The sequence below is a fragment of the Medicago truncatula genome, chromosome 3 (assembly GCF_003473485.1).
Source record: "Medicago truncatula cultivar Jemalong A17 chromosome 3, MtrunA17r5.0-ANR, whole genome shotgun sequence".
NCBI lineage: Eukaryota > Viridiplantae > Streptophyta > Magnoliopsida > Fabales > Fabaceae > Medicago > Medicago truncatula.
Window position 1 is genome coordinate 47,220,660 of NC_053044.1, and position 118,241 is coordinate 47,338,900.

The 118,241-nt window shown below is 32.8% G+C and overlaps 12 protein-coding genes across 23 annotated transcripts; 8 read left to right on the forward strand and 4 right to left on the reverse strand.

Annotated features, from left to right (window-relative positions):
• The first annotated feature begins 552 nt into the window (after nucleotides 1-552).
• On the forward strand, nucleotides 553-7,283 carry LOC11435030 (2-deoxy-glucose resistant protein 2). Of its 4 annotated transcripts, none has more exons than XM_003602521.4 (8): nucleotides 553-666; nucleotides 1,538-3,271; nucleotides 3,382-3,472; nucleotides 3,621-3,778; nucleotides 3,898-3,949; nucleotides 4,060-4,139; nucleotides 4,228-4,321; nucleotides 5,050-6,437. In XM_003602521.4, exons 2-8 carry the CDS (start codon nucleotides 2,393-2,395, stop codon nucleotides 5,580-5,582), a joined length of 1,887 nt encoding a protein of 628 aa, XP_003602569.2. In that variant the 5' UTR covers nucleotides 553-666; nucleotides 1,538-2,392; the 3' UTR covers nucleotides 5,583-6,437. The 4 variants fall into 4 exon arrangements, 2 of the variants coding, with proteins under 2 accessions (XP_003602569.2, XP_024633395.1); XR_003009828.2 differs by lacking the exon at nucleotides 553-666 and adding an exon at nucleotides 7,070-7,283 and having other exon boundaries at nucleotides 1,278-3,271; nucleotides 5,050-5,998; XR_005645294.1 differs by lacking the exon at nucleotides 553-666 and having other exon boundaries at nucleotides 1,278-3,271; nucleotides 5,050-5,834; nucleotides 5,999-6,437.
• A 3,491-nt stretch (nucleotides 7,284-10,774) lies between these two features.
• LOC11435031 (cytochrome c oxidase assembly protein COX15) lies at nucleotides 10,775-14,195 on the forward strand. Its single transcript, XM_024777622.2, has 8 exons — nucleotides 10,775-10,948; nucleotides 11,079-11,284; nucleotides 11,689-11,969; nucleotides 12,345-12,570; nucleotides 12,658-12,903; nucleotides 13,016-13,126; nucleotides 13,419-13,550; nucleotides 13,686-14,195. Exons 2-8 carry the CDS (start codon nucleotides 11,093-11,095, stop codon nucleotides 13,854-13,856), a joined length of 1,359 nt encoding a protein of 452 aa, XP_024633390.1. The 5' UTR covers nucleotides 10,775-10,948; nucleotides 11,079-11,092; the 3' UTR covers nucleotides 13,857-14,195.
• Nucleotides 14,196-17,365: 3,170 nt separating this feature from the next.
• Nucleotides 17,366-22,758, forward strand: LOC11418930 (uncharacterized). 2 transcript variants are annotated; one of them, XR_003010359.2, is made up of 7 exons: nucleotides 17,366-17,713; nucleotides 19,636-19,721; nucleotides 21,206-21,655; nucleotides 21,819-22,031; nucleotides 22,114-22,241; nucleotides 22,332-22,501; nucleotides 22,594-22,758. XR_003010359.2 is itself a non-coding variant. In XM_003602523.4 (6 exons), exons 1-6 carry the CDS (start codon nucleotides 17,675-17,677, stop codon nucleotides 22,385-22,387), a joined length of 972 nt encoding a protein of 323 aa, XP_003602571.2. In that variant the 5' UTR covers nucleotides 17,366-17,674; the 3' UTR covers nucleotides 22,388-22,758. The 2 variants fall into 2 exon arrangements, 1 of the variants encoding a protein (XP_003602571.2); XM_003602523.4 differs by having other exon boundaries at nucleotides 22,332-22,758.
• A 1,545-nt stretch (nucleotides 22,759-24,303) lies between these two features.
• Nucleotides 24,304-26,758, forward strand: LOC11421256 (40S ribosomal protein SA). The gene is made up of 5 exons (XM_003602525.4): nucleotides 24,304-24,551; nucleotides 25,212-25,474; nucleotides 25,637-25,834; nucleotides 25,964-26,171; nucleotides 26,461-26,758. Exons 1-5 carry the CDS (start codon nucleotides 24,410-24,412, stop codon nucleotides 26,547-26,549), a joined length of 900 nt encoding a protein of 299 aa, XP_003602573.1. The 5' UTR covers nucleotides 24,304-24,409; the 3' UTR covers nucleotides 26,550-26,758.
• A 13,584-nt stretch (nucleotides 26,759-40,342) lies between these two features.
• On the forward strand, nucleotides 40,343-44,504 carry LOC11425543 (probable Histone-lysine N-methyltransferase ATXR5). The gene is made up of 6 exons (XM_003602528.4): nucleotides 40,343-40,843; nucleotides 40,952-41,032; nucleotides 42,928-43,157; nucleotides 43,289-43,389; nucleotides 43,479-43,691; nucleotides 44,014-44,504. Exons 1-6 carry the CDS (start codon nucleotides 40,456-40,458, stop codon nucleotides 44,171-44,173), a joined length of 1,173 nt encoding a protein of 390 aa, XP_003602576.2. The 5' UTR covers nucleotides 40,343-40,455; the 3' UTR covers nucleotides 44,174-44,504.
• Nucleotides 44,505-54,953: 10,449 nt separating this feature from the next.
• LOC11428634 (uncharacterized) lies at nucleotides 54,954-57,562 on the reverse strand. Its single transcript, XM_003602533.3, has 7 exons — nucleotides 57,509-57,562; nucleotides 56,885-56,971; nucleotides 56,555-56,749; nucleotides 56,042-56,203; nucleotides 55,777-55,830; nucleotides 55,507-55,650; nucleotides 54,954-55,369 (listed from the first exon to the last, which is right to left on the reverse strand). The coding sequence occupies exons 1-7, from the start codon at nucleotides 57,560-57,562 to the stop codon at nucleotides 55,001-55,003; spliced, it is 1,065 nt and encodes a 354-aa protein (XP_003602581.3). The 3' UTR covers nucleotides 54,954-55,000.
• Nucleotides 57,563-62,953: 5,391 nt separating this feature from the next.
• Nucleotides 62,954-67,025, forward strand: LOC11430437 (50S ribosomal protein L17). The gene is made up of 6 exons (XM_003602534.4): nucleotides 62,954-63,149; nucleotides 63,256-63,310; nucleotides 63,407-63,457; nucleotides 66,104-66,195; nucleotides 66,281-66,358; nucleotides 66,594-67,025. The coding sequence occupies exons 1-6, from the start codon at nucleotides 63,094-63,096 to the stop codon at nucleotides 66,748-66,750; spliced, it is 489 nt and encodes a 162-aa protein (XP_003602582.1). The 5' UTR covers nucleotides 62,954-63,093; the 3' UTR covers nucleotides 66,751-67,025.
• A 2,707-nt stretch (nucleotides 67,026-69,732) lies between these two features.
• Nucleotides 69,733-74,218, forward strand: LOC11424982 (UDP-glucuronate:xylan alpha-glucuronosyltransferase 1). The gene is made up of 5 exons (XM_003602535.4): nucleotides 69,733-70,033; nucleotides 70,149-70,253; nucleotides 71,431-71,637; nucleotides 71,722-72,332; nucleotides 72,843-74,218. Exons 2-5 carry the CDS (start codon nucleotides 70,189-70,191, stop codon nucleotides 73,871-73,873), a joined length of 1,914 nt encoding a protein of 637 aa, XP_003602583.1. The 5' UTR covers nucleotides 69,733-70,033; nucleotides 70,149-70,188; the 3' UTR covers nucleotides 73,874-74,218.
• A 238-nt stretch (nucleotides 74,219-74,456) lies between these two features.
• LOC11434522 (probable pectinesterase/pectinesterase inhibitor 51) lies at nucleotides 74,457-77,124 on the reverse strand. The gene is made up of 2 exons (XM_003602536.4): nucleotides 75,895-77,124; nucleotides 74,457-75,640 (listed from the first exon to the last, which is right to left on the reverse strand). Exons 1-2 carry the CDS (start codon nucleotides 76,880-76,882, stop codon nucleotides 74,931-74,933), a joined length of 1,698 nt encoding a protein of 565 aa, XP_003602584.2. The 5' UTR covers nucleotides 76,883-77,124; the 3' UTR covers nucleotides 74,457-74,930.
• Nucleotides 77,125-89,540: 12,416 nt separating this feature from the next.
• On the forward strand, nucleotides 89,541-98,401 carry LOC11435032 (zinc finger CCCH domain-containing protein 38). 8 transcript variants are annotated; one of them, XM_024779123.2, is made up of 6 exons: nucleotides 89,541-89,695; nucleotides 90,451-92,412; nucleotides 93,220-93,593; nucleotides 94,364-95,961; nucleotides 96,119-97,137; nucleotides 98,016-98,401. In XM_024779123.2, exons 3-6 carry the CDS (start codon nucleotides 93,259-93,261, stop codon nucleotides 98,043-98,045), a joined length of 2,982 nt encoding a protein of 993 aa, XP_024634891.1. In that variant the 5' UTR covers nucleotides 89,541-89,695; nucleotides 90,451-92,412; nucleotides 93,220-93,258; the 3' UTR covers nucleotides 98,046-98,401. The 8 variants fall into 8 exon arrangements, with proteins under 8 accessions (XP_024634891.1, XP_024634897.1, XP_024634892.1 ...); XM_024779129.2 differs by having other exon boundaries at nucleotides 94,370-95,961; XM_024779124.2 differs by having other exon boundaries at nucleotides 90,451-91,935.
• A 2,779-nt stretch (nucleotides 98,402-101,180) lies between these two features.
• Nucleotides 101,181-101,964, reverse strand: LOC11418931 (cell wall / vacuolar inhibitor of fructosidase 2). Its single transcript, XM_003602541.4, has one exon. The coding sequence runs from the start codon at nucleotides 101,865-101,867 to the stop codon at nucleotides 101,331-101,333; it is 537 nt and encodes a 178-aa protein (XP_003602589.1). The 5' UTR covers nucleotides 101,868-101,964; the 3' UTR covers nucleotides 101,181-101,330.
• Nucleotides 101,965-106,977: 5,013 nt separating this feature from the next.
• Nucleotides 106,978-118,030, reverse strand: LOC11419925 (probable inactive ATP-dependent zinc metalloprotease FTSHI 4, chloroplastic). The gene is made up of 17 exons (XM_003602543.4): nucleotides 117,658-118,030; nucleotides 117,325-117,559; nucleotides 116,274-116,655; nucleotides 114,166-114,424; nucleotides 113,377-113,508; nucleotides 111,667-111,741; nucleotides 111,477-111,602; nucleotides 111,275-111,384; nucleotides 111,116-111,194; nucleotides 110,887-111,024; nucleotides 110,683-110,794; nucleotides 108,815-108,978; nucleotides 108,591-108,696; nucleotides 108,345-108,421; nucleotides 107,980-108,123; nucleotides 107,720-107,887; nucleotides 106,978-107,617 (listed from the first exon to the last, which is right to left on the reverse strand). The coding sequence occupies exons 1-16, from the start codon at nucleotides 117,889-117,891 to the stop codon at nucleotides 107,744-107,746; spliced, it is 2,517 nt and encodes an 838-aa protein (XP_003602591.2). The 5' UTR covers nucleotides 117,892-118,030; the 3' UTR covers nucleotides 106,978-107,617; nucleotides 107,720-107,743.
• Between the last annotated feature and the right edge of the window lie 211 nt (nucleotides 118,031-118,241).

Genomic DNA, 118,241 nt, shown 5'->3' on the forward strand with positions numbered 1-118,241 from the left:
ACACTTAATAGGAATTTTTTTTTTTTAGGGAGAATAGTAAAGTTTTTATTGAGTATGGAATAGAAAATAATTTATTTATTTTGAAAATAAAAATAGCAAGACCTATAATTGTGGCGAGATATGGTGAATTGGAAAATGAAGGAAAAATCAACGGGTGTAAATGGGGAAAGAAAAGGGTGATCGAACGTGTGGACAGCTGAGGCAAATTTTGGAAGGTTCGATCCATGCTAAAATGCTGATAATGATTTATACTATGATCCATCTTATCACTTATTATTTCCACTGAGTTTTTTTTTTCTTCAATTATTATTATTTCCATTGAGTTTTTTTTTTTTTTTTTTCTCTCTCTAAATTACCATCTTGAATTCCAATTAAGTGAGAAGAGGATATTTTCTTCGGTGTTTGAAATTGAATGGACTAACTTACACGGGTCCCCTATTTACCTGCCTTGGTTGGGTTGCACTTGAATCAACTGGGTCACGTGAGTTTCTAGTTATGACTTGTAGTTGAAAAATCCACTCAAAAGGACAAGCTCAATTTAAAAGAAGTTTCTTTTTTCTGTAACCCCCTATACTAAAAAGAGTTATAATCTAGATAGCCTTTCAGAGAAAGAACTCCTAGCTTGGGGCATACAAAGAAAGTGCTAGCTGCATTAGAAGCACCAAGGTATATGCAAATTAATTTATTTTCCTTTGTGTCATATCATCGACTTATTTTAGTTGCCCGTAAAACCTAACTCAACTAACAAATATATTAAACCCAACATTTTTATTCGACTTAATTTCGAGATATAACAGTTGTATGTGTGAATTTCAGATGATGTTAATGGTCGTTCATATAAAAAAATGAAATGCCAACTAAGTCTACATTATGAGTACTAAGAAAGACATAGGATAGGAGGTAGAGGAAGCATTAAAAGGTAGGAGTTCCACACAGAGCCCAAGGAATTAAAAATGTGAGATGCAATGCAGTTGTGGTGGTAGTAATGTTTTGCTGTAATAAGGAGACCTATGAAGGTTCAAAGTGGACACCTATAACTCTTAGACCCTTTCATGTTTCGACTCATCGCTTTCTTTAAAACGGCATTTTTATAGCTCCAGTACTAGTTATTTAGTTCTTGTGCCCATCACTTCTAGGGTACTACCCCCACCAATTACTCCTCCTATTTTTATTAGGTATATGTAACGCCCATTAGTCATTAATGCCACTTAAAAACTAAGCTAGGAAGAATATCTACCTGTGTGTGTGTGTGCTCTCAGATTTTTAATTATATCATTACCACATTTTAATTCGCGTCACGCTCTATTATTTACTTACGCTTGACGCGTACGGGCAAATTATTCTTTATATAGAAAATATTTTAAATAAATTATTTCCTTTTTGTCTTGAATTTAATTTAATGTCATGATACACACATGATGAATGTTAATCTTGTGCCACTGATTATGATTAAAAATTAATGACACCGAAATTGTCTCTTTTCTCTTTCTATGTCTATGTGAATAATGTGTGTTTTTTGGTTTTTGTTATGACACAGAAAGCGATAGGTGGGGATTACAAGAAGAAGTAGAAGAAGAAAAAGCATGAAGGTGTTGTTGTTGTTGTTTTAGTATAGAGTGGTGGTTGTTGCAGAGACAGACAAGAGAAGTAGTAGTAGCAGTAGTTGTAGTAGCCTAGCTTGTTCTTGTTTCTCGGGTCGCGCCGCTCGTGTTTGTTTGTCGCTCCTGCGTGCGTGTGTGTTGTTCTTCATCTTCTTCTAATTGCACTTTTTGTTTTTTCAATCCCAATAACCTCAAATCTCGAGGCTTGTTTTGTTTTCTCAAAGGGTGACACGACACAATCTCTCTTTCTTCTTCCGCCATTTTCTCTCGTGTCTTGAACCAGGGTACTACTGCCAGCTACACCCTCCTCTTTTGCTTTGGTTCACTGCACTTTGAGTTTTGGACTTAAGGGTGTCCTTAATAGCTGGAGGGTCGGTGTTCAACTTGAATTTTTTGTGCTTTTGCTTCACATTCACAAGACGGGTACCCTTTGTTTTTCTCATTTTTTTTAGTTTGGTTCATTTTTTATGTTATCGGGATTAGTTTTTTAATATTATTTTTTTTTTTTTACTCTACTTATTTAAGTATTGGGATCCTAGGTTTGAGTTTTTCACAACATGCAAAAACCTCTTGTTATTGGTTCTTTTCTGAAGCTGTTTCTTGGTTCCTCGAACTTGGTCTCTCTCTGCCTGTTGTTTTGACATTGAATCTCGGACCCTTGATTTTAGGGGCTTTGATTGATATTTAAGGTGTGTGGAGTAGAGAAAGTGAAATAATTTGTTAGCTAGTTAGTTGCATTTCTTTTTCTTTTCATGTGGGACTTTTTTGTTTGAGGAGGATTATTACAAGATATGTTGATGATCTCTGATGAAGGAGATAATGATGTGTTCTTTGACTCATTGGAATGTTTGTCACCTTCTAAAGAAGACTCTCTTTTGACTAAACAAGACCTTAGGTATGAGTTTTGGCTTAATGAGCCTGTTAGTGTGAAGGTAAGAAAAGAAAGGTTTCTACAAGAGATGGGTTTGGTTGATGCTTCTTCTCAAAACGAAATAGTTTGTTGTGAGGAGAGGATCATGGATTGTAGTGTAACAGTATCAAATGGTTGTATTTTGTCTGATGCTGAACATGTTTATGAGAAGTTGGTTGATCCCAAAGATGATGATGATGATGATGATGATAAAGAGCTATCATGTTCCAGTCAAGATCTGAGACATAGAGAAGCTGAGACATTAGAAGAATCTAATGTTATTGATAATGGTAAAAAGAAGAAGAAAAAGTGGTGGAACAAAGTTCTGAACAGAGGGAAAGTTGGATCAAAATCTGGTAATGTGGGTACGAGGAAAGCTCTTCAAATCAATGTAAGGCACAATAAGAAAAGTTGGAATCAGTTTAGTGCTGTGTATACTGGACAAGAGATCAGAGCACACAAAGGTCTAATTTGGACTATGAAATTTAGTCCTAATGGTCAGTATCTAGCAACTGGAGGTGAAGATGGTGTTGTTCGTATATGGTGTGTTTCGTCGTTGAAGGCTTCAAGTATTTGTTTTGCTAAAGAAGACCGTGACATTAGCAAATTGAAACATGACATGTCTTTTTCTCCGAAGAAATGCTCGAGCAAAACCCCAGCTGTTCTTCCAAGGAAGATTCTCAAAATTGAGGAATCCCCGCTGCAAGAACTATATGGTCATTCTAGTGATGTGATGGACTTGGCTTGGTCTGATTCTGATGTGAGTTTGCTGAATCTTAATACTTTTGTCCCTCAATTATGCTATAAGCTCTATTTGTTCTTTTTGCTACTTATATTCAAATGAAAACTGAACTAGTTTACCTGTTGCAGATGCTTCTTTCCTCGTCTATGGATAAAACAGTTCGCATGTGGAAAATTGGTTGTAATCAAAGTTTAAAAGTTTTCCATCACAATGATTATGGTAAGTATAAAATCACCTTCTTTTACTTATAAATGTATTTGCAGCATATGCTTACTTCATTTTCATAATTTACTGTGATGTGAAGTATTACAACATCTTTATCGCAGAAGTATAATAATAACTGTGTCTCTATTTTAATTGGAAACAGTGACATGCATTCAATTCAACCCAGTTGATGAAAATCATTTCATCAGTGGTTCCATAGATGGTAAAGTCCGAATATGGGGAGTACATGAAGAGCGAGTTGTTGACTGGGCAGACGTACGAGATATCATAAGTGCTATAAGTTATCAGCCAGATGGGAAGGTATGTTAGGGATACTTGACTGAATGTATCTTTTCAGAATTTTGTTCCTTTTTTACCTGTTGCATTTCTGGTAACTTTCCTTAGTATGATTTTGAACCTATTGCCTTTTATTTATGCAGGGGTTTGTAGTTGGTTCCCTTTCTGGTACTTGCCGCTTTTATGTTGCTTCAGGTATTTACTTATTTGTTACTCATGTGACATTTCTATAGTTACGAATACAATGCAAAAGGAATATTGACATAAGTTGAAAGTAATTTCTAATTTGAATTTTATGATTTTAGGTAAACAATTCCAGCTTGAGGCGAAGATTCGTGTCAATGAAAAAAAGAGATCATCTAGCAACAAGATTACTGGCATTCAGGTTTTTCTTCTGAAAAAGCTTCACTGCAAATAAAGAGTTATGCTTTTTACTTCCTTAATTAACAATGGAACACCCAATTTCATTGCAGTTTTCCCAGAAAAACCATCGGAGAGTTATGATCACATCACAAGATTCCAAAGTTAGAATATTGGAAGGCCATGAACTTGTTCAGACATATAAAGGTAGAGCACTAAGTTTTGATACTTCAATTGTTTAATTGGCATTGCAAAAATTTCTTATTTAAGAGCTTAGTTTTGTTATTTCTGACCTTGGCGCTGTAATGTAATCCCCAAACGCTCTCTATTTTTTATTTGCTATGCATGTCTCGTCATTCTAAGGGTCTTCTCTTTTAATTATGGTAATATCCGTTTTTCTGTATATTTTAAATTATTATGTAAAAATAAATAGTGGCTTGAAGTTGTTAAATTTTTAAACACATTGCATGATATTGCAGCTTGATCTGCTGTCCTTCCACTGTTACATATTTCTATTTTTAGACTTCAGCAATGTTTAAGAAAATATATTGGCTTTCAGTTTAAGACTTAACCTGTAATATATATCCAATGAGAATCTTTTTCTTTTCATTTCTCTTCATGGATAGGTTAGAAGTCTAGATTGTTGTTCATGGGCTAAATTACTTCGGTAGTATAATGTAGGAATTATCGGTTATGGACCTTGTGATTTTGAACCCTTCAGATTAATATAATCATGCATTCTATTCTTTTAGTCTTCTCATATAGTATGCATGCTTTAACTACAAGCTTTAAAGGTTTGTTTTAGCGATTCTGCGCGTATTGTATGTGTGCATTCCTTATCCAATGCCCTGTTTTTAACTCAATTGTCTACATTACTGACACTTGCTTTAAATGGAATATTCAAAGTTGTCTGATCATACTACTACAATTTGCAGGCCTTTCAATGTCAGGAAGTCAGATGTCTGGTTCATTTACATCAAGTGGAAAACACATAATTTCAGTCGGAGAGGACTCTCGTGTGTATATTTGGAACTTCAATGACTCCGAAGGTCATTTTTCCAAACAGAGAAAAACTGAGAGTTCTTGTGAGTACTTTCGCTCCAAGGGGGTTACTGTTGCAATACCTTGGTCAGGCATGACTGCAGAAAGAAGCTGCTCTCTCAGCGATTTTGCCAACTATTCTTCCAAAACTCAACGACAATGCGTTAGAGAGTCTGAACGTTTTTCTTTTGGTAGTTGGTTCTCCATTGATGGTTCATGCCGAGGTTCTATGACATGGCCCGAAGAGAAACTTCCCAGTTGGGATTCACCTCTTTCAGAAGTTGAATCTGAGGATGAAGAGCTATGTCTTAAGAATCTATGCCATGACAATTGTGTGCCAGAAACATGGGGACTATCAGTTGTTGCAGCAGGTCTTGATGGAACGATCAAGACATTTCACAACTTTGGATTTCCTGCGAGGCTTTAAGACTCTGTCTCTCATGGCAACTCTGCATGTTTGGTAATACAGTGACATTGCGGTGAATGTGAAACAGGTGGATCGAGCTTCACTCCAGACTTACGGTATCACTGTTTTATCATGGGTACCATCAGTTGTTGCAGCTAGTTTTGATGGAACCGTAAAGACATTTCACAACTTTGGATTCCCCGCTAGGCTTTAAGGCTCTGTCACTCTGTGCATGTTTGGCAACACAGTGACATTGCGGAGAATGTGAAACAGGTATAACCGTTTTATCATGGGAACTATCAGTTGTTGCAGCTGGTCTTGATGGAACCATCAAGACATTTAACAACTTTGGATTCCCTGCGCTTTAAGACTCTATCACTCATGACAACTCTGTGCATGTTTGGTAACACAGTGACATTGCGGAGAATGTGAAACAGGTAGATTGAGCTTCACTCCAGACATGCATCATCACCATTATATTGTTGGTTTCCAAATTTACAATCCCTCGAATTCAAAGCTCATTGAATTTTGCATTTTCTTAGTGGCTTTGATTGGTAAAAGTGGAAACATTCCTAAAGGAGTTTTCAATATAAAGGCCTAGGATTCCCAATATAGCATTGCAAAAAAAATTGAAGTATGGTGCTTAGCTAGAACTTAGAAGTAGGATTTTGGTCATAGGTAAATTCATGTTAGATGCAAAATCTTCTGACATGTTTTGAGGATTTGTACATTTTATGTTAGTACGCCACTGATTGAAGTGGCCTGCTTGTAGAGTCAGGCCACAAGAATTCTGTCACTTTTTTGTTTTAACATTTTTTGTGTGAATATTAGTTAACTTATACAATAGATACAGATTTATAAAAAAGAATTGTTGAAGTTTTGTTAGCCACTTTTATTGATGTAACAATTTATCAGCCATTTTTAGCGTATGAAATTAAAAATAAAAAGTGATATGAGTGTGAATGGCTAAAATTCAAGGTGATGTCGACGACGATGATGGCTTTAAGTGGGGATTTATAGCAAGGACAGAGTTGCTTTCTTGACCAAAATAAGGAATCCCTCTCTCTTTAATTATAATATCATTTTGGAACATTTGTTTGTCTTAAGGATCTTCTAATACCTCAAATTCGTCCTTGAATTTTCAAAAATCGGTCAAATTCGTTCCGGAATTTTGCGAAATATCTATTTAGTTTCTGAATTTTACAGACGTCCATCAAAATGGTCCCTCCATCCAAAAGCTCCGTTAGTGGTGATGATGTGTCCTCTTACATGTTGTGTTGTCATGTACACGTGTCAACAAGGCAGCCACGTGTACAATGACTAAATTGATGGAAATGGTAAAAAATCGAGATTTAACTTTTCAATGTAATTTTTTCTGTGTTTCCAATTATACCCCTCTATCACTTGTGTTGTCGTTGATCGATTTGAGACTTACTGTCATAATTTGAGGACTAATTTGATGGATTTTGTTATAATTTAAGGGTTGATATGATTGATTTTATTTGCAGAGAATGAGTACAAGGAGATATGGCATGAGAGGACCAGTGATTTCAAATCTAACTGAGGGGTCCTGCTCCACAAAATCCAACTGCTGCTGGAGTTATTAGAGTTCAAAATCCAAATTACGGGCCATCCGCTTCTACTCAAGCCCAATACGTGGAGTTTATCCCAACTCCAGAATTTCCAAAGCATTGATGCATGTTTAAATTATGTTTTTGGACTAGTTTAATTAATGTTTTTTGGACTTATTTAGTTTATGTTTTTTTGGATATGTAATCACTTAAGAACATCAAATGATTTGATGACTTGATGGCTATGTAATGTTATTTTTTTTGGCTATGTAATGACTTATGAACATCAAATATATGATTTATGATGGTATGCAAATGTCTGTCTTTTTATAATCAAAGTGTTTGTCTTTTACTTTTTACTTTGTTCAGCAAATGTATGCACCAAGGATCATAGTGATATCTGTTGTGAAAATTCAAGGACATATTTGATAGTATTTTCACTAATTTGATGATCGATATGATGGATATGTATATAATTCAAGGACCAATTTGATTGAAATTTTTTGATAGAAAGGTTTGATTCATTCATTGACAACCTCTTTTCATTACAATGTTACATGAACTTGACACAATAAAATAGCATTTTAAACAACTCAATCAAACAAAATACTCCTATCAATATATTAATCAATCTAAGCTCACTTCCTACACAATCAGCTTTATCCATCAACCTTGCCCTCCAAACCTCTTCTCTCCCCCTATCCTTTGGCTTCTCCATCAATCTTGCATTTCATCCATGACCAGCACCATTGTTTTTAAAATTGCCTAGTTCTTCAACTTCATCAACCCACACAAAAAATTTACAATTTTCACCATCATCCTATACAATAAAAAGACAAAATTTGTACTACTTAAACAAATCATTCACACATCACATAACTATTGTTGACAGTGTTGCCTTTTCTTACAACACAAATTTTAGGACACCAACATTGAACTTCTCTCACCTCATCATTGTACATAGAGCTTGAAGATGAAGACCGACTGTTGTAGTTGTTTATGCCCATACGCCCATCACCCATCATTTCTAAACATTGAATCTTCAACAATGACCACTGATTTTTGAATTTCGAACTGAATCAAAAAAATTAGGGTTTTAAGTTTTTTGAATTGGGGAAGAACATTGACATCAATTCATGGAAGAAATTTGGGGGATTTTGAACTCTGGTGACAAATTATCACATTAGGGTTCCAAATTTATATATTTGGGGAAGAAAAAGTCGTTAATGAGGAAGAGGAGAAAGAGCCGTTAATGAGAAAGAGGAGAAAGAGCCATTGGCAATTTTCCAAAAATCATCAATTTGGTCCTTGACAATTTTCCGTAAATCAATCAATTTGGTCCCTGCTTGCGTGACATTTGACGTGGTAAGCCTTATAAGAGGTTAACGTTACACATCACCTCCGTTAACAGACCAACGTAACGGAGTGACTGATTTGATTGACATTTTGTAAATTCAAGGACAAAATAGCTATTTTGCAAAATTCAGGGATGAATTTGAGGTATTAGTCTATAAGGATCTCTACAAATTTTTACAAGGTAACAAGTGTTTGCCCTTAGGACATTTGTTAAAAAGTAGAATGTTTTCATTTGAGTCAATAATTTTTTAACTCTAAGAATATTCTTTAACATTTTTCTTTCTTTATTTATAAATTTAGGGAAATGTTAACAAGTGCCCTTAGGGCAATTGATAAGAGGTTTAAAATGAAAATTTTGTCTTGAAATTTGTGCATTCAACACATTAAAACATCAAAAAGTAATTTTTTCTACATAAAATTTATCAATTGTTTATATTTTTTTAATCTTTAGGGCACTTGTTAACAAAGCCCATAAATTTCTTTAAAAAAAAAAAAAACAAGACCCATAAATTTATTTATTTTTCTCTAAATATAAGCAATGTTTTGCATCCTCCTAAAATTTTACCTTTTGTTTTTTTGTCCTAATGGTTAGTTTATATTCATGTTTTTTTTACAATAAAAAGTGGTTCATATATTCATGTTAATGTCAAAGTTATGATAAGTTTATGCTCAAGATATATTCAACGCTCCAAGTTATTAAAATATTAGGTTAATAAGTCTTTAGTCCCCATGTAATATAAGTCATTTTTGGCTTCTTCCCTGTAAATTTTTTATTTTGATTTACCTTCTGTAAAATATTTTTGTTTTGATTTATCCTCTAATAGGCCAAACAAAAACGAAAATTTCTTAAAAATAAAATAAAATTGGTTTTTGTTTGACCTATTAGAGGGGTAAATCAAAACAAAAATATTTTATATGAGTTGAATCAAAATAAAAATTTTACAGTAGAGAAAATCATAAATGACCTATACTACAGGGGTAAAGACCTATTAACCCTAAAATGTATTATATCCAACCTCTATGTATTTATATTATTATAATATGTTCAAGAAGGTTAAGGACATATAAAAAATGGTGGCATTTAGCATGGGAATGGAGAGTTGTTTCCCACCATGGGAAAGTTTTTTTAACCATTAGATTAAGAATGAGTATTAATTTTATCATGGACTGCCTACACCATATTTTTTCCTTTGTCTTTTACATTTTTTTTGTTCAGATCTGTATTTTTTTTCTTTCCATGCTTATATACTTAACCATCATTTGGATCATCAACTTGCTTCTTCTGTGATAGAATCCCATTAAAATCCAAACTAGCTTCATCATCATCATTTGGATCATTTTGTTTATCAACACGCAACAATGTTACTACAATCATGTGCAAAACTTCATTAGAAACACATAACTATGTGGTTCAAAACATCACAAACAACAATGAAACAAAGGTTTCAAGTACCACAAAAAGAAGAAGAAGGAGAAGAAATAAAAATGCAGCAATAGAAATTCAACTACCCTTTGAGAATATGAACAAGAATGTTCATGTCCATGAGAATATTGGTGACCCTATTGTATGAGAATATTCCAGATCTTGAGTTTTTTTGCCTTATACGTAATAGAGCAATAGAAAAAACATATAAACATAATGAAATCAATGTTGAAATTGATAGAGCGTAAGAGTATGATTACCGGATTATCAAAGAAAAAAATTCCAGATCTGAACAAAAAAAGTGTAAAAGATAAAGGAAAAAATATGGTGTAGGCAATCCATGATAAAATTAATACTCCTCTTTAATCTAATGGTTGAAAAAAACTTTCCCATGGTGGAAAACAACTCTCCATTCCCATGCTAAACCCCACCATAAAAAATATGTCTATTAAGAACCAAAACATTTTGAAAGATGAAAACATCTTGCCATATTTTTTAGGAACTAATATTAAAACTCGGTTCTTCCTATGTCACTATTATCAACAAAAAAAAAAAAGAAAATTTAAAATCATTAAAGAATTGATGTATCTGACTAAGTATATCAGTTAATCAATCAATCTAAAAATTGTTTATTTTTTGTCAAATAATCTCCAGACTAAAATAATCTTTTTAATGGATAATAAATATAGTGTTCGAAATTTGAACCTCATCTCTATATTATGTAATGTCCTTATTAAACTAGTATAACCGATAATGGACTAATTTTTTTTCTCGAAGGGATTAGAAATTTAATTAACCAATATTTATTAACGAACCGATATTAATTTCAACCATGGATGAACTAGGCGTACAAAACGACACGCGGAGGCAATAAGCGACAAAGAAAGTTTTCGCAAAACAAAACCTTGGTTAAACCCTCAACTCAAAGAGATTAGAGTGTGCAGCAAACTCGCGACGCCGCCTCTCCGCTCCCTCTGGCACGCGCCGCCGCCACTGTTGAGCTTGAGATCCTCTTCGTTCTTTTCTTGAAAGACATTGTAAGTTGTTTTCGATAAGCGTATTCCTTTTTTATTTATCACCAGTCACCACCCATTTAAATTTTAGAAATGCAATATGATTCACATATTATAGTTTTATTTTGACTATTCCAAATTTTGTCACTTGCAGTGTGGTAGAGAGAGATGTTTGGGAGAGCAATTTTAAAACGCAGCAAAGAAATATGTTTGATTCATAAGCTCACAGGGAGGAAGACTACGACGACAACGATTCCTTTCTCTCATCCTTCTTCCATACAACAACAATCATTCAAGTTTTTTAATCCTTCCATTTCCACCCATTTCTTTCGTACTTTCCGATCCCATAATACTCCTAAGGTACTTTGTTTTATTTTCCTTATAACCATTCTATTATATTTATGCATTTATGTAGTATATTCAATTTATGCTTCAATTAGTTGATTTAGATTGGAGACTTGTCAATTTGATGTCCAATACCATACCCTTTATGTTTTCAATGTTCATCAATATTTTTTTGAGCAATCTACTTGTTATCAAATGGTGATTCAACATGAGTCAAGTAGGTAAAAACCAACATTTTACCCTATAACTGTTTGTTGAAAGATGTTTAGTTGAATTGATTTTTATCTGTGAAATGTCAATGGCGTTATGGGAAAATACTTTCTTTTGTTCATGTTTTTATCGCCAATGTTTTGTGTGATTGTTTAGTATGTATATTGGCTTAGTTCTGAGTTCTGAGAAAACTGTTGTGGTGCTCTTAGGGTCATCGTGTTTCTAAGACAGTGTCTGCTGGGGCCATACATAACGAGGGGTTGAAACTGCTCGTGACAGGAGGTTCTCATGCACAGAAGGTGGTTGGAATATGGCTCTTTGGCTCTGCTGCATGGGTGTTTACTATGGTCATACTTGGGGGTTTAACCAGACTCACTAGATCTGGTCTTTCAATGACTGATTGGAAATTCACGGGTGAGTTCCCTCCTTTGTCTGATGAGGCGTGGTTGCAAGAGTTTGAGAAATATCAGCAGTCGCCTGAATACAAGCGGTAAAGTGCAAAAACTTGCTTCACCAGAGCAAAATCATCCGATTGTGTGTTTAATGCTATATAGATGAGATGATAATTAATAAGATAAAATGGATAATGTTAAAAAAAATAAAAGATAAAATGAATAATGATTTATCAAATTGATTTACATATTTGAAACCAGCTTTCTGGAACTGTATAAACGAACAAACTTGTTGATTTACATTTTTGGAAACAGCTTTCTGGAACTTTGCAAAGGAGCAAATTTGTTTCTTAATAAAGTAGACTGCTAGTTATAATTTTAGTATTGACTGTGTATTTATTATGAAAATCAAAGGATTGATTATGTAGTTTATACTAATGTGATGATAACACTTTGTTGCACACTTTTTCCAGTGTAAACAAAGGAATGAAGATTGAAGAATTCAAGTTCATATATTGGATGGAGTATGGACATCGTATGTGGGGGAGGGCACTTGGACTTATGTTTGTTTTACCGTATTCATATTTTCTTCATAAAGGGTATATTACATTGAGATTAGCACTAAGAGTTTCTGCTTTGTTTGGCCTGGGTGCCGGGCAGGGTCTCATTGGCTGGTGGATGGTTAAAAGTGGTTTAGAGGTTGGAACATAAAGAAAATAATCTGTTTGTTTCAAGTCCAATTGACTAACTCATCCAGATTCTAATACCATAGTTTCTTTTCCTCAGGAACCACCAACTGAATATTCTCAGCCAAGAGTAAGCCCTTATCGTCTCGCAGCTCACCTCACATCAGCATTTGCTATTTACTGCGGTCTCTTTTGGACTGCACTTTCTGTTGTTATGCCTGAGCCACCGGCTGAATCACTGACATGGGTCCGTGGGGCTGCTAAAGTAAAGAGACTTGCGTTGCCTGTCAGCTTACTTGTTGGTCTTACTGCTGTCTCTGGTGCATTTGTTGCAGGAAATGATGCTGTATGTTAGCTTGTCGAACAATTTTGATGCCTATTTTATTTGTACTTGTAATGATAATTGAGTGGTTGGTGAGGATAAAAGATAATCATTTTGTTTACATGTTGATTGTCAGGGGCATGCATTTAATACTTTTCCGAAGATGGGTGATACATGGATCCCTGAAAACATTCTTGAAATGAAACCTCTGATTCGAAATTTCTTTGAGAATACATCGACTGTACAGGTATTATCTATGCTAATTTATTGCTGAAAAGTTAAAAATTGCAGTACCTTTGTTTCTTGAATTGTGATCTGGTTGTCCTTTTATTTATTTGGAAAGTACTTTTTTGAAGGTAGTAAATTAGCAGTACATTTATTTTTGTAATTATGGTTTTGCAGACAATGTTTACATCTCAGATGTCAGCAGTTCTTTCCTTTGTTACTTAAATTTTTTTGAAACTTAAACTGGACCGCCATTTTGCCAATCCGTGGGAATTTAACAACATAAATTTTTAATACATGTTTTGTTTTAACAGCTCAATCACCGGATTCTTGCAACTGCAACCCTAATTTCAGTGAGTGCCTTATGGTTGTCAACAAGAAAACTGGACATACATCCTGCAGTCCGGTCTGTGATCGGAGGCATCTTTGGCATGGCATCTGTTCAGGTTGTTATTTCAATTCTCAGTTTTCTATGATTTGTACCATTTATCGTTAAATATTGTTGGGATCCTTCTGAGCTGAATATTGATTAATATTGTTGGGATGCTTTACATGATTGTACTTGGTTTGTTTGGTGACAGGTCACCTTGGGAATTACGACCCTTCTTTCATATGTACCTGTTTCATTGGGTACTGCACATCAAGCTGGAGCCTTAACACTTCTGACTTTTATGTTACTGCTTAATCACACGGTTCGAAGGCCATCCTCGGCACTTCTCAAATCACTGCCTCAGGTTGTCAAGGCAAACTAATTTGCAATAGTTGAGACTATTATTATTCAGGCTAAGCTTGAAATTGAGCTCATTGTCCAATTGTCCAACGACCAAATTTTTTATTTCGTTTGTACATTTGAAGCGTGAAATTCCATGATGATGCAATCAATATGATAATAATGTCATCTATCATTTATGTAATTGATGCAGAAAATCAGTGTAGTAAATCATTATGTACTGTAAAATTATACATTTTCAAGGAAGAGGAGTCTAGAATGGCTGGTTGTTTTAAGGCACATGGTAAAATTTTCAGTCGAATATTATTGATGATGGTTAGCATGATAATATATCATCTGAGTCAGCAACAAGATTAATTCAGATTGGCAGTTGACGTTTCAGAAATGTTAAAATTACTTTTCACTATATAGCGTAGAAATACTGGTTTTACTTTTCAAATTCCATATAAAAGAATCTGGGTTAATAGGTCTTTACCCCTATATAATATAGGTTATTTGTTTTGCCTCTGTAAAATATTTTTACAGAGGGTGAGTCAAAATAAAAATTTTACATGAGGGAAAATCGGAAATGATCTATATTACGGGGGTAAAGACCTATTAACCCAAAGAATTTCTTTAGAGTGTGTTTGGATAGGGAACTTTAACTAGGGAATGTAATCTTTTGGAGTATTTGAATTGATTTGGACTAAATTCACTGTTTGGGAAAATATTTAATTCATTTTTGAAATTCAAGATATTTAGATAAGAATTTTTCTTTTCCAAAATTTAAAGCATTTAAAATAACACCTAAATTACAATTTTTTTAAATTTTCTATCATTTTCATCGCACGCGTTTCTCACACCACTCTCATATTCTCTTTTCTCGCAATGCTTCTTCACCGCGCCTCTCTCTCCTCTCCGTGGTGGTGACTCTCTCCTTGCCTCCGTGTGCTTCTCTCTCCTTGTTGCCGCAGTTCTCTTTGCTCGTCGTTTTAATCGGTTATCGCATCATCTTCTTCAGATTCTAGCTCAGGTATGATTTTTTTTTTGCTTATAATTGATAGATCTCGGTGCTTATTGATTGTAAGCTGTTAGAATTGATTGGGTTTAGATTTTAAACTGTTAGAATTTGTTGACTTCAGGTTTTTTGGATTTTAAGCTGTTAGAATTGACTTATTTTATTGTTTTTATGATTTTAAGTCATTAAAATCTATGGATTTCATTGTGTAAGCCGTTTGAATTTGTTGATTTTATAGTTTTTTGGATTTTAAGTTGTTAGAATTGATTTATTTTGTCGTTTTTCTGATTTTGAATTTGTGGTGGGTGATGGATGAATAAGAGTACAAGGATATCTTTTATTTTATTTTTTCATAAAAGAAATTTGTCATAAAAGAAGAATATCTTGTGGTTAGCGATGAATAAGAGTACGAGGACAATCAGTTAGGTGTCCAATCACAAATTTGGATCTTTTGCGACGGCCGCACAAATGCACACGTTAGATTCAGAGTAGATGAAAATTAAACTTGTAATAATAATTTTAGTCCTTGAATGTGTAGCTACTAGTCATAATAGTTTATGTATCGAAATTTCAGAGTAGTCCTTGATTTGTGCATTTTGCTAGCTAAAAGAGTCTCTGACATTAAAATATTATCATATTAATCATTCAATATACTTATTTCTTATCATATGAATTCATCTAAATACTTGATATTGGAGAGAATTTAAATATATGTAACATAATATTTTAATTATAATTTATAAACAAACAAAACAATCAAAGTAAACTAATATTTGAGAGAATTTGACTATATGCAACATAATATTTTAATTATAATTTATAATAATATATTTAAATATGAAAAATTCGAGGGTGTGTGGTGTCATCCAAAAGCAACATTCTGTCCCCGTGAGTATAGCTCAGTTGGCAGGGACAATGCATTGTTATATGCAGGGGTCGGGGTTCGAACCCCAGACACCCCACTTATTCACCTTATAAGGTGAATTCTAGCCACTAGGTTACCTGACAAAAAAAAAAAAAGCAACATTCAAATGTGCGAGTCCGTAGTTGTTACATCAATTTTAAGTTATCTTTTTATTTGGGATGCATGGATTTTGATGAATGTCATAAATCTAATGAGGTTAGTGTTGTTGGAATATTTTTATATATTGAGGCATATATCAGAATAAAATTTACATTAGTTATTTATCAATTAAAGTTTTATTTGAATAATGATCAAGTAAAAAGACAATTTAGATTTATATTTCGATAATTAATCATTTAATTAATTGATATGAGTTTAATATATGTGTATGTAAGTTGATCATTAATGGAAGGTGATGTCAATGGCTCGCATCCTATATAAGGTTATGGTCTTCATAATATCGTACATAACACATTATTTCTTCTCCTCCAAATGAGACATTATGAGTAACAATTGAGAAAAAATTAAGTTAGCCGTCATTAACTTTTATTGTGTGTTTCAAATCATCACATCTCTATCTATATTTTAAATTGTTGTCGTTGAGAGACTACCATCAAAGATTTATCAAGTGTTAATTCCTAACATCCTTGATAAATCAAACTTGTAGTAGATCATATTTTACATGCATGCTCCTCTGTTTATTTTGCGCTAAAATACGAATATGGTTTTAATCATCAAAGAACATGTCATTGATGAATTATTAAATTAATTTTGCAATTTTGACATTAGAATGTTAGTATTTTTTCGAAAATCCTATTCATATTTTTAAAGGATTATTAAATTCATAGAAATCTTTTTCAAAGGACTCAATTTTTCAATTTATTTCAGGATGGAAAACTAGAGTATGCTTTTTTTGAAGGAAAACTAGAGTATGCTCGTGAGTCATTAATCACACGTCTAAATGATTATTGAATTCATATGAGGAAATGCGTGTAGTTCACTGATCAGAAATATTAAAATGTTGTCTAAAAGTTCTAACTCAACTGGCAAATGCCGAAATTGTAAGGTCGGACGTTGTGACTTGCGTTCGAATCCGGAATCTCACAGTTGTATTTGAGTTTAATTTCAGTGGATTACCACTTCATCTAAGACAAAAAAGAAAAAGAAATATTAAAATGTTACTACCTCCGTTCCTTTTTAATTTTCACATTTTGACATTTTACATAAACCAAGATAGTCAATGATTGTTACTACTTTTGATGCAATAAGTTGTACTTTTACTATAATGACCTTATTCATTTAATATCTCATTTCATATATTTCTCTCTCCGCAATAAATAGCTAAGGATAATATTGGTAAAACAATATTTAATGTTGCATTGAACTTTGAAAGTGACAGTTAAATGAAAACAAAAAATTTCTTCAAAAGAGACAGTTAAAAAGGAACAGAAGGAGTTGGATTTAAGAGCTCATTAAAGTTAGAGTAGATAATAACCCTTATAATTAGTCAAGGAGATTGATCTTTGAGCATAAGTTAATTAAGGAAAATCACAATTACTAGTATGTTCTACTAATAATGCTTCAACGTCAAAAAAAATAATAATACATAGATGCTCAATAGTCAATAGCAACAATCAAATTAGTTATCAACATGTTACACATAGATGCTCCAATACGTTGAATAATGAAGAATTTGAGCTAAATCAATGTCTAATGTTTGGAAAATGTTCGTGTATTAATAACTACTTATTCGAAGAAACACACGCATTCCAATACTTGTTAGAAAACGGCGTTTGATTTTTACCTCTTGAGAAGAATAAAAAGAAAAAACTTTTACCAAAAAAGGCAATGTTGGGTAAATAAATTGAAGAGTAGTGTGCTAAGATCAGATTACTAATTGCAGATTTTTCAGTTGCAACGCTTAGTGAGAAAGTTATCCATGATGGTTCCTCAACCGCCCCTCGTTGCCGCTGAAAAGGTACAAACTTTCTTTATTCCTTTCCTGTAATTTTTATTTACCATAGTTCTGTGAAACATGTGTGGTTTTGAATTAATTGATCTTGACTAAAAATAAATTGAAAGTAAATTGATTATGTTTGTATACATTCATTCATGTAAAAACTGAGTTGAACTATAAATTTCAGATTAAAAATCAATTATAGAATCAAAACCCTAACTTTAACTTCAAGTTAGAATCAATTCTACGTCCAAAACATGTTAGAATCAATTTTATAGGTAAAATCAATTATAATTGGGGAGTAATCAAACATATCTAAATAAATTATATACACTTTTTCTCTAAAATCAATTTTTGCTCTTCAAAAAGTGAAATCAAACAAGATTTTTCTTGGTATTTGAGACAAGCATCGTTTGTGTGTATGCATAAAGGCATGTTTGGTAAAAGAAGGACCAAATTTTGTTTGGGTAACGCAATAAAAAATCATAAAACAGTGTCCCCATTATCAATCACGTGCTAATTCTTAAATCTCAATCACCCAAATCAACTATTGTTGCAACATTGTCTGTTTGTTATACTAACTACTGATAAAAATTTCAACGAAGCTAGGAATAATCCTTTCCCACAACTTATTACAGCTTTCTCCAACAATTACATCAATAGCTATGGAATCTATGGTTTTATATACGATCTGGTTAAATTAAGTATTGCATTAATTTGGTTGGTTCTCTTGAGAATTAGAGTATAAAAATAGATTTTGGGGCAAGATTTTATCCCATTTATTAATTATCAGGTGTGTTTAGAATCTTTAGATACACTTTTAAAATAAAGTGCTTTTATGATATGGCCATTCTTGTTGGAAAGCATATCCATTTTTTTTTTTTTTTTTTGTGATGGCCGAGGTTTGAACCCGAACCTTGCATATATTATGCATGGTCCCTACCAACTGAGCTAAGCTCACGAAGACATATCCAATTATTTAATTCATAACATTTTTAATGTCATATTTTTAATTAATAAAAAATACTTTTTACTGTTAAGAAGCTTAAACAAATGGTTCCATCGGAATTCGAATTCAATGCAATCACAAAGTGAAACAATCCATGACCGTCTCGTCGAGATTGGGCTGTCCTAAAAAACATATTTAGATATTTTTTAAAACTAAAATTATTGACTTTGAACTCTAGATCATCTGACCTCAATCGAACGGTCACATTGACAGTGTGACTGGATGCAGTCTGTGATTGCACAGAATCCTGGTCCCTTCCATTGACACCAGTTCACCTTGAATCCATATCAGGCATCATATCAACCATAAAAAGCATGATTTGAAGTTGCAAATATGTGTATGTAATGAAACTCAATGGAGGGTGTGCTACCAAAATAGGGGCATCCCTTCTTATAATTGTCACCCAAAAAGCAACATTAATGTGTCAGTTACAACAATTTTCATTAGTTTTTCATTTTTTTTAGTGAGGATGCATGGATTTGGAAGAAAGTTACAAATATTCTAATGTAGCAGTAATTTTGACTTTAGAATGTTCGTATTTTTTCCAAATATTCTTTTGATATTTGTAAAGAGTTGTAACTTCCTAGAAATTTGTTGCAACTTGCAATTGACACCGGCTTTCAATTCTTTTCTGGTTGGCCAACTTGAGAATGCCCTTATTTCTGAACATGTTCCAATAGGGGTTATGCTTGTGAGTTGTGAGTAATTAATCATATGTCTAACTGATTCTTGTGTTTACTTAGTGCATTGGAAGTGTGCAGTTCACTAGTAACTACGACAAACAACATATCCTCTAACAAGAAAATATTGACAGTACCCGTATATGTGTGTATACGCGCGTGCTTTGCATTTCAAATGTTTTCTTTGAACTTATAGCATATTTCATGGCTCAATGTTACAATTGTTTCAATAATTATTTTAATGATCTTCACAGATAAACATCTGTCTAACATGTGGTAGTAAGGGAGATTCAAAGCGCCTCGTATACTGTATCCAGTGTAAATCTTGTGCTCAACATAGGTATGTTTAGGTTTGTCATTTTCACTATTCAAATCATCAACAATATTGTGGTTTATGTTTGGAAAATGAGTTGCGATTCTCTTTTATGTTTGGAAAATGAGTTGCGATTCTCTTTAGCTGTAATTGAATATAGAAATCTTTATAACCTGTTCAGCCAAAAGTTGTCTCTCTACATTTTATTAAGAAGTATATCTATATATTAGTAAAATTTTGGTCCGATTTATATGCTATGTTTAACTGCTTTATTATACTATTACTCCACTAAACAAGACAGTATCATAATCATTGTTTTACCTAAATGTTAAAATAAAAGATATTTTAAGGCGCACATTCTAATATAATTTAGATCGTGTTATTTTGAAATTAAATGAGAGAAAATTATATTTTTAGAAAAAAATATGGATATAATCTGTTTTATCATTTATGGTTCTTTGTCTTTTCAAGAAAACAAACAACAACTTGGTGTTTACTTGAAAAAGAGATAATAGACTTGAACTGTGTTTCTGATAAGGTAAAACAAGTAGTATAGTCTTTTTTTTTTTTTTTTTTTTGTAAAAATAGTTATATGTAAAATTTTAATTTATAATAATATAATATTTTTTGGAAGAAGAAAACTTAACTACCTACTATAAACACTCCTTAATTAGACGACTGATGGACTAATTGACTGTACACATAAAATATATTTTCTAACATTACCTCATGCTTGTGTGTGTGTACACACACCAATCTTGTTACTTGAGGACTTGTAAATATCAGCCAGATTGTCACAATTGCAATAGCAACTTCTGCGTAGTTATATTTTTATTTTGAAGTTCTTTTTTAAATCGACCAGCAATATAAATTTGCTTGTCCCTTTGATAAATGACTAGATCAGATGCTACGTATATAGTATTATAGATGATCACATGTGAGTTTCATTGGCTAATGGCTATTATATAGATCCATAATATTTGGAGTAGTTATCTCAATTGTTTGAATTAAAATGTTGTGGCTCCAATTGGGTATGGGAATTACAGCTTGTGTATTATTACGGTTGAGGTAATTTTAGAATATATGAAAATATAATGTAATCACTACTAATGAAGCTTATGTGATTGTTAAGCGTATCAACATATAGCCTCTATCATTTCTTCTGTGAAGGAACCAAACATGTTGAGATATACTGTAGCTTCGTAAACTGCTACTGCATTTGCAAATTTAAATGATCAGGTAGCAAATATTTCACTAAATTCCTTAGAGGCTCTCAAAGCAACTATATATGTGACAAACTAGGTGCCTACAATGTACTACGCTCTTAGTATTTTAATATTAGTAAAGCTGTATGCTGATTTTAGACCTTTCTTTTCTTTCAATTAGGAGTAATGCTGCATCAATTTATGCATATATTGATGCGTGGAAAATCGGTTTAAGATGTTTTGTGTAACATTTTTGTTGCTTGATATTTGTAAAATATGCCTAATAAGTAGCATATACATTTGCAGTTATTGTCTAGAGAAGATCCACCGGGATGATAATAGGACAGTAATCTGGAAATGCGAGGAGTGTGCTCCAAGTAATCCAAAACGCAAAACGGAACCGTTACGAAAAAGTGAACGCATAAGTTATGCAACTGATGCTAAGTATAAAAGGATGATAATGAAAAAGAAGAGCGGTGTAGTTGGAAAACAACCACTTGTCAAATCAAATGAAGGTGAAAGTGTTGGATGCCTTGCCAAAAAGAACACTGAGATGATACTGCCAATCCTTGAGAATGAAAATGTTTTTTGCAAGCAGCCTGAATCACCTAAAGATCCTTCGAATATGTCATCTGACATGCAGGCAATGGAATGTGAGATATATACAGAGTCTGAAGTCATAATGCCTCCGTTACTGCAGTATCCAGAGTTTGACAAAAATAGCCGTGCTCAGCCACTAAGTGATCCGGTTTGGACGTGAGATCTTTAACTGTGTTTCTGTGGAGTTTTCCCTTTGAATATTTCTTTTAATTTTTTATGCTATGTTCTCAATAATATTGTTGATTTGCATTTAAGGAGTTATTTATGAAAATCTGTCATTTTCTTTATACTCATTTCTCACTCTCTTTTTCATTTATAGGGGGCAATTTAGAATGCACAATGCAACACATTTTAATCTTACTGCATATATATCAAGTAAAGCTTATCCAAAAGTGAATTCTGCAGTAACAGTTCTCCCTGAACTGCTTGATGTAGAGATGTTATCAAAACGTATCATTTGGCCCAAGCGTTTTGCTGCCTGTCCACCTAATAGTGATTGTATTGGGCTCTATTTTTTTCCCCAGTATGAAAGGTATGCTCCTTCAATGGATTATATTTTGCATACTAATTGGTAAGCTCATGTTCTAGATTTCCCTTGGTTTTTTGGTAAATAGGGATGAGATGATCTTTGATCGTGTGCTGGACAACGTGATTGAAAAAGATAATGCTCTCAAAGCAGTCATTAACAACAACCTGGAACTCTTAATATTTTCCTCACATTTATTACCTCCGGATGAAAGGCGTATGTTATTAGAAAATTTGTCCTTTTGCAGAAAATTTAGAATGATCTTGTTATTGGGTGTTTGATTCAGTGACTTATCCAATTTTTCAGGAATCTGCACAAAATATTACTTGTGGGGTATTTTCAAATCAAAGCCAAGAAAATAGTGGTGAACTTCTAATCTGCTTCTCAATATGAAATATCAAACATCTTCTCATTGTTCAATGGGTCAAACCTTTGGCGGTGGAAACAAAGTAGTGACTTACTAGCGAGTTATCGAAGTATGAATTTTAAAATCACACTACCAGTGGTGTGCTATGTTATAGCAGTATAGGCTTAGTGTTACTTAATTCAATCTTTTCATTTGTTTTAGGATGAAGTTGGAATACTTTGTACATCATAGGTGGTTTTTGAAGAATTGAAACAGCTACTGTGAAACTGTGGAACTATAACGTTACACCCTTGGATACTTTGTACATCATAGATGGTTTCTGAAGTGGATTCTGGATTGTTATCTAGTACCATGGTGTTTATTTTCTTTCTTTTTGCATTGATAGCATATTTTGCCTCAAAACTTTTATATACAACTCATTTGCATTTTCTTTATGATATATAGGAATGGATGGATTCTCTCCATTTTTCTCTCTCATGTTTGCAATCTCACGCTTCAACAATTTTTGCTCATCTTTAATATCTCCTTTGTATTCAACTGTTCATATTTCACTACTCTCTCATGAATGGATTCTCTACATCGATAGTTATAAATTGTGTATTTTTAAATGTTAAAATAGTTTTACTTGTAATATGACATGACTGCAATATTTTAAAAACTTTAGACACTTGTAGTTTATAGAACTTGGAAATTTCTTTGTCAATATTCAAGAGATAGAAGATGACCTGACAATGAGTTTATAAGTGGAGGCAATCCTCACTTCACAAGTCGGTTTTGTAGAGTTGTGTTAGGCCCAACCACAATTTCTAAGAGATAGTATTAAAATTTGAAGAAAATGGAGAAAGATTGGTTAAAGGCTGAGGTGTGATAATTGAGAAAACATGAAAAAAAAAAAATGGAAATGATTCATTTCCTCTGAATATCGACCTAAGAAAAAAACAGGGCTTGTTTTCAATGCCGAGAAAATTGAAGTAGTTTGATTTACCAAAAAATCAATTTCTGAGTTTTGTTTGAACTCCGTTGGTGTTTTTGAAAAGAGGTAAAGGTAATTTCTTTTATAAATCTTAATTTTGAAGGACTTCTCTAACTTGAGTATCCCCCACCTAAAATTTTCATAAAAAAAAAAAAAAACAATAGATGTTTCTTTTAACCTCATTGCATATTGATGTTCCATTTATTGTTTAAAATATAAAGCCTCAACCTCGAATTTATATTATTTTGGGTCTTGTTAACTTGTGCTCTTAGGGCACATGTTAAGGTTTCTACATAGAGTAAGTATCTATTGAGAAACATGAAATTTTAATCCTATGAGATTACGATGCATAATTTTCATCTTTGGAACCTTAACATGTGCCATAAGGGCACAAGTTGACATTTCCCTATTATTTTTTATTGTAAAATTATTTTTCCGGGTTTGTTAAAAAAAAAAAAAAAGCCTTTCAAAGCCAAAATAGCTTTGTTTTACTTTTCTTTAACCTTGATTAAAACAACCACCTTTGCCAGCAATGAAAGTTTTTGTATGAAGATAAAAATTGATATATTTATAAGAAAAAAAATTAATATTATATTTCAATAGGAGTAATTTTTTTTAGGGAAAAAAAATGATTTTTTTTTTTTAAGTGGCTAGAGAAAATTCACTTTAAAAGTGAATAAGTAGGGTGTCCGGAATTCAATCCCCGATCCCTGCATACAAATGCATTATCCTTCATCAGATGAGCTAAGTTCATGAAAAAAAAAAAAAAAAAAAAAAGGATATTTTAATTCTTAATGGGTGATTACGATTACATTGCATTAGTACGAAATAATTCACATCGTACAAACTTAGGGCTAAGCATATTGGGCCGGGTCAATATATGTGAACCCATTAAGCTACTGAACAGAACTACGTTACATTGCTGCTATATATTACGATTTAGATCCCTGAACCAAAACCCTAGCTGCCAAATTGTTATCACAGACTGCCGCATCCAAGTTTCGGAGATTCGCTCCCGTCGCCGGCAGTTAACAGCATCAAATCATGGCTACCGAACAACTCTCATCCCGTCAGCTCTCTCAAAAAGAAGCTGACATCCAGATGATGTTGGCTGCTGATGTCCACCTCGGTACCAAGAACTGTGACTTCCAAATGGAACGTTATTGCTTCAAACGCCGCAACGATGGTAACTTTCAAATAGTTTTGATGAAATATGATTAATATTAGTAGCCTTTAGTATTTTGTTTCTTAATCTTATATATATTGAATTTGACATTTGATTGTTTAGAATCGAGATTAAATGGATATGATGTCATTTACTTTCTTAAACAATCTAGTTTGTAGGATAATTAATTACAATTTTGGTTTCGGTTAATGTCGCACTTTCATTTTGTCCTTGCTCTGTTTGGAATTCTGTAAAACGGGTTTTATGCTCTGTTTGGTAGCGGTTAACTAGCTGATTGAATTTGAATTTGTAGTGTTTAGTATCAAAAAGTGTAGCATTGGTTAACTATAAAAAATTGGTATATGCTCATTAAAATAGCCATAAGCTCATGATAAAATGACAGTTACTAGACAAGCTTTATTCAGTCATACAAGCTTATAAGCTATAAAGCCATTAGCTTAAATATGAGTTTTACCAAACAGATCCTTAGTTAGCTTTGCGTTTTTTTTTAAGGATAAGTTTGTCTTAAAATCAATTTTGCCCAATTAAGTTGCACCTTGTGTTTGGGTTCCTTGATTCTATCATCATTACAATCTTCTTTGCTTTTACAAAATTATTCTGTTGCAAATTCTTAGTGGACAAAAATGGATTTTTGATTGTTTGTTTTTTGTTTTAATTTAGGTATTTATATCATTAATCTTGGAAAAACTTGGGAGAAACTTCAACTAGCTGCCAGGGTCATCGTTGCAATCGAGAACCCCCAGGACATTATTGTTCAATCTGCAAGGCCTTATGGACAGAGAGCCGTTCTTAAGTTTGCTCAGTACACTGGAGCTAATGCTATTGCTGGAAGACACACTCCTGGAACCTTTACTAATCAAATGCAAGTTTCCTTCAGTGAGCCTCGTCTTCTCATCCTCACTGATCCTAGAACTGACCACCAGGTGAAACCATTATCCTTAACGTGTTTGCTTGTTAATATCAGTTATGGCTATATATTTTGTTGTTTTAGGCTTATATATTTTCCTTATTGGTTGATATTTGTGCATTTTGCTTTTATAAGGTTTTGATTTTTGCTTTGTCTGCATTGTCTTGTTTGTTTGCAGCCAATCAAGGAGGCTGCTCTTGGAAATATTCCAACTATTGCTTTCTGTGACACTGATTCTCCTATGAGGTATGTTGACATTGGAATTCCCGCTAACAACAAGGGGAAGCATAGCATCGGTTGTCTCTTTTGGCTTTTGGCTAGGATGGTTTTGCAGATGCGTGGTACTATTCGCCCTGGTCTTAAGTGGGATGTGATGGTAAACTATTTTTCACTTTATGTATCGTAATTGTTGAGGGTATTTGCGGTTGTCTTTTAATATCAGGCTAAACTGTGTCCCTTCTTTACACAGCACTACATCCATTATCTAATGTTTTTCTTAATGCAGGTTGATCTCTTCTTCTATAGAGAACCTGAAGAGGCCAAGGAGCAAGAGGAGGATGAAGTTCCTGCTCTAGATTATGCCATTGCTGACTTCAATGCTGGTGTTCCATCTGATGGTCAATGGCCTGCTGCAATTGATCAGCCATGGACTGATGCAGCACCACAGCCCATTCCAGCAGCTCCTGGTGTCAACTGGGCAGCTCCAGAAGCTGGTAAAAAACAAGTTTTTTTTTTCTCTCTCTCTCTCTCTCTCTCTTTTCGATTTCCTAACCTAAACTAAAGATTTTTTGGCATTTCTCTTCGACTTTTATTTGTGTTGTCCCTTGATCTTCAATAACTTCCTAAAATGATTTTTTTACTTTCCCATGACTTCATTACCACGCTCATTAATTCTCTATTCAAGATTTGTTGCGATCAAAAATTGGTGCAGGATATGCTGTTGAGTTAATTTTTTCGGAACCATGTATTCATTTCTTTTATTAATTTAGAGTATTCTTTCAGTTGCAGGGGACTGGGGTGAAGCTGTACCACCACCACAACAAATTCCCACTCCTGGAGTCGAATCTGTGACAGCAACTGGCTGGGATTAAAAATAGTTTTTGATCTTATGATGTTCCCCCTCAGTTAATTTTACTTCCATTCCCCTAAAGTAAAATTTGGGTCAGTTTTTTTGTAGCTTAGTAACATTTTCTTCTAGTATGTTATGGGTGGCAGAAACATTGTTTACTTCCTGAGATATTAAGTAAAATTGTACTATTATTTTTGCAGTTATAAGATTTAACTTGCTGTTTGCATTTTACCTCCACTTGCGTTTGACATTCGGGTGGCATTTAGCCTGGGAATAGGGAGTTTTTTTCCATGGGAAAGCTCCCTTTTTCAGGACACCTGTCAGTGGGCAACCTGTTTCAAAAAGAAAAATAAAAAAAATGATATTCATTTTTTAATGTTGTTTGGCTTTTCTGCTGTTACCAACACCTTCAATTGGTCTCTACACCTCTGTTCAGCCTCCCTTGACTGTGAAATTATCAGTTTATCACCATTAAATTCCTTTCATTTTTCTCTATATATAAAAACCACTAAAATATTTTTATATTGGAGATATTTCAAAAACCCAAACCACCCACTTCTCTCCATCTTGGTTCCCTCTTTTTGGTTTTGGAGGTTTTGGTTCCTTGGTTATGTTTTTTTTTTGTCATCTATATTCTCCATACCTATTTTGGTCATTTTTTTGGTGAACCCAGTTTTGAGTGGCACCACCGTGCCGGAAACTTAATGGGCGGTCATATCTTCTCTTTTTTTTCTCCCTCGTTTTTTAAATAAAATAAAACATAAAATTATTTTGTAGTGTGAGAGGAAATGAAAGTTTAAGAATTAACAGTGACAAATAAAAGTAATAATAATGTTAAGTGAATAGCTGCAAGTGTGAGACACCCTACTTCCCATGGATCTTGATGATGAATAGTGGATATACAATTTGTAGTGATGATAGTGAAGAATGATGAAGAGTGGGTCTATGAAGAGTGGGTTTGATGTTGATGAATGTATGAATATGGTGATGAAGATGGAGAAGAGGAGGAGGGAAGAAGATGAAGAAAGTTGAAAAAAATTAATAAATCAAATTATAAATTGTTATTTAATCAACGGTGGGTTGGTTTTTTTTGTCCACCATATAACATCAAAAAGTTATAACAATTAACAAGTGATAGATCTAAGCCATCCAATCAAAAAACTATTAAATCAATGGTTGTGGTTAAACTTTCCCATTATGGGAAAGAAGCTCCCTTTCCCATACTAAATCCCACCTAACATAAGTGTTACTGATAATTTCAGAATAAATTTTTAGTGTAGGAATATGCCATTTTTTTTACATCAACTTTCGAATTCTTGTGCACATGTTCCATAATAATTAGCATTCCTCTTTTTTTTTTTTTTTACATCAACTGCTTGCCCAATTTTGTATGAAATGAACGCCACAAATTAAACCTGTAAAGTTGCAATAATACAGTTTTGCTTTTACAGCAATCACGTTTTTTCGGTTCAAATACTGTCATTCCATTCTTCAATTTTTATCTGCATTGTTGCGTTATTTTTGTTGATTGTCAAACCTTGGTTATCGCCAATTCAAGGAATGGTGATTATCTCCCAATTAATAAACATGATCATTAAATAAAAACATTAATAATTTATTTTTCTAAAATTATTATCTCCCAATTAATAGTTAAGGGCGTAAGACTCAAAACAAACTTGATGAACTTGAAGATCTAATCCTAATCTTTTAAATGTGTTTAGTTTTTTCTTTGTTTGAGTCCAAATTGAGCCACACCTGTCAAATTCAATCTCTATTAGTTCAGAGTTGGTTTCACGTCATTCAAAATAAGGCACTCGAAATTTAAAACAGACAATTTTATTTTATTATTATTTTTTGGTCAGGTTATTATTTATTTTATGGGAAATGCTAACCGGTGCCTCCGGGGCACTGGTTAATGGTATGAAAAAGGAAATTATATAGTAGTTAATGCATTGAAATTGTGTAATTAATTTATAATAATATCAAAAACAGTTTCCTTTTATGGTAATAATTCTATTTTATGGTATGCTTAACCAGTGCCCCGGGGGCACCGGTTAGCAGGACCCTTATTTTATTTCACACTATATTTACTTGTATTGTGTTAATAAGTATGTGCATTTAACAACTAGACTTACACCCGTGCTGCCGCCCGAATCATTGAAATAGTATAGCATATGTGTAAACCAAAAGCAAACTTTAATAGTAAAAGTCAAACATTAAACAGAAAGTGAATAATTCATCAAAATACAATTGTTATATAAAAAAACATTTTATGATAAATTACGGAAGACTTCTTTGTAAACAACATTTGATTGATGCAAGCCCCTTCATCGTCTCTTAGAAGTATTTTCAGCCCACTCCTAGATGTAACATGTGAAATAGCAATAATCTGATAGTCAGGAAAAATCATGAAAATGGCTGATGCTTACCATTGCTGATATCAGTCAGTGGACTGTTTATGTTTGGATATGAATAGTCGTTATGGAATATTAAGAGTGTAAGTTTAAAAAGACATGTAAAGCAAGATATTTCACCACACTAAACTAAACATTAAAGTAGACAATATAAAAATATAATAGTGTTCCCCTCCCTTAATATGTAAAGTTTTCTGGTAGTGTTTTAAGTCATTATTTAAACCCAAATATGTATACCTTATTTCCAATATACGACACATTGCCTTATTTCGTAAATTAATTATTCAAAGGTATTATTTTTTTTTTAACTAAATAGTGAGTTAAATATATAAACTAAACAATATATTAAATTTGTTAAGTGCATAACACAGCTTTAAATTGTGGATGAGTGAATCCTTTATCTTGTAAATAATACACCTTTTCTAATTGAGAATAGGTAATTTTAGTAGGCTGCGATTAATTATTTGCCATCGTTTAAAAACTGAAGAAGAATGGAAAATATCACAGAGCTGCCAAGTATAATGTTTTTGCTCTATTTACTTGTTAAAAAATTAAATTTCGAAAAAGGTTTGACCAAGGTCAGCATTTACTATATATCTATTTAACCATTGGTGCCTAGTAAATAAATTAGTTATTTTCTTTAGGTCCCACTCCAACCTTCTCTATCTCACATGAATAATTTTTGGGTGGACACAAAGATTTGAACCATCTATTTGATCACACACACAAAAAAGTGAACATGCTAAAATCATTTGAAAATTAATGATTATTTAATTGTTATTTTTTCTACTTTTTTCTTTTTATATGTGTGTGACCAAATAAAGGGTCCAAATTTCATCGCGAATCCACCGGAGTTACCCACCGGCAAGCCACATCAATCTTCTCTCAAAGTCAGCAAAGAATCCCGATCATCAAGAATGCGCCACCGCCTAAACCATCTCCCTCCGCCCATCACAACCACCATGATACGTCGCGAGTTGTCTATTCTGTTGAACCGAGAGTCATTCACATCAGTCCCTAAAACTTCAAAGACGTTATCCAACGCCTCACCGGTAAACCACCAGATAACAAACAACCTGCAAAAGCCGGTGAAGTATCACCAGCGGAAAGGCTTGCTTCCATTCAAAGAACAAGCCCCAAGAAGAAACAGAGATTTTCTTGGAATAGAGATCATGATATGATGCAGATGTTGGATGAAGGCGTGCAAATGGGTCAAGTTCCTGGAATCTTGTTGTCGGACTCGTCTACATTGCCGCCAATATCGTCGGAAAATTTTTCACTAGTGTCATTGCCGTCAACACCATTGTATACTTTCTCACCAGAGACTTTTTCACCGACAACATCATATATTTTCTCACCGGAGAAGAATATGTTGCTGGTGCCATCAAATATTGACCGTAAGGGGACAATACCGACGATGCAATCAGAGGTTTATCCGCAAATGAATATGCATCAGTGGCGGATCTTGAGTAAATTTCTTGGGGGTGCCAAACCACCATGAAATATATGTAAATCAGTTTCAAGAAGTAGATAGAAATAATCACCTGGCATGAGTGTCGAACTCGCGACTGCTGGGGGATTATAAGACTAGCTTACCGCTGCGACAACTGAGAAGTTACTGAAATAATATGCCTAATATTGTATATATTGAAAGCCCAGGGGATGCCATGGGTTTCTACTAAGATCCGCCACTGCCGCTGATGCCGTCGGAGTTTTACACGCTGGAGACTATGCCCCAGGTGTATTTATCGCATACATTACCACAGATGACGTTTGAGGTAATGGTGCCGGAGTTTATAACACGCCGGTATGTCGTCGGGATTTTTCTCGACAAATACATTACCACCGATGCCGTTTGAGGTCTTTCCCACAGTTACAAGCATGCAGTCGCAGACGGTGGTATCTTTCAATGACGTTTGGCCTGGGAATAACATCTCTGCAAGTCCGTCGAATTTTCTTCCCAGCGACGTTGTTCCGCCGCAGATGCCACCGAACCAGTTCAGTTCTTTTGATTTCGACTAAGTTTATTTCTTCTTGTTCTTTCATACATTCATTATATTCTCTTTAGTTATGTTTGTGTCGGGAGAATACAACACTCCTTTAGTGGGTTTTCGTATGTGTTATGCATGCCACAGTTTTTAGACAACAGAAGATAAATTTCTGCATTTCCATGCTTTCTATTTCTTTATATTTTGCTTAACTTAAATAACTGACTCCAGTAAAAAAAAACTTAGATTAATTAACTTTCACATCAACTTATTTGTTTGTTTGGATGATGGATGTAATTGGAAATGTTACACAATTTTGAATTCTACACATCTCATATACTTTTAATTGAATTATCTCAATTATATTGTTTATTTTGATATTCTTTATTCTTAACATTTTTATTTGGATAGAGTAATTCATTATAATAAAAAAAATCGTGTCTATTTCAAATTTTGAAAATCGATAGATCATTTTTGAAATTTTATAAAAAGATAGATGTAGTAATCTACAAAATATGGAAAATGAATAGGACTGATGTGAACACAAAATAGTGATTAATTTAAATCTAAATAACAGAAAAAGCTAGTAGGGTGGACTAATTTCTGGTTCACATATTTTTTATTAACTCTTTATAGTTATTAGAAGAAGGGATCATAGTAAGTCGAATTCGATCAAAGTAAAGTCCGATAAAAAATTGAATTTAAATTCCTGAACGATTTGAACTTTTAGTTGACAATTTGTATCTGCATCATTACATAATTTTATTTATTGTCAAATTATGTCTTCTTTTATTCAAACCTTGGTTATCACCATTCCAAGAATAAACAGTAAACATGATAAATGCAAGTCTTGATCAAACTAGGGAATGAAAAATGGTAATATACCCCCTTTTGTAAAGCTAGTATAGTACTCATAAGCTAGAAACATGATACACCAGCTAGCACTCCAAATGCACCATACACCAACTATAAACGAAGGTATTATCTCCCTGGACCTAGCATTCAGGAATTAAGTCATGTCATTTGGTAAGCTACTGAAAATCAATCTTGAAATCCCTGTATAACAGTATAAGTCCTTCAATCTTGAAATTTTTGGTTACTTTATTAATTGGATTACAAATTTCTTGACGAAGACATAACCAGGGCCTTATCTGAGGCAGGACGAAGAGGGCAACCGCCCTAGATCTCAAAAAATAAGTAGGAAATTTAGGCCTCCAAAATATTTTTTAGGGGTCTATATCAGACCCTAAGAAAATTGTTTAGTTTTTTGTATCAAATTTGATGTTTATATATATTTATTAGTTAGGACCCAAATTGTAAGTTCGCCCTAGGCCACCAAAATCTTAGAAAGAGCCATGGATAGAACGTGTATATAATGGTTAGGGATAGTGTTCAAACTTATTTTACTAAAGTTAACTTAACTTAGTTGAGAAATTTGTTCGTGCAAGCGCCAAGTCGAGACTGCATGCATTTTCTCTATTATAAACTCAAAGTAAAGGATTCTTAGTCCTCCCTTAAAGAATAGAAAAACCAAAACATTTCACCAAAGATGTAGTGACAGGAACGAGTTTGATTTTGCTTCATTTAGTCTATTCATAAAAGAGATAATACAATTGATAGCTTATAGTGAGATCCGCTAATGGGATCTAATAAATCAAGTGGATCTTGTATGTCTTTATAACATTAATTAATATGAACAAGGAAAAACTTTGATTAAATCGTATAATCACTTATGTCCGGTGAACAATAAAGAGAAGCCAAATGAGTAAAGAAGCATTAACTATGGATGTTCTTCTTAAGTCCATCAAGCTAACCACATCATCAGGAAGCAAAATCTAGCGTCTGGATCACTGTTCAAGAAAATTGTCTACAATATTGTTCAAACCACTTCATCTGGACCGAATCTTCTGGATCAATCTCTACAATATTTCATCCAATGGATCACTTCGTCTATACTAAGACCATCAATATTACATTTAATCAACAGCCAAAACCTCTAGTTATAGTTCAAAAAGCTCGAATCATCTAGTGAATAAACTCAAGCTTGAATGTCCAGTCCTTAAATCAATCCTCTAGACCAAGTGTATTGTCGAGTAGAAGAAATGTATTTGAGGAATTCAAGTTATAATCTATACTAAAGACATAAATAAAAAAATTCAAGTACCGTCATGGAAGAAATATTTGTTGAAATCAACAACGGTCTCTTTGTGCACCTCATAGAAGTTATGAAAGCTAGAGAATCAAGAGTCAAGCCAACAAAGGTTCTGAAGACTGAGAAAAGTTGTGGAAATTTTGTCCCAAGAGCACGTCAACGAAGAAAAACACTTCAAGAATAAAGAAAAATTAGAAAATTCGCCAGGGCCACGCACCTTATCCATTGCATGTCCATAAAGGTCAGTTCATTATTGTCTCATACATCTCGCGCATGTTGTAGCGAGAAAAAACAACCTTTGTGTTGTTTTTAGGTATTTTGGGCAGGGGAAAAGCCATGTAACCCAAGGCAAAACCAATGTGAATAATGCAGGTATAAAGGCCTCTTTAATCCAGAATAATTCATTCTGAAATTTGGCGATTCAAAGGTGGGCAACTGAAGCAACAAGAAGGAGTGTTTTTAAACCTCCTTCTAGTTGTTCTAGAGTATGTTTTGTTTTCCCTTGATAATGTGTTTAGTTTCTATGAGTAACTAAATACCTAAAGAGTGTGATTTTATGATGAACCTCTATTTATTTGTAGGAAATTTATAATGCATAAATTCTTAATTCAAGTATGATCTCATTTGTATTTAATTTACATATTTATTGTACTTAATGCTTTTCAAACTAGGAATTGACAACCCTAGACTTGAATTGATCTTAGTTTAGGATTTATAGATTGACATATTGCTTTAACCGAAATCATTATTATGTATTTTACTCAAGAGTCGTTAAGAAATTAGGGATTATTAGTACGATGGTTAGGTTCTAAGACACGTGGGGGAGTGTAAGTCTCGACTCTGGGAGCAATACGAGACTTTGACATCTCTTGCGTCTGTGTGAGAGTGTAAGTCTCTTGACATCTCTAGACTCCCCATTTGTTTATCTTTAAAAAGTGAATTTTTAATCACCAAACTACTTGACTAAATAATAAGTTGATTAATTTTATTTTTTTTACTATATTTGATTAAATAATTAAATTAAATAAAATAATATGTAGTTTATATAAAAATTAAAAGTCGTAATGATTATTTAAAATGTAATTAAATACTTGATATCCTCTCCAAATTCAATGCCTGGTTATTTTTATTTTTACCTTTCTAAATAACATGAAATTGTTCTTTTTTTTTTTTTGACAAAAACATGCCATTGTTCTTAAAATACACATCATTCTTAAGCTTGTATTTTTTTTTAAAAAAAATATTTGATATCAAAAAAGTAAATGAAAAGAGGCACATCCCATGCAATATCATTGCCCAAAAAAAAAAACCTTGTGCGATATCATGGAGAATCACCATCTCATTAAAGATTTACTATTTGTTACAGATATAAGAAAATTGATTTTATGAATGCATGGTACTCAAATAAAATAAGAGCAAATTTGGCATATCTAAGTTGTAATAAAATATATCTTTCTAAGAAAAAAATATGGAATAAAATATAAGCAAATATTAATTCTTTTTATAAATAAATTTTGCTTTCTCATATCACCGAGGAGTTTTTTTCATACACAAAGGATGTTTGTTTGAATGCCCCTTCTTTGGGTTGAATTAAATTGAAGTTCAATCCAAATGTTTTTTTTTTTTCAACTTTTAGTGGCCTTTTTAGAGATGATAATGTTTCATCTCTTGGTTCTTTTAAAATACATTTTTTTCTTGATTGCTGAACTAATTGGTGCCATTTGTTACTAAGATAGTTGTTTGGGAACGATAGCACAATTTATGGTTTTAATGTGATTCGCAATCGGTCATTCAAGGTTTTTACAATTCATATATTGTTCATTAGAAATTGACAAACAGGTGGCACAACTATTTATCTTATCACGTACATGTGCTATTGACAAACCTGTTCGAAAAGGGTGGCACAATATATGGCTTTGATGTGATTCACAGTTGGTCATTCAAGATTTTTGCAATACTTATACTGTTTATTTGAAATCGAGAAACAGGTGGCACAACTGTTTACATTGCCATGAATGCCATTGAGGTAGATGTTCGGAAAGGGTGGCAAAATGTATGACTTTAATGTGATTCTTATCTAGTCATTTAAGCTTTTTGCAATGCATATATTGTTCATTGGAAATGAGAAACATGTGGCTCAACTGTTTATCTTGACATGTATGGTATTGAGATAATTGTTCAGAAAGTGCGGCATAACTTATGGCTTTAATGTGATTTGTGGTCGGTCGTTCAAGCTTATTATAATAAATATATTGTTTATTGAAAAATGAGAAACAGGTGCCTCGAAAGTTTATCTTACCATTTATGTTATTCAAATACTTCTTCAGAAAGTGTGGCACAATTTATGGTTTTAGTGTGATCTTAAGTCAATCACTCAAGCTTTTTACAATACATATGTTGTTTATTAGAAACTCAAAAATAGGTGGCTTCAATTGTTTATCTCGCGTGTATGCTTTTCATATAGTTTTTCAGAAAGGGTGGCATAATTTATGACTTTAATGTGACTCTCAGTCGGTCATTTAAAGCTTTTACAATATATATATTGCTCATTGGAAATTGATAAAGACATAGCTCAACTGTTTATCTTGATATGTATTCCTCGCCACCTCCCCCTCGTAAACTAACCAGCTTCACCCGCCGCACACATGCACCATGCCTCCGAAAGAAGAAGCCAACAGACTCGTCATCGCGGGTGAAGAAGTACAGGACGATGGCTAATATAATGGCGAGGGCTAAATATGCAGTGGTTGAAAAGGAGGATTACAGTGACTGCATGTGTGAGCGATGTGGATCTGGTGAACAACCTGAGGAGCTTTTGTTGTGTGACAAATGCGACAAAGGTTTTCATATGAAGTGTCTGAGACCGATTCTGGCTAGAGTTCCTATTGGTTCATGGATTTGCCCCAAGTGTTGTTTTGAGTTGGAGAGACTGAAAAGTAAGTGATCAATATAATATGGTGTGAAAATAAAAGGACGGATGTTGTGTGACCGTCTTTGATAAAATATTAGCTATCAATATAATATGGTGTGTAAATAAAAGGACGGATGTTATGTGACCGTCTTTGCTAAAAAAGTAATTGTCCCGTTGTTATAGTCTAGTGGTTTGGTTGTGAGGACGTTTTATGTGGAATCATGGGTTCAAACCTGGATCACCACATTCCCCCTCCATATGTATGTCGGTTTAAGTATGTGTCGGTCACTAGGCCAATAATGAAAATAAAATATATATATTTATGCATAAATGTCAATGGGTTATTTATCAAATTTATTGATTGACATTGGCACTTTGATGCATGACAGTGAGTTGATTGTTATTCTTGATTCTTTACATCGACACCCTGATGCATAACCGTTAGTTAATCAATTATTAAGCTTGAATGTTTGTCTTGCCATGTATGTTATAGGGTTAGTTGTTTTGAAAGTCTGACACAGTTTATGACTTAATTGAAAATTGAGAAACAGGTGACTCAAATGTTTATCTTGTCATGTATGTTATTGAAATAGTTATTTAAAAGGGTTGCGCAATTTATGGCTTTAATGTGATTCTCGATTCAAATATTCAAGTTTTTTTTTTCCGCAAAACATATAGTGTTGAATAGAGATTGGAAAACAATTGACTCAACTATTTATCTTGTCATGAAGATTTTTATTTTGAAAAACAATTGACTCAACTGTTTATCTTGAAAAACATATGGTGGCACAATTTATGGCTTTGATGTGATTCAAAGTCTGGTCATTGAAGATTTTTGCAATACATGCATTGTTCATTGGAAATTGAGAAAATGGTTGTTCAAGTGTTTGTCTTGTCAAGTATGCTATCAATTTGTTTGGAAATTGTGGCGCAATTTAATGTGATTCATTGTCGGTCATTCATGTTTTTTGTAATACATATATTATTTATTGGAAATTGAGAAATAAGCGACTCAACTGTTTATCTTGCTATATATTCTCTCCGTAGTTTCATACGATAAAAATATTGCATGAACATTGAATATGCTAGAACATAATGAGGTTTCTTTGAATCAACCTTCATTTGGTTGAATCAAGGGCAAACTAAAATAAGTTGCTCGCGACCACGCTTGTTTTGGAGCTTTTAAAGACCTCGTCTATTGGTTGTTTTGCAAATTAATCTTGAAATATAATTTTTCTCTGAATACTAAGCTAACTGGTGCCACATATGCTAATGATATAGTTGTTAGGAAAGGGTGGCACGTTTTACACCTTTAATGTGATTCGTAGTTAACCATTCACGCTTTTTCAATGCATATATTATTCATTGGAAGTTAAGAAACAAGTGTGTCGACTGTTTATCTTCCCACATATTTTATGTAAATAATTGTTCGGAAAGGGTGATTTATGGCTTTAATGTGACTTGCAACCTGTTGTTCAAGTTTTTTGAAATACATATATTGTTCATTTATAGTTGAAAAGCAAGTGGCTCAACTATTTATCTTCCACATATGCTAATGAGATAGTTGTTCATAAATGGTGGCATAATTTATGGCTTTAATGTGATTCGAAGTCGGTCATTTAAGCGTTTTGAAATACATTTATTGTTCTTTGGAAATTGGAAAATAGGTGTCTTGACTGTTTATCTCGTCATGTATGCTATTAAGATACTTGTTCAGAAAATGTGCCACAGTTTATGGATTTAATGTGATCGCAAACTATTATTCAAGTTCTTTTGCAAAATATATTTATCGTTGATTGAAAATTGAGAATCAAGTAGCCTAACTATTTGTCTTGTCATGTATGCTATGAAAGTTATGAAAGTTGGACACAAATTATGGTTTTAAAGTGATTCGTAGTCGGTCATTCCAGATTTTTGAAATGCATACATTGTTCACTAAAAATTGAGAAACAAGCCGATGACTTATTTTTCTTGTCTATATCTTTTTTGAAGGAATGTTTGTTATTTATATTATAAATCATATACGTTAATTATTCAATGAATCTAAAAAAATAAATCTTTGTTAATATGATATTATAGAGCGTATGATGTTGAGACAGTTGTTTGGAAAAATGTGACACAATTCATGACTTAAATGTGACTTATTGTTGGCCATTCAAGTTTTTTTCAATACATATATTGTTTATTTGAAATTGTAAAACGGTTGACCCAAAAAATAAAACAGAGAGGTGATTTAGGTAATAAAGCGGATTTTTTTTAACGAGGTTAACAAGAGTAAATGTGAATAATGAATTATTTCAATATAATACAGTATTATTTGAAAAATCATCTAAAAAAGAAGCTATATTCAAATATGATATTTCTTTTTTTATGGTGTCAGGGATTCGAACCTCAGACTTTGCATGTATTATACATTGTCCATACCAACTGAGTTAAGCTCACGGGAACTCAAATATGATATTTCAATATAATATAGTATTATCTTAAATTTGAGATATTATTTTAATAATGATAAATCTATATATTTGATATTATCAATTTTATTTCATTTATAATGTTTTCAGGATAATATAGATTTGAAATACCTTTGACAATATATTATTCTAATTATAAACGAATTCTACTTTTTAGGTTCATTAATTAAATTAATGATGTATGTGATTCAAAATATAAACCACATACACCATTGATTTTTTTTTTTGAAGAGGCTAAAATGGAATATATTACCAAATCAAAGTGTTCTTCCTAGCACAAGGTGTACCAAGGAAGAACAAAAGAGTCATTACAATAATTACAAGATAAAAACGAAAACACCAAAAAACTAACGAGGAGAAACAAACTAATTAGTGCTCAACAAAGTTAATGGACTAAGCTACCACCCATGAAAATTTAATGGAGTTTGAATATGCTCCATTTAGGCTAAGCTCCATTTACTCCATTTAAGGTTTGGATGCAAGACATGTGGCAAAAAAATATCCAACGGTTGAGATTTTAAATTAAAAAACAATAAAAGGTTGTTGCCATATGAGAGAAGAAGGGAACATGATTTGTTTGTTATTATTATGTATTTTTATTAAACAAATATTTGGTTTTTAATTTAAAATCTTAACCGTTGGATACTTTTTTGTCACATGTCTTTCATCCAAACCCTAAATAGAGTAAATGGATCTTAGCCTAAATGGAGCATACCTGAATGAGTTCGGGTATGCTCCATTTAAGCTAAACTCCATTTAAGGTTTGGATGTAAGACATGTGGCAAAAAAATATCTAATGGTTGAAATTTTAAATTAAAAAATAAATATTTGTTTAATAAAATTACATAATAATAACAAACAAATTATGTTCTCTTTTTCTATCATATCGCAACAACCTTTTATTGTTTTTAATTTAAAATCTCATCCGTTAGATATTTTTTGCCACATGTCTTGCATCCAAGCCCTAAATGGAGTAAATAGCACTTAGCAAAAATGAAGCATACCTGAACTTATACATCATTTATTAAATGAACCTAAAAAATTAAATTTGCTTATAATTAATAAGAGGGAGTAAGTTGTTTTACTCATGACACACAAATTAAGAAATATAATAAATTTTTATGAATAATAGAAATTACGAGTTATTGCAAATAAAAAAAATCATGAGTTATTTTACAAAAACCATTCATCAATAGTATATGAAAATAAATAAAGAATTAAAAGAAAAAAGAGTAAAAATAATAAGGATATAATTGAAAAGTTAACATTAGTGTTTTATTAATATTGTATTTTTTTTTATAAATTGAGACAATTTTTTTCTAAAACGATGAGAGTAATATTTAGAACGTTGAAAATAATAAAGACATATCATTAAATTCCAAAACTAATTTAAACATACAATGAATTCAAAATTTTATTCAAAAAATAATTTTTTTTTGGTAGAAATTCAAAAACTAATTTAAACATACAATGAATTCAAAATGTTTTTTGACCAAACAATTAATTTGATTCAAACTTTTATTTTTCTTCTATTTTAGTAAAAAAAAATCTTGACCAAATTTAAAAAAATAAAAATAAAAAGTAGTCAAAGGTTGACATCAAACCCGACCATTTTTTTTTTTCGGTTCATCGAATGGAAACGGCTAAGACCAGTACAATGCGCACGCATAAAAGTCTGTGTAAAAAACCGGTGCACGTTAGCATAACCAACCAGAACATTCCACGTCATCAAACATAACATTCACCGGTAAGTGTCTCACTCTCCCGCGGGTGAGAGAGTAACGTAAACAAAAACAAACATCAAAAGGAAACAAAAAAAAAACATATTATTTTTTACTTTTTTATTATTATTTTTTTCTTTCTATCACCACCATTTTAGAGTTAACACAAATTCTCGTCTTTGTCTATAAAATAGAAAAACTTTCATCAAAAAAAAATTCTTCAAATTCTCAATTCCACCCTTCGAATTTCACAATCAACCTCACCTGAATGGCTCCGGCGACAGCTCCGGCGTCTCCATCGCCATCTTCTATCAAGCTATCAAGCTTAATCCGCCGCACCCATGCACCTCACAAAATTCAAAAGAAGCTTTCATACTCCTCCTCTTCCTCCACCTTCGAGGAGGAGGAGGGGAATAAGTTACTATCGCTTGTTAATATATATAAGAGGGCTGAGTACACGGTGGGTGAGGAGGAGGATTACGGTGACCTCCTGTGTGAGCAATGTGGGTCCGGTGAACAACCGGAGGAGCTGCTTTTGTGTGACAAATGTGACAATGGTTTTCATATGAAATGTGTCAGACCAATTGTTGTTCGAGTTCCGATTGGTCCGTGGATTTGCCCCAAGTGTTCTGATGTGAAGGTCAAGAAACTCAAAAGTAAGAGATTGAAATTGTGTTTTTGTTTTTGTTTTTGTTTTTGTTTTTCAGGTGTGATTGTGATTATTAATGTGGCATTGTTTTTGTCATTGTTTTAATGTGTTACAGAGCTTTCTCAGAAGAAAATTCTTGATTTCTTCGGGCTTCGTAGGGATTCTCTTTTCGGGAACAATCGTGCTTCTTCTCAGGGTAATTTACTGTTAAATTAAGATATTGTTTAATATTTTTAAAAAATATTTTTTTATTGGCTTTATTGTTTCATTATTTTTTAATATGTTTGATGATCATTTTGTCAATGCAATGTTTGGATATTTGATTTGGTAGTTTTAATCAAGTTTTTGATCAGTTGTTGTTTGGCTTTGTGAAAGTGATGTGGATTGAATTTTGTTTATGATACATGTGAACAAATTATTGTACATTGAATCATGATTCATGGATTATGAATATTTTTTGTAGATTGTTCTTTCAAATTTAATAGAGATTTGAATTAATTGTCAAAAAAAATTAAAGATATGAATTAAATTTTTGGATTTTGTTTAAATTTTTGTGTGAACAAAGCATGCTTGTATGGCTTGGGGATAAGTATTTTTTAGCCTTATGAAATGTAGTTGCCCGTTTGTGCAGTGTTTCTTTACAAATTGTGTTGGACATGGACTGTAGATGTTTCCATCATAGGGCTCCACAAATTTTAAGCTTGATTTGTTGTAGTTATTTTGTTGACTTGGGTTGTGAGTTGAATAATGCTGTCGATGGCGGAAGGTCAAAGATCCGCCATATAAACACGCCATTGCAACCTAAGGCAACACCATTTGCCGGCATTCCTTCACAAATTGGTTATGGTGATTAACGAAAAATCCACCATGGCCTCCTATTTTTGCGATAGTAGTGTTGGCCATAAGATAAAATCCAACAAACATGACATTAGATGAAAAAAAATCACCTTTCAATTTCTGTTGCATGACAAGTTATAAGTAAGGCAGCTACAAGGTCACATTTCACAAGCTTGCAGATTTTGGTGCAACTGGTTGATCGAACCAATTCTGTTGTTTGATTTGAAAGCAAAGGAAGCCCGTTCAAACTCCTAACTGCTTAGCAGTTGTTATAGTTTTCTTTTTCTGATAGGTTTCTTAAATAAATAGTACTATATGACCATATTCTTAATCTCACTATATTGTTTCTGAAAATTTGTGGGGATTCTAGCTAAGTGGTTAATTCTAACATCCCTAAATGATTTTATACGAAATATCAGTGTAATAGTTTGATGTTTTATTAATTACTTTTATGTCACAAATTTCAATTTATTTCACATACCAGTATTACCTTAACAGATAGCTCAAGAACCACCTGACAATAGAGATTTGATAGTTTAATGGCACTTGAAATAGAGACATCAAAAGGAAAACCATGCTTAGTGACACAGAAGACTAAGTGAATTAAGTTGGAGTCTTCACCGAACAAGAAGAATTGAAATGGATGCTGAACCCGCAAATTATACCACGACTTGAAGTTAGAAAGTATAATCTGACATCAATGTTGATAAATTGATTCAACAGCAGTCCATGATTTGACAGAGAATAAGTTACTAGGATAACTTATTCGTTATAGTATCTAATATTTATGCATTTTCAAAAAAACTAGAAAGATTTTGGCTTACCTTAGAAAACGTTTGATAACTTCTTGGTGTATAGGATCTCTTCATTATTACTAATGAATGAAACATAATAAATGATGCATATTAATATTCCTTTGGATATTTGTTCCTTCATGTTTTTGCTGAAATTGTTCTTGTATGCTTATGTTACCTAGAATGTTAAACACATTTACTCATGTTACTTCTACTGGATGTACTACGAATCTTTAGAAAATCTTTAATTGGTAAATGAATCTAAACAGTTACTTTTATATACCTTTTTTTTCTACAACTTTTTTATGTTTTGATGTCATGTTCTAACTTCAAAAGTACTCAGGTGATCTGTAAAGAGTACTTTAAAGTATAATTTTGCTTCATCTGTGTCGATGTCTATATATATAGGATACCTAATTGGAAGTTCTTTTCTTCTTAATTTATCCATTCTGGACTTTAGATGCTATGAAGCGTCGGAGACGTCCAAGACCTCTGGTGGTACAGAAGAAAAGGAGAAGGCTTTTACCATTTGTTCCTACAGAAGATCCTGATAGGAGGCTGAAACAAATGGCTTCCCTTGCTACCGCTTTAACAGCATTGGATATAGAGTTCAGTAATAAGCTGACGTACTTTCCAGGAATGGCTCCTAGATCTGCTAATCGATCCATTTTAGAGAACGGTGGAATGCAGGTCTCAACTAATTAATTTTCTTGTAGTTTTCTCACACTTACAAATGGACCTTTTGCAAACCGGCTAATTAGCATGCATGTCTCCGTCATTGTGTTCTAGTTTGATGGACTATTTGTTTGTTTTCCTCTCAGGGTCTTACTAAGGAAGATACGCAGACCTTAAAACGCTGCATAGCTATGACTAAACAAGGCCAATTCCCTCCCTTAATGGTCGTTTATGATTCATGCCAAGGGTACATACTCATCTTACACATACCATAAAGTAGGAAATCAATGTATGTTACCTTAACTATTATTGGATTTTCCTTGATATGCAATGTAGCTATACTGTGGAGGCTGATGGCCCAATCAAAGATATGACATTTATTGCTGAATACACTGGCGATGTTGATTATATAAAGAAGAGAGAATCTGATGATTGTGACAGTATGATGACGCTGCTTATTGCAACAGAAGCTGCTGACAGTCTTGTTATCTGTGCTGATAAACGTGGAAACATTGCTCGCTTCATCAGTGGCATCAACAATCATACTCAGTAAGCCTGTCTCACTTATTGCATGTTAATCTTGAATTAAAGTGATAGAACACTGGGGGTGATGTGAACGACCATTTTACTTTGATTAGTAGTTTCATGTGGACTGCTTTATTTTTCTGTGGTATACCATTCTTTTTGACATTGTTATTTCAAATAATCCTTCTTGCAGTCCATTTTATATGTTGTTTAGTTTTTGTATTCTCTTTAAAGAACTAAAATTTTGAGGACTCTACTATCGTAAAATGCTAACACCTTTTCTTTTGTGCAATGATATTGCTATTTCTTCGGTTTCTTGTATTAAAAATGTCCAATTTATATGCAGGGAAGGCAGGAAGAAGCAGAACTGTAAATGTGTGAGATATGATGTTAAAGGTGAAAGCCGGGTCTTATTGGTTGCTACTCGAGATATTTCCAAGGGGGAGAGGCTTTATTATGACTATAATGGTTATGTGCATGAATACCCAACTCATCATTTTGTCTGAGCGAAGTTCATAAATATATCTTAATAATCCTATAGAATTAGGACCAATTTTTAGACCCTCAGGAAAGAATTTTCATGATTCTCTTGAAAACTTTAACTTATAGTCCTTTCAGATTCAACAAAATTTTTCTTAAATTGTTACCGTGGGCAACTCGTTGTATTTTACGCCATATAGCTGGCCTAATTATGTGGCTTAGAGATGAATAGAGAACCCTAGGAAAACCTTCTTCATTTAGTTTTTTTTTTTTAATCTCGAAATTTGAACTGAGATATACATGTTTTTATTTTACTATAGTTTCAATCTAAGGGATTGAAAAGTTTTCCGGATTTTACTTTGAAGGTGTTGCATTCAATCTTTATTTTCTTTTGATATCATTTATTATTTCCTGTAAATATCGGTTTTGATTGTAATATTGGTTGATTTGTTTTGTATGCCAAAACCTAATCCTCTAGAGATGAGGGATGTGATTATACTTGAAAATCCATTTTTCAAAATTTATTTTCCCTCCATGCTAAGGGCCGTTTGTTTGAGTCTCTTTTTTTATAAAAAAAAAAAATCTATTTTTTTAACCAAAAAATCATTTTTTTTTTGTTTTATTTTTGTAGCGCTTGTTTTAGATTTTTGAAAAATCCATTTTGTTAAAAAAAAATCATTATTAGCCTCAAAATGAAAAATTATTTCTAATAGCTTTTTCAAAATCTATTTTTTTATTAAAAATGAAACAAACGCACCCTAAAGAATGCATGATCATGTTTTTCATTTTTATTTTTTGGAGTGCTACTAAAACTCTTTTCAATATTCTAACACTATTTTATTGGGTGAAACCAATGTAAGTTATAAACTTTGGAAATAATCTCACATAAAGTGGCGCGATCCGTATTAATTTTACCGAATAATTGAGCGAGTGTCAGAGATAGTGTTCCTAACACTCATCTTTTTTAAGATAGTAGTATATGCATGACTTCCTTTCTAGTCTCTAGGATGGAATGAGTTCTATCCTGCTCATACAGACTTCTGAATTAAGCTCTGTTGAAAATTCAGTTGTTGAAAATTCAAATTCTTAGTGGTTAAATTTTAGGTAACATGCAGATACATTTAGTATTAGTATGTTATAGTATTGTAATTTGTATGCTCTAGTGAACTCTAAAAGAAGACATTTCAACCATAAAGAGAGAATTAACTATTAATATTTTTATCTTAAATGAACAATTTACTTTAGAGAAGACAGATTTATTATATAATTATGGCTTTAGGAAACTAGATTGACTTTGTAGTTTTAACATGTAAATTTATCAAAAGGTCTTGTTAACGAGTGTCCTCGGGTACTCTTTAAGCATGATAAATTGGAAAGTTATTCTTTAAAAAAGTCAAACAATTCAATTTCCAATGTATTAAATACACAAGTTTTCATAAAAAGTTACTATTCTAGGCACTTAAAGAATACCCCGGGGGCACTCGTTAACATTTCCCTTATTAAAATACAAAACAACTAATAGATTCAGAGACCAATCTGAGAAACATTTGACAAAGACAATGACCATTTTGAATTATTAATAAAGTTAAGGACCAATTTAAAAATTTGGTGCAAAGACAAAGACCAATTTGATGATTTACTCTTGTTTTCTTCTTTGTAGTTTATAATGCAGAGATGTTAATAACTCTCCTTCAAAAGTTTAAGTAATTTTTCTTCCTCAAGTTAAGGGTCTTGTTTGCATATAAAAAAGTTATCGGTCTTGTTAGCATGTGTTTTTGGCATTTGTTAAGGATTTCAAAAATATAATTGTCTTAAAAATAAAAAAATAAAAAAACTTTCCAAAAAAAAAAGCTTGAACACAGCTTTTAATACAATGTTTTTGATTAAAAAAATCCAATCCAATACAATGTTTCCATATTTAGTTCACTGACAAGTGTTTTTAGGGTGTGTATTAACATTAATTTGTCTTTAATTATTTTTCAGTCAATGTAATTTCATGAGTGTATACTTTTTGGTAGTCAGTTTCAATAGAAGTCTTCCATTACCGGCATGAATTGAGTCTAGCAGGAGGGATTAGACTCTACATCGTGTTGAACTAAGATTTATATTTAGTTGTGAGAGATAACCATATTTAATATTCGACATATCTCAAATAAGATTACTTATGGTGGAAGAATTACGTGGAAAACCGAGAAAAACTTCCATTTTTCTTCAGTTGAGCAAATTAGTCTCAACATTGGTGTTATAGATTTATAGTTACGTTGCTAACGTAACATAATTAAGCTGATGTAGATCGCAGTTTTTTACGTGGTAAGAGTTGTAAATTACACGGATTTTAACATTTTGGAAATGAATATATGCTATTATTGAAGACAAGATTGTGAACATGATAGATTACGCCATAAATTGTGGCACAAGAGATGAGATTATGATTTTTTTTCACTTCAATGAACTAGAGTTAGATTTTTACACACCTGTCAAGGACTGTTGTTTTGCCCACAGAGCATTGTGGGGAGATTTTATAAGAAAATCTTAATAAAAACTTCCATAGAAGATTTAGGTAATCAATGTTCACTTTTGTTGGCCATTCATATTAATATCAGTATATAGTTTCATCTTCAGAAGTGATCAATAGATGTCTTTGACTATCATTTCAGTACCTAAAGATTTTAGTGGGTTTTATTTGTTAAGAGTTGAGTTGCTCCAAACTCTTAGTAAAATAAAATGTAGCATTTTGTTTTTTTTGAAGAAGAAATGTAGCATTTTGTTGTTTATGTGGAGTATATTTCAAAAAATAGGCTTTTTTTTTTAAGGATTTAAAATTTTAAATAAGTTTTTTCTCTTGATCTTTTTTTCTTTTTGTTCTCTTGATCTTGTTTGTGTTAAATTAGCCGTTTATCTTTAAAAATGTTATACCGTTGGGTCAACTTTGATTCTGAATCCACTTTACAAATTTGTGTATATGACCATCTAATGACATATTATAAATAATGTTTCATCATCCAACACCACAGTTAGATATTCATCAACAACAACATCAATGTCACAAATTTTAGATAAATACTAGAAACATCATGTTAATTTTGATAGATTAGATATTATAACCTTTATTAATGATATAATTTAGATGAATTACTTCAATTTCATCATAATCATATGCCAAAATTAAAATGCAATATCATCATATTTACGTTATAACTTATGTGGTGTGGTTGGATCATCAATGACAGAAAATCAATATTCGGAGATTGCTCCATAACAAGCTTCCTACTGATTATTCCTTAATGACAATTGACAAGGGGAAGCAACATAGCCTCTATCTGCAACCTTTCTTGGAAGGATTTCTGAATCTTCAATGCACCTTTTTTGTCAATGCTTCTTTACTAAAAACATTTGGAACCTTCAATGCAAGTTAGCCATCCTTACCTCCATAACTAACATTTTCAATATCATTTGGTATAGTAGAAACCAGTTGAGATTCAATAACAAATCAGTGCATTGGAGAACTGCCATGGTCATCTCACACACTTCTCTCTCTGCAATGAAACAAAATAATATAGATAGATAGATATATAGGGTTTCTCCAATGCTAATTAAATTCATGTTCTATTTGTAAACATAACACTACTGCTAAAACATACAGTCTCCCAAAAGTTACAAGTACTCTTTACTTCAACCTCCTTCAGCCTACACGAGTGCATTCATTTGTGTATCATAAAAAATGAGTTTTTCATTATCGATATTTTATCAAAAAATTCAATGGCTAAGATTGAAGAAAGGTAGCTTGTATTGTAGTTTGTTATTAGATTATTAAAATTTTATTTATGTATTTAGCATTTTTCTGGAAAGCAATGCTTGGACCAACTGACCCTGCATAAAAAATAGCAACGATTTTGGAAAAAGCATCCCGACACTTTTCTAAGATAATGTCGGGTTTAGATAGATTAGTGAAAAGTTTGGGGAGAGAAGTAGGAAATATGCTTGACACAAGTTAAGACGGTTGAGCTCGCCTAAAGATTATCGAGTCCTTAGAAAAAAAATAGGCTTCGCTCAATTGTGAATGCAATAATTGACTGTTGAAATGATGTCAGCCCAAGGAGGCAAGAACTGCACAATTGTATTTAGCAAGACGTTGGCCTACACGTGCCTGTTGTATCACGTGACGGAGATGTGACGCAGAATTGCTTGTTTTCTTCATTGGTATGATATAATATGTTTTGGAGGTGGATTGTTTTGATGAGTAATGTGAGCTTAGATGTTTTGCAGCTAAACTGGAATTCTAAGTAAGAGCTACTTTTCATTTAAAATTGGATACCTTTTCTTGTGATGCCAATGTTTTTACTGGTTCTTTTGCTAATGTCTTGTTTGTACACACCAATAGAGAAGCAAACTCTATTGCGGATGCATTGGCTAAGGAAGGTTCCAACATAGAAGGAACGTGGATTAGATGGATGCGGTGATATGTTTGCATGATGTGGTCGTTCAAAGAGGGTACCCTTGATTACCCTTCTGTTGGAGGTTCTTTTGAGCATTTGTGAAATCGGTGAGGAGGTGTGGTATAGTTGAGCAAGATATTAGAATTAGATTGGCTTCAGAATTTTTGGACTGTGAAGACGGTGTTTGAATTACTGTAACTTCATTAAGTTTGGTGATCATCGCAATTTGAGGTGTGATGCAGATTCTGTCTTTTCTGGGAGCTCCCTGCTGCATTGAGCTTTGCTAAGAAGAATTGGTGAAATGAAGGTCTGATGCAGATTTATTGTAGTAGTAAACAGGAGATATTAGTTGCAGATGGGTAATTCTTGGAACAGAAATGCTAAATGTTGCGCGAATTATCATCACGACAACATCACAAATTGCTTTTGTTTAGGTATGCTTAATAAAAAACCTGCTGTTTTATTTATGTTGGTGTAATGTGATCTGAAGCATTTCCTATAGTGCATGTTTTAATTTTGAGTCGAAACAAATTTTACATCACAGCCGTATCAAGACTTGGATTGAGAATTTGCTTCGACTCAAAATTTTCCTGCATGGCCTTCTCCATAATACAAAAATCTGTTGAGTTATTTCTCCACTAATATTTTTCTTTCCCATCATACAACCAACCAAACTGCAGACTTAAACTAAATAGAAATTTGGTCAAACACTACCATTGTTCATTCATTACATTGATAATAATTGCTAATATTGCAGCATTAAGGCAAACACTTCCCAAAATAAGGTCAGAACTCATAAAACGAAAATAGCAATAAAAATAAAAGGACACTTGAACACCAAAACACTGAACAACATAATCCATCACTCCAATTTCAGCTTAATTTGCGATCACAGTAACATAGACAGTGGTGTTGTTATCAACCACCAGAGCACCAATGCTCATCCTCACACCTTCAAAAATATTGCGAGCATCAATGAAACGCTTTCACATCCCACCAATCTTGCAATACTCATACAGAGTCGACCCAAACATCAAAACACAGTCCCAAGCATTTCCACAGTCATCCCCCAGTTTCACGGTTGCGGCAGCCCTGTCAATAATCTCCTCACATCGTCCTTCATATTTCAGCATATATGAAAAGCAAAAATCAAAGCAAAACAATGTGCATAATGGCACCCTAAAACAAATCAGAATGAAAAATCAGCAATAAGAAGAAATATAGCAGAACCAAATAACGCCAACCATGAGCATGAATAACAAAAAACAAAAAAAACAGCACGAAATTATATTACAAACGTTATCGACGTCATACTCCACAATGTACGTTCTGTATTTCATTCTTAGCTTGTTGAGAACAGTATCAAACTCGCTCTCAGGGTTGTTGATTAAAGGACCGGTTAGGGAATCGTAGGCAAGGAGGGTTTGAATGTTGCGGCCAGACATGTGCAAGGGATTTGAAGTTTGGAACGGAAGAGTAAAAGTGCAGCATGTATGGAAATGTATATATTTAACTTTGGATGTATAGAGAGACTTGCATTGGAAACTGACATATTTGCATGGGTTATACCAAAAGTTTAACTTGATAGCACCATTGCATTAAATCGGTAGCGCATAAGGGCATATGAAGGTAAAACAAACAAACAAAAAATTTCAAATTCAAATGGGCAATGTAATAGGAGGGAAAAATATTAGGTTGTTGAAGTGGGATTAGCAATTAATGACAGCTTATTAGAGGGAAAAATTAGGGTTAATGATAGCATGACCTAATAAGCATTTAGAGTAAGGGATCATCTAACTTTTAAGAAGCTTTCTAAACAAAGGCAGGTGGTGACAGTTAGTTATTCGTTATTTTTAGAGTCTTTTTATGATATTTTTGAGTTCACAAGCAAGATTAAGCAGCAAGAAAAGCAAAAAAAATGAAGAAGCTAAAAAAAGGCATCGTGTCACGATTTTCACTACCGTGACGTAATTTTGTAACCAGAGAGACATGTTTTTGAGCTGCTGAAATCGTGATACGATTTTCAGTAGCACGCTACAATTTTGAGGAAGGATATGGAAAGAATCTAGAGTTTTGAAGAAATCGTGGTCTGATTCTTTACTACCCTAGCGCGATTTTGCGCGCATCCAAACTTGCCTATTTAAGCTGAAGTCAGTTTCAAACACAAGGGTTACGATTTGGAGAGAGCAAAGTGCGATTTTGAGACTACAAGATGGCTATGAGGGTGATTTCTTCACTCTTTTACCAGTTCATGTATGTATTGATTCCTCTAATGATTATATTATTTGTAAACACCATTATGAGTAGTTAAATCCATTAGAGGTTAGGTCTGAGATGATTCTTTGTAACCCTAATTGAACCATGTTGCTGTGAAACTCTATTTATTGTGAATGACAATCTAGTTTTTATTCAATTCAATTGTTCTTGATGCTTTTTATATCCTGATCAAATATAAACATGATTTAGTGTGAACGAATGACTACTGACCATAACTTTCGACTTAGACCTAATTGAATTGTTCTAATAAACATGGTTAGTCTAGGAATGAATAATCCTTTATTAGTGATATTAGGTTAACGTTCTTAAAACCTTCAAAGAATATTAGACCACCTAAGGAATTAGGGGGTGTAGTTTGAGAAGAGGGTCCTAACTCAAGGGATTGATTAGGACTATTTTGTTAACTATCGTGGAACTAGAAAATCATTCATAAGAGTAGGTGCAGTATACCAATTAGGGGAACATCGATGATTCGAAAGACCTGATCTCATCTCTCTCCTATTCTTTTCCAAAACTATCTTTATTTTATGTTATTTACTTTTATTGCAATCAAATCAAATCTACTGCCTCGGGCATCAAAATATTTTATACATCCTAAATATTTACTTTATTGCTAAATTAAAATTAACACAGTCCCCGTGAATACGAACTTATTTTACTACTTCGATAATATTCGGTACACTTACCAATTATCTATCAGTAGGTTATTTATCAAATCATCTAACTTCTTTTAAAACAAAAGTTGTAAGGTGAAGATAATAACCATAAAAACAAATTCTAAGTAAAACGAACAAAACACACATATATAGAGAGAGGATACAATATGTTAATACCGTTCCCTTACAACCTGTGATATCTAGTCAATCTACCTCTAATAGTGTTATTTTGTCTTTTCCTCAAAAAGGACTTAATCACGATTACAGTTATCAGAGTATCTTCTGCCACCATTGGCTATACTCGGTATCCAACAAAGATCTTGACTTAGACAAAGTCTACTTTGTCTTCTCATATCCATGAGGCTCGGGTGTTTAAAGTCTTTTCATACTACCCTTTTCAACAAAGGTTGTTGCCACTAGTGGGTGTTTTACATTCAAATGATACAAAACCATTGTTAGGATGATTCTCTAAGACAAGATATTACCATAAAATCTTATATCAATTCAAGTGTACTGCGACTGCTTGATTGATTTACATTATGATCTAATTAATCTCATTTTGATAGGATTTACAGTGATTGTCCTATTAATGTTCTTGGTTTTCTTGATTATTATTTTCTTTTAGATGGTATCCCTTTTCATTTTCATTCTCTTTTTTAAGCGTGTTGTGTTGTACGCGCTCACACTAGTCTTTCTTTCTTTCTTCCTTATATTTTTTTTTCAGTCATTAGTCTAGGCATACAGGAAGATGGTGATGTTAGGATCAAAATATAGTTCTAACGATTTGCATAGTTTCCCTTTTACTCATAGGTAATACAATTGTTGGAAGAAAGACGTTAGAGAGAGCATGAAAAATGACTGGACAAAGATTCGTTGGATAATTGTACTATTTTTTACTGCTATAAGCACACGACATTGTGCCATAGTAACTTGCGTTTGCTAGCAAGTGATGGCTTAAGTGATTGGAAGCATATTAGCCAAAGACTCAAACAACATGAAAATAGTGTCGAACATATACCTAATATGAATAGTTAGAATGAATTGTGAATAAGATTGGATAAAAATTAGACAATTTATAAACACTTGCAAAATCATGTGAGACACATTCAAGAACATGAAATTAATCACCATTATCTTCAACATAAAATTCAAAAAGAAATTATTTTTCTTTTGCCACAAAGTGTTAAAAGGTCAATCATTAAAATCATCAAAGAGGCAAAATATTTTTCAATAATTTTTTATTGTACCTTTGATGTGAGTCATCAAGAAAAAAATTACTCTTATAATTTGTTGTGTGAATCTGAAATAATAAAATAAAGATTGAGGGGTTGTTTTTACAATTTTTAAATGTTGATAATATATCCATATTAGGGTTTTTTAATGAATTATTAAATGTTCTAAAGGCTCTTGGTCTTAATGTTGATGATGTGAGAGAGCAAGGTTATGATAATGGTTCCAATATTAAAGGAAGGGCTCAAGGCTATCAAAAGAGATTTCTTGAAATTAATCCTAAAACATTATACATGTCATGTGCTTGTCTTAATCTTACTCTCTTGGTGATATGGCACATTCTTATTTTAAGGCTATTTCATTCTTTGGAGTTATTCAACACTTATATTAATTCTTTTCGGAATCTACAAAAAGATGGAAAATTTAGCTTGCTATCAAATATTTGTCTAATACTCGTTTGGAAATTCAAATTAAGATTTGTTAAAGTCATTAGATTTTAATGTCCTTAAATAAGATTAACTTTGTCAAAATTATATGAATGTTGTGATAATAATGTAAAGGCAAAGAATGAGAGGGAGAGTTTGATTAATACAGATGAAAGCTTTAAATTTTTACTTGCTATGTTTGTTTGATATGATATTTTATTTCCTATTAATATTTTTAGAATGTGCTTTAAGTCTACATGTATCGACGCTGCCATAAAACAATTAGAAGATGTGTTATTATATTTTGAAAAATATCGAAAGGAATGTTTTATAAAAAGTATGGATCTTACAAAAAAAAAAAGTGGTGAACTTCAAATGAACGTTGATCTCATATTTCCAACAAAACATTGTGTGATTAGAAAGAAAAAAATATATTTTAGAGAGAACAATGAGGAACATGAAAATATGTCATCAAGAGAATCATTTAGAGTCGATTAATTTTTTATTGTCGTTGATATGACAATTACTTCTTTTAAAAATTGATTTGAGGAATTGAAGACAATTGAAAGTATCTTCAAATTTTGTAAAATTTACAAAAGTTAAAGTCTTTCGACCATAATGAGTTGAATAAATATTTGTCTGATGTTGATATAAATGATATTTCCTCTGAATTAAAAGTGCCACAATTCACTTTGTCAACTAAAACAATGTTTGCCATGGATAATTTAAAATTTGTCAAACTTGCATATTGTAATCAAATTAGAGAAATTTCTTATAGAATTTTACTTAAATTTCTTATAGAAATTTCTTAAATTCACTCTATTGGTATTACTAAAAATAGGACTATAATTGATTAGTATCAAACACCTAAATCCTAATTGATTTTTTGAAACGTAAAATAGGTCTAATCAATTACTTATAAAATAATCAATCGTGTTTAATATATGATAGAAGAACATAAGCAAATTGCACATATTGATGGATTTGGCGTAGTTACCTAATTTTGTATCGAATTAGAAGTAATATAAAATTATGGGGAGTTACATTAAGAGCTATAAGTTGAATCACTTGACTAATTTTTTGGTTTGACAACAAACCACTTAAACTATGTTAAATTATATAAACTATGAATGAATTATTTCATTTTATTATCGAAATTTTTATTTTTCAATGTAAGAACTCTTTTTTTTTTTTTTTTTAAGTGTCATTGTAAGCAAAATAAGAGAGAAAAAAATATGGAAGGAATTGTCGAGAAAGAGAAAGCAATACCAATAAAGGTTGTATATTTTATTTTCTTTAGACATTTATAAAGAGAGTTCAAAGTGGTAATATTCTTGTTTTGGTTGAATCAAAGATTTTGATCGATATGATTTCTGATAATTTCAAATGTAATGGCAATATTCATGTTTTAGTTTACCGGATCCAAAAGTTGTTGCAGATGAGTTGAAATGTTCAACTCAACCATAATTGGCGTGAAGGAAATTGGAGTGCTGATTGACTCGCTAACTTAAGCATTTCTATAGATCGTTTAATTTGTTGTTGTTGAAGTCTCCTCCTAGTGAGGTCCAATAACTCATTTTTGATGATTTATCCGTAGTTTGTATGCCTAGGAATGTTCGATTAATTTTTTTATTTTTTTTAGGCTTTCCCCTCTTTTTGTATAAAAAAAAAATGGTAATGGTACCACTAAATGGATGAAGTGAAAATAATAAAAGAAGAAATAAGAACTTTGATTTTAATATAAGAGTAAATCACCCCAACAAAGAAATTGCAAAAAGGAAACAAAAACAAAAACAAAGTTGACAATATTATTATTATTTAATATTCCCTTAGGTACATTTTTGATTTCGACCAGGTCCACCATAGTAAAGGTATTTTCCATCCTTATGTATAGTATAACAATTAGGGCTTTCTACAAAATATTTGAGATCTGGAGATACTATCACTTTATTATTTGAATCGAGAACTTGTATATCATTAATATACGCAGCTTTTCCATTACCCTCCTCCGCATAATGTCCACTACCCATTTGGGTGGAAGTATGAGAGCCTGATGACTTTGTATTTATTATTTCTCCACCAAACTGAATTTTATCTGCATTATCTTTCAAGTGTGTGAACAAGGAGGATGGCCAGTAACCAAGTGCAATCCCATTCCCAGGTCCATAATTAAGCCACCAATTTCCATCCTTTGGATCCTTCACACACAAAAAAGAATCAAAGTACGTAAACCTTTTTGTTTTGTGACATATACATACATAATCATTATTATTATTATTATTATTAAGAACTGAAATGAAATGTGCCAAGCCAAGGTGGAAAGTGATAAAATTACCTTCCGAATCGATAAGATAATATCAAATTGCTGTCCATTATACTTAGAAACTGGAGATATTCCAGCTCCAAGTGCAAATTTTTTGCTAATTTGAACAAAGCCTGGGCATTTTAAGTTGTAGCACCCGTGTTTGTACGCATCAGCCTGCAATGCAAGTATTATTACTCTTGTCATTTTTTCTTTTACTAATTCATAAAGTTTTTTTTTTTTTTTACACCTTCGATCAATTTACATTTTTTTTTTGTTGAGGGATTCGATCAATTTACTTACCGTCCAATAAATAAAAATTCTAGGGCGGTTGTCCCCGTAGAGCTGCGGGGAGACCTGCATATAAAAATTACTTGAACTTTAGCTTAATGTGCTTAATTAAATTAAGCTATTAATCTAGTTGGTTGACATATAAATATTATCCTAATATTTTATACCAATTAACTGGTAAAAAAATTGTATACCAATTAAACAAATAAAAAGACTATGCATAAGTATATGAATAAATTGATTTGAATAAAGTAATTAATGAGAGTAATAAACATGCCTGCCATCCAGCTTCAATGGAATTGAGATCCTTTTCAAATGTGCCAGAGAGGACCCATATTTGAGCCAAACTGAATTCTTGACTTTCCACATGTGGGGCCCACACGTTTAAGTTTGCCTTTGCTCCTTTGTAGACACCCCCTTCAAGATACCCAACTGAATGCTGTGTAGTGTGTAGAACAATATAAGAAGAACCCATATGTTATTTAATTTTGAAAATAGCATAAGTTTAATGTTGGTTTGTGTTTAAGTTTTTTGCTATAGAAGATAAAAATAAGTTGGAGCAAAGATATAAATAAATGAATTCAAAAGATAGACTCTTGCTTATATGTGCATGATGAAACAATAATTTAAATAGGGGCCATGAAACTCATTGATCACTTTAAATGAAAAAAGGATAATGATCTCACAAAATTATCACTTTAAAGAAATAAGTTTGTCTAATATGAACCCTAATATTGAGCCAAACTGAATTCTTGATAAACGAAAAAATCGAGTTTCTACAAGTACATACTTCATGGCCATTGCTTGCATCGGTGAATTTTCTTTCAAATCTGTTTAAAGAGCCAGCTCTTAATATGTCTTGTTCTGTTGTTCTTCTAATTGGAATTGTACCTTCAGGACATGATTCACCGGATAAACTCCACAGTTGAAAGATGTCACTTAAATTATCTATTTGGTTGTGCCATCTTAGTCTTTCCGGAGGATCCTGTATATATTTATAAATATGCAAGGAAAATATTCAAGTTATAAAGTTAAAATATAATAGTTTGCTTTCAAAAATTATTTCCGAATTTTTCTTATTAAATTCACACACAAAAAAAAATATATATATATAAAATACCAATGGTTTTTGCCCTTTCAATAAAGGATGATCAAAAGCTGGTTGTTTATGCGTTAAAACACAATCTATGATATCACCGTCAGGACTCTGCAAAAATAAACACAAACATATAAGTTAGACTCCAAGATTTAAGAGTGTGTTTAAATACTAGAGAATTGTCTCTATGAGTTTAACTCAGTTGGTAATGACAATGCATAACATATGCAAGATCTATGGTTCGAATCTCAGTCACCACAAAAAAAAAAATACTAGAGAATTTAAAAATGAAACTAAAAAATTCAAATGTTTTACCGTATTCCTTCGCGATTATAATTATTTTTGTTTTGGTAGAGTACTTTTTTATTTAAAGTTTCAAAAAAATTGGGGTAAAAAATATAAAAATAAACAAAAGTGATTAATTGTTTTTAGAAAATGTAATCATTGAAATTTTGCAAAAGCTCGGGAGACGATTTGTAAAAATACAGAAATCAATTTGCAATTTTTTTAAAAACATATAGGACAACATTGTAAATTTTAAAGGAAAAAAAAAAAAAAAAAAAAACTACGATGACCATTTTAAGATTAACATTTTATTAAGTGACTTGAGAATTTCAAATTCTCATGATGTTTTAATTTTTAACATACATGAATTGTCTTGACAGCTGGCTTGTTGATTCGTTGAAGATCAGCTGCTATCATCTTCTTGAAGTTACGAAATTCTTCATCTGATCGAAAAGTTTGATTGATCAATTGATGATTGCTTGTTTCTAAAGAATTAATAGGATAAACCAAAGAAACAAGGACAAGCATATGTAGGAGCATGGATATGATTAGAGAGCTAAAGTCAATGTTTGTTTTTGTGGGTGCTGCTCCACATTTGTGTTGTCTTTTTACATTAATAAAACAAACTTTTGTGCTTGGAATCAAATATAACCCCATAGTATTGCTAGTACTACTACTATAATGTAAGACCGTTTAATTACTTGAGACTGAGTACTTATATATACTAAATGCTATTCAAAATTATAATGAATGTTTTTTCAAACAAATATATGAATGCATTTAAATTTCTGTCAAAAAAAAAAAAGGAATGCATTTAAACATTTGACCCAAAAAAATAAAATACTACTATATGCAAACAACTATTAAGAAAATAAAATAATTAAAATAAAATATTTAATACTATATAGAGTATTATACAATTTTTTAAGTAATCAAAATGTACCTTTAAAAAAAGTAATCAAAACATATTTCGGTCAAAAACATTTAAGGTCTTTCAATTATTATTTTTAAGGAAATAGTACTATGTTAAATGCACCTTGCTTATACGGAGTATGTTGTGTAATATTTCAAAAGAAATTTAGTTAAATAATTTTGATTAGTAAAAATCTTATTAATTGGTTAAATAATTACAGTTTTGGCACCCTAACTATCAAAAAGTTACGATTTTGGTCCTCTAACAAAAACAATAACAACTGAGCCTCCTACGTTAAGCCCATTTTACAGTTTTGGCCCCCATATCACACTTTTGACCAATTCAACGCACATGTGAACGCCACATGTATAATTTTTAATTTAAAAATAAATAAAAATATCACGTATTAAGAGATAGTTTAAAACGTTCATTCACTTCAACCTAACAACTCTTCAAATATCATTTCAATTTTTTTTCAAACAAGCAAATCATTCCAAATTTTACATTGAATTCATGCATCGGTTTTTATATTTGAAGAGAAATGTTAACAAGTGTCCTCAAGGCACACTTGTTACGAAGTCTAAAGAAAAAAAATTGTCTTAGAAATGATGCATTCAACACGTTAAAAATTTAAAATTTAACTTTTTCTACATAAAACTTACAAATTATTTCTATTTTTGAATCTATTAACTTCAAAACTTTAACAATGACATCTTTTGCATCATATTCCCCACATATTCCTTTGTTTTGCCTATAATTCAAAATTAAAAAAAAAAAAAAAAAGTAAAAAGTACTAAAAACGCAGTGATTTAGTGGTATGAATACATTACTGCTGAGATCGTATAAAAAAAATTCAGCACTTTTACTTTATTGGTATGGTAAAAACTTGTTGCATCAATATCATCGATGTATAAGATTATGGACCCATTCCCGCTAAAAATTCCACCCCAACAATAATCTTTAAATTCTCATTATCAAATCATACTCTTTTTTGGAAGTTTGTCGTGACTTGCCTGAGAATATGAAGAAATCAACTATTTATTTTTATGCAGCAAGTGTATTTGGTAAAAACTTGTTGCATCAATATCATCGATGTATCTTCCCTTACTCCTTAATTTTATTTGTTGTTGTTGCAAATCCATGAGTTTCTTATATCCAGTTTTCATTCAAATATACTTTTATAGATTTTTTTTTTTCAGTTTGCCATCTTTCTATCAAAATGTAAAGTAATGTATTTGTTGCGAGAATGGGCTACTACAGTAGGAGAAATATAACAATGCCTTAATCAAATATTATCAAGGTTCCAATATTATAGACACTTCTATGAGTAGTGCAACAAACTAGGTTTGTATAATCTTCATTAGTTTGAAATAATATTATCAATGGTTTGTTGTTCTTACTGTTTGCGTGTGGTTGCTGGTGTGTGATAATACCTGCTGTTCTGGTTTGGTGTGCACAGCTGGAGCGTGTAGGGGGCTGTTTTTGAGGCTTTGGAATGCTCGGCTGGGATTAGTTGGGATTTTTGTGGGATGACAGTGCATAGAGGCTGTTATTAGCTAATGTTCTCTAATTCCTTTGTTCTATACTTTAGCACCATGCTTAGCATCATCGTGTTATTACTGTGAAGTATTTTAATTCTTAGGAGAGGTAGTTTTTGGTGTCCCGCCAATATGTGGCACCTGTTATTTGTTTCGCTTTTTTCGTATTTATCTGCGACCGGTACGGCTTTTTGTAGAATTCGGCGTGGATAATATTAGCTGATTAAAAAAAAAAAAAAGGTTTGTTGTTTATGTAGGGAGCAACAAAACTGGGGTACCAGTAACTTTTGAACTTCCATTGTCGCGTTGGTATGCCTTGGAACATGTTGCTATTGTGGTTTCTATTCCTTATTGAGCAATGAATTTAATTTCACAGGTTGTAGGCTTTTTTATGGTTTCTAATTCTATTCCTCATGAAAATTACATATGCATAATGTTTATTACTTATTGTGTTTGGTTTCTGGTTTTCCTGAAAGTTTGTGGCAACAAGTTAGTTCATCTTCTTTTGGGTCATTTGGATGTGCTGGTGAAGGGGGTTTGTTGGTGATGTTTAAGCTCTTTGTGCATATTCTTTTCGGATCAGTTTGGTGTCTATTTTACTCTTTTTTTTTTTTTTTTTTGGCTTGATCAGAATTTAGAGCGTGTTATTTCACTAGCTATATTTTTACTTTTTTAAAAAGATTCATTTTGGGTATTAGTTGTATTTTGCATATTACATTTATTGCATGAGACAATATATAAATTTCTCGTAAGACCTATTTTGAATGTGCTAACATGTGCCTTTGAGGTACACCCTCCGGTCACTACTATAAGCAAAATTTTGCATTTTAGATTCATTCATTAAATGATATATGTGGTATACCACATATATCATTTAATGAATGAATCTAAAATGCAAAGTTTTGCTTATAATAGTGACCGGATGATAAAAAAATAGAAAGTATAGAATAAAAATTGTACAAATTTATTTTTCATATAGTTGATAATTGATGTTTTTCATTAAATATTTGTTATTTGAAGAAACTTTACTAATAGTGAATGTTAGTATGACCTTTAATATAAATATATAATATAGTTTATTGGTGTCTAATACCGCTGATATTAATTATTTCAAATATATCCATGCTTTTTCAATTGTTATAAAAATACTATCATTTTAAATTCAAAAGAATTATTCGTCGCTCGGGTCAAAAGTCTATTTTTAAGTAACTATTGCATTTTACTAATAGTGAATATATTACAGCTCATTAGACCCGTGCGCATTTATTAATTTTGTTAGGTCTGCAGCAATTTAACCTAATATTTTCCCGCTCATTTGCTGTATTAAGTTAACACTAATTTAACCTAATAATTTTCATCTAAAACAATGCATTGCACCAATTTCATTTATATCCTCTTACCTTTTTCTTTTACAATATTTTGTACATCCTTATTTATTAATTTTGTTAGGTCTTATTACAATATATTAAATTCTCCATACCGCACGGATAAAACTTCTAGTAAGATTATGAATCCATTCCCACTAAAAATTTCACCCCAACAATAATCTTTAATTCTCATTATCAATCATACTCTTTTTTGGAAGTTTGTTATGACTTGCTTGAGAGTAGGAAAAAACCAACTATTTATGGTTAATTTTTTTTTAAACAACTATTTATGGTTAATATAAATGCAAACATTTTAAGAGATTATTATTGTATTTTTTCTATATATACACATTCAGTAAAATTATGTCAAGTATGTCAGAAACGATAGGATCAAAAAGGTGAAGATGAATTTCATAAGAGAAGTATGATTGATAAGTTGATACAAAAGAATAATCCTTATAATTCATATTGAAAATTAGAATGAAAAAGATAATTAGAGAGTACAGCAATGAGGGTTATTTATAGGAGTGAGTTAGTCTTACTAACTTTTAACTACCTAACCAACCAACTAATCATAACTAATCATAATTTATCTATCAACTAACTATGGTTTAATTACTATACTCTAATAAAATAGATGTTTACATAATTTTTAGGAAGAACCTAAAAAGGTGACATTATGTAATAATTTGATTGAATGTATATATAAAAAATTAGATTACCAGTGTATACAAATGAAACTCATATTTTAATGTACTAAAATTAAAATTGTAACCATTAATATCTTCAAAATATTATAAACTTAACTCGCCTTATATCTATTTTTTTTAAGGATTTGTCTTTATCTTTATTTTTTATTGAGAGAATTATCTTTCTTTTTTTATTATTTATCTTTATCTTTATTATTTACTTGTTGTGAATCCACCCACATTTTATCACTTTTTTTTTTTCGGTTTGTTGAAATGTACTTCCTCCATATTTTATCACTAATACAACACATATAAGGAACTTTAAATGATTAATCATGGTGTGGCAATAGTTACACCAGTTCAGGCTTAATTTTTAAAAAAATTGAAGATTTTTTTAGACCCTTTTATATCTCTTTAGGCCTTCTAAAATTATGAAATTGTCTTTAATAACACGTTTTATAGATAACTACTGGATGTTCATTTAAAAAAGTCTATTTTGTATATTCAGTAAAAAATTACTGGATGTTCATTTAAAAAAAAAAATTCTATTTTCTACCTCAGATAGATAACTAGGATGTTCCTTTTTTCCCTAAAAAAAAAAAAATAGGATGTTCCTTTAAAAAATCCCATTTTGTAACTCCGATAGATAATTACCGAAGTATTATCCATTTAACATTTTTTTACATAACAAACATACATCATCCAAAAATTCTCTCTCACCTTCTCGCATCTCTCCACCAGCTCACTTTCTCCACCATTTCACTTTGATTACCTAACCCAATTCATACCTAATCGAACCACCAATCTCAACCCACTCACCCCACAAGAACGCCGAATCCGCACTGTCCAATTATCTACCATCATAAAAACCCACCAAATATGTTAATTGATCTCAATTGAGTGAAGATTGACGCTATTTGTTTTACTGATTGTGATGAAAACACAAAAAATCACTTAAAACCGCAAGGTTTAGAAGCATATTCAAGTTGAGTGCAAAATAGAAAATAACCGCTTAAAAACTGCAATATGGTTTATATCACGAGTAATCCGATGGTTATCTACCAGAGGTTCAAAAATGAAATATTTAAAATGAACATCCGATAGATAAATGTACAAAATTGAATTTTTTAAATGAACTTCCAGCAGTTATCTCCGGGATGTGTTATTAAGAGCAATTTCGTAATTTTAGGGGGTCTAAAAAGATATGGAGGGACCTAAAAAGAAATCTTGAAAGAAAATTTGATCAAACAGCCCAGCCCAGCCCATGAGTTTTCTTTTTCTGATTTGTTTCAGCAAGCACGCCGCGTTTCCTTTCCTTCTTCTTTCCGATTGATTTTAGCTTTTGGTTGAAATTGAAATTGAAGCTCTTTAGTTCGTTTTGTGCAAAGCACAGTGTAAGAAAGAAAGCTAGGGTTTTAGCTTCGCTTCTGCATCTACCAAAATGACAAAGTTCAGGAAGCTCAATCGTGACACGTCTCACCGGTTATCCATGCTCAGGTTAACATGCTTTCAATCCAATCCTCCAATTCCTATTTTTTATTTCCATTCAAATTCTGAATCGTGGGTACTCATTTTCTATTTATTTATTTATTTATATATTTAGAACCATGGTCTCGCAATTGGTGAGGCACGAACGCATTGAAACTACTATTACCAAGGTAATCTAAATAAAATTTGATCGTAATCGTAAGCATTTTCGGTTTATGAGTTTGTGAATTTCAATTAAAGTTTGCTTGTTGTAATTTTGATTTTAGGCTAAGGAGGTTAGAAGGCTTGCGGATAATATGGTACAGCTTGGTAAAGAGGTTAGTTCATTGTTTCATGTTGAATTGAATTAAATTGATTTACACAATTAGTTTAACTATTTTGCATCTGGATGTGCAAATTTTAAATGGACTGTGAAATGTGGAGTCTAACCAACAGTGCTTTTTTAGTTTCAAAAGGATCTAACTTCATTGTCTGTCATAAACCCATCTTTTACAAACATCTATTATTTCTTGTTCTTGGTGTTTAATTTTAAATATTGCTCATCTATTGCAATGATTCTGATAATCTTATTTAGAAATGAATTTAAATATTGCTCTTATTCTTTCATCATTCAACAAACAATATTTTTTTTTTTTCAAACTGCTTTAAGTTCCGAAAGAGGTTTCAAAATGTTGAGTAAATCAGTGGGTGGATACTGATGAAAGACCACCAGGGGTTATTTAATTGAGTCCCAAACCATCTGTTGAAAATCGGTTGTGCAAAAGTTCTGTGCATGTGAATAAGTCTCATTGATAGAACTCAAATGGACAAATGCGTTTTATGAATATATATTGTCTGTTGGTTGGTAGACATAAAATTGAGCTTATAGCTTATATGATTAAAAAAGATCCGTTTGGTAATTGTCATTTTTACACAAGCTTATAGCTTATTTTCATGAGATTATAGTGGTTTTTGATAAGCTAATTCAAGTAGCTTAAAGCTTATAGCTTGTCACTTTTTATCTCCATTTTACCCCTGCAATCCTAATTGAAAAAAAATAAATATTAATTAAATGCACATTTTTTTTTTTTTTTATTTCATTTCATATTTATAAGCTAGTTTTACCAAACACTTCAAATTCAATTAGCTAGTTTATCCGCTATCAGCTATAAGCTAGCTTATCAGTCATCCGCTATAAGCTCATCCGATATAAGCTAGCTTATCAGCTATTTATTACCAAACAGAGCCATAGATGTTCTTTGGCTTTGTAATTTCCTTCATCACCTTTCATCTGCTTTTTAAACACGTCAACGCCATGCATCCACTATCACAAAACATGTAGGCAGAACAGAATGACATGCTTACAAGAAGTTGGTAGTTTTTCATGTTATCTGTAGCTCTGTTGTCAAAGCGGAAATGCGGCGCGGCCACCCCAAAAATTGACGCGGCGCGGCCACCCCAAAAATTGACGCGGCGTGGGGTGCGGGCGCTATTTCGGTGACGCGGACACTAATATATTTAATATTAAAATACTATACTGTTAAAAAAATTACTAAAATACCTTAAACATTACTCAAAATTCATGAAGTATTCCTAATTTGAAATAAAAGTCACAAGTCTTAAGCAAAACATAAAACATATTTGCAAAAAATACTAATAAAATTCAAGGAAACCGACACTTTAAGCCTCTAAAGCTTAAAGTAACAAAACTGCAAAACATTAACAATTAACAAGTTCATCCTCCCAATTAACAAATTGACAAATTAACAATTAACAACTAACAAATTGACAAATTAACAAATTCTGAAATCAAGAGATGAAGAGAGGAGAACAAAGATGGGTCTGAGATGATGAGACGAGGAGATGGATTTTTTTTGTTGGTATGATGAAGAAGTTGAGTTTGTGGCTGTGTATTTGGTTCTGGTGGAGAAGAGTAATAGTTAGGGTTTTGAAAATTACAAAAACGACCCTTAAAACGGGTTTAAATGAAGGGAAATCTAGTAATTTACACAGGGTTGTCAAAAGCGCCCGCTTTGACCCGCATCGCGCCCGCTTTTGCCCGCAATTGCGCCCGCTTCATCCGCTTTCTCCAAATGCTCCGCGTTGGAGCACTGTGTCGCGCTTTGTTGTTTTTGGCCGCGCCGCGTTCGGCCGCTATTGACAATTTTTGTAGATTATTTCCTTTCTCTTTAGGATATCTTATGTTTCATTAGATATTTTCATTCTGTGCTAGCCATTTTTTGTTAGATTTTGAACTCTTTTTTGTTCTCTATGTGATTGAACTTAAACTTCCTCTGCACTCTATTTTTGTTATTTGGTTATTTGATTACTTTTAGGAGGTCATTGTTATTTGTTTGCTGGCTTAAGTTAACGTTCTAACCTGGATGAAAATCTAAATGCTTGAAATATAATCAATGGTGACAGTGCGACACTGGCAAGCAATCAAATAACAATTAACTTAATCCGGGGAATTCTAATAGAATAGTTAAATATTAATGATCCATTTAGTACACTGACTGAAGTACCTGGGCTTCATAGTTTGGGGCTAGTTTCTCAACATTTTCTGCACTTACATCGCTGTTTTCTTTTAAAATCTGTAGTTTGTTTTCACCTCAATCAGGGGATATGGCTTGTGGGCTTCATAGTGCTTGTACGTTTGGGTTTTTAAAACCGTGTTGTGAACTTGTTCTTATTTGATAAATTAATTTGCGCGAAAAACATTTTCGTGTTCGCTTTTCTTGATATAGACTATTATGTCTTATTATTTACCTTCCACATGCATGTTTGTTACAGTTTACATTTGTTTGACACAGTTGCTCTTTTCCACCATTAGTTTCCATTATGTCTCCAATAAAACCATGGCTATGGATAATTTTTATTTTGCCTTGATCTTGAGGATAAATTTGATAGGAAGATAAACATTTCATCTATTTATCTAGCTTGACTACTTGGGTTGACTTATAGTTTACACGATAAACTGTTAGGGATCCGTATGTGCTGCAAGGCGCGCTGCTAGTTTCGTGCGAGGAGACGATGTTCTTCACAAGCTGTTTACAGAACTGGCTTATCGATACAAGTGAGTATTAAACTTGATGTAATTCAGTCACTAATTTATGACTGTTAATTGTGTTGTGAGACTGAACAGACATTGTGTTGTGCAGGGATAGAACTGGTGGATACACTAGGGTGCTACGGACTCGCATTCGAGTTGGTGATGCTGCACCAATGGCCTATATTGAGTAAATCTCTGTTTCCTTTCTGATATTCACTTGTTTAATTAACCGACTTTGACAGTTCTATTATTTTGGTAACCCAGCTCGAGTTCACTAAAGAAGTGATTTCTTTTCATTGTTGTTGATATTGCCTGTCTTTTTACTCTATTGTGTTGTTATAGTTTATCCTTCAAATCTTTTAGGTTGCTTAGAATGAGGATATTAAGATTTGACCTTATAAAAAAAATGTGCTTTGAAACAGGCTTATTGATCGTGATAATGAGCTTAGGCAGTCAAAGCCACCAACTCCTCAACCACCGCAGAGAACACCCCTTGATCCCTGGACACGATCTCGTCTTACCAGGCAGTTTGCACCTCCCAAAGTGGAAAAATCTGATTCTGATTCTGATTTAATCTAATTCTGATTTGTGATTTATTCAAATGTATTGCGGTAACTATGTTTTACCCCCATAGTTTGAGATGCCTGAATTTTGTCTTTGCTTATTTTATAAATCTCCCCATGGCTTGCAATAATAAAACAATTCTCTGTCTACTACTACTACTACTACTACTACTACTACAGGAAAGTGTTCTATAACGTAATTTGATTGAAACTGTAATCGACGTGGGGAAAGAAAAGCTTAAAATATCGGTGCTCACGTGTTTAATTGAAACTTCTATATTTTTATTGTAACCCCAAACTGGCAATTACTTGCTAGTAATAGTTTTTGATTGAAATACATATTGTTTAATAGGAAGACAAGGATGCAATAACTGTTCCAAGCCATTCATTAGTACTTGATTTCCATCCTTAAAAAAGTTGCTCACTTTATTGGCTTTGCTCATGAACATGCCTCCTGAGCATGCAATTTCAAGCTTCTTTTCACGTTTTCTGTTTTACAAGTACAGTATTTCAACAGGAAAAGGTTAACAGAGAGATTGCATGCTAGAGGTTGCTTGATAAGGTTATGCACGTGCAGAGGGACAGCCTAAGTCGTGCTCTCTTTCTCACGTATGTATAATTGTGGGATAACATGTATCCTCCTTTTTGTTTCCACTCATTTGTAGATGAAGTTTCAAATGGACAAGTAAATGCTACACAGGGCAAAGCTTTCAGTGGGGTCCAACTCCTACGCATGTCAAAAATCAACCTTAGTTAGCAACAAAATGCAAAAGGATTAATCTAGAAAGCACAAAAATCTTCTTTGCATAGTCTGTATGCCCATAAAAGCAAAATCTTTCTTCACCTTTAGAGTTGCTTTACTTGCAATACAGTATACATACTGCCCTACGTCTCCATATTATCTACATATAAAGAATTCTATATTTATCAATGACTTTATTTATGTACGTGTCCGTGTGTGCTCCAATTTAATAGTAGTAATAAACTGTTTGTTACTTATATTTTAATAAACTGTTTGTAGACTTAATCTACTTAATAAGAAATTTTTATTTCAACATTTTAATGTGATCATGGTTTACAAAATATTATTGAGGTTTATGTATTCTAATTTTAGACATATACTACTATAAAATATGCTGCATAGGATGAAGTTGCTGGCATACTTAGCGATGGGTGCAAGGCTTCCATATCTTTTTCAATTCAACCATTGAATTGAAGTACAAGTCAGTTCAGTTATATCACCGCCTCTGGTTCAATTCAGTTAGACTGTTAAGACTTAAGAATCCTTCAATTAATAAATGACAATTTCTTCCCTATACTATTTTTTCCTCTACTATAGTCTTTACTTAAATGCAAAGACTAGTAAGATAAATTAATACAAGATGTGACAGAAGTGAACAGATAAAGCTGGTCAACAGGTGATATGTTTCGGCTTATAAACATTATTATTGCAGTTTTGACGAAATTTGATTGTGCTAAGTGCTAACTGCTAAGACCATGAGTTTGGTGAAATAGTCTTAGAAAGGACATTTAAACAAGTGTCATTAATTTGATGGACGATTAACCGTAATAATAATCACATTGTAAGAATAAAGAAAATAGAAGAGTGACATGTGTTATGTGTAGTTGTCTTGGCAGCTAATTAGGTGTTTGATGCTGCCATTTAATTTCTTCAAATACAGATGAACTTCATTAGTCTAAACATTAAGAGAAAATTATTATTATGTCAATGAAAAGAACGTTTACCTACCATGGATATTAAACCGTTTTTTTTTTTGGTAATTTTAAGAAAAGGGAATAAATAATAATAAATCTGATCATTTATAGAACAATTCATGATCAAGGGCCAAAAGTCTGATATACAGTAATAGGATTGGATATATATTATCAAAAATAAAATAGGGTTGGATATAAAATTAAGTGGAATGCTAACAACTACCCTTATGCACTTGATAAAAAAATTGAAAAATGCTAACAAATGTCCTTAGAACACTTATTAAGAAGTTTAATATGGAAACTTTAACTTAGAAATTATACATTGAACACATTAAAACAACAAAAAAGTAACTTTTTCAACATAAAATTCATCAATCATTTCTAGTTTTGAATCATTAACTAGTACTCTTAGCGCACTTGTTAGCAAGACACCGAAACTAAAAGCATAAACAATCTTCATTTGTAAAAAGTCGGAATAATTAAGCTTTCCTAATTGACAAATGATTGGGACATGTGGTGGCCTTTACTCCAAATCCAATGAACGATTGTTTTCATTAACCTAATCTTTCTTTTTTCTTTCATTTTTTCGATAAAACATTACCCTAAAATCTTTAGCCAGTAGCAACAACTTTTACCACTATAATGACAACTTCTTTTTTATATTAAAAAGAATGCTTCTATTTACATTTACAACCCAGCCCAATTTAATGGAGAGTTTGATATTTTAGAAGCAAATGCAATACATTAACTCATTTGTGAGTAAGCAAGGAATGACAACACCAAAGTGGTTAGCTGGACATTTTCCGTAGTTACTCGTGTTGAACCCGAGGTCTCTCTCACGTATTGTTAGTTTTTGAGTAATGTTTGTCACTTCGTTTAAAAAAAAAAACTCAATTTTCACTCTTCAATACAAAAATATGAAGAAAAAGGGCAGAGTGTTTGTAGTCACCCCTACTTTTGGGTAAAACAAAAATGAGAAAATGAGAGTACATGATTAGTTTTATCGGATTAATATATCTTTGCACTTACATCGTCAGTGCATCACAATAAAATTTAAAGAAATTATAAATTTTAATCCATTTTCACTGTAGAGGAATTGAAAGATTTTGGAATTATTGCTTGGGCCATGTATATATATACTTTGCTAACTATTGACTTCCAAAGCAATTAACCGTACATAAATGGTTCATATAATAATGACATATTCTTTGTATAATAGTGGCTTGTCAACTAAAAATTATTAGCTTATAATAACATCAGCAGAAATATGAAATGGTAATTGAACAGGCAAACAAAAATGAGAATTCAGAAATAATAAAACAAAACAAAATAAAATATGATAGATAATGCAAAGTAGGTGACTACCCAAAAAATTATAATGAAAAAAATTGTGAAGGAAGTTACTTGGTCACTCTGTCTATATTGTGACTCAAACGCTTAGTGTTTCTTTCCTACACCACCTTCTTCACATTCCTCTTTCTTGTTTCTATATGTGCTTTACAACAATAATTATATTGAAACCACGTTTTTACTTTGAAAATATTTTGTTGCACATTGGAGCACCACGTCGTACACCTCAATCTGTATGTTGTTTTCCATTATCCATATTTTGTTGTGTTTTATATTTGATTGAACCATTTCATTTTGTTTCTTTCTATCAATGCATTTATTAAACTTGTTTGTTGATGGTATGTGCAGAGATTTTGCATTGCATGGCTCTGTAGCTAGTTAATTGAATATGAGAGGAATAATGGGAACTTCTCCTCGTTCTGTTGAAGCTAGACATCGTTTGCCTTCATCCATGTGAGTTCCTTAATTTTGTTCTTCATTCCCACCTTTTCTTAGTTCTATATGCAAAGAGTTATGTTTAATTTCTCTTAAATCAAGTTTCATAAATGATGGATAAATATATATATTTTTATTTCTATAGAGTCTAAAATGCGAAACTCACACACATATATGGTTGATAAGTGAAAAAATCACAGGTTTACGCCTCAATGTATTAAACGTTCTTATACAATCTTTTATTACCATGTAATTACTAGACATAGAATATAAAGTAACTGTCTTATGAAGTTTTTTTTATCATTGTTTAATAAAAGTGTATACGGCATTAATCTTGATATATATTTAAAACATATTAAATGATTATAGATCTACCACCATCCATATAAAAACTTACATAAATTATTGATATGATATAAACTTTTGTTCCAATAATGAGTTTTGTTAAAAATGTATCTGGTAAAAAGTTATCAAACAATATATCAGTATTCAATATTAAAAAGGTGCAACTTGATAATTAACTATTGTATATATCTTACATTTCACCTTATAGCTATCTGACACATACATTTTGCATTTTTTTTAAATTGACTTTAATTTTCATAAAAATACACGCATGCACCTAATAGTAATAGGATTTGAAGTATACATTTCGTAAAGTTGTTGAATCATTTTCAAACCAACATGATGAGGGGACCTGCATACAGTCACAATTCTGTGTGATCCGTATCATATACCCTTCCTGTCTTTTCTAAATGACAACGACATTTAATTTATATCAAAATATGTCTTGTTTACATTCGAAGGAAGCTTAGCAAGATACTAGGTTCATATTATTTATAGCTTGCACGTAAATAATAACATATAATCAGTGGTTAATTTATATTAATTTACAAAATATATATTTGAAGTATTTTGAATCATACATTTTAAACATCATGTGTATGCACTACGAGCTTATGAAGACTTGTAAGAAGATCAAAATGTAACAGACAATGTATATTTTGCATGATGTTGGAGGTTGAATTCAAATCAAACTCCAACATTTAACGTAAGGACATAAATTACAATATCAAAGACAAGTGACATGCATTTAGGCTTATAAACTGATATATCTGCAAATCCAATTGTTTGGTGAATTTTTTTCTAGCTTATTATGCATACTAAAATTTGCTTCATTAATAACGAGGTACAGTGAAGATTTATACAAGAGAAAGGTGTCAAGAAGTAAAGTGAAAGATTTAGAAAAGCCTTTCCACTTATCTATCCAAGATAGAAACTTAAGATGCAAGTTTTCTTTCTTAAAACTTATCCTATTGATAACCATTTCCGCCACTTTTGTAATGTTCCTCTACTCTCCAGAGATTTACAATACCACCCATTTAACAGGCTCTAGCGCAAGGTATGTTTCTGGTCAAAATCAGTAATGTCACATCATCATATGTAATTCCACAATATTCAAGTATCTTTGCAATTTTGTGAACAGGTGGATATGGGGTGGCTCGGATCCTCGGTACATATCAAATGTAGATACTGATTGGGGTGATATAATGAAAATCACAGAGAAACTGAAAGAAAAAAATGAATTTCAAGGCATTGGACTTCTAAATTTCAACAACACTGAGATTTCTACCTGGAAGCATAAATTTCACGATGCCACACATGTTGCTCTACATCTAGAGCATGCTGCAAACAGTGTGACATGGGAGTCTCTATATCCAGAATGGATTGATGAGGAAGAAGAAACTGAAGTTCCTGTTTGCGCTTCTTTACCAAGTCTTGGATCTCCTGGTACAAGACTCAATCTCATTGCTGTTAAGCTACCTTGTAAGAATGGAGCTAACTGGTCTCGAGATGTCGCTCGTTTGCACCTGCAGCTTGCAGCTGCTGGCCTTGCTACCTCATTCAAAGGCAATTACCCCATTTATGTGCTCTTCATTACCAACTGTTTTCCGATACTGAATCTGTTTACCTGCAAAGAATTAGTTGGACGTGAAGGAAATGTATGGTTATACAGACCAAACTTGAGTGTTTTGAGAGAAAAGGTTCAGCTTCCAGTTGGATCATGTGAACTTGCACTTCCTATGAGAGGCAGAGGTATGTTATACTCAATTTCCATCTCTCACATTCTAGAGACATATTATCCTAGCATTATTAATTGTTGTTAATAAAACACGGTTAAAATTGCACCACGCGTCAACTTCTTTATCTAACATGTGTCAATTTCATGGTAAACTTTTTCCTGTTATATACCTGTGTTGAACACAAGTTCTCTCAACTAGTGACTTTAGAAGATAGTAACAACTTACAAGTGTTTGTGTTTCACCAACAATGACACTTTTAACATATACACTTCTGTAAAGTTATTGCACAGTAATGGTTTTTTTTATAACAGAAATGAAGGTTTAAGATAAGAACCAAGAAAATTAATGCCTCTTTTATATCCTGCTTAAACATATTACATTCTCTGATCTCATCCATGACCATGAGAAATAAAGTTTAATCTTTTCAATGTGAATATTGTGTTTGCACGTATTACTATACCATCATGTTTTTCTCATTTAAGTTTTTCTTGTCGCAAAATTGACGGAATGAATTCAAACGCAGAACTGGTTTACAATGGAAATGCTCCAAGAGAAGCCTATGCAACAATTCTGCATTCAGCTCATGTTTATGTTTGTGGAGCCATAGCTGCAGCACAAAGCATCCGAATGTCAGGATCAACTAGAGACCTTGTAATACTTGTTGATGAGACAATCAGTGGATATCACAGAAGCGGTTTGGAAGCAGCGGGGTGGAAGGTTAGAACAATAAAGAGAATCAGAAACCCCAAAGCTGAAAAAGATGCTTACAATGAATGGAATTACAGCAAATTCAGGTTGTGGCAGCTTACAGATTATGACAAGATAATATTCATTGATGCAGATTTACTCATACTCAGGAACATAGATTTTCTATTTGGGATGCCGGAAATCACTGCTACCGGTAACGATGCCACTCTTTTTAACTCAGGTGTCATGGTGGTTGAGCCATCAAACTGCACATTTCAGCTCCTGATGGATCATATAAATGAGATTGAATCCTACAATGGAGGGGACCAAGGGTATTTGAATGAAATATTTACATGGTGGCACAGGATACCAAGACATATGAACTTCTTGAAGCATTTTTGGGTTGGTGATGAGGAAGAGAAGAAGCAAATGAAAACCATGTTGTTTGGTGCTGAGCCACCAATTCTCTATGTGCTTCACTATTTAGGTTTGAAACCATGGTTATGCTTCAGGGACTATGATTGTAACTGGAATGCCGATATATTTCACGAGTTTGCAAGTGATGTAGCACATGCAAAGTGGTGGAAGGTGCATGATGCAATGCCTAAGCTTTTACAACAGTTTTGCCTGTTGCAGTCAAAGCAGAAGGCACAGTTGGAGTGGGATCGGAGCCAAGCGGAAATAGCAAACTACACAGACGGGCACTGGCGAATCAAAGTTAAGGATCGACGCTTGAAGAAGTGTATAGATAATCTTTGTGACTGGAAAAGCATGTTGCGGCATTGGGGAGAGAGTAACTGGACAGATGATGAGTCTTTTACTCCAACACCTCCCACAGTTACCATGTCATCTCTTTCTGCTTTATGAGCTCTTAAATTCATTTTCTACTTTCCTTGCCTATTATTAGTTTCACAACTTTATCCCATTAGAGATGGGATCGGCATAAGAAAAAAGGGATAAAGGAGAAAAAAAATCCGTGTACACATTTTTTTATTCTTAAAAATGGTCTGTTCTACAGCTTTTTTACTCTGATAATGTGGAAGCAGATTCCAGCACAATTCAATTTTTGAGGGATTTCCCTAAATGAATCGATATTGTATGACTCTCTGGTGTTTGGGTACAAAAGAGAAACAGTGTAATATATGCGAATGTGCAACAATCATAAACTGGACAGAGACACAATTCAGAAGCATAAAACATACTTGAAACAAATGTCACTGGTGTTTTGAAATTCATAAGTTGTGAGGCAAGAAAATCAAGGATAACACTAATATATTAAGAGAGGACAACTACATAGATAGATACCAGGTAGAGTTATGTTCAAACCATTACCAACTATTTTATTCATCAATTTAATTTAATCAAGCCACTTGGTTGGCCTCGAATGAAATGAAACTATAAAGGTTTTTGGATTTGGCTTAAAATTTGAATGCAAATGCAGCAAAAAAAATCAAAACTTCAACTTCGACTAGATTTATTTTATTAAAGGAAAGGGCTATGATAGAAGTCCTCTCACCAGAGACCGGAATCATGGATAAAACATTGATATTGTCCTTGCTACAGCTCTATAATTTGAAAAGAAACTGAGATTAAAACGTTGCCATAATGGAGTTTCCTTCCATATCCTTGTTGTCTAGTTACATTGTAGATGGAAAGCTTTGTAATTAAATTTACTAATTATACAAGATCAGATCATTATTCTATACCACAGCCATCACATCATACAAAAAGAATATGCAGGGGCAGAGTAGGATCAACCAAGTGTATCTACCAGGAAAACTGATGCATTGGAACTCCTTTCTCCCCCCATGGCTTTTTTGAAATCATCATTATATCAACAGTTTGCAAAGCAGATGTGGAAAACAATATGCAAAATTCCCCATTTACTGACGCCTCATATTCATAATCATAGCTCTACCATTGCTTAGTCCCATCCATCCATGAGCGAATAACCGATACGATGAACCCAATCATCACCTTGAATGAAACCCTGTACTGAATATGTGGACACATGTTCAGCAGGAACCTGGCTACTCCAAGTCACTCTCTTAGTTAAATTAGAACCAGGTCCAGAGTTGTCAAATTCCCCATAGTAGAGTGTTCTCAGTCCAAAATCTCCACTCCATGGCAACCAACCCTTTGGTGTGATTATGGCTGCCAAGAAGGAATTAATAAAAACTGTTCTAGAATACTCCTTCCATGGCCTTCCGAGATAGTTTTTGTGTACTTTAGGATTGTCATTAAACAACTCTATATATTTCTTGGTACCGTTAACCAAGCAGTTGTGGAAAACGAAACCTGTCGACTGAGCAGGATCTGTTCTACCATGTGCAGTAATGGCATTGTTCTCCCCTTTCTTTGGCCTTGCTTGCCTCGGCTGGACTAGTATTTCACAGTCTTGGAAGAATGAAGCCGAGTTTCCAAAAATAAAGTCCACATTGCCTATAATCCGGCAAGACTTATAAAACTGCCGCAAGGAATGAGCATAGAGAGTATCTTGATTGCCTATTAATTCACAATTCTCAATAACAGAAAGATCACTGTCTGATCTGAATGCTACTGCTTGGTGAGCATTCGCACCTGCTGTGTTTTGAATAGTAAGATCCTTTGCCATGAATCCATCCCCAACAACCCCTGCAAAGTTTAATCAACCAACTCATTAAGAATATAACAACTCTACGTCAAATCTATGTATTTTAAGTAAAAATCTCTCTCTATCAAGGAATGAAGCACCTTTAATCAACTCAACTCATTAAGAATATATCATGCTACATCAAATCTATGTATTTTAAGTAATCTTTTGATTAAGGAGTTTCACATGTATGCTTCTATGATAATTATATACGAATTACTGACACAAACAGCAGATGTAGCGTAAGTAATATTACCTACAGTGGCAGAGTTATAGGTTGTCATCCCTTCCTGTAGTCCAACATTAGAAGAGCCAGTAATAACAGTCTTACCAATGCCATCACCCAAAAGCACAACATTCCTCTTCCTTAACGGAACCCTAACCCTCTCTTCATAAACCCCTTCCTTTATATGTATCACAAATCTCTCTCCAACTGGCAAATCATCAAGCGAAGCATCAACAGCTTCCTGCACTGTCTTATAACACCCACTGCCGGCGTCCGTGTAAGCCTCTTTACACACCCTAACATTCGGTGTAAGATCCACCGGCACAGACGGTCCAGAACCAAACACACCCGACCCAGAATCCTCCCAAAAACCATCCCGTTCTGTTCTCGGCGGCCTCCACGAATCAGTATCATTACCAAAGAGATCATAAGAGAGAATCATGCTAAGCGCATTGCTGGATAGGTTGGTGAGAGATTCAAGAAACGACATGGTTTTGAAGACTAATTCAGTATCATTAGCGTATTTAAGACCAGACCAGCAGTTATACTGATAAGCCAAAGCAGCAGTCATGAAAGCACGTGCATCTTTGATTTTACCACGTGAGAGAGCTTCGAGGGTGAGAGAGGTACGGTGTTGAGAGTATTTGAAAACCTGAAGACAGCTTTTAGCGAGGGTGGTGCGCGTGTGGTTGTGCACGGAGGAGGAGGCATGGAGGATGGAGTTGAGTAATGATTCTGCAGTTTTGAGGTTTTGATAAGAGAGTGAGATGGCGGAGTTGATGATTTGAAGGGGGGTGGGGTTTGTTGGGTGGGGGTGGGAATAGAGGGAGGTTTGGCATTGGTGAGGGAAGCGGGTGGATTTGCAGGCTTGTTGGATGAGGTTGAGGTTTGGGGAGGAGTGAGAGTGAGAGTGAGGGAGGGTGAGGAAGATGAAGAAGAGGAATGGGAGGGTTGCCATGGAGAGGAGGATGATGAGGGTGGATCTTATGATTGAGAAATGGTGTTTTTTGTGGATCATGGTAGGTTTGGATTAATTGTAGGAATTCAGTCAGAATTTATTGTTAATTGTAAGAGAAGGGGGATTTTGATCTCTGATTCAGTTATTTGGTTAGTTTAGTTACTAATGAAACTGCTTCTTCTAAAATTAGGGTCTTTTCACTTTGCGTCATCCGATCTAGGCTTTACATCTATCTATCTCTCATCTTCGTCCGTTTCTACAAAGTGAAAACGAGTCACATGGAGTGTGTCGTGCGATCATAACTGCGTGCAAACATCAATTCATGATTTCATCTCCTTCCTCTTCCATTTTATGGGCCTTTTTTTTTTTTTTATGAAAAATAATAATATATTCTTTTCATAAAAAATCACTTTTCTAAGTTAATTTATTTTCACATTCAAACAATAACATCTTTCTTTGAGAATATAAGATAATTTTTGTAATTATCTGCCTTTTCTTCTGCCTCTAAGCCACTTATAAACCAAAGAGCTTGATCCTTATGGTGGGAGATGCAGCGAGGAGATGATGTTTAAGTTTACTCTTAATATATTTAAATTGCATCATCACGCGCTCCGACAAGTGTGGTAAAGAATATTATCGGGCGCATATGATCCATTTTAAAAATTACCATAAGTCCTTTAACAGACGTGCCTAAAAAGGTCCTCTGATAGATAGTTTTAAAGTGCTCCATAATCCAAGCTGAAAAAACAAACAAAAGTATGCCATAACACATGAAAATGACCTAAAAAGATAAGAATTTACGCAAATTTAAAAAATCATACAAGAAGGCAAGAGTTGAAACATCTAACGACCATTGATTCACTTGAATGAAGTTTGTCGCACTCAACATTGACATCATCTTGGTTTAATCCAAGATAGTCGGCTAAATATTCGGTCTCCTTCTTCCTCACTCAAGTTTTCACAAAATAGTAGTTTACCACCAATAGGTAAATGTAGCAAGCATGCCACATCATTAAACGTGATGGTTATTTCACCTATAGGAAGAGGAAAACTGTTGGTTTGTATGCGCAGTCTCTTTGAGAATGCAGTTAAGAGGCCCATGTATAATTGTCCGTAATTTATCTTTGTAATGAGGCAAAGACTAGATGTCTCAACTACATTCCAAAACCAATCAATATCTTTTTATGGTTTAAGATGGTCTATTATTCTTTTACCATTGTTAATGTACAAGAGGGCTTTGTCAGGTTCCTAAAAAATTAACAACAAATTAAATAAGAATATTCATGAAAATTATTTAAAAATATAATCGAATATCAAGGTACTTGTATTCGTATTTCATACTCCAATCCAAACAGTCGTTGCAACATGCTAACTGAAATTCAGCAACAACGACAAATCAGACGATCCTCCACCAAATCTCGACTCACCTACTCCCACAAAAAGTAGTTGTGATGATATACTTGGGGGTGGTGATGACATCTCATTGTGAATGACATCTTTTGCATCTGAACTATAACCTTTGACTCCCTCTCGTGCGTTACGACCACGTTCATGTCTTGAAGGGGCATTTGTCGCTCGCTCTTTGTGAACATAACCATGTGAGATCTCCTCACTGAGTTGCATCCTACCAACATTGTCATCCATATCTACCTCAAACAAGTATATATTTTTTTACCATTTAAGCATTTTGTCGAACACTTATTGCACAATCAACAACATCCATGTTCCTAAGTTAAATCTAAATAATACAATTCACTAAATACAAACAAACAATTAATCATTTGGGTAATAGTCATTTTAGTCACTGAATGTGTAACGAATAATCACAATAGTCCCTAAATGTACCAAAATTTTAAAACAATCCATGATTGTGCACCATGTTGGTCAAAATAGTCCCTTACATTAATTATTGTAAATATTGTTATATCAGTCCCTTGATATGCTTACTTATTGTCATAATCGCCACAAGTACTCATCTACTGTCATATTTGACCAGGGACAAATCTATTCAAGGGCTATGTGAGGCTAAAGCCCCACATGCCACTTCCATATTTATATATAGAGTAATTCTAGAGACCACCTACCCATAAATGAGAAGGTGTTCATTAGCATACCACACCTAACTGTAAAAGACAAAAAAAAAAACATTTCTCTTTCTTCATTAGTGATTAAATGCATATGGCTCTTAAAGACATTTCATCACATACACACATCCCTTTTCTCTCTCTCGCTGACAACCGATCATTTTGTTGTCCCTGTAAAGAATTAAAAAAAAAAAATCTTGTGATTTTTTTACTTTTTTTTTGGTACAAATGCCTTTGACTTTTTAAAATAAAATTTGTGTTCCGTCACTAATGTAATACTCTTTTTTTTTTTATTTGACTCAATCTAATTTATTTTATTTTATTTAGAAGCATTGTTTTTTTCTTTAAGTATTTGGAAACATTATTACTCATATATGATAGATTTTAGTACAAAATTAATTCCAAATTGCACTATAAGATTGCTATCATAAAGAAGTACTACTATATAACAACTTCTTTTTTGAAACAACAGATATGATTAAGGACAAGGTCATGTACAAGGATTACGAAGGTCCAGGGAGCATCTAAAATAGTTACATAGCCAAAATCAAGGATGTCGCATATAGGCGTAACATCTCAAAATCAACCGCCACAAAACGAACGAAAACATAAAAACAACGACCCCCAACAAAAAAACACTCAAAGTTGTTCCGAAATTGCATAAGCTATGACGCTAAACTCAAAAGTAAAAACTTCAAGATTTCAGTCCCATAGGTGTGCCTATTCAGTTCCATTATAGAACACAATATGTACAAGCCTAATAACATCATGTTGCCACCAACTTACTTGACGTCCACCGTAAACTTTGTATGATATTGCACAATATAAGAACCATTGTCAATTTCAGTTGCTGCATATTTTGTAGATAACTCAATCTCATGTTGAAGCAACTTAAAGGCATATGGCGTGAGTACAGATGCAGCATGTTCCTCAGTAGGAAAACATGTTCTAATATGTTGTGTGTATGTGATGAAATGTCTTTAAGAGACATATGCATTCAATCACTAATGAAGAAAGAGAAATGGTTTTTTTTATCTTTTACAACTAGGTGTGGTATGCTAATAAACACCTTCTCATTTATGGGTAATAAATAGTCATATAGTATCTCAATGTATTAAAATTTTAAAATAGTCTTTGATTTTGTACTTTGTTAGTCATAATAGTCCATGAAGTGACAATAAGTAAGTATATTGAAGGGCTAATATGACTAACGAGGGACAATATTAATGAAGTATTTTAATGTTCGAGATTATTTTGACTAACGATGTGTAGAATCAGAGACAATGTAAAATTTTGATACATTGAGGAACTATTTTAGCCCCACATGTATCAAATGTTTCGATCCGCCCCTCTATTTGGTCCTACATTAAAAATGTTAATGTATCATTTTTTTGAGAGAAAGAGTTAATGTATCATTGATGAATTATTTTAACGTCAAAGACTATTTTGACTAACAAAATGCACAATCAATGACTATTTTAAAATTTTGATACATTAAGTGACAATTATAGCTACTCCTTACACAATTGAAGACCAAAAATATGATTATCCAATGAATCATTCATATACCATCAACAATCCCTAAAATTTGACAAACCGTATAATATATATTTCATCAACAACATAAACAACCCTACGATTTAAAAATAAAATAAAATTGACAGATGTGAACACATGTTGTGTTGTAGAGGAATCTAGCAACAAATCCGAAGAATGTCGTATTTATTTGTTGGAAATCAAGATTTAAGAGAAGTGAAATTGGGCAGCAAAGAAAATGTTTTGCAATTTTTTTATTTTTTTTTACAAAATAGATGATATTCATTCATTCAAATTGATAGAGTACATCGATATAATGTAAATTTGCTAAAAATAAAAAGAATGAATCTGTGAACAGACTCACAACATCCATGTTAATATCATAAAACGGCAAAGTACAAATGCCTACACATATGATTATATTTAAATCTTCGGAATAACCACGTCTTCGGATCTGCAACGTGGATGACGCCAGAGTTATTGATTGGATCTGCACTGAATCGAAGTTGATCTGACAATCTAAACTGATTAAATACCTGAGAGAAACAAGAAAAACAAACAATGTCGCACAAAATACGACGAACAAACCAACATCGCACGAAGATGACGAAATCACAAAATAAAAAACGAAATAGATGTGAAAATCACTTATTTCAATAAAAGGGAAAGAGAAAAGCGAGTTAGAGGGTGACTTTGGTCAAAAATTGACCCTAAATCACCCATCTTTAGTGAATGAAGGAGAAGAAACTAGGGTTTTGGCGACGACTGACAAGAAAGAAAGGGAAAAGAGAAAAGACGATTTTTACATTGGACGCGAAATTCCAAATGTTTTTGCAACTTTGAAAACTAAAAAAAAAAACCGTAATTGGCAAAATAATTCAATGTTTTGTCATATAAATTCAACCGTTAGAAATATAATTTCCGAAATCCACCCAATTAATTCGTATCTCTCAATTATGTTCAAGGGCAAAACAAAAATTGTAAGGGCGGAAGTTGTCAAAAAAGCACATATCAAAAGTATACATACAAGTAATTATTTTTTTAGGCTAAATTGTTTTTTTTCCCTTAACTATTTAATTAGTATCGGTTTGATCCTCTAACTAAAAATTGATTTATTTTGGTCCCTTAAATTTCTCTCCGTTACACGTTTTGGTCCTTTCTGTAAAACTCCGTTTTCCCAACTTAAAAATTTCATAAACATTTATCAGAGTAAACAACATATAACGGGATATCACACTTATTTTTTTGAAGAAAAAAAGAAGTGTGATATCACACTTCTTAAAAATCTTAAATAGATAAATAATAATGTATCCTTCAACATAAATCATCAACGTAATAGCACCGGATAAAATTCTTCAACATAAATTGTCTTGGCACGCAGGCCTCATAAAAATCATCTCATAAGTTCACTTAAACAACATGAAAACATAGCATATGCACAAAGGAAAGAGAAATAGCCACTAAAGATCCCATCCCGTTACATATCAGAGCAACTTAAGACTCAGTGAAGAAATGCCACTCATGACAGCAAACACAGCAACCTATTCTTGATCACCTGCAAGTTACTCATACGAAGAGCAACATTTCCAAGCAGAAGGGGTGAGATTTCACAAAACAATAATATTAAGCATATAATTCAACAATTATATTTAACAACATAAAAACATCTTATTATTCATCATAGATAATAATATATCATAAATTACTTCGTTAACAATTCATATAAGTAATCACAACTTCATAACTTATCATCTTCGACTCAACAAATGCAACTATGCAACTTAGACCTCTTATATGCATGTGGTACCAATACAGGGCATCAAACCCCCATCGCTATTTGAGTATTAATATACTTCCAGGGCATCAAGCCCCCATCGCTATTTGAGCTAAAGCTCTTTCGTGTTGAGTACAAAGCTCCAGGGCATCAAGCCCCCAACAATGAAATGTTAATGCATGGACTCGACCTCTTAAACATCTTAATTCGACAACCTCTTATATAATCCAATAATTTGGAACATCATTATCTTCATCAACTTAAACCGACTCATGCAGCTTAGTTAAATAACAACAACAACATAGACAGTATACAAAAACAGCATGACATAATAATATCAATTGCAAGTCAACATCATCTTAAATATTCAATTATACTTCAAGTAATGCACATAACATTATATCACAACATAATCAACATCAACACATCTTAAACAGCTTCACAGATTATAATTAACATCCTCGTTAAGTCCCAATACTACCCCAAAGTCAAACTCTCAACAACTCGTGTAACAAAGGTCGCAAAACCTAACAAGACACTCTGTTTCTGGGTCACTCGCGAGGCGAGGGCCTTTGCTCGCTGTGGCGAGTTCAGGTCAGAATTCCACAAGTTTCATTCTACAATCTTTCCAGGTTCAATTGATGGGATAAAACCGAAAGTGCGCGGTCTTACCGAAGTAGTAAAAAGATGAGTATCGTGCCGACAGGGAGTTATGAATTCAATTAACTTTAAATAATGATTAGATTAGAGTTTGAGATTAAAGTTTGAATTTTTAATTTAAAGAAAATAAAAAGATAAAATAAAAGAGGTGTCTTGGGATTATTGTTTTATCTAATTAACAAGTTCTTCACAAACCAAACTATTAAACTTATAACCTTATGTTAGACCTAACTTCTAAAGACAGTTTCTCTTTTGTTCCTCTAGCAACCAAGCCTATTTCGCTGACTTGATTACTATTAGATTTTGGTCCTAAGTTGCAATCAAGCCTATTTTGCTGACTTGATCACAATTTAGAATCCTTGAAGTTCGAAACTATATGTCTCAAAGATTGTAAAGACTATTTCGCTGCCTTTACAATCTTTGTCTAAATTCACTTGTTCGAATATCAAAACTCCACTTTCGTTTTATGAATTGATATTTGAGATGATGGATTAACAATTATCAAACCCTCCACTTTCGTTTCCACAGTTTGATAATGGTTAATTCATGTTAAAACGGTGAATTTAGATTAGAGATTAGGGTTACATAAGATTAAGGTTTAAAGCTTGGTTTGATTAGGATTATGTCATTAGACTTATCCAACAATCCCAAGACAAGAGAAGTCTACTCACTAATGTTCATCGTAGACATGAAGAAGAAGAGAGAAAGCATAAAAGTAAATAACAAGAAAGTAAAGGTGAACTTTTATTCAAAGAAACAATTGTCACTTATTATTTCCGAGAACAAAAAATGAATATTTGTGATGGCTAGCTACTCTATAGCATACATTCGACTTAAAATCTAAGCAATTACATTACTAGAATGTTCCACAAGAAATTGCGGGCTAAAATAGAGTAGCTTAAAATCTAAGCAAAAGCAGCAAAAGTGACTCTGGAGGGTGGCACAGCCGTGCCAATGCTAGCACGGGCCGTGCCAAGCTTCTGACTTTGGGGTAGACATATTTTTGTCTCCGAATCTTCGTATTTTCGTACTGAATCAGCTCAAAGTCTCTTTCTTTTGCTCCAAGACTCAATCCATCCAATATTCGTTCCTGAAATATAATAAAATGCAATTTGTAGTAAACTATCTCAAAAAGGAAATAATACTAATATAAAATAAACTTAAATCTAATTAAAACTAAACTAAATAACATATAAAAATGGATAATAAATGACTCATCATCAATCTCATCCTACATTCTTTCCTAATCATTATTAGACATGCTCAGGCACTCAAAAGCATCTAAGGATCAACTAAAAAGTCAAAATCATGAAATCTTGCATGCTCTCTGGTCAAGCTCGCTAGGCGAGTTCAGCTGCTCGCTATGGCGAGTTACGACGTGCAACCCGCGAGGCGGGGAAAGGTTGCGCGCGTGGCGAGCGATGAAGTTCATCACTCATCGTGGCGAGGATCATGGCTCGGGAGGCGAGCGATGAATGTCGCTACGGGCAGAAGTGCAGTTTTTATGAAAAATCATTAATTCTCATGGTTTTAAGCCTAACATTGATTCCAGAATTCATCATAATCATTATCTAAGGTCTAGGGACAATTTCTACATCAATCTAACAACTTTTCACCGTTTAATCATCAAGTTCTACAATTTTGACCTAATTTCCGATTCCTCTTAAATTCATCCTAAATCATGTTAAACCTAACCATTGAATCACAGACTTAATAGAATTGCAAAGTTAGTCTCACCCTTACCTTAACAATGAAAATCGCAGCCCCTCTAGGTCTTCTCCATTCTCTTGGCTTTTTCTCCCTTTTTCTCTAAAATTGATCGTACGTACAAATGTTTTTCTCTAAACTAGGTTTCCCTATTTATTTATCCTCCATCTATCTTATCTTATTTCTCTTTCTCCCCCAAAACTCTCTAAAATCTCAAAACAACCCCTAAACTCAATATTTATTTTATTTTCAAATCTTATTTTATTAAACATTAAAATAAGTCATAACTCCTCATAAATCACATAAAATCACATCCATCATATAAATCATATAAATCACACATATATTATATAAATATAATATAAACTCATCTTAATAACTTCTAGACTCAATTAAATAATTAAATAATTCAAGGAGGGCGTTACACTTTCCGTCAGTTTAATTAATAAAACGTTAGGGTTTATACAAGTGTCATTTTGTCATTGACTGGAATTTGTATTCATCAATTTTTGGAAAATAGAAATAAAACATTCAATAACGGCAAGAACAAACAATGTTTTTTTGATTGTATTCATCAACTAATCCCATGTAGAAAAAAAAAAAACTTGAAAAACTAGTAAAAAAAAAGGCAAAGGTAGATTTGTTATTGATGTAGAAACAATAACATCAGATTTCATTTATTACAAAGAATAACCCCTTAATCAAATTAAAAAAAAAACCTTGATCAATTTAGTACAAAGAATAACATCAGATTTCATTGACGTAGATTTGTTGCTGTTGTGGGTTCTTCTTCTTCGTTTATTGTTGTTGGTTGTTGTTGCTGCCTTCGTTTAGAAGTGGGGTTGAGAAAGTGATGATTGTTTTGGTTTTCGCGGCGGTACAGTGATGAGGGAGGTAGTCACGGTGGCCAGCATATCGATGGTGACAGCGAGAGGAAAAAGACGGTGATGGTGCGGATCTGAAGCCAGGTTGTTAGATGTTCATGAATTTCTTTGGTAAATTTGGAAAGAGATGGAATTTTGAATTCATTATAAGTTGAGAGGCTAAAGCAATGATTTTTTCAGCATAAGTAATTTTGAATGGGAAAGACACGATGACTATTGATGAATTTGGGAATGGAAGAATAAAAGAGGGGTTAGGGATTTGGGTTGAAGTGAATCAATTGAGAAGGGAGGAATAAAAACGATTTGTTTTGCTGGGTTTTTTTGTATGAGGGTTGATGAAAGTGGATGAGGAAGATGATGAAGAAGTTGAATGAAGCTGATGATTGCATAAATCCTAATGTTATTTTTTTTAATTAAACTAACGGAAATGACCAAAATGTGTAACGGAGAGAAATTTAAAGGACAAAAATAAATCAATTTTTAGTTAGGGGACCAAACCGATACTAATTAAATAGTTAAAGGACCAAAAAAATAATTTAGCATTTTTTATCAAGTAATTTCGTAGTTAAAAATTCACTTGTTGTTCGAAATTCTAACCGTATATATTACAAAACTTAAACTCACGGGAAATACCAGTCAATTATATATATATATATATATATATTTTTTAAAGGATACCAGTCAATTATTTGAAATCTCCTACAAAAAATCTAATTACTTAATTAATTTTTAATATTTTTGATTTTTGAGTGTGCTTAAATCTTGTGCTGAATAGTTCTGAGTCTCACAGTAAACATTCCGCCGTGCGATTAAGATTTTAAAATCGAAAAAAATAATAAAACACGCAATCTTTATACTAACAATTTAGAGTTCTTACAAATAGCCTATTTCAAATTCCTTTCCTCTAAGGATGTCCACCTCATCAAAAGCCTACTTGGCATATGTTCCTAAAATTCCTCCTAATTTTTAATACAAGCTTAATAATTTTAATTATTATTAAAAACCGTTTTTTATTTAACATTAAATTGTACATAAAGTAAATAGTTGGTTACAATCAGATAATGATTAATATAATTACTGTTTCGATTAAAATTTATATTTTACAATAAAAATTTGAACGTTACAAATCAAATAATTATTAATCTAATTAGTATTCAATTAACATTTATATGTAACATTCAAAATTTGGTTGGTTACAAAATTATAATAAATAAATTGAATAAATTATATTTTGAATTTTGGGACGTTACAGTAAGGCATTAACCTACTAATTAAAAAATTAATTGTATTAATTAGTTTTTAAGGTTATATAATTAATTTGTTTGTTACAAAACTATATTACATAATTATTTATAAGATATTATTAAATATTAAATTAAATTTCAAATGTTATGAAGTTAATTTTTTGTACGTTACATGAAATATAATTTAATTGTTTAATGCACGTTTTATAATATTAAAGATGTTGATAATATTAATTTTAGAACGATCAAATTGATAATTAATTTATATTAACCGTTATGGTACTATTTTTCTATATAAATAGTAGAGATTTTGGGTATGAGTACACAACAATCACAAAATATAGTTCTTCGTTTTCTGTTCTTTGGTGCTCTGATATCTATATTCTAAACTATTTCTGTAATTTTTCTATTGCAAAGGAAAATGTCAACGAAACACAACTTCATCTCTAATGTTTCGCCAAGAAAACAATCGTGGACATTGGTTGTGAGGGTTGTTCGTGCTTGGTTTGGTCAAGACTACAAAAATAAAAAACTACCATTTTCCATGGAGTTGGTTCTAATTGATCGAAAGGTACCTTTTTCATATCATTTTTCTTTTTTGTTTTTTTAGTATTTTTTTGTTTAAAGTAGAGTGTTCTCATCTTTTTTATCTAGGGTGATCGAATTGGTGCGTCTATACGAAGAACATTGATCTACAAGTTCAAGAATCAACTCCAAGAGGGAATGGTGTTCACGATTTCCTCATTTAATGTTGCTAGCAACATTGGTTCGTATCGACCATCACGCAACGAATACAAACTGAATTTCACAATCAACACAAAAGTCAAACTATCTAAAACTGTTTTGGTCCCAACAAACGTGTATTCGTTTACACCTGCACCTGATGTTTTCAATGAATCTTACGACAACAACTACTTAGTTGGTAAGTGACTATAATTTTCTTCATGTAGATTATTTTAAATATTATTTTTGCTTACAAAAATAACACAATAATTTATATATTGAATTAATAAAATGTTTTGTTTAATATGATTCAATTGTACGTTATATTCTTTTAATAATAAATAGTAATTTGATCGATATTTTAATGTGTGTTATATATGCAGATGTAATTGGAGTCATGATTGGAGTTGGAGTTGAAAAAGAGTACGAAAGAGATGGTGTAAAAACTAAAATGAATGTCATTGAATTGGATTCAAATGGGTAGGTTTGATTTTTTTTTTTTTTTTTTGTAATTGTAATTTTTCAAGACGGTGTATTATAATATTTTTATTAATATTTGTATAATCTTTGACAATTTTAAATAGGTACGTACCGTTTTAAATGTACTCTTTTTGGAGAGTATGTTGAAGAGCTGAACTCTTTCCTATCTTCCGGTGAATCTCAAAATGTTGTTGTAGCCATTATGTTGACAAAAGTTAAATTGTTTCAAGGTAATAATTTATGACTAGCAATTGTGATTGTTTGTTTATACGAATATATATACTTGATTCATATACTTTTGAATCTTAATGATAGGAAAACCAAATTACTATTCTCCTACATCGGGATTGAATATTATAACTAAAGTATACTTGATTCATATACTTTTGTATCAATCAATAATATTATAACATTTTTTTTTCTTAAGTTATAATATTATTGATTGATACTTTTTATTATAGCTTTCTTAGTGCAATACAAATTCTCCTATATCGGGATTGATCCAATTACCAAATTCATCTCGCATACCTGTAAATGAGTAGTTTCTCTTACTTACTCCTAGGACCACTATTGAGGAGTTGAAGAATGTTAATAAGGTTTTTTTTTATTTTTACAGGTCTATTTTGGTAAAGTTTGCACACCTTTTGGTATAATGTTATTTTGTATGGTGATGCAGGGCACCTCTTTTATTGTCTTAGGAATTTCAATTTTCAATTGAACAAATCGTTTTTGTTGCATGTATTGACACTTCAATAAAAAAAAAATCAGTTTCCATATTTTCAATTTACAATTTACTTATGTCTTAAACTTTACACAAATTCTAAAGTAAATACAAAAATTAAGTTTCCCTAAGTGTGAATAATTAGCGATAACCTATTATTTTAAAAATATTGTTTTCGTGTTTTAAACTTATTTTTTGTTCACAAATATAAAACCAAACATCATTTGTTAATGCTTTTTTTATATTCAAAATTTAACATAAAAATTCATTTTTTTTAATGAAATACAAAATATACATATATTTATGAGGTAAATTTTATTCAAAAATGTGCTTATTTTGATAAATTAAAAAAATAATGTCAATGAATATTATTTATGAAACCAATAAAAATAATAGATGTAACTAAAATTTTGAATTTAGGTTTTTTTTATTTATAATTGCGATCATAGAGATCATTGTGATTAAGTAAAAAATTAATATTTTTATTAAGAGTGAAAAATTAAAACATAGTAATCATATCCATTTGATATATTGAATGACTGACAAACCAAAGCTTATACAAACTCTTACTAATTAGTTAATTTTTTAGAAATATATTAATTATTTATAGTGTTTTTATCTTTTGGATTTAATTGTACTTTTGTTGATTATTTTATCACTCTCACAAAAATAGTCATCTAAAAATTTAACTTTTTGATCTCAATAAATGATTATTTATTGTTCAATTTTAAATACGAAAATAAAATACCACATAACGCGCCAAAATTATGATTGAAAAGAAACAAAAACAATAATATTTAAAGAATCTGTTAAAATTTAAATCATATTAAAAAAATTTAAATAAAATGTATCCCGTGCTTGACACGGGGCGTTACACTAGTTGTTATAACATAGAGAGCAAAGAAGAAAAGGCAAATCCATCGTAGATCTTTGTTGAGGAATCTCTCTCTCTCTCTCTCTCTCTCTCTCTCTCTCTCTAAGCAGCTTCGACATGTCAAAATTCCCCGCCGACATCTAGGGTTTCTATCTCAACGCACTGTTCATCATCACTCTCTCACCTGTAAGTCTTCTCTCAACCTTACTATGTCTTTATCTAGGGTTTACTTTATCTCCCTTAATTTCAATTTTCACTTTCTTTTCAATACCTAATTCACTTTATCCAGAAAAAAAAATCTAATTTAGTTTATCGAAAAAAACCTAATTTTGCTTATCGTTAATTGGTTTTGATGCGTATGTGCTTGAATTTGAATTTGCTGTGGTGATATTCGAATATATATTGCTCGTGTATGAATTCTTAGTGTTATCAATATCGTTTATGCTGAAGATTACTGCGTATCGTATTCGCCTATACTGAAAGGGAACATTGGAGACACGAGAATAAGCATCCGTTCGCAAATTCACAGAAACTTCTCTTCTTCTCATCGCGTGTGCTTTCTTTTAGACTAACAATAACAACAATTTTTGATAAAACTCTTTCTCATCTGTTATTATAACTTATTATCCAGTGAAATCACTGTCTTGTTTTCCGCGATTCCCCACTAATTATTCAACTTATATCCGTGGAAGGAAACTTATTTCGTCACTTCCACCTGTTGACCATACCATTAATGTACTAAAACATTGAACGAAACTTATTATCATCATTATTTTTGAACCCACATTCTTTAGGCTTTGATCCATGAAAACTGGCAGACGTTAGTCATTAGGTAGTTCCATAATTGGGTCGGTGGTCTCCTTCCTATGTGCTTTAGTTCTATGTATCTCAGTAAGAGTACGTTATTCCAAGTGCTAATATGAGATACAATTTTTCTGCAGTAATTTCATGTGATCAATGCGTGGAGGTGTTACCAAGTTCAATCCAAGTAGCTGATATAAAAGTTTCAAACGACACTTGATCCTTCCACAAGAGCAATTTTGGATATTTAACTCACTAATCAATTTGATATTGGATAGTTTTGAAAGGGAGAATCCTTCAATAAATTCCAAATTCCAATAGTCTTGGAAGGCGGAATCCTTCAATATATTTCAATTTGAATAAACCACCGGCTAGTTCAATGACAGGAAATGACGTGTCATCTTATCTATTAAGTTTTACCTGACTCATTAGTGTCCTTTGTGCATCAAGAAAAGAATTGGAGAAAATCAATGCAATACACATTGCAGCTTTGATCTGAATTTAAGTGGCCAATTTTTGAGTGCTTCGAAAATCGAAAGAGATGCATCAAATCCTAGATGTTGTAAAAATGCTGTACAAATGCCTTTACATCACAAATATAGATCTTTCGGTGTTTGAAGAATATACATAGGCTTTGGAAGAACTAGACTTGTGTATTTGTCTGACTGAAGATGAAAAGCATCTTTGTTATCTTCTTGCTCAAATAAACTTGACATCAGTTTTCCTGCCCTGGCATATGCCCTCATTATTAATACACCTACCAGTTGTGTGTGGCCAGGAAGAGTCTCCATCTGATTTGAGACTTGCAAGCCAGTGGCATCGCTAAAGGTTTATGTATTTAGTAGGTTTTTGCATTCATTAAGAAATGCTTAGATTGAGTTTGATGTATCATATAAGAAAAATATGATTGCGAGCAGTAAACAGTATCAGAGGTGTTTGGTATTATGGCCAAAGCTTGTTATCCCAATTCAACCTCACAAAACTATCTTCTCATGAGTCAATTTATAGGACACCCATTCAACCTCTACTCTTTGTCTCTCAAACTACTGCAATTGCTGTGCTATTTAGATCCTCTTTCCATGTTAATCCGGTGTCATCTGTGAATTATTCATACTCGAGTTCTCCCATTGGTAGTGGTGAGGTTCATTTGGAAGTTGATTTCAAGGCTTTTTTTTTTTTTTTACCTCAGATGTGATTTAATTGGCTCGAGGACATGGAGAAAAAAGGATAACTTGGTGCTGCAGAGACCGTCCCACGTGTTGCAGGGAACAAAGATTACGAAAAATGTGGCATGGAAATCTAAAGCTTCACTCTAGGCTGTGTTATTGGAGGTCATGCATAGCTATGTTTTTTTATTTGTTTTTGCCTCCTTGGCTAAAGTCCAGCCTCCATTTCCTGTGGAAGGTGGATTTGTTCTGCTGCAATGTAGAAGGCAGTACTCCCTTCTCCCTCCTCTTAACATATTTAATTCTAAGTAAATGGGAAGTTTCGTTATGATTAATATATTTGTATTTGATAGGAAAAATCTTGGAGATTGAATCACTGCTGACTACAGAGAAAATTAATTAAAAATAAAATAAAGTAAGATTAAAGCTCAATATCTGGTCCCAAACTCAGCTGAAAAGGTGAAAGAAACTCCTCCTCCCCAGACTAACCATCCTGTTTGGAAAATCCCCACAAATCTATTTTCTTTATAACTTATTTTCCTGCAATAGGAATTAATCCCCACTTTTCCGTGAGAATAAACTTGCAAAAGTGTTTTGGGCCTAATTTTGATATTTGTGTCTGCGGTCTATCATATAGTTTTATTTTTTATTAGGATAACAATGACTAAACACACTCCTTTTTACTATGAGGCCTTATATTTTTTGGGTTTTATTATTGGGTGATATGCCCTGATGCGCTCTCTCCTCCTTATTGACTAATCTTATCGCGGTATTGGAAGAATCTTTGGGTGACTCTTTATAAATCTGGTTTGACTCTTATGGTTTCACTCTTGCTTGCTTTGAATGAAATCTTCCACCTCCAAATTTTGGATTTTATCTCTGACCTTACTTGAAGGTGGAAAATGGAACATGGAAAGCAGGGAGGGTAAATGAAAGGTTGCAATTTTTCCTCATTTTGGATAATGAACGGGTTGAAAATTAATTTCAATTCTATTGCATAGTAGAACTGAAATTCAAGGAACATAAATATTTATGATCAATGGCCAGTTGCTCATTAATAGTTTTTAGCCAAAATATATTAAGATAATAGTGCAGACAAAATTTGTAAAATCCATCCGCATTTTTAGCATGAAATCATTACAAGGTTTTGTAATTATTCAAAATGCCATCCGTATTGTTTGTACTATTGGCATTGCGTCTGCGTCAAAACAACACCTGATTTTGATGAAATCGTAAATACAAAAATTGGTTGGATAAAATGTGCCTCTTAAGTTAGAAGTTGCATGTTGATTTATTCCCTTAATAAAATTTATATTTTACCCCTTTTCTTATCTTTCTAGCACGTTCGACCTACGTGGTCTATAGAACAGACACACTTGTGTTTTTGGTGCTAGTTGAAAACCCTGTTGGTTGTTCCTTATATGAATTCATCCAATCTGTCTGCTGTACTCTATGAAATTGGATTGATTCTAGCATAGAATTTGAAAAAACAACGTAATATTTTTCTCCTCATTACATTATATCCATATGAAATGTATAGAACTTGCAGCGAATTGGTTCTTTATGGGATAGATGTTTTTCTTTGCTGCTTGTTTTTTTTTCTTTCTTTTTTTCTATTGATGCTTCTTGTGTATTCTTTCCTAGTTTTTCTTGTATCTTCTAGTCTCGTGTACAAAAATTAGTTGAAGAATGAGGATAGATTTCTGGTTTCTTTTGATTTATTATTTTTTGTTGTTAATTCAGAGCACACTGCATTATTCAAAGAGAAGCTCTATTGTTGACATGAGTGGAACTGGCAGAAAGCACTCTTCAAAGTGGGATTTGAGTGATGAGCACAAATTTTCACCTGGTAGCAAGCAAATGCGGTCTGGACGGTCCTCTGCAGATGTTGCTGGTAGCAATAGTTCAGAATGGGCTTATTTGGAAGGAAATGATAAATTAAGACCTGTTACGGGATTTTCATCAAAGGAATCTTATTATGGAGGCAGAGGTTCAAATGAGGACGATGCTATGCATAAAGACCATAGAGTTTTTAATTCAAGAAGAGAATGGGACACTGATGGAAGTTACAGCAGGAACATGAGACACAGTCAGTCCCCTAAAAATGATTGGAGCAGGTAAGTCTGGTTTTATTTTCTGAATATTGATATTGATGGAAACTTAATAATTTTTTCTTCATATTATACTGATGGTTTGTTGTGGGAGCATGACTTTAGACAAACTTTATTGTGTATATTTTAATATAGCAATGTTCAGAAAGACCAAAAGTGTACACCTTTTTTTTCTTTTTTCTAAAGAACTTGCACTTTACTGGAGGAGCTGTGCACAGCCATTGGATACTTCATGAAAGATTATGTGATAGTCACGTGACATCTATTTGATCTGGACATCACACATCTAGTGATCTTATGTTCAAATTCACTATGTAAGAATTGTAGAAATTTTATATCTTAGTAAAAGAATGAGATTACAAGGAAATATATAAACTATACTCAAACGGGCTTATGGGCCCAATACGTCAAACCTAGCAGTCTAACAGTTATATCTTCAACTAAAACAACAGTTTTATCTTCTGGAGTACAGCTCAGTAGGTGCAGTTTTAAAGATACAATTTATCTTTTATCTATTATGCCATGTTCTGCTTCTATTATGCCATGTCTATATTTGTGTTGAAGAGCTTTTTCTTAACTAGTATTTGTTTTAGTTGAGTACATCCACAAGCTAGTTTATATTTTTGCCGCGGTATTCATTGTTTTCAAGTTATGTCATTATTTCCACTGTTGAATATATTGATGATAATATTATGGCCGTTGTTGTAATATTTCTTGATGCAGTTATTTTTTTTGTTTTAATTACATGTCTTTACTTGGATTTTGATCATTGTCAGGAACAGTCGGAGCCGGAGTCGGAGCCCTCCTCGTGGTTTCAGGTGGGATTCAGGAGTTGATGGTAGAAAAAGGACGAGGGTTGGAGGATCAACACGACCGTGCAGAGATTTTGCTGTTGGAAAATGTAGAAGAGGCAGTCATTGCAATTTTCTGCATCATGATAACCAAAATCGTGAGAATAGTTGGGAAGGTAGGCCCAGGGAAGATGGAGCTCCCAGATACTCTGCTACCCATGAGAGTGTTGACCATTCTCTTAAGAGGGGTAGATCTAATGAAGCTTGTATAAATTTTGCAAAAGGCAGTTGTAGAATGGGAGCATCTTGCAAGTTTGTGCATGATTACGATTCTGATGGATATGGTAAAGTTTCTATGGATGAGTTCACTAGAGAACGGGATGATGAAGCTCTCAGATATCCTGCTACCCATGAGAGCAGGGACCATTCTCTTAAGAGTGGTAGATCTAATGAATTCATTAGAGAAAGGGAAGATGGAGCTCGCAGATATCCTGCTACCCATGAGAGCAGGGACCATTCTCTTAAGAGTGGTAGATCTAATGAATTCACTAGAGAAAGGGAAAATGGAGGTCCCAGATATCCTGCTACCTACGAGAGCAGGGACCATTCTCCTAAGAGTGGTAGATCTAATGAATTCACTAGTGAAAGGGAAGATGGAGCTCCCAGATATCCTACTACCCATGAGAGCAGGGACTATTCTCTTAAGAGTGGTAGATCTAATGAATTCACTAGTGAAAGGGAAGATGGAGCTCCCAGATATCCTACTACCCACGAGAGCAGGGACTATTCTCTTAAGAGCGGTAGATCTAATGATGAATATGGCAAAGTTTTTATGGATGAATTCACTAGAGAAAGAGAAGTTGGCAGAAGGCACAGAGATAATTCTTTTGAGCACGGTGGCCGGCATGTGCCTAACCGCACTATTGATGCTCCTTGCAAATTTTTTGCTAGTGGAAATTGTCGAAATGGTAAACATTGTAGGTTTTCTCACGATACGCAAGCATGTAGGAGCCCTATTAGAAGATTAAGGGATGATAGATGGACAAGAAATCCAAGTAGAGATCATCAAATGTTGGATAGACGAAAATTGAGTGACTCCATCAGTCCAAATAAAAGGCTAAGAGATGATAGGTGGGGTTCAGATAGTGACATGGCTGATCCAGATAGAGTCGAGGACAGTCCAAAGCGGAATGATACAGTTTCTGGCTCTGATGCAGCAAAGCTGATTGAGAATAAAAATGGAAATGTAGGTGCCACAGAGCCAGAATTTACTGATTTGCCTATAACGGATGGATGGGGGCATGGTTTAGATAAGAGCGGGCTGCATGCTAAACCACCAATTTTGAGTGATAAGAAGGAAGCTGATATTTGGATAGCAGAAAATACTGGTGCCAACATGCATGGTTCCCAGTCAATAGGTACAACGGACATTTGGCCGGGTGATGCAGAAATGTCTCCTGATTGGAATTATAGGATGGGATCTTCCAGCCATATGGAAGAACATAAACAGAAGGAACATGATGTAAGCCAGGGTGGTACATATCTAGCTATCTCTGAACACAACGGAATACAACTTGCTCCAGGTAAACACGTGCTTGATCTTCCTGTAACTGTGCAGCCCTTGTAAATTTAACACAATTTAACAAGTATAATGTTTTTTCATTGAAATGCGATGATAAATGTGAAGTAGATCTGCAGATTCTCACACAGACCTAATACTTTCTACTGGTGTTTTTCTAGGACAAAACATCAATCAGAATACAGACAATGTAAATCCTTTGCATACTTCCAGCTACCATGCAGTTGGACAAAGTCAAGTGGATGTTCCCATTCTTTCTTCAAGAGAAGGCATTGTTGATGCTATACACAGCCAGGAAGTATCTACTGAGCAAAAGTACACCGGAGAACCAAATATTATGGATTCAGGCTTATCACAAGTTAGTTCAATAAATCCTCCAGTTCAAAACGTAGTAAGCAATGAACAGCTTGCTCAACTCACGAATCTCTCAGCCTCTCTGGCTCATATCCTTGGTGCAGGTCAGCAGCTGCCGCAGCTATATGCTGCTTTAAATTCTCATGAATTGAAGGACAGTCCTTCCCAAGCAAAAACTCAAGTGCCTGCAATGCCTGTTTCAATCACATGCATCAAGCCAGATCCTGCCGTTGAACTCCCAAAACAGTATGATCCAATGAATGATAGTATTGAGCAAAAGAATGCTGATGCAAGTGGTGTACCCCCAGCCATTCCTCCAAGTAAAACTATTGCTGAAGTAGAAATTCTGTCACAGTTGTCTACCCCAGGAAGAGAAAACTTTGGTAATTCAATTAAGGGCGCCTCCTCAGAACATGTCAAGAGTGATAATCTAATCCATTTGCAGCCTGGTCAAAACACGGTGGTCAATAAGGATAACAATGAAGAGGTAGCTAGGGAAAGGAAAAATTCTCAAGATGGTCATAAAAGTACCAAAGAGAACGGTCCTCAAAACATGGACCAAAATGCTGGACCTGATGATGCCAAGCAAACAAAGGAAATGAAAGGATCACGTGCATTTAAATTTGCATTGGCTGAGTTTGTTAAGGAGCTTCTGAAACCAACTTGGAAAGAAGGTAAAATCACTAAAGAAGATTATAAAACTATTGTGAAGAAAGTTGTTGATAAAGTAACGGGTACCATCCAGGAGGCCAATATTCCGCAGACACAAGAAAAAATTGACCAATATTTGTCATTTTCAAAACCAAAGCTTAACAAACTTGTACAGGTCAGTCAGTGGTCTTAACATATTGCCATTTTGTTTTTGAAGAATTCCAAGTCATCTACTTTTTCTTTTGAAATGTAAAAGTGAATTTAGATGAAACTCCGGAAATCGTTGAAGTTTTTGAAAGCATAATCTTGATGTTATGGGATTGGGCACTTGCTGAAAAATGGGATAAAATTTGAGCAGAGAAATGTGCTTGCCCAAGATTTATATATGTAGATAAATTCAACCGTCACACTTCCTGAAAACAATAGAAGTAGTTTTCGCTTAGTTTGATGATCTTTTTTCAATTGAACCCTTGTTGCTATCTAGGAATGTAAATCATATGAGAGAAAGAAAGATATCTTCTACTGTTTAAAAAATGATGATCCAGTTTAGATAAGTTAACATGTGTGAAAAAGACTTGTAGTTGTAGAAGTATTTATGTGGGTATACCAAATAAAGGATGGTCCAATTATTACACTATGGCGTTTGATCCATGCATATACAGGGAAAAGGCTTTGCTGCTGCTGTTTGCTAATAAATTTACCCAATTTCTTAATTTTCATCCAGTCTGGTTATTTTGCCAATTCAACAAAATCTCACGGCACTTTATTTTCTCTATTAAGAACAACAAATTTAAATTGAACTTTGACTTTTCATTTTCAACTAATTGATCTTAATTCTGAGCTCTATGTTTTACTGTAATTGTTGCTAAGGTGTAGATTTATATATTTCAAATGTCTGAGCTGTATTTAGCCGTTACAGATTTATGTTAGCTTCTGAATCTACATTTACGTTTGGGACATTGGTCACCGTTTGATTGGGTGTGCAGCTATGACTATTGTTACTTGTTGCCTTTCCATAATTTCCTACAATAACTCTCCTCTTTTTTGTTGCAGGCATATGTGGAAAAGGTTCAGAAGGGTTAGTGCAATTATAGAAATTTGGCTGCCAAGGCTGTTTATTCTCTTCAATGTGTACTCTTCCTATTACTTGGATTTGTTTTGCCCTTTGTTTGCGTATCTTGTTCCTTTTCTTTGCATCTCTTGCGTACGTTTAAGAGCTTTATATTTTGGCTTTAGTTTTTCTTCATTGTTGCGGGATAAAATGTTGGTTATATGTATTCTAAACCATTAGTTTGTAACCTAAATGTTAGGCAATTGCAGTGGGTTTTTCTTTTCAAAATCAGTTTTTATTGTAATAGTAGTAGACAGCCGTTTTTTTCTTTCGTTTCTGAAACAGAGACATGGATGAAAGCAAATGATCATGAGGCTTTTAGATTGGATTGGATGCTGATTCTTTCAAGCTTTTGGGTGGCCCTCAAAAGGAAAGTCTCATTTGTCAATAGTCTGGTTGTGTGGCAGTCTTTCTATCTAGTATTTATAACCATAAACATTTTGCAGTCTGAATTTGTTAGAATAAATCTTGGAGCAGAAGGGTATTCTTACTGATTTTTCGTTAAAAAGATGTAGCGGCGAAAATCATACAAACTATGCGTACGTGTTGAGATGTGAGAAATTGTAGGTTTTAAGCTGCGCCCAAACATATAAAATATCCTGAAGCATTTTAACATGAGCAGTATCTGTGATGGTATTTTTACTTTTTTAATCAATCCAATAAATTACCTCTGGATCCATAAATTTGTCCAATTGGTATATTACTTGAACATAACGTGCTACAATGGAACCAACAATTTTGAGTTTTGGTAACAGTTACAAATAAGCATTAGGAAAGGAATATTCTCAGGAAAAATAACTACGGGGATAATAGAGTAGATTTAGTGCATGTTTTGTATTTAATTTGGCATAATCAAGGTGAGCAACCATGATTTTACAAAACCCGTACAATGTAGCATTTTCAGAAACACCCGAAGGATATCACATCAGCCTCTGTTAGCCACATGTGCATTTTTCTGTTGGCCACATGTGTGTTTTTGTAACAAGGACCAAAGTCAATAAGTTTAGAACTTGTAAGGTTTGTTTCGCAACAAAAAAAATACATGAATGAAAGCAAAAAACACGCGAATTGGAAGAAAGCGTGCCTACACGCTAATATATATGTGGTTGTATCAGCAACCTTAAAATACCTTGCAATTTATACTTCCAATTACTACGTCTTTCTCCAACAAAACGTGCCTCCCTGCTCATTGCTTCTTTTAGTTAGTGACACTATAAACACAAATCACAAGTTAAATGTCTCATTGTCTAGTTCTACTAAGTTTTGATCAAGTATAATGTCTTGAAGACATTCATACCCTTTAGCAGACACGAGAAACGAATCAATCGACCCTTGTTCGACTTTAATAGTGTGCGCCTAAATATATTATTTCCCGATTTAAACTAACATGATAATTATTTTTAGGTATAAACAAAGACAAATTATGATATAATTATCTTTTTTTTGAACAAATCAAAATGGAATTATATTACTCAAACAACAATGATCACCCTGCACAAGGAGTGCAAAGGGGGAGCATCGGGTAAAAATTTACAAAGTCATGATGCCAACAAACAAGAGCACCACCTAACCTAACCCACCTAATTACAACATAGCACCCATACAATGAATAGGGTGTTTCCACCAATCATGATAAGAATAAGCAAAAGCCACCTGTTTAGACCTCAACCATAAAAAAGAATAACGTTTAACTATTTCTATGAGGTTGAAAAGTTCGGAACCGGTATTTTGAAAAACCCGATTATTCCTTTCCTTCCAAATCACCCAAATAGTGGCAAACCAAATAACCCTGAAAAAAGAATATGTGAGAAGTGGCATTCCGGCCATCTTAGTGAACTGGAGACAGTGATGTCGAAGTTCACCAGCGTATACGAAAGAAATACCCAACCAATTGCTTACAAGAGCCCACAAATAACCAGCCATTGAACAATGAAGAAAAAGATGCTCCGCCGACTCTGTTGAATCACACCCAAACACACAAAATGTGTCAGCCGAAGTGAGAACGCCCCGATGCTCTAATTAATTCAAGAACAAGAATATCAACAATTTGTTGAATTCGAGCCAAAATTACTACAATCGACTTCAGTGATTTCACACTTATTTGCATTTTGAAGAAAGCAAAGAAGAATGGAATCAGATAACATCGTAAAAAAATCAACCTGAAATGAGCGAATCTTGTTGCTCCCACTCAACATACACCATAATTTCGTTATCAGCAACAGTGATGTAGCGTGGAGGAATCGAAGGACTCACAAGGTGTCAATACAGCTTATGCATTCTGATAATTCCTTCGACGAGAAAAAGTTGTTTTCCTCTTTTGACTGAAACAGCGAAATTCTTGAAGATGTTCTTCAACGAAGAAAGATCCAGTGTCCAAGAGTTTTGCATTGATTCGGTTGCGATTTCAGAAACTGAAGTCACCGTTATGGATCACAGGCTCGTGATACTATATTAGAAAATGAGAAATGAAGTAAGAGTTGTAGAGAGCATTGGTAAAGATGAGAGTGAAAACTGTAAGTGTAAATTATGAAAGTTGGTTAGCTATTTCCTTATATAGACCGTTGAGTCAGCAAAGTTAGTTACATGTCCATGTCTAAGGACATGTTTGGCTACTAGTGAATCAGCCTATGTAATGTAATCATACTACTATATCTCCTCTAATAAAGTCTAACCAAGACTGTGTCTATGATGTACAATGACAGTTCTTACAAATCGGTAATTTGAAACAATCATTGATCCTTTTCTTATTTTCTATACCTAACTACGACCTATATGCACATTCATCAATGATCACCAAATAATTCACACACTTTTCATTAGTGGGTACCTTTTTCCTGCACTAAGTGGGGTAGAACAAATCTAAACACAATAAAATTAACCTGCCCTCAAACTTCATAATTTGTACACCTCTCAAATCCTTTTTCACCCCTTGTAAAAAGGTGTAAATTAGAATGTGAGGGTAGTGTTAAAATTTAAAGATATGAAGTTATTGATTTCTTATATAATTGGAAATGCAAAAACATGATTATAAATCGTTGAGATATCAACTACTTTAGCACCCCCAGGCCCCAGCAACAACAATATTAATAAAATTAGATTGGCAAGTATTGATAAAACAGGAGTATGTATATCCCCATTTATTATTTATTAATTACACTCAGAACATAAAATTAAATATATAATAGAAAAAAATACAAAATAGAATATGGTTTTTGCATTTGAGTGAAAGAAAAGTAATAAGAAAATGCATGCACCTACTACATATTGATGAGATTATCAATGATCCCCATAGCTACATCACATATATGTTTCAAACCATTTTCTCTAGTAGCAAGCTCAGGAGGGTAAACCAAATCAGGAACCCTTTTGAATGCATTGTAACAAGCATTTGGGTAGTCTTTGGCTGCAGTGATGTGTATGTAAGCATAATCATATTCTTCATTAGCCAAATCTTGCACTGAAGCTTGGAGAGAATCACCAGCATAGTTGTACTTATCTGCACACTCTTTGAGGACACTTTTCAAGGTAGTGTTGTTGGTTGGAGTAAGAGATTTAGAAGACAAATATGAAGAAGTGGAAGTAGCATTTGTCATTCCAATCCCAACCATGATCACAGCTAGGCCCTTTGTGTCTGCGTTTGGACTGCTAGGATTGGATTTGAGAGAAGAGAAACATAGATTGTAGTATTTGGTGTTCTTGCAAGTGCTTTTGATCAAAGTGGCATCTCCATTCACAAATGCATAGTGTGCTAGGAAGAGGATGAGAAATAGTGAGAAGTGGATCTTAGAAGCCATTATGGTGATGAATTTTCTGAAGAGATTTATTAGGGGAAAGTTCAAAATGTATAGAAAATTGAGGCAATAAAGTCAAAAAGCAGAGTTATACGATTCCTTTCCTTTTCTTGTTCCTATCTTTTCGGTTTTTTCTAACTTACCCTCTCTTGTTTAGGAGGTATTTACCCCTTTAAGATATCAACCAATCAAAATGTATATACAGAATGTAACATAAATGTCAAATAAATGAGTCAATTTTTTCTATAAAAAAAAAAAAAACAATTTTAATAAGGTAACTTTTAATTTATATTTAATTATTTTTAGGTATACAATCTTAATTAATTTACACTATATAGGGCTTGTAATAATTAAAATTTCACATCAAATTCAACCCATCATGGTTGTGTTTGGTAATACGAATAAGCTAGCTTATAGCTTGTTGGACTAGCTTATAAGCTTGTTTTGATATAATAAGATGTGTTTGGTAAAAAGCTTTTTTCACTAACTTATAACATTTTTTGATAAGCTGTTTCAAGTAGCTTTTGAGCTTATAGCGGGTAGTTTTTTTATGTTTTCTTCCAATTTTAACCCTATTAATTTAATTTAATTATTTTTTAATAAAACATGTTCATGGCTTAAAAAATAACGGTCAAGTTCATAACTTATTTTTTAATAAAACAACTGCCACGTTTTCACCTTTGAAAAAAAAACTGCCATGCTTTATTTTATTTTTTAATGAACGCTTTATATATATTTCTTAAAAGAAATACTTTATATTTAACTATAACTAGCCTACGGTATGTTGTAAAATTTTATATTTTCTTGCTTACATTTTTTTTTTCCACTTTCCTCTTATTTTTGGGATTCATAAAAGTAGAGATCAATGAGCTTTTGCCCTCTTTTGTACAAAAAAAAATAAAAATAAGCAGAGGTCAAAATTGTCGGTGAAATTTTATTGGAGACTAAAACCAAAAGTTTGAATATTTATAGGGATCCAAAACATAGTTAACCATAAATTAAAATATTAAAAAATAAATACATTAGAAAAAATCTATCTATATATATATATATATAAACATGTCCTTTTATGTCATTTAATACTTATCAGCTACTTCAACATCTAATTTTACCAAACACTTCAATTTTAATAAACCATTTTTTCAGCTATAAGCTATCAGTTATAAGACATAAGCTATAAGCTAGTTTTTCAGAACACACCCCACATACGTTCATAAATTTTGTTCCATTCCAAAACCTAGAACACACATAACGTGAAATTTCTTCTTCATTCTTCTTCCCATCTTGATTGTTCAATTCTCTCGTTCCAGAATTGCCGTCGTTTCCAATTATCGTGAGAATCGTTGTCGTCCTTTTGATTCCAGACATTGTGAGAATCGGTGTTGTTTCCATAATCACATCAGGTATCATGACTTGATTTGATTTTCCATTTTCGTTTCTTTCTCATTACTAAAGTGACTTGATTTCACACTTGTAATGCGACAGTGGTAACTTTCAACTTTGGCATGAATTCCAATGATGCTTCCATTTTTATTTGGGTTTTGAGTTTGATTAAGTTGTTTGAGATTATATAAAATTGTATTTTATCACACATATTTTACATTTGATTTAGATAAATGGATCTTCAATATGTTGATTATTAATTTTATTTTTGGTACAATATTGATTATTAAATTTACTTTTGGAATTTGGTTTTTTCAAATCAATATATTGTGTTATTATGTTGTTTTTGTTTCTGGTGTATTTTGTGTTGCCGAAATGAACATTTGTTGAGATTGTGAACACGGTGTGAGGTCAGTTAAAGCTATGGAAGAGAAGACAAAGTGAAATAAATAAATAAATAATAATGATAATACAAACATGAATTTCATAAGGTGAGCTTTAATTCTTGGATATATCTTTTGGAAACAATGTCGATCTTACGATCTCTGAAATCAAACGGACGGCAACGATTCTCACGATAATTGAAAACAACGACAATTCTGAAATGAGAGAATTGAACAATCAAGATAGGAAGAAAAATGAAGAGGAAATTGCACGTTATGCATGTTCTAGGTTTTGGAATGGAACAAAATTTATGAAAGTATATGATGGGTTGAATTTGATGTGAAATTTTAATTGTTACAAGCTCTATAGTGTAAATTAATTAAGATTGTATATCTAAATATAATTAAATAAAAATTAAAGGGTTAAATATGTTTTTGGTCCTTATAAATATACCAACTTTTCATTTTAGTCCCTCTAAAATTTTCCTTCAACTTTTAGACCCTATAAAATGTTCAGTCACTACTTTTAGTCCATATTTTTAAGTTAATTTTTGTATTTTTTAATGAAATTATGTAGAAATGTGTAGAATATTGTAAAACAAATTCACAAAAAAAGTTAGAATTTTTTAACAAAACACAAATTTAATATGAATTTTTAACCGTAATAAATGTAAAAGTTCATATTAAATTCATGTTTTGTTAAAAAATTCTAATTTTTTTAGGGAGAGATTCTTATAATATTATGAATTTTTTCAGAAATTTTTTATTCAAAAATATGGATTCTACATATGAGTTTACTTTAAAGGAGAATGTTAACCGGTGCCCCTGGGGCATTGGTTAAGCCCCAAATGAAGTAAGTTTTTATTAAAAAGTAATGTAATTATTACTTAATAAAGAGTGACAGTTTATATTTCCAAGACAGAAATTAAAAGAGGGACCAAAAATAGCGATTGAAAATTTTATAGGGACTAAAAGTTGACGGAAAATTTTAGAGGGATTATTTTTTTTTTTTATAGAAAAATTGACTCATTTATTTGACATTCAATGTTACATTTGTATATTGCATTTTGATTGGTTGATATCTTAAAAGGGTAAATACCCCTGTATAAGAGAGGGTAATCTAAACCTCACCTATTTTTTCGTATTTTTACAACTACGGTATTGATATTTGACATGAAGTATCCACCGACGATCTATCTTATCAGAGAATTAGCTTTGGTTGACTTGACCACCTTTAGCGATATCGTGCCTTTCAACCATATTTTTTTTTATCAATAACATTTTCCACTCGAACCATAATAAAGTTGATTCTTGATATCTTACTTAGGCTTGCCTTGCCGTGTCGTGACACATGAATAACTATTAAACATTGTGCCTTAGAGTGTGTTTGGACGAGGTAATTGAGAAATTTTAAAGAATTTAGAATTCTAGGTAATTTAAATGATTCAATTAAATTATTTTCATTTCTCAATTCTTTTGTTTGGATAAGTAATAAAAAAATTTATTGTCATCATTTTTGGGCAACTTTTATAAATTTTAATTTTTTTTGCCAAATTTGAAAATTGAAATTAGGGGTCAAAATGTAAATTTCAAAAAATTGAGGGGTCAAATTATAATCTTTGAAAAATTTGAGGGACCAATTTGCAATTTTTTGGGGTCAATTTGAAATTTTTGGAAAATTTGAGGACCAAAATGCAAAATATGAAAAATAACAACAATGAAGAAATTTGAAATTCTTAGTTTTTAGGTGTCATTTGAAATTCTCTAAATTTAACTTGAACAAAATACTTCATAAATTTCCATCATTTTGAAAATGCTTCAAATTATTATCCAAACAATGGAATTCACCCAAAGTATTTGAATTCCCTCAAATAATTCCTTCATCCAAAGACACTCTTAGTGTGTGCAAGCTTATGATGGGAAAAGTAGAGTGTTTTGATCAAGCCTCACGTGATAAACTCTGTTCATGAAAGAATATATACTACTACTAGGTCAATAGGACATATTTTTGGCTCTGGTTTGTCCTTTCCTTAGTTCAGATTATGTTTAATTTAACGATATGATTTTCTGGGGGAACTACCCTGAATCATGAAAAATTGAGTTGTTTTTTCTTGTTGGATTTATTACTCTGTGAGTGATTCAGGGCTTTATTTGGAAGGTAGCAAGTCATCTACTCATAAGGCTTTGGTTGTCTACTAGCATAAAAAACGTCTTAGAGGTCACGGGTCATAAACCAACAAGAATCTTGACCCTCGAGTCCTATATCTATCATGTTCTGGAACATGATTGCTTTGGCATAGGGAAAAGACAGCAACACTTGCATAGTGCATAGGCAATAGGAGAAGCATTAACCTCCCATACCCATTATTGGGTCCTTCTAGATCTTATAGGCTTCAAAAGTTACCCAACCTTTATGTTTGGTCCATTTTTGTAGTTGCACACCGCAAAAGATTTACTGCTTCTCATATTGAACGCAACATTTGAAGTACAAACAATTTTTTACATTTGTTGGATAATTGATATATTTGGTCAATGATTTTTTGTATATAATAATAACCGATGTATGTATTTGTTTCATATTAATTACTAGTAGCATTTTAGAAGGTCAATGAAACAATAGTTACATTTTTATTTATTTATTTACTGTATCTCCAATCATATAATTGGCGAATCACTCCTTCCGATCATTATTATACACAATTTCATTTTTCAGATATATTAAATAACTATTGTATTTGATTATAATATAGATCAGATGCATTAGGTATTCGATATACATGAAAAGTTGTTTATAACAGTGACTAAATGGAGTGTTAATAAAGGAAAAGCATGAGCACTCAATTATCTTAACACAAGACTGAGGTAGTACTTAAGTTTAATCAACATCTCCTATATCAGGAGTGTTATTTACTCTGTTTTTTCACCTTATGATTATTAGAAAAAGAGATCATAAAATTCAAAATTCAACCGAGGGCAAGTAAAACTTAGTAAATGATTATTGCAGCAAGTATCAAACTCAGGTACCTTTAATAGATTCAGCTTTAATTAAAGCACACTAACCACTTGAGTCAAACCACTTCATTGGAGTGTTGATTTAGTAAAGTTGAATTCTTCAATTTAACAATACATAAAAAAAACTTATAACTAACAAGTGATTTGATGGTATTTGTAACTTCAATATCGCTCGAGGATAAAGCATAATCTGAACCAAGGACAAACTCATGAGTTTCGTACAAGGTACAATAATTTCTATACCAAATTTAAAATAAAAGCATTGATGAATTAACGAGAGTATTATGTATTGCTAGAAAATTTCTTCAAAAAAAAAAAAATGTATTGCTAGAAAATAAACAATTAAGCTGGGCTTAGATGTATGTGATCACTTGAGAAGTCTAACAGTTGAATAGGATTACTTAAGAAGTGAATGAGAGACTAATTGCTGTGCAGAGCTGGTGACGAAGCACGTAAAGAAAAGAAGTCTAACAATATGTATTCTTTACACTTTAATTTATCACTAAAGATTACACTCACAAAATTACGACAACATAGATATATTTGGTAAATTTGCAATTGGCTCAACATATCCCTCAAAATATGGGAAGTAACTAGCACGTAATGCGTTTCACTTACTAAAAAGCTCAGACTAGAAGTCCCAGTGTGCTATCTGTAGGAAAAAAAGGCCTCTTTCGCAAAATTGAATCACCTTTAGCTAGATTTTTCGAGAGAAGATTAAACTTCATTGGGAGAATATTGACTCCAAGTTGAGATTCCAGCTGATAAAGAACTGGGTATGGGAAGGAAAACATCCTGATAGAGCAGCTTACCAACTAAAAGAGCAGGATACAAATTTACAATATTAGATCAGAGGAGAAACCAACTGAGTACGTGGAACTAGTTTTGATCCATTCCGCATAAAGGAGGCATTGTCGCTATTTCTGTTACATAACGGACATATGATTTGTAACTCTTTTCCCCAGTAGATAGCTCCTGTCCATGGTGATGAAAGTTAAATAACTTCTGTTCCAGTTATCACCTCATTTCACTACTCACCACAGGCACAGCAAAAACTAGTGAAGTTATAATACAAACCTGCAGGTCAACTACAAGTTCCCCTCAGAGGAAATGACTTGCCATCAAAAGTTGTGGCTTTTCTTTCTCTTCTTCAATCTCCCTCAAAGCTTCATCTCTAATATCTTGAACCTTTTTATCCCAGACATCATCTACTAGTTTCCATGTTTCATCATTAACAACTTTCGTCTGCAGTGAAAAGAAGTTTAGGAAAAAAAAATGAATATAGATCGATTGCAAGACAAATTGATAAAAAAAAGGTTTTGGTAAAAAAAAAAAACCTCTGTAGGGCGTGGTGCACCAAAGGTTGAAAACCCAACATTGCCCGGTGCAAATGTAACCCTTCCAGGAAGACTAATCCCGTGGATTCCCCACCGTCCAGCATAAATCAGTGCCCCGTATTCATCAAGTGGACTCACAGAAGGCTAAAAAGGGTCCAAAAAAATATTGATAATGTTAACAAATAACCATTTATTCAACCAAAGGCGATGATAAATATTTTCAATAAAAAAATTACAGCAGGTACAGCTTGCCATACTGATTCTGAGTTTGTAACCTTAAATGAATCCAATAAATGTAGAACAAACAATGTCAAAGGCACACTGACAAAATAGGACAACATCCTCCACTTTAGTTTGAGATCTACCTGAGCTACACGAGGAGCACTTTTATAAATGTTCCAAATCTCCTCAGCTTTGATTTTCCCCTTTTCAAGCAAAATATCTGCATGTAGGAATGTTAATGTAAAAAAAGTATTGATAACAGTTAACGTATTCTAGTATTCTACAGTAAAATTTAATTCCTAGAAACATGTCTTAACTATCATGAACTAATCTAAAAAACTTCCAGAAGAAATTGTTCATTTGCTATGTAAATCACAGTAGAACCAGACCTGTGATTGTCTCAACCGCTGAATGGTACTCTTTTAGCACAGATGAACACTTCTCTGTACCATAACGCAGATACTCATCTCGGAGTGCTTCAAGCTTCACTGCAAGCTGTACAAAACATTTGAACATGAGTTCTGACTTGTTTATACTCATAAAATACTTCTGTCATGGGAAATAGTATGTATTCAAAAACACAAGCTGTTAGACTCAAATCCTACACACGTACATTAGGCACAAGATCGACATTGTTTCTGTAATATGCTTTCCCAAATGCAGTCATTCCAGTCCGCAGAATAAAAAATTCTGCAAGCCTTGAAGCTTCTGATGTTGCATTTGCAGACATCCAGCACAAGTTGTCGATCCCGAACATCTCCTCCTCAATTACTCTTGCTACAAAACAAATTTAAATAAGCTTAATAACCAAAGTTCCAATCCCAGTTAATATCTTTGGGGCAATCTACATTCTAAGCAGAAAGCTCTCTGTCTACTTTTGTTCAACGGTATACAAATTATCTTTTGAGCTTACATTAAAGAACCTTCTCTTTGCTGGTTTTCATAACAAAAACAGTGTTTTAAAACCTGGACCGGTGATTGACTCGGCCAAGGCACTGGGTTGCTAGTCGGACCAGTGGGCCACTGGTCGGACAGCATGACTATTAGTCCGTTCTATATAAAAAAAATTCATGACTTAAATTTCATAACTATAAAATATAATAAAAATATTTCTATAAAAATATCAATAAAAAGTCATACATAAAAAAAAAATATAACAAGAAATATAAAATCAACAATATTTGATCAATACATTCCTCAAAAAGTAAAGCAATATTTTATCAATATATTATAGATAAAAATAAAGAATGAAAAAAATAGTTTATTTTACATTAAAAACAAAGACAGTTTTGTACAAAAAATAAAAAATAAAAAAGATAGTTGATGGTTAGGAAACAAAAAAGAAAAAGAAAAGGTTGCGTGAGTTTTTTTTTTTTTTTTAAAAAGGTAACAAACTTCGTTAAAAAAAAAGAGGGGAAAAAATATACTCCCTCCGTCCCTAATTATAAGACCCTTTTGAGAATTTTTTTTGTCCCTTTTTATAAGACCTCTTTGTTATTTCCAACTACATTAATTATTTCTTTACATACATGCCCCTATTTATTATACATCTTTTTCTTCAATCAACAATAAATAACATGTTGAAAACATAAACTAACCTTCTTTCTTAAAGGATAAAATTGTAAAAACAATAGTGATTACAAACAACTTTAATACAAATATCCACTATCTTAATTCCCGTGATTTTGGCAAAAGGGTCTTATATATAGGGACGGAGGGAGTATTAGTTTATTAATTTGGTATTTCGTGTTTCTTAATGAAAGTATTAAATATATATAACTTTTTTTGACGTTTTTAAATATATACAACTTAGATGCATTGTTTACAATCAAGTAATCTTGGTTGAGTAGTAAGGGTAAGAAATGGATAGGTTTTGGTCCCAAGTTCGATTTGCTCTCTAGGCAAAATTTGGTATTTTTTGTGAAATTTCTTTCAAGCATCAAACTGGTCGGTCTGATACGGGTTAAATCAGTTCACTGGTTGGACCGTTGATCCGTCCGGGTCACTCCGGGTTTCGCTGGGTTGATTGCATATCCGGCCCTATAATCAAACCGAACCGCACACCCCTCCAGTTCCTGGTCGGACCGGTTCGACCGGGCAGCCCGGGTTATAAAACACTGACAAAAACAATTCATCTAACGTTGGAAATTCATATTGTTGTGCTGCCAGGATCCTAATTCCTCAACAAGAGTGATCATCAAAACAATAATCTAGTATGGGGGTTCAAATTTAAGAAGATGCAAATAGGGTGCTATTGGATAGTTTCCAAGATTCACAGAACAAAAGGCAAAAGGGACATGCCAAAAAAAAATTATAACAATGAAAGCTCAAAATAATCCTTATATTATTTGTTTGTCATTTATTCTACTGTAAACAAAACATGTGATGTTTTGAAAATATAATATCTAAAAGATGAAAAATTAATAAAGTTCATAATTCAGAGAAGAATTACCAAAATGACCTAAAAAGCAAGCAACTTACGAGCACAAGAACGCACTATAGAGTTTATGTAATCTGATTTCCTAGCAAAAACCTTTCCAGAACTTTCATTATAACACATATTTGGCTGGCTTTGAATAGAACTTATATCAGTCTGCAAACATGAACACACAGCGACACAGTTGAAACAATCACATTTCACACACAATGAAGCTGCTCAACAAAAAATTAATACAAAAATGTTACCTCAACAATAGGGCGGTGCGGTTCAGGAAAATAACAGGCAAGAACAGCCACAGCTGCTTCTCTATATGCCAATCTCAGTCTCAGATCTTCAGGAATTTCTGCAGTATCCTCTTGCCCTGTTTCAAATGTTCCTTTTTGCTGCAAATCCAGAAGATTCATTAGATGGTGTAGAAATGCATGAACAAACCATAAGAAATTGCCCGGTGAAAGAAGCTGATAAATCACCAACCCTTTTTAATGCCTCAAGCAACTCATCACGTCCGATGTAATCCAGATCCTTCCTGGCCGTTAAAATTCCAGCTTCATTCCTGTCATTTATTTGTGATCTGTCAGTCTATATTCTTTTGAGGAAGGATTGATACAGAAATTTCAATCAAAGATTATTTACAGTATATTTTGCAGCTCTGCCCCAGTAAAATCTTCTGTTAGCTCTGCAATTTCCGTCAGTAGAGTATCCTTTTCTTCTTCTGAGCGAAAAGACTTATTCATGGCATGCACCTAGTTTGCGCCGAAAAAGAATAGGAATTTTTTAAGATATTGAAATACTAAAGGAAGACTGATCCCAGTTAATGGTTTTGGGGATAAAATACCTTCAAAATGGCAAGTCTTCCATCTTGTAAAGGTAAACCAACTCTAATGATCTTGTCGAAACGACCCTTCCTCAAAAGAGCAGGATCAAGAATATCCAATCTATTTGTAGCACCTATCACGAGCACCTGAAATTAAAATTCAGTATCTCAAATATCATCTATATGGTCTTGGAATTCATTTAAAGCTTACCTGTGCTGTGGAAACTTTGAATCCGTCCATCTCAGTCAATATCTGAAGTAATCCTTGTTCCCTTTCAGCACCTCCCTATATAATGTACAGACAAAGAGAGTTTAATTAGACGGAACAAGTGAACCCCTTAGCAAGAAAAGTAAGAAATCATACTGAATCACTGGTATCACAACATAGGCCAAATGAAGTACTTATTTTGCAAGAAATGTGATTATATGCTTACCGACAATTAGACATGACATAATTCAGCAAGATAGCACCGAAGGACCAAGAGCATGTTTTTAAATCACATCGGATGAAATTCCAGTTACTGTACCTTATTAAGTTGCTAGCTAATCAGGCGTTTTTGGTTCCTACTAAAACAATTACACATTCATAACACATTGCATTCTAGCCTACAAAAAAATATTGTAAAGCTGAACACATGAAAATGTAGTTTTAGTTTCTTTTTTACCTTATCACATGAACAATCCCAAAAGTTGTGGTGTGTGTAAGAATTAAATGTTAGATTTAAGCACACATATGATGACAGTGGTTTCGGTTCTCCATTCCAAGACCATTTTACAACAATCATCACGAGTTCATGCCTTGTGGCATAACCAAAAGAAAAAATTGACCCAGTTGAAATAGCCCATACCTTAAGTGTCTTTTAAGGTTATGTACATTTCTTAAAAAAGTCTCGAGTGTACCACTTTCTATGATAAAATTAGTTTCATTTACTAAAGTACTCTTTTTAATAGTAGTTAGTGAAGTAGTTAAGTGAGTTGATATATAAAAAATAAGGGTATATTAGTGAAAACAGATAATTAATGCATCATTGATATTCTAAAATGACAAATAATACGAGACTGACAAATATTCCAAATGAGACATAATAAGAAATGGATGGAGTAATATATGAATGCTATCATTTCTTCTCTAAAACCAGGTGCCCCAATGTCTTGCTCCCAGAACAGGACCTCTATTCTCTTGCTTTGCGTCTTCAGACATGCTGGTTTTATTAATGGCATTATTATAGTAAATGATGAGTTCATCACAAAATGCTAAGGCTTCTTTTTGCTGACTACTCCTAACTGTACCAGTGCTGCTATCTAGACATCAAAAGAAATATTGTTAATGTTAGCTTTCTTGAACACTCCCCCCAGGCGGTCCCTTTCAAAATGCTCCCACACACACCTATCATGAGACTTCTGTTGCTCACATATCATTGGAGCCCACCACCACAACATTTAAATTCATCCATCAACCCAGTTGATCAACTGATCATCCTTATTGCTCCGGCCCAGTTTCTATTCTTCTTCTTCGGGGCCCATCTCTTGCTCCCATAAATAAAGCATGTACCTTTTAAAGGGCTGCCCATTACAAATGTGTTTTGCTTCCATATGGTGTAAAGCACGTTATCTTTTTAAAGGGCTTCCCATTACAAATACGTTGAGGAATTGAGTAGCTTTACTACATTTGTATCCTTTGTTCCTTGTTTGATTTTTCTAGCCTTCTATTGAAGGAGGATATTTCTGCCAGCACTATCGTTCTCTTTGCCTTAATAAATTTCTATTTCTATCCCAAAAAATCAAATTCAATATTTTAAAAAAAAAATCAATAATTACAGGCTAAATTCATGTTTTAGTGAGTAGTTCACTTATTTTTTTCTATAAACTTTACACAGACTTAAGAGTTCAAAAACAAAGGGAAAAGTTATTTGTATCTTACTCCACCAATATCAGGTCCTCCACGCTTGCTACCAATAGCATCAATCTCATCAACAAAGATTATAGAAGGCGCAAATGATCTTGCATTGGCAAAAAGATCTTTAACACGGGATGCAGCAACCCCTACAAACATCTAGGGTAAAGGAAAATTGAATGAGCCGATCTACTATAATCTGAAGGTCCAAATTAACTGAGTATGACACATAAATTGAAGACACTTGTGCATGCAATATTTCATGTTTCACAGGCATATGTTACCATATATATGATCATTTATACAAAAGAACATTGTGGAGCGCATGATCTAGATATAATTAAATAGCACATTGCAATTAATGCCATATATATTTATATATATAATTGTTCAATGACTGCAAAAAGGATTAGCCATTAGATAATCATTTGTGATGATTAATATGCTAAATCTCAACCAAAAAAAAAATCAAAAAAGATATGCGTAAGTCTCCAATAAACCTGGTTAAATTTTAGAATAAAAATACATTTTTGTTATTCAAAGTTACAAATGTCATCAATTTGATCCAATAATAATGACATCAAAATGTCTCCTTCATGTCAATTTCAGTCATCAAATTAGTCTATTTTGAAGGATCAATTTTGTTTCAATCATTAGTGAAGAACCAAAATGAGCTCACTTGCTCTATGTTTTATCTGTGATCCCATTCTTCAAAAAAATTAATGATTTTGGATTTAGAACAAATACTTTTTTTCGAAGTTCTACTTCTTGCTAACTTCCACTCAATGCAAATGAATATCTTTGTAAAAGAGGCACCTCTACAAAATCCGTGCCACTAGCAGCAAAAAAGGGCAACCCTGCTTCACCTGCGATGGCTTTAGCCAGTAAAGTTTTACCGGTTCCAGGAGGTCCGTGAAGAAGAACACCTTTTGGACAATAAATTCCTTTGTCTTGAAACTCCTCCTCGTTCTTTAAAATTCGGACAATCTCTTGTAGTTCCCTCTTTATATATTCCTGGCCAGCAAAATCATCAAATGTAACGCCAGTTCTTTCTTCTGCAGATATAAATTTAGCCCTGAGGGGAAAGCATTATAATTAGATTCCAGGGTGAAGAGATAGGTTGTAAATGCTTTTTATTTTCTTCTATTTTAGAGATATTGCAATTAAATTTTTCCAACTACTGCCAAAACATAACCAGTTGTAATGGACCAATCGTCACTAAACCAAATTTCTTATAAAATACAACACTTGTAAAAATGTTTAAATCGAGATTTCTTAATTTTGAAAATATATATATATATATATATATATATATATATATATAGGGGATATATCAAGTGAGAGGAGTGTCGTATAATGAGAAGAACAAATATAGACCGTAGGATGGAAATGAACGGTCATGATTAAATAACATACAGTGCACCATGTTTATCCTTTCCGTGATTAAGTCCTTCTGGCAAAGCAAAAATCCTTTTCATCTTCTCTCTCAGATCTCCCTATTTCATTACTCTCAGCCAATTCCCAAAAGGATGTGATTTGTTAAAATATATGTGGGAAATAGATCGCATTTTCAAGTTATTACAGAAAAAAAGATTCTCTCTTTTGAATCACAAGATTTTTTCTCTCAGATCACATCCTTTTCGAAGAGATTTGAGACCTCCTTTGTCCTCAGTGAGTATATGGGTTTCATAAAATTTACGATGGGTTGAATTTTCAAATTAAAATAAATACAGCATAGTAACTCAACAGGTTAAAAGGAAAAGCTTGTTAACTATTTATGAAATTCAATCACATTTATTTTTCGTGCCCCTTTCCAGTCCCTGCATGAAGGCTTATATACACACACACACACACACACACACACTAATATACCCCCTGAAATACCTCAAAATATCACAATGGAGAAGGATGATAAAGACCCAAGACAAGCCAAAATCAGCATAGAGTTTCATACATCAACCATTGTAAAACAAAAATGGAAAATCCAAGTTTGAAAGGAACGGTGTATTGCCCATTTTCCTTTAAGTTTACACATCAAGTTACTTCAAAAAAAAAATGTACAGGACAAATTCAATCCTCTAAATGATTTTTTTTTAACAGTTGATTTATGAAGTGCAGTAGAACCAATGCAGCCCACAAGCTTACAGTGTAAGGACTTGCAAAGTAACTAAGAACTTAGGATTTAAACAGTAACTAGTAACATTGTGCAGACTAATCTGAATTCAAACATGATTTTATGAACGAATAGAAAGTTTGAGTTTTTGAGATAATTTTCCTGACAGCAACTGAATTATATGTTGCACCTCTTTTAAAAAAGTACTGATTGTATTTTATTCTTTCCCTATTTTCCTTATTTCCTTTTATTCTTGATATGATATATGATATGGTACACTAGATATACAACTGTAATCTCTCTCGATCAATCCCAAAGCTCTGTGGGTTCTTTTCTTGTACAGAAAGTGTGTTTTGCATTATGTCATTCCTAAATGAATAAGAGATTAGATATGCTTGCTTCAAGATCAAACAACGAATCTCAAACAAACATCATAGCTAGGTTCTGAAGTTGAACAACTTCAATTGAATGTACATCGGAAGTTCCTAAAAGCCTATTGATCATGAAACAGGAATTTCCAATGAAAGCTTTTGAAAGGTACATTAATGATTGCCGCTCATCAGTTTCAAGTGGAAGAAAGGGGAAAATGCAAGTAGGTCATATTTTCCTTGCCCGCAAAATGGTTCTAAATTTCTAACGAAAAACCAGCATCAGCAATTAAGACCAAAGAAAGAGATAAACTTTCTAGTAAATCTTAATTACAAGCAGAATGACATATCTCAAGCAACTAAAACTAACACTACACAAAAATGAAATTTCAGTCAACCAAGGGGAAGTGGGATAGGAAATAGAGAAAAAGTATTGCACTGACCGACTTTTGCCTAGAGAACCAAGTGCGTGTCTTCTTAAGGCTGGCACCTTAGTTTGTGGGGTAGGCGGAGGAGTTCCCAAATCACAAGGTATCAACTTTGCATATATTGGTCTCATCAAATTATCAATCCACATAAAAAATCCAACAGCCAGGGCAAGACGCATAGACCATACAACTGCAGTTGCAACCGTTGAGTATACTTCAGCAGGTACAGCATCTACATTAATGACATCAACATTTACATTTTGTTGATGCAGCTTCCCCCAAACATCATTCCAACAATCAATCGGCATTCGATCAACCGCATGACGCCGAAAAACAATATCCTTGGGATTTTCTTCAGTGCCTGATGTTTTTACGTTCTTGTAATATGGTAAAATAACTGCAGACACACACACACACACACAAAAAAAAAAAGACAGCATTCAGCAATACACATTCCAACCAGACTGGTACAGCAACATATGCATTGTTCATTAGAAGGAGCATTTCTAAGCATGATAAGATAATGTGAAATAGCTAAAAAAATCCCAATAGCACATCCTTCAGAAGTTTGTTTTGATAAACATATAAGTACTTATATACGAGCTATTGCTATAATTAAAGATAAAATTAATGTCCTGTCTGGATAACCTGCTTCATTAAGCACTTATCATATAAGTGCTTGTGTTTAAGTTACTTCTATAACAAAATTCAAATGATTTCCACATAAGATATAAGATGTTCTCATAAGCTATCCTGGAGAACTTATGGAAATAATCAGAAAACAACTTATGGACGTATCATAAGTTGTTTCTATAAGCATTCTCAGACAATCTCACAAGTGCTTATAACCAGTAGATAAACTCAAATAAGTCAATTCAAACAAACCCTAAGTCAAACTGTTCTCATATAAGCTATAAGTTGTTTTCATAAGCTATCATGGAGAGCTTATATGAAAATAAAACGAAAACAGCTTATGGACATCTCACAAGCTATTTACGCAAGCTGTACCAAACAGTCTCACAAGAGCTTATGCCAGTAAATAAACTCAAATAAATAAGTGTGGCACCTGATAAGGTCTGTCCATAATCAGAGTACTCAATAGACTTGACAGCATTGGAGTCGAGCAATTTCAAAAAATCACTGAAATCAATCCTATGTGAATTTTCAGGATCCAATTCAGTTCCTTTTAATTTCCCACGAAAAGTCAACAAAGCTCTATTCCATGAAGAAGCCAATATAAGTTGCCTATCTAACTGCACATTAGCCTTCCTCTGAAGTTCTTCCATCTCATTCACCCGATTCTGCACACACAATTTTTCTCGTAAATTCACAACTTGAACATGAATTTTCACCTTATACAACTAGAATTTCATTTTTTTTTTTTCAATTAAAAGCTAACCTCGAAAAGCTGAAGAGATTGAGCATCTTCATCGTTGGAGGAAGATGTATTTGAAACATTGGAAGCGGTGATTCTGAGTTTGCAGTTGCGAGGGTTTTTGTATGGGAATTTGGTTCTAAGAAGGCGTTGAGAAAAACAAGAATGAGGGAATTGGGTGAAGAAGAAGGTTTTGCGAGGGAATAAGGGTTTTGGGAGTTGAAGTAATTCGATTCTGTTTGAAATTTGAGGATTCATGTTTAGAAGCAATGGCGAAATGAAGGGAGGAAGAGTTTCAGATAGTCATTGGCATCATATCCAAAACACACTCTTACTTTGATTACTATCTGTCTGTTTTCTGCATTTTGGGGTTCTTGTCTGGGTTTATGGGAATATCATTGTTTATCTTCTCTTCTTTTATTTTATCTGTGTAAAACAATTTAATAATTTTTCGAATCAATTGAGAAATGATTTTGGAAAATTAATTTTAGACGATTTTCACGATAACTTTTTAAATAGTTAACACAGTTTAAATAAATAGTTAATTTTTTTTTAGAGTTAAAGGTTAATTTTTTTTTAGATAGTTGATAAAGTAGGTTTTAAATTTG

Excerpts from the sequence above, each read along its gene's own strand:
- LOC11435030 (XM_003602521.4), top strand. The coding sequence starts at position 2,393 with ATGTTGATGATCTCTGATGAAGGAGATAATGATGTGTTCTTTGACTCA. Across the intron at positions 3,272-3,381 it reads TGGCTTGGTCTGATTCTGAT|ATGCTTCTTTCCTCGTCTAT; the intron begins GTGAGTTTGCTG and ends TACCTGTTGCAG. Across the intron at positions 3,950-4,059 it reads CCGCTTTTATGTTGCTTCAG|GTAAACAATTCCAGCTTGAG; the intron begins GTATTTACTTAT and ends TTATGATTTTAG.
- LOC11435031 (XM_024777622.2), top strand. The coding sequence starts at position 11,093 with ATGTTTGGGAGAGCAATTTTAAAACGCAGCAAAGAAATATGTTTGATT. Across the intron at positions 12,904-13,015 it reads TTGTTGCAGGAAATGATGCT|GGGCATGCATTTAATACTTT; the intron begins GTATGTTAGCTT and ends GTTGATTGTCAG. Across the intron at positions 13,551-13,685 it reads TTGGCATGGCATCTGTTCAG|GTCACCTTGGGAATTACGAC; the intron begins GTTGTTATTTCA and ends GTTTGGTGACAG.
- LOC11418930 (XM_003602523.4), top strand. The coding sequence starts at position 17,675 with ATGATGGTTCCTCAACCGCCCCTCGTTGCCGCTGAAAAG. Across the intron at positions 17,714-19,635 it reads CCCTCGTTGCCGCTGAAAAG|ATAAACATCTGTCTAACATG; the intron begins GTACAAACTTTC and ends TGATCTTCACAG. Across the intron at positions 21,656-21,818 it reads CTAAGTGATCCGGTTTGGAC|GGGGCAATTTAGAATGCACA; the intron begins GTGAGATCTTTA and ends TTTCATTTATAG.
- LOC11421256 (XM_003602525.4), top strand. The coding sequence starts at position 24,410 with ATGGCTACCGAACAACTCTCATCCCGTCAGCTCTCTCAAAAAGAAGCT. Across the intron at positions 25,475-25,636 it reads ATCCTAGAACTGACCACCAG|CCAATCAAGGAGGCTGCTCT; the intron begins GTGAAACCATTA and ends GTTTGTTTGCAG. Across the intron at positions 25,835-25,963 it reads GTCTTAAGTGGGATGTGATG|GTTGATCTCTTCTTCTATAG; the intron begins GTAAACTATTTT and ends TTCTTAATGCAG.
- LOC11425543 (XM_003602528.4), top strand. The coding sequence starts at position 40,456 with ATGGCTCCGGCGACAGCTCCGGCGTCTCCATCGCCATCTTCTATCAAG. Across the intron at positions 41,033-42,927 it reads CAATCGTGCTTCTTCTCAGG|ATGCTATGAAGCGTCGGAGA; the intron begins GTAATTTACTGT and ends TCTGGACTTTAG. Across the intron at positions 43,692-44,013 it reads GGCATCAACAATCATACTCA|GGAAGGCAGGAAGAAGCAGA; the intron begins GTAAGCCTGTCT and ends ATTTATATGCAG.
- LOC11428634 (XM_003602533.3), bottom strand. The coding sequence starts at position 57,562 with ATGATAGCAGCTGATCTTCAACGAATCAACAAGCCAGCTGTCAAGACA. Across the intron at positions 56,972-57,508 it reads CAGCTGTCAAGACAATTCAT|AGTCCTGACGGTGATATCAT; the intron begins GTATGTTAAAAA and ends TTATTTTTGCAG. Across the intron at positions 55,831-56,041 it reads CCATTGAAGCTGGATGGCAG|GTCTCCCCGCAGCTCTACGG; the intron begins GCATGTTTATTA and ends TTTTATATGCAG.
- LOC11430437 (XM_003602534.4), top strand. The coding sequence starts at position 63,094 with ATGACAAAGTTCAGGAAGCTCAATCGTGACACGTCTCACCGGTTATCC. Across the intron at positions 63,150-63,255 it reads CACCGGTTATCCATGCTCAG|AACCATGGTCTCGCAATTGG; the intron begins GTTAACATGCTT and ends TTATATATTTAG. Across the intron at positions 63,311-63,406 it reads TTGAAACTACTATTACCAAG|GCTAAGGAGGTTAGAAGGCT; the intron begins GTAATCTAAATA and ends TTTTGATTTTAG.
- LOC11424982 (XM_003602535.4), top strand. The coding sequence starts at position 70,189 with ATGAGAGGAATAATGGGAACTTCTCCTCGTTCTGTTGAAGCTAGACAT. Across the intron at positions 70,254-71,430 it reads CATCGTTTGCCTTCATCCAT|TGAAGATTTATACAAGAGAA; the intron begins GTGAGTTCCTTA and ends AACGAGGTACAG. Across the intron at positions 71,638-71,721 it reads TTAACAGGCTCTAGCGCAAG|GTGGATATGGGGTGGCTCGG; the intron begins GTATGTTTCTGG and ends TTTTGTGAACAG.
- LOC11434522 (XM_003602536.4), bottom strand. The coding sequence starts at position 76,882 with ATGATCCACAAAAAACACCATTTCTCAATCATAAGATCCACCCTCATC. Across the intron at positions 75,641-75,894 it reads CTATAACTCTGCCACTGTAG|GGGTTGTTGGGGATGGATTC; the intron begins GTAATATTACTT and ends TAAACTTTGCAG.
- LOC11435032 (XM_024779123.2), top strand. The coding sequence starts at position 93,259 with ATGAGTGGAACTGGCAGAAAGCACTCTTCAAAGTGGGATTTGAGTGAT. Across the intron at positions 93,594-94,363 it reads CCTAAAAATGATTGGAGCAG|GAACAGTCGGAGCCGGAGTC; the intron begins GTAAGTCTGGTT and ends GATCATTGTCAG. Across the intron at positions 95,962-96,118 it reads CGGAATACAACTTGCTCCAG|GACAAAACATCAATCAGAAT; the intron begins GTAAACACGTGC and ends GTGTTTTTCTAG.
- LOC11418931 (XM_003602541.4), bottom strand. The coding sequence starts at position 101,867 with ATGGCTTCTAAGATCCACTTCTCACTATTTCTCATCCTCTTCCTAGCA.
- LOC11419925 (XM_003602543.4), bottom strand. The coding sequence starts at position 117,891 with ATGAATCCTCAAATTTCAAACAGAATCGAATTACTTCAACTCCCAAAA. Across the intron at positions 116,656-117,324 it reads TTATGGACAGACCTTATCAG|TTATTTTACCATATTACAAG; the intron begins GTGCCACACTTA and ends GTGTGTCTGCAG. Across the intron at positions 110,795-110,886 it reads CGCACCGCCCTATTGTTGAG|ACTGATATAAGTTCTATTCA; the intron begins GTAACATTTTTG and ends TCATGTTTGCAG.